The sequence below is a fragment of the Capricornis sumatraensis genome, chromosome 9 (genome assembly GCF_032405125.1).
Source record: "Capricornis sumatraensis isolate serow.1 chromosome 9, serow.2, whole genome shotgun sequence".
In the NCBI taxonomy this organism is placed as follows: domain Eukaryota; kingdom Metazoa; phylum Chordata; class Mammalia; order Artiodactyla; family Bovidae; genus Capricornis; species Capricornis sumatraensis.
The window spans coordinates 68,403,885-68,548,063 of record NC_091077.1 but is presented as its reverse complement, the minus strand read 5'-3'; the positions used below and the strand labels follow the sequence as shown (position 1 = coordinate 68,548,063).

Below are 144,179 nucleotides of genomic sequence, written 5' to 3'. Positions count from 1 at the left end.
GGACCTGAGGCTGGTCTTTCCCATGCGGGTCTCAGGTTCCTCATTATGTGCTATGAAAATAAAAGATCTTTAGTAAATTTTTTTTTTTTTTGGTGGTAGTGGCAGTGGGGGGAGGCATCAAAACCGTTTTTCCAAAGTTGCATGAAAGGACAACAAATAAACCTCTTTAAAAAGGAGCTTCTCTTATTGATTCATGGCAAGAGCCTGGAAACTTGTCCCTTGGCCTCCACGCTGTCTCCCTGCTGGGGAGACTCTTGAAGGGATGCCCGTGGGTCATCTCAGGTGTCCAGGGACACTGGTCAGAGCCTGGGGACACAGGCACAACGCTGCAAGTGGGTAGTACCACCTGAGTTTCAGGGGAAATTCCTATGCACTCCCAAGTGGTGAGGAATGGGAGGTGTGAGGTGGGAGAGGGGTTTCAAGCTGGGGACTAGGTCAGCCTCCTTCAAGGATCCTGGGGAGGAAGAGCAGGTTAGGGGTGGTATTAAGCATCTGGTCTAATTAGGGGAACCACTGGCCAAAACCATTCACCCTGGCCAGGCAAGATAGTAATCACTTTCATGGCTTATCTTACAACAGGAGGTCTTGATAAGGAATGCAGAATTAACAAGCTACCACCTACTGGAAGAATTGAAGAAAGGTCAGAAGGAGAGAGGAGACGCCAGTTTGTATGTCCTGCCAACCTCCCTTTAGAATCCTCCTCTATGAATCCCCTCTTAGCTTGGTGATGCTCACACCACCAGGAAGGACCCTGAGTCAGACTGATTGGACAGAGACAACCCAGAAACTGACCCCATCACCCAAGACTGCAAGCCAGATGGCAGAGCAGTCCTCCTGGGCTCTCTTACCCTGCTGCTCTCCACCTGGGTGCCCCCACCCAACAAAGTCTCTCGCTCTGTCAGCACCTGTGTCTCCTTGGACAATTCATTTCTGAATGTTAGACAAGAGCCCACTCCCAGGCCCTGGAAGGAGCCCCCCGCTCTGCCCCTGCAATGACCTGGCCGCACAGGAGAGCTGTGTGGCCTTAAGCAAGTTATTGCCTTTCCTAGGCCTCAGGTGTCTTCTCTGTAAAATAGAGACAATGATAATGATAACAATAAAGTTACCCCTTACTGAATGCTTGCTGTATCCAAGGGCTTCTTAGGTATTATATCAGCAAACCCTTATAATACCCCTTTGAAGTAAGCGTCATATTTTGACACTCCATGTCTCCATTTTGCAGATATGGAAACTGAGACACAGAGAAGCGAGGTAGCTTGCACAAGTCCGCAAAGCTCCAGCTATTAAATGGCAAAGCTAAGTAAGAGGCAAACCAAACTCATTTTTGTCTGACTCCAAAGCTAGTATTTTCACCTACAATATACCACCTTTTAAAATTAAACCTTCCTCAACAGGATGTGTTGAGAATCATGAAAGACAACCCAGGTTATAAGCACAGTGCAGTAAATGGGTTCCCTTTCCTGTCTCCACACTAAATGCCCCAAAGGTCCCCTGCAGACCTGAAGGGGTCCATGCATGTCTATAAGTCCCTCTCTTTGCAGAAAGTGAAAAGGAGGAAAGAGAATTCTGTCTGATCTAAGAAAAATTACCTTTTTCTTATAAGAAAGTATCTCTTATGACTGACAAGGAGTGAATCATGGGAATATCTGGGGAAAGAGCCTTCTAGACCAGGAATGTCCAGTGCAAAGGCCTTGAGGTATAAGCAAGCTTGATTTGTTTTTGATAGTGACAGAAGGAAGGCCCTTTTGCCAAGGGATGGGAGAATGGTACAAGATAATGTTATCACTTCTAGTACATAACCAAGAGGAGAGAAAACAATTGTGCACATAAAACTTGTATACAAACATTCATAGCATTAAAAATCAACTTTATTTACAACAGCCCCAAAGCAGAAAGACTCTAAATGTTCATCAACTGATAAATGGGTAAACAAAACATGGTACATCCATTCAATGGAATATTATTTGGCCATAAAGAGGAATGAGGGCCTGATACCTCCTGGTAAAACATGCATGAATCTTGAGAACATTATGCTAAGTGAAAGAGGTCACATATTAAAGGCCAGATATTATATGATTCCATTTCTATGAAAGGTTTGGAATGAGGTAATGAAATAGAGACCAAAAGATGAATGGCTTCCAGGGCTGCAGGGATGGGGACATTCCCTGTCAAATAGGGCGTGACTGCTAATGACTACAATATAGGTCTCTTTTTAGGGTGATGTAAATGCTTTGAAATTAGAAGTGATTGTTGCACAATTTTTTGAATATACAGAAAATCACTGAATTGTACACTGGAAAGAATAAACCTTGGTAAATGGATTGTATCTCAATTAAAAAAAAAAAGAAAAATCAGAGGACTAGGTAGGAGGCTGCTTCAAAGCAACGCTTAGGAATTTAGGGCAGGTACTCCTGTTAGACCCATATCACAGAGGAGAGTCCAAGCACCCAATGAGAGCAAGCAACTGGCCCTGGGGCCACACAGCTATAAAGCCACGGAGCTGGGATTCACACCAAGGCTGTCTGGATTGAGTCCATTCTGTCATGTAAAGCTTTTATTTAGCACAGAGCTGGCATTCACTGACTAAGCACTCAATATATGCAAGTGACGAATATTTTGGGGTTGGGGTTTCAGATTCTGGATTCCCACCCGAAAGGGCTCTTCCTCCCATACTGGCTTCCAGTTTCTGAGCTGCATTCCTCCCATTTGCTTCTCACCCAGGAGAGAGAAAGAGGACCAATGCCTTGCCCTACGCCCTTGGATAAAGCCACTGTGGCGAGAACACTCAGTCCTCATAGACTGCTAATTAACTTACTGCCAACACAGCCACACTGGAAATTCTGGTTTGCAAGTTGGGCCTAGATGAGAGTTTCCTAAAGAAACCAGAGTGTGGGTTAAGGTTTCCTTATGGCTTGTCAGGTGGGGCAGGGCTTAAGTCACCTGTCTACCTTGGAGGACCTCTGCCCTGATGGGGATGGGAAGGTTGGGTGGGGTGGGGGGACAGAGCTGCTTGACTCTGGACTGCCTGCAGGCCAAGTCAATGGGCTAATGGAAAGCCATGCCTTTTAAAAACTGAACTAAAAATTGACTAGAGTTAATTATCTACATTTTGCTGCCCAAAGAAAAACGTTGTTGTTTGTTTTGTGACAGGTCTGATAAATATATTTATGCCTCTTCAACTCCATCCTGCATTTCCAGAATGCCTGGTCTGCACAGATTGGTCTGACTTTGAGTAAACCCCAGCAGAAACAGGAGCAAGTGATCCTCACTTAGAGAAGAGCCTCATTGGTAATTTTTCACCTTTTAAGGCCTCACATCCCTTTAGGAATCTAACAAAAAAACTGTGGCCATTTTAGCCCCAAAAGACGCACACACCAACCTACACACACCACTTTGCACTGAATTTCAGGGGCAGTCAGGTTAATAACGCTTGGCTTTTGGCCATAGGAAAAAAATCCTTAATTTTTGCAGCAACACCTCATAAGTGAAAGTCGCTCAGTCGTGTCCAACTCTTTGCGACCCCGTGGACTTCACAGTCCACGGAATTCTCCAGGCCAGAATACTGGAGTGGGTATCCTATCCCTTCTCAGGGGAATCTTCCCAATCCAAGAATTGAACCGGGGTCCCCTGTATTACAGGCAGATTCTTTATCATCTGAATCACCAGGGAAGCCCAAGAATACTGGAGTGGGTAGCCTATCCCTTCTTCAGTGGACCTTTCCGACCCAGGAATTGAACTGGGGTATCCTCTACTGCAGGTGGATTCTTTACCAGCTGAGCTATCAGGGAAGCCCTGAAACCTCATAAATAGTGCACAAATATTAAAGTAATGTGTGAAGATCAATGTATTTTTACATATGAACATACCCTTATAACTGCCATCCTCATAAGAATAAAGAACATTTCCAGCCCTTGCAAAGCCCCAAGGAAATACTGACACCTTGATTTTAGCCTAGTGATTAAGTTTGTGTTGCTGTAAGCCACTAAATTCATAATAATTTTTTAAAGCAGTAATCACACAGAGCTACAGCCTCTGTTGTTTACACCAAGAGAATAGGCAGGTGTTTGATTCCCCAAATCTTTCCAAATATTGTGCTAAGATAATGCACACATACTATCATTTGGTTACTGCAGTAACAGCAGAAATAGGTATTATAACTGTTACTATTCTTATCCATAAGGAACTTGACATTCAGAGAGTAAGTCAGAAAGAGATAAACAAATATTGTATATTAACCCATATAGTGGAATCTAGAAAAATGGTATAGGTGATTTTATCTGCAAAGCAGAAAAAGAGACACAGAGAACAAGTCTATGGATACCAAGGGTGAAAGGGGGTGTGTGGAAGGAATTGGGAGACACAGATACACTACTGATGCTGTGTATAAAATAGATAACTAATGAGGGCATACTGTCTAGCACAGGGAACTCTACTCAATGCCTTGTGGAGACCTGTGTGGGAAGGACATCAAAAAGTGAGTGGATATACATAAGTATAGCTGATTCATTTTACACAGTAGAAACTAACACACTGTAAAGCAACTATACGCCAATAACAATTAATTGAAAAAAAAAGAATCCTCTAGTTCTTAGCAGAGCTGGGTTTTCAAGAACCCAACTTTTGAACTACTTACTTCTTTCTGCCTGCTTTATTGACTAAGGAGGATCCTAAGAAAGAGAAAATTACCACCACCATGAACTGCTCTCAGCAGACCCTGTCCCCATGCCTGACCCCAGACTCCATGCCCATCCCTTACTCTGTTGCTTTCTAGAGTCTGCCCCCCACCCCCGCCTCTATCCTAACTCTAGTCCTCCCTATCGCTCTATATAGTACGACTATCATGCCCATAGTACGAACATCAGTTCAGTTCTGTGCAGTTCAGTCACTCAGTCGTGTCCGACTCTTTGTGACCCCATGAACTGCAGCATGCCAGGCCTCCCTGTCCATCACCAAACTCCCGGAGTTCACTCAGACTCACATCCATCGAGTCAGTGATGCCATCCAGCCATCTCATCCTCGGTCGTCCCCTTCTTCTCCTGCCCCCAATCCCTCCCAGCATCAGAGTCTTTTCCAATGAGTCAAGTCTTCACATGAGATGGCCAAAGTATTGGAGCTTCAGCTTTAGCATCATTTCCTCCAAAGAAATCCCAGGGTTGATCTCCTTCAGAATGGACTGGTTGGATCTCCTTGCAGTCCAAGGGACTCTCAAGAGTCTTCTCCAACACCACAGTTCAAAAGCATCAATTCTTCGGCGCTCAGCCTTCTTCACAGTCTAACTCTCACATCCATACATGACCACTGGAAAAACCATAGCCTTGACTAGACGGACCTTAGTCAGCAAAGTAATGTCTCTGCTTTTGAATATGCTATCTAGGTTGGTCATAAACAAATATCAGGCCCACAATCAATTCCAGATAATTAGTCCTTTATTCTCTTTCACGACAGCTGCTGTTTTAAGGCAGGCTAACTTGTTGACTGGAGAAGGAAATGGCAACCCACTCCAGTATTCTTGCCTGGAGAATCCCATGAGCAGAGGAGCCTGGCAGGCTGCAGTCCATGGGGTCGCAAGAGTCAGACATGACTTGCCGACTAAACCAACTAACCAGCTTATTGACACCAATTACATGGCAAACTTTTTTGAGGGGACGGGCAATTGATGCAATCAGCAGATGGGTGAAACACTTTAAATCTATTACCTGCTGTTTAAGGCACAGGTTCTACGGTGTTGAGCAAGACAGATAAAATCTCTATATCATGAATTGTATTCATGAGATGGTCACACAACACAGAAATATAATTTTGATAAATAACAAGGTCAAGTACAGAATGCTCAGAGAGTATTTAACAGAGCACATGGGACCTAAGTTTCCAAGAGGAAGGGTATTTCAAGTGAGGCTTGAAGGATGATGGAAGGTCTGAGACTGTGAAGAGGAGGAGGTGGGAGTGAGGAGGGGTGCATTCTTGACAGACAAAGGCAGGTGTAAGCATCTCAAAAGGGACAAGGGGGAGCCTGGGACTCCAGGATGAACTGAAAAGAGCCCTTGGTGTGGTTGGTTGTTTAACTTCTACGCTTTCTGAGCCTGGATTTTTGAGTATTGGATGGGGATGTTGATGACAGGGGGAGGAAATGAAAGAATACATGGCAGCTGTGGATGGGCTGAATCCAGGCGATCAGCCCCTGCCCCACTGCAGCCCCAGTGAGTCCCGCAATCTTCCTCCAGCTCAGGGCTGGGCTCCTTGCCAGAAGTGTTTCAGAAATGCCCCAACCAGGGGCTCTTTGATATCCCCCTTTCATGTTGGTCTAAAACTCCAGAAGGCAGAAATCTCTGGGCTTTATTCTAACTAATGAGGGTGGAGCTTAGGGGCCATATATTTTTAGCTCTGATAGCATCTCACAACATACTTTCCCAGGGAAACCCTCTGCTTTCCCCATTCTGCCGGAAGCTCTGGGCGAGCCAGACAGCACATCTGGGAATATGGAGAAAAGGCTGAGAGGGGAGTGCAGACTGAGAAAATCAGAGTAAATCAAACCAGATGGGGAGGTGGAGACTGGCTCTCCTCCTCACCCAGAGGGAAGTGTGTCTTTGTCCCTTTCCCACCTCTGGCTTATTCACTGTAGGGGAACTGAAGGCAGAATCTGACCTGGAGGGTCAGGGGCAAAAATACCACATACCAGATGTCTTTAAATAAGCAAGAATTCTTAAACTGTTGTAAAATATGCTCTGTCATCCTGAAGATAAAACAAACTTTTATAACACAAAATAAGGTATATATAAAGTCATGGGTTTTATATGACTGCAGGTTGGTAAAAACACCAAAGATGACTGAATTTAATTATCACTGCATATTTCTGGGCATTCTGTTGTTGGACAGTGATGTTTGCTTGGTGAAAATAAAGACATGAAATTCTTAAATTAATATGCATTTATTCTATAAAATTTATTTTTCTTGCCTTCATTTTAACATTGTTGTATTTTTATAGTCAAGATTACCACACTCATGCACCTATAATCAATTAATCTAAACAAAGGAGGTAAGAATACACAGTATCACTTCAATAAGGGGTGCTGGAAAAACTGGACATGAGATTGGAACATTTCCTCACATCACATACAAAAATAAACTCAAAATGGGTTAAAGAGCTAAATATAAGACCTGAAACCATAAAACTCCTCAAAGAGAACATAGGCAGAATACTCTTTGACAAAAATCGAAGCAATATTTTTTTTGATCCATCTCCAAAAGCAAAGGAAATGAAGGCAAAATAAACAAATGGGGCCTAATTGAACTTAAATGCTTTTGTACAGCAAAGGAAACCACTGACATAATGAAAAGACAACCTATGGAATGGGAGAAAATATTTGCAAACAGTATGACCAGTAGGGGTTAATATCCAAAAATACATAAATAGCTCAAACTACTCAATATAAACAACTCAATCAAAAAATGAACAGAAGACTTGAATAGACATTTCTCCAAAGAATACACATAGATGACTTAACAGGTACATGAAAAGATGCTCAACATCAATAATTATTAAAGAAATGAAAACCCAAACCACAGAGATATCACCTTACACCTGTCAGAATGGCTATCGTTAAAAAGTCTACAAAATAACAAGTGTTGGTGGGAATGTGGAGAAAAGAGAGCCCTGTACACTGTAGGTGGAAATGTAAATTGGTGCAGCCACCAGAGAAAACAGTATGCAGATTCCTCAAAAAAACTGAAAATAGAACTACCAGCAGTTCCACGTCTGAGTATATATCCAGAAGAAAATGAAAACGCTAATTTTAAAAGATACATGCACCCCAATGTTCACAGCAGCACTATTTAAAAAGCCAAGATGCAAGCAACCCAAGTGTCCATCAACAGATGGATAAAACAGATGTGGTGTGTACACACACACACACACACAATGGACTATTACTCAGCCATAAAAGGACAAAACCCTGCCATTTGCAGCAACATGGATGTACCCAAAGAACATTATGCTTAGGGAAGTCAGTCAGACAGAAAAGACAAATACTGTATGATATCACTCATATGTAGAATCTAAAACTGAAAACAAAGAACTGTATGTGTGTGTGTTCAGTTGTGACTGACTCTTTGTGACCCCATGGACTGCAGCCCGCCAGGCTTCTCTGTCCATGGGCTTCTCCAGGCAAGAATACTGGAATGGGTTGCCATTTCCTCCTCCACGGAATCTTCCCCACCCAGGGACTGAACCCACTTCTCCTTCATCTCCTGCATTGGCACGTGGATTCTTTACCACTTGAGCCACCTGGGAAGTTCAAACAACTGTATATAGCCAAAGAAAAATAGACTCACAGGTACAGAAAAAAGAAAAAAAAAAACCACCAAAAAACACTCGTGGTTCCCAATGGAAGAGGGAAGCAAAGAAGAGGAAAAGAGGGTATAGAATTAAGAGAGGTAAACTACTAGGTATACAATACATATGTAATAAGGATACGTGGTTTAGCACAGTGAACTTTAGCTATTAACCTATAAAAAGTTTTAATGGAATATAATGTAAAGATACTGAATCACTATGGTATTCACTTGAAACTAATACTGTAAATCAACTATGTTTGTTGATGTTTAGTCACTGAGTTCTGTCCGACTCTTCTTGAGACCCCAATGGCACCCTACTCCGGTACTCTTGCCTGGAAAATCCCATGGACGGAGGAGCCTGATGGGCTGCAGTCCACGGGGTCGCTAAGAGTCAGACACAACTGAGCGTCTTCACTTTCACTTTTCACTTTCATGCATTGGAGAAGGACCTGGCAACCCACTCCAGTGTTCTTGCCTGAAGAATCCCAGGGATGGGGGAGCCTTGTGGGCTGCCATCTATGGGGTCACACAGAGTCGGACACGACTGAAGTGACTTAGCAGCCCCAGCAGCAGACTACAGACTACCAGGCTCCTCTGTCCGTGTGATTTTCCAGGCAAGAACACTGGAGTGAGTTGCCGTTTCCTTCTCCAGGGGATCTTGATCCAACCCAGGGATCAAACCCATGTCCCCCTGTCTCCTGCATTGCAAGTAGATTCTTTAACACTGAGCCACCAGGGAAACTCCCAAATCAACTATATTCAATTAAAAAAGAATCCCCCTGGAGAAGGAAATGGCAACCCACTTCAGTATTCTCACCTAGAGAATCCCATGGACAGAGGAGTCTGGCAGGCTATGCCCATGGGGTGGCAAAGAGTTGGACACAACTTAGCAACTAAACCACCACCATCTTCAAGGTATTAGTCATTTTTACATTCACCTGTTCATTTTAAAATCCTCTAGTAGATAACAAAGTTCACCTTCCTAATGACTTATAGGGTTTCTACAGTGATGAACAAGATTTGGATTAAACAAATCAGTGGCGGGGGGAAAAATTGAATAAAACAGAATTACTTATTTTGCCTTCTGAAGGACTGAGTGTCTGTTATACATGAAAATATCATATGTCAGTGATAATGACATTTAAGTAAGACTTTTTCAGAGATGTCATTTTAAGGGGTCTAATGTTTAGAATGCCACCACTGAACCTGAAGCTCATAGAGAATGTAAAATGAAAGCAAATAGGTCTAAGAATATACCCGCATAAATTATTTTTCTTTACTGAGGAATGTAAACCTTCAGTGTATCTCTCAGACACCCTAGCACTGCTCACAGAAGGTGCTGGCACACATTTGATGGGCCGTCCCTCTTGTTCTGAATGTCTGTTGTTAAAACCGGGAAATAAGATGCAAAAATGTGTCTGGGTGGAACTGTCACTCTGTTGATTTGTGAGCTATAAATGTCCACCTTTTAAAAATAATATAAATGCATAAACAAGTGATTAGTATTTAAGTTGATATAGCAGCAAAAACAAAACAAAGCATGTGAGCCATCCTGTACTTTGGTTGTTGCTTTAGTAAAGGATTTGCACAGGTGGAAAAAAAACAAATCAAAACAGATTCCCCTGCCCCTACCTTTATCAAGATAAAACTGAAAATAAAAATGGTACATATTCAAGGTGTACTAAACGATGCTTTGATATACAAATACATTGTGAAATGACCATTACAATCAAGTTATTTAAATATCCATTACCTCACACAGTTACCTCTTTAACTATCTTGGTGTGATGAGAATATAAAACCTACTCTTTATAATCAAGATTTTTATCTAATTTGTATTCTCTTGTCAATAATGTCAAATGAGACAACTTTTCTTGAGTCAGTGTAAATCAGAGAGCTTTAAAATTAATTTCAATATTAAGAAATACATAAAGTTATCAATAAGATTTTTAAAGCAATACTTAGATTCAGAAAAGAATCATGCATTTTATATATGACATTCAACTATTCTTGTGGTCGCATATATTGTCATTACAGAAAATATCATATATTCAAATTTTTTATATAAATTTATTACATAAATCAGAGAAGGCAATGGTACCCCACTCTAGTACTCTTGCCTGGAAAATCCCATGGACAGAGGAGCCTGGTAGGCTGCAGTCCATGGGGTCGCTAAGAGTTGGACACGACTGAGTGACTTCACTTTCACGCATTGGAGAAGGAAATGGCAACCCACTCCAGTGTTCTTGCCTGGAGAATCCCAGGGACAGAGGACCCTGGTAGGAGGCAGTCTATAGGGTCGCACACACGACTGAAGTGACAGCAGCAGCAGCAGCAGCATTACATAAATATCCCTAACATTACAGTTCTCATTGTCTTATAAAGCAGTATCTAGAGCCTACAGTAATTTTGAATTGTTCTTTTAAATCTTTCAATCCTGGAATATTATGAGGAAACCTCCCTAAACACAATATGTGACTCAATCTGTTGTGATTTCCCTCAATTAAGACTATACTGTGTGGAGGAGGAAATGGCAACCCACTCCAGTTTTCTTGCCTGGGAAATCTCATAGACAGAGGAGCCTGGTAGGCTACAGTCCATGAGGTCACAAAAGAATCAGACACAATTTAGCAACTAAATAACATCAAAAAGGACACGTTGCATACCAGGAACAAACATAATGTTGCAGTTCAATTATACTTCAAAAACAAACATTCATGGAAGAAGAGATCACATTGGCAGTGAGAGGGAATAGAACCAAGCAGGACAAAAGGTCTAACTTTGTTACAAGATAAGTAAGTACTGCTGCTTCAGTTCAGTTCAGTTCAGTCGCTCTTCGACTCTATGCGACCCCATGAATCGCAGCACACCAGGCCTCCCTGTCCATCACCAACTCCCCCAGTTCACTGAGACTCGCGTCCATAGAGTCAGTGATGCCATCCAGCCATCTCATCCTCGGTTGTCCCCTTCTTCTTCTACCCACAATCCTTCCCAGCATCAAAGTCTTTTCCAATGAGTCAACTCTTGGCATGAGGTGGCCAAAGTACTGGAGTTTTAGCTTTAGCATCATTCCTTCCAAAGAAATCCCAGGGTTGATCTCCTTCAGAATGGACTGGTTGGATCTCCTTGCAGTCCAAGGGACACTCAAGAGTCTTCTCCAACACCACAGTTCAAAAGCATCAATTCTTTGGTGCTCAGCCTTCTTCACAGTCCAACTCTCACATCCATACATGACCACAGGAAAAACCATAGCCTTGACTAGGCGAACCTTAGTTGGCAAAGTAATGTCTCTGCTTTTGAATATACTATCTAGGTTGCTCATAACTTTTCTTCCAAGGAGTAAGTGTCTTTTAATTTCATGGCTGCAGTCACCATCTGCAGTGATTTGGGAGCCCCAAAATTAAAGTCTGACACTGTTTCTACTGTTTCCCCATCTATTTCCCATGAAGTGATGGCACCGGATGCCATCATCTTTGTTTTCTGAATGTTGAGCTTTAAGCCAACTTTTTCACTCTCCTCTTTCACTTTCATCAAGAGGCTTTTTAGTTCTTCTTCACTTTCTGCCATAAGGGTAGTGTCATCTGCATATCTGAGGTTATTGAGATTTCTCCTGCCAACTTGATTCCAGCTTGTGATTCTTCCAGTCCAGCGTTTCTCATGATGTACTCTGCATAGAAGTTCAATAAGCAGGGTGACAATATACAGCCTTGATGTACTCCTTTTCCTATTTGGAACCAGTCTGTTGTTCCATATTCAGTTCTAACTGTTGCCTCCTGGCCTGCATACAGATTTCTCAAGAGGCAGGTCAGGTGGTCTTGTATTCCCATCTCTTTCAGAATTTTCCACAGTTGATTGTGATCCACACAGTCAAAGGCTTTGGCATAGTCAATAAAGCAGAAATAGATAGTTTTCTGGAACTCTCTTGCTTTTTCCATGATCCAGCAGATATTGGCAATTTGATCTCTGGTTCCTCTGCCTTTTATAAAACCTGCTTGAACATCAGGAAGTTCACGGTTCACATACTGCTGAAGCCTGGCTTGGAGAATTTTGAGCATTACTTTACTAGCATGTGAGATGAGTGCAATTGTGCGGTAGTTTGAGCATTCTTTTGCATTGCCTTTCTTTGGGATTGGAATGAAAACTGACCTTTTTCAGTTCTGTGGCCACTGCTGAGTTTTCTAAATTTGCTGGCATACTGAGTGCAGCACTTTCACAGCATCATCTTTCAGGATTTGAAATAACTCAACTGGAATTCCATCACCTCCATTAGGTTTGTTTGTAGTGACGCTTCCTAAGGCCCACTTGACTTCACATTCCAAAATGTCTGGCTCTAGATTAGTGATCACACTATCGTGATTATCTGGGTCGTGAAGATCTTTTTTGTACAGTTCTTCCGTGTATTCTTACCACCTCTTCTTAATATCATTTCTGTCCTTTATCGAGACCATCTTTGCATGAAATGTTCCCTTGGAATCTCTAATTTTCTTGAAGAGATCTCTAGTCTTTCCCATTCTGTTGTTTTCCTCTATTTCTTTGCATTGATCGCTGAAGAAGGCTTTCTTATCTCTTCTTGCTATTCTTTGGAACTCTGCATTCAGATGCTTATATCTTTCCTTTTCTCCTTAGCTTTTCACTTCTCTTCTTTTCACAGCTATTTGTAAGGCCTCCCCAGACAGCCATTTTGCTTTTTTGCATTTCTTTTCCATGGGGATGGTCTTGATCCCTGTCTCCTGTACAATGTCATGAACCTCAGTCCATAGTTCATCAGGCACTCTATCTATCAGATCTAGGCCCTTAAATCTATTTCTCACTTCCACTGTATAATCATAAGGGATTTGATTTAGGTCATACCTGAATGGTCTAGCAATATTCCCTACTTTCTTCAATTTGAGTCTGAATTTGGTAATAAGGAGTTCATGATCTGAGCCACAGTCAGCTCCTGCTCTTGTGTCCAGCTCTGTGCAACCCCATAGACAGCAGCCCACCAGGCTCCCCCATCCCTGGGATTCTCCAGGCAAGAACGCTGGAGTGGGTTGCCATTTCCTTCTCCAATGCATGAAAGTGAAAAGTGAAAGTGAAGTTGCTCAGTCGTGTCTCTTAGCGACCCCATGGACTGCAGTCCACCAGGCTCCTCCATCTATGGGATTTTCCAGGCAAGAGTACTGGAGTGGGTTGCTATTGCCTTCTCCTAAGTAAGTATTAGGCATGGAATATACAACATAAAGTTTAACTAAAACTGTTGTAAGTTACATACAAAAGTTACTGGGAGTAAATCCGAAGAACTCTCACCACCAAGAAAGTTTTTTCTATTCATCTTATTTTATATATATACATACATACATAAACAAGGTGATTGATGTTCACTAAACGTGTGAATATTTCATGATGTTAACATTTCACAAATGATGTTCACATTTCATGATCTATGTAAATCAAATCATTATGCTGTTTAGCTTAAATTTATTCAGTGCTGTATGTCAATTATATCTCAATAAAATGGAAGAATGTTTTAAAATAGTAAATGATACTGAAAGAGACAATAGGTACAGAAAATAATGAAGATATGCTTCACATCAAGTTTATTTTTTTGTGATTCTAACTCATAAAAATAAATATAAATGCTAATTCATAACTATTTTTTTTAAAGCTAAAGAAAGAGACTATACTTTGACCTATAATAGCCGAAAAAGAGTTTGTAAACAAGTCAGCTTGGGATTATTCACATGTGAGTCTTCTCAGTCACGCAAAATACTTAGTTCATTGTTTGAATGCCTTTGTATTTCACTGGAAGGCCATTTCTTTAAAATTTATAAAGATATGCTTTGATCCTCTTAGACAAATTTAGATACCTTTGACTTATTATAATAAGAATAGCAAGTGATAGTTCATAGTGAGTGTAAGTGACTACAAATTCAAAGTTAATTTTACTTCCCTCCAAGATAGCTCATTCTATTAGGATATTCTGTGATTTGACTAAACTCTTCCAGTGTTTCTTTAACCTTATCTAAACGAAGTCTAATTACTTTAACAGAATTTTGCCAGCAATTTCATTGAGTGTGTGAAATAAGTTATAATAAGAAATCTGATATGTTTCACCAAATGTTCTATTTTTTAACAGCTCCATAAAATATTGTACATAATCTTTATACATTAAAGACACACTTGTAACCATGTTTCCTAGTAATAAATTCAACCTATGTGTTGTCCATGGCCCAAAAATTACTCAGGGGTTTTCAGCTAAAAATGCCATTATCATAGGCTAGCCCTCTTTTCTCTTACATACATACCTCTGTTTGAAGGTTTGAAAATAGTGTTTAAGAATTATTTCTCAAAGCAGTGCATGCCAGCCTCAAACAGTCCAGGGCCCCAGAATCAGCATCTTTCCCAGATTTATACTTCTCTTCTTCAGTGTTATGGGCTGAGTTCCTCAACTGATACGAATTTCATTCAATCCCTGTGTTGAAGCCCTAGCCCCCAGTACTTCAGAATGGGATTCTAGAGGAGACAGAGCTTCTATTGAGGTAACTAAGGTAAAACGAGGTCATAACCAATGGGCCCTAATCCAACGTGACTGGTGTCCTCAGGAGACTATGACAGAGAGACATATGACTATGTCCATTGAGCGTATGTCCATAGTCCATGTGAAGAAAGACCATGTGAAGGCACGGGGAGAATATAGGCATCTGTAAATCAAGCGGAGAGATATTAGGAGAAACCGCCCTGCTGACACCTTGATCTTGGACTTCCAGCCTCCAGAATTTCAAGGAAACACATTCTTCTGTTGTTTCAGCCATCTGGGCTGTGGTATTTGTCATGGCAATCCCGCGTAACTCTGTATTCACACAGCAAGTGAATACACTCAGCTATGCTACATTCTGTCCTTTACTGCGCCTATCTTTGCCTAAAATGTTCCCTCGGTATCTCTAATCTTCTTGAAGAGGTCTCTAGTCTCGTCCATTCTTTTGTTTTCCTCTATTTCTTGGCATTGTTCACTTAGGAAGGCTTTCTTATCATTCCTTGCTATTCTTTGGAACTCTGCATTCAGATGGGTGTATCTCTCCTCTTCTCCCTTGCCTTTCGGAAGAAGGCTGAGCACTGAAGAATTGATGCTTTTGAACCGTGGCGTTGGAGAAGACTCTGAGTCCCTTGGACTGCAAGGTGATCCAACCAGTCAACCCTAAAGGAAATCGCTCCTGAATATTCATTGGAAGGATTGGTGCTGAAGCTGAAGCTCCAATACTTTGGCCATCCAATGCAAAGAGCTGACTTGTTAGAAAAGACCCTGATGCTGGGAAAGAATGAAGGCAGGAGGCGAAGGAGATGACAGAGGATGAGATGGTTGGATGGCATCGCTGGCTCAATGGTCATGAGTTTGAGCAAGCTCCAGGAGACAGTGAAGGACAGGGAAGCCTGGTGTGCTGCAGTCCATGAGGTTGCAAAGAGTTGGACACGGCTGAGTGACTGAACAACAACAACCCTATGTTCTTCCAACATGAAAATGCTTCCCTTTTCCACCTGAATTCCTTCAATATTTTGTCAAGTCCCTGCTTCCCTTCCCACTTGGATCCCATGCCCAAGTGTCATGATTGCCCATGTATAAGTGGTCCTTCTCTAACGGCTGCGAGCCGGCGCACTGAGCGCAGGCGGCTGAGAGGAGCTACCCCAGGTCCAAGGTCAGGGGCAGCAGCCTAGAGTGCCAGGCTGCGATGGCGCAGGATCAGCCGAGAGGAGCTACCCTGCATCTGAGCTCAGGGGCGGCGGCCTGGAGGAGACACCCCACATCCAAGGCCAGGGGCGGTGACCCTGAGGAGCCACCCTGAGCCCGAGGCCAGGGCTGGTGGCCGGGAGGAGCAACCCGAGGAGTGGTGGCTACACAGGCACAGGAGGGCCTAGAGGAGCTATCCCACGTTGAAGGTCAGGAATGGCGGCGGTAAGGAGATACCCCTCGTCCAAGGTAAGGAGCAGCGGCTGTGCTTTGCTGGAGCAGCCGTGAAGAGATACCCCACGCCCAAGGTAAGAGAAACCCAAGTAAGATGGTAGGTGTTGCAAGAGGGCATCAGAGGGCAGATACACTGAAATCATACTCACTGAAAACTAGTCAATCTAATCACACTAGGACTACAGCCTTGTCTAACTCAATGAAACCAAGCCATGCCTGCAGGGCAACCCAAGACGGGCAGGTCATGGTGGAGAGGTCTGACAGAATGTGGTCCACTGGAGAAGGGAATGGCAAGCCACTTCAGTATTCTTGCCTTGAGAACCCCATGAACACTATGAAAAGGCAAAATGATAGGATACTGAAAGAGGAACTCCCCAGGTCATTAGGTGCCCAATATGCTACTGGAGATCAGTGGAGAAATAACTCCAGAAAGAATGAAGGCATGGACCCAAAGCAAAAATAATACCCAGTTGTGGATGTGACTGGTGATAGAAGCAAGATCCGATGCTGTAAAGAGCAATATTGCATAGGAACCTGGAATGTCAGGTCCATGAATCAAGGCAAATTGGAAGTGGTCAAACAAGAGATGGAAATGGTGAACGTCGACATTCTAGGAATCAGCGAACTAAAATGGACTGGAATGGGTGAATTTAACTCAGATGACCATTATATCTACTACTGCGGGCAGGAATCCCTCAGAAGAAATGGAGTAGCCATCATGGTCAACAAAAGAGTCCGAAATGCAGTACTTGGATGCAATCTCAAAATCGACAGAATGATCTCTGTTCATCTCCAAGGCAAACCATTCAATATCACAGTTATCCAAGTCTATGCCCCAACCAGTAATGCTGAAGAAGCTGAAGTTGAACAGTTTTATGAAGACCTACAAGACCTTTAACACCCAAAAAAGATGTCCTTTTCATTATAGGGGACTGGAATGCAAAAGTAGGAAGTCAAGAAACACCTGGAGTAACAGGCAAATTTGGCCTTCGAATGAGGAATGAAGCAGGGCAAAGACTTATAGAGTTTTGCCAAGAAAATGCACTGGTCATAGCAAACACCCTCTTCCAACAACACAAGAGAAGACTCTACACATGGACATCACCAGATGGTCAGCACCAAAATCAGACTGATTATATTCTTTGCAGCCAAAGATGGAGAAGCTCTATACAGTCAACAAAAACAAGACCAGGAGCTGACTGTGGCTCAGATCATGAACTCCTTATTACCAAATTCAGACTCAAATTGAAGAAAGTAGGGAAAACTGCTAGATCATTCAAGTATGACCTAAATCAAATCCCTTATGATTATACAGTGGAAGTGAGAAATAGATTTAAGGGCTTAGATCTGATAGAGTGCCTGATGAACTATGGACTGAGGTTCATGACATTGTACAGGAGACAGGGATCAAGACCATCCCCATGGAAAAGAAATGCAAAAAAGCAAAATGGCTGTCTGGGGAGGCCTTACAAATAGCTGTGAAAAGAAGAGAAGTGAAAAGCTAAGGAGAAAAGGAAAGATATAAGCATCTGAATGCAGAGTTCCAAAGAATAGCAAGAAGAGATAAGAAAGCCTTCTTCAGCGATCAATGCAAAGAAATAGAGGAAAACAACAGAATGGGAAAGACTAGAGATCTCTTCAAGAAAATTAGAGATTCCAAGGGAACATTTCATGCAAAGATGGGCTTGATAAAGGACAGAAATGGTATGGACCTAACAGAAGCAGAAGATATTAAGAAGAGGTGGCAAGAATACACGGAAGAACTGTACAAAAAAGATCTTCACGACCCAGATAATCATGATGATGTGATAACTAATCTAGAGCCAGACATTTTGGAATGTGAAGTCAAGTGGGCCTTAGAAAGCATCACTATGAACAAAGCTAGTGGAGGTGATGGAATTCCAGTTGAGTTATTTCAAATCCTGAAAGATGATGCTGTGAAAGTGCTGCACTCAGTATGCCAGCAAATTTAGAAAACTCAGCAGTGGCCACAGGACTGAAAAAGGTCAGTTTTCATTCCAATCCCAAAGAAAGGCAATGCAAAAGAATGCTCAAACTACCGCACAATTGCACTCATCTCACATGCTAGGAAAGTAATGCTCAAAATTCTCCAAGCCAGGCTTCAGCAATATGTGAACTGTGAACTCTCTGATGTTCAAGCTAGTTTCAGAAAAGGCAGAGGAACCAGAGATCAAATTGCCAATATCTGCTGGATCATGGAAAAAGCAAGAGAGTTCCAGAAAAACATCTATTTCTGCTTTATTGACTATGCCAAAGCCTTTGACTGTGTGGATCACAATCAACTGTGGAAAATTCTGAAAGAGATGGGAATACGAGACCACCTGACCTGCCTCTTGAGAAATCTGTATGCAGGCCAGGAGGCAACAGTTAGAACTGAATATGGAACAACAGACTGGTTCCAAATAGGAAAAGGAGTACGTCAAGGCTGTATATTGTCACCCTGCTTATTGAACTTCTATGCAGAGTACATCATGAGAAACGCTGGACTGGAAGAATCACAAGCTGGAATCAAGTTGGCAGGAGAAATCTCAATAACCTCAGATATGCAGATGACACCACCCTTATGGCAGAAAGTGAAGAGGAGCTAAAAAGCCTCTTGATGAAAGTGAAAGAGGAGAGTGAAAAAGTTGGCTTAAAGCTCAACATTCAGAAAACAAAGATGATGGCATCCGGTCCCATCACTTCATGGGAAATAGATGGGGAAACAGTAGAAACAGTGTCAGACTTTATTTTTTTGGCCTCCAAAATCACTGTAGATGGTGACTGCAGCCATGAAATTAAAAGACGCTTACTCCTTGGAAGAAAAGTTATGACCAACCTAGATAGCATATTCAAAAGCAGAGACATTACTTTGCTGACTAAGGTTCGCCTAGTCAAGGCTATGGTTTTTCCTGTGGTCATGTATGGATGTGAGAGTTGGACTGTGAAGAAGGCTGAGCACCAAAGAATTGATGCTTTTGAACTGTGGTGTTGGAGAAGACTCTTGAGAGTCCCTTGGACTGCAAGGAGATCCAACCAATCCATTCTGAAGGAGATCAGCCCTGGGATTTCTTTGGGAGAAATGATGCTAAAGCTGAAGCTCCAGTACTTTGGCCACCTCATGCCAAGAGTTGACTCATTGGAAAAGACTCCGATGCTGGGAGGGATTGGGGGCAGGAGGAGAAGGGGACAACTGAGGATGAGATGGCTGGATGGCATCATGGACTCGATGGACGTGAGTCTGAGTGAACTCCGGGAGTTGGTGATGGACAGGGAGGCATGGTGTGCTGCAATTCATAGGGTCACAAAGAGTCGAACACGACTGAGCAACTGAACTGAACTGATCTTAACATGGGTTTCCACATCCTGAGCCCAATGGTTTTAAAAGAATCTTCCATGAGCGAATCATTAGTGTTGCAGAGAAAGGAGTGTCTAAGGTTACAGCCATCTGGGAGACTTGGTATTAATCCAGGCTAAGTATGTTCTACCGGACTCCTCCGATTACTGCCTATCTTCAAGAGGGGAGAGCATGACACATTCCCCCAATTTATTTGACCATGCAATCTTCTTTTCACTGCACATTTCTCCAGACTAATAGTGCTCCAAGGACGCTAGATCAAATATACCGGCCCTAATGATGTGAACCCTTGGAGGTGATATCACATGGCCGAGAAAGATTTTGAGTCTGTGAAGTTGTCAGACTCCTCAAAGTACACCAGTAGGAAATGACCTAGTATGGGGATAGCAGAGCTGGAAGGAACCTCGGGTTATTTTGTCAACCTTGAAGATAAGGTAACTGAGGACCTGAGAAATTCAAGGGTAGCCGAGACTGCAGCAACAAGGGGGAGGGTCACTAATGAATTCTCTAGGACTCATCTCAGTGGTTGGTCTTTAGGAAATTGGGTGCTGTGTAACACTGTGTAAATCTGGGAGCTGTAATGCTCCCAGCACCAGTATTGGTCTTAAAGACATCTTTCTAGTGACCTTCTAGTAACCAAACTTTCTGATGAGTGCAAGAAATCCCCAGGTGCTTTCAGCCTGAGAACTTTCCTGCCACTATGCTGGGCCCCTCCTTATAGCTAGTTTTGCTCCATTTTACATGGCATCTGGTCCCATCACTTCATGGGAAATAGATAGGGAAACAGTGGAAACAGTGTCAGACTTTTTCTGGGCTCCAAAATCACTGCAGATGGTGATTGCAGCCAGGAAATTAAACGACGCTTACTCCTTGGAAGGAAAGTTATGACCAACCTAGATAGCATATTGAAAAGCAGACACATTACTTTGCAAACAAAGGTCCATCTAGTCAAGGCTATGGTTTTTCCTGTGGTCATGTATGGATGTGAGAGTTGGATGGTGAAGAAAGCTCTGAGCGCCGAAGAATTGATGCTTTTGAACTGTGGTGTTGGAGAAGACTCTTGAGAGTCCCTTGGACTGCAAGGAGATCCAACCAGTTCATCCTAAAAGAGATCAATCCTGGGTGTTCGTTGGAGGGACTGATGCTGAAGCTGAAACTCCAATACTTTGGCCACCTCATGCGAAGAGTTGACTCATTGGAAAAGATCCTGATGCTGGGAGGGATTGGGGGCAGGAAGAGAAAGGGATGGCAGAGGATGAGATGGCTGGATGGCATCACTGACTTGATGGACATGAGTTTGGGTAAACTCCAGGAGTTGGTGATGGATAGGGAGGCCTGGCATGCTGTGATTCATGGGGTCGCAGAGTTGGATACAACTGAGCTACTGAACTGAACTGAACTTATCCAAAGCCCCCCAAAGTCCAGTAATCAAACTGCTAAGTCCAGTTTTGAGGTCCAGCCTGAATGATTGATTTAGTATAGTGTAAAAGCAAAAGCAGAGCCTTTAGAGCAGGGTTCAAATTCTAGCTGTCACTTTATAACCATGTGGAAATAAACACACTGCATAGTCTCTCTGTCAAAGGTGGAATTTAGCACAGTGACTGTGGTTGATTCAAAGGAATGGACGAATGGAGTTTAGCATGATGCCCTCACACATCAGGCCTTATCACATATTAGTTTCATTCTTCCTCTTAGAACTAAGGATATATTGATAAATGATATATATGAGATAGGATAGAAAGCCCAGACATAAACCCATGTACTCATGGTAAATTCTTTTATAATAAAGGAGGCAAGAATATATAATGGAGAAAAAGACAATCTCTTCAATAAGTAGTGCTGGAAAAACTGGACAGCTACAGGTAAAACAGTAAACTTAGAACATTCTCTAACAACATATACAAACAAACTCAAAATGGACTAAAGCCCTAAATGTAAGGTTGATAAAACTGCTAGAGGAAAACATAGGCAGAACACTCTGACATAAATCAGAGCTATATATATACATATGTGTGTGTATATATATATATATATATATATATATATATGGATTCCTTTCCTAAAGCAAAAGTAAACAAATGAGACCTAGCTAAATTTAAAAGTTTTTGCACAGCAAAGAAAACTGTTGACAAAATGACAAGACAGCCTACTGCATGGGAGAAGATATTTGCAAATGATATAACTAACAAGGGGTTAACATTCAATGTATATAAACAGTTCTTATGATTCTACACCAACAAAATAAATTACCTGATTGAAAAAAATGGGCAGAAGAACTATATAGACATTTTCTCAAAGAGGACATGCAGATGGCCAAGAGGCACATAAAAGGATGCTCAATATTGACAATAATCAGGGAAATGCAAATCAAACCTACAATGGGATTATCACCTCACACTTGCCAGGATGGTTATCAACAAAAAGAACACAAACACCATGTCAGCAAGGATGTGAAACGAAAGGAATCCTCTTACACTTTTGGTAGGAACATAAATTGGTGCAGCCACTATGAAAAACAATATGCAGGTTACTTAAACTAAAAATATGCTTACCATATGATCCACCAATCCACTCCTGGGCATATATCCAGAAAAGACAAAAATTCTAATTCGAAAAGACATAGGCACCCCAAGGTTCATAACAGCATTACTTATAATAGCAAGACATGAAAGCAATGTAAATGTCCATTAACAGATGAAAGGGGGGTGTGTGTGTGTATGTATATATACATAATATTCCACAATGGAATATTACTCAACCATTAAAAGAACAAAACAATGCAATATGCAGCAACAAGGATGGACCAAGTTATTATCATACTAAGTGAAGTCAGACAAAGACAAATTATCATATGATATAACTTATAAGTGAAATCTAAAAAATGATGCAAATGAACTTATTTACAAAAGAGAAATAGACTTACAGACACAGAAAGCAAACTTATGGTTATCAAAGAGGAAAGGTAGGGAGGGATAAATTAGGAGTTTGGGATTAACAGATACACACTACTGCTAATATATATATAAAACTTAAAAATAAAAAAGACCTACTGTATAGCACAGGGAACAATATTCAATATCTTAAAATAATCTATAATGGAAAAGCTTCTGAAAAAGAGTAGATATATATATATAACTGAACCACTTTGCTATATACCTGAAACTAACACAACATTGTAAATCAACCACACTCCAATTAAAAAAATAAAACCCACCCAAAACCCCAAACAAACAAAAACAACAAACAAACAAAAACCAGCACTAGGAGTCTAGGCTGTAGAATTATTACCATCAGACTATGAAAGCCCGAGGCTCAGGAAACATCTCTAATATCAAGCCAAGAGTAAGTCAATTTATAAAGATATAATTCCCCCAGAAAGAAAGCAAACAAGTCATTAGTTTAGGGTGCAGCGTCTTTATATTCTTTATGTTCCTCCCTTCTCTTTCAGGTTGTTTCCTTAGTTACCAGCTTTCCCGTGGTCTTCCACAGATTAACTGGGACTAGAACATGAACCAGAATCAAGACAAGACACTCACTTCACGAGTTTGGAAGCAGTTTTAATGGAGATGGAAATGTTTATCAACTCAACACAGGTACCCCAAAATACAAAGCAAAATATCATCTTCAGCTGCATAGCAAATATGATTTAAGAATTTAACATCATTATTTGATCACAAGCGTAAATATAAGTCACCATAAATAAATGTAAATTCATTGTACAAAAATCCCCGACAACTCTTAATACAAATATGGTACATTTGACAGTTTCTGAAACAGAATTTTTTTAAACCTTTTAAAACCTAAGATTTTATTTTTCTTGGTTCTTAGATACACAAAAAATCAAAAGAGGGGCAGTAACACCAGGAAGGAAAGAATATTAAACCCGTTCTGTATTTGTGAATCAATGCTGCTGGTGAGCCAGGGAAATGAAACATCTCTCCTAAAGGTGAAGACCTCAATTTACTGAGATGAAATCTCTTGAGGGCAATGGGATTCTACCCAGAGGGTCAAAGTCAGGGCTATGATAGGATGGGAGGGGCAGGTTATTAATCTCTACAAAGCAATAGTCAAGGACTTAGAATGATCTCCAGGACTTAATAGACAGTCAAGTAGCTGAGAAAGTGAGCCACCTACTGTACCCAGACAGGCCTGAAGACTTAAGTCTCTGGAGCTTAGAAATTTTATGTGGGTTTTGAAGGTGAGTTTTACCATATAGTTCTCCCATGTGGTGTAACCCCTCACTTTTGCCTTTGGGACACATGTATGATCTTCAAGAAGGAAAAAATAAAACAGAGAGAGAGAGAAATACTATTCCTATGAGAATAGGAAGTGGCAGCTCCAAACAGGAGGATCTGACAGCTTGTACCCTGACTCGCTTTCCTTCCCTACAATTATTTTCTTTCATGGCTCAGAGGGAGCTCAAAGCCCAAGGTTAGCAGGGCAGGGGGCCTCTACAGCAGTGGTCCTCAGACTCTGATGTGTAGCAGAACAATCCAGCTTGTGGCAAGTGCAGATTTCTCAATTCTGCTCCCAGAGACACAGGATTGGTGGGTTTGAGGTAGGCCCAGGAATCTGCATCAAACGTGTTAATCTCAGAAGTCCTGATGGAGGTGGCCTTTGGATCACACTTGGCGAGCCCCACCTCTGTCCTCCTTGGTGAACATGAGCGGATAACACAAACCTCCTGCTATGGACACTTCTTTGCTCTTGCCTGGGGATGAAATGGGCCATCTGGTTAATGGAAACAATTTCTATTCATCTGCCCTGAGTGAGGCGATCATTATCGGTTTATTTTCTCTCTTTTCCTTCCTGGGCCAGGGAAGAAATACCAAATTGTCTCATTTTATATGTTCTTACAAGCTCAGGCTCACAGATTCCCTTTGATGATAAGGTGCTCTGTAAGGAGACATTCGTTTCCCAAAGGCTTCTGTCCTTCTAAACAGCTTCCCCATGCGCAGTAAGAGATTCTGCAAGGAATTTTGATTCTGGGAAATGGAAGTAGGCATGGTTGGATGGCATCGCTGACTCAATGGACATGAGTTTGAGCAAACTCTGGGAGATGATGAAGAACAGGGAAGCCCAGCATGCTGCAGTCCATGGGGTTGCAAATAGTTGGACATGACTGAGCAACTGAACAATAACAATGTCCCTGTGAGATATGACCTACATCTCAAAATCTAAGTTAAGGAACATCAAAGAATAGAAGCCAAAGGTCAAATGTCTCCACAATTTTTCAGCTTCTAGGACAATAAAAGTCCTGATTCATTAGAACAGCGTTCCTCTTTGGGTGTATTTTAGTATTAAAAGGGGCTTCCCAGGTGGTGCTAGTGGTAAAGAATCTGCCTGCCAATGCAGGACATGCAAGAGAGGTGGGTTTGATCCCTGGGTTGGTTGGTATTAAAAGCTCATTGACAAGTATTATTTACACTCCTTTCCTCCTTGACCCCAAGGTGTTTTTTGGATTCTGTTAAAATAACCCTTTAATATTTTCTTTCTTGTGAGGGCTTTTCTGGATGAGAGATTCTGTGCCAAGAAGTGGCTCCTAATTTGGTTGCTGGCTAATGCTGTGGGCAGTGCATGTCTGGCCAGTAGTCCAGTGTTCACTCTCTGTGCGACTTGGTGCTAACTATTTGTTCAATAAATAAAAGACCCTCTCACCATCAAGCTGATGAAGGGTTCTAACAGCGTTCTGTTTTGGACTATGGAATTCCTGGCTGTGTTCATAAATACTGCTTCTACACAGCAGGCCTGACCATCTTCCTACCCAAATTCCGCTCACCCATTTCAGCTGTGAATGCATTTCTGAGTTCTCCCTAGGAGTGCCCTGAGAGGGGAGTCAGGATGTGGTTTTAAGAGTCCATGGAAGGCCAAAGGCAACATCTCAACACCATCTACCATGGTACTGATACCAGGAAGCTCGTCGCCCATTCACCATGGCTCTCAGTGCTTGGTCCAGGAGTACACTTGGCGGTTGAATCCCTGGCATCTGGAGCAGGACAAGATGAGACCGTGGGAAGTCGGGGGAGGGAGCAGAGGAGGTGAAGATGCTAGGAAGTGGACGCATGCCTGTCAAGCCAGGCTGACATCTTGGGGCATGGCCACACTCTTTTCTCCATCTCTAAGACTTCAGTCCTGGGGTTGCATGTGGGCACTGGGCAGGAGGTCACAATCAGGGGAGGAGGTTTTGTGTAGCAACCATGGATGTGCGGACCATGAGATGGAGAAAGGGTGAAACTAGGGCTCTTAACATAGCTGAGGGGAAAAAGAGAAAAAAGCAAGTACTGCCCTGTTTCTGTTTTTTTCTTTTTTTTCATTTACACTATGGAAAAACCACCATGGAGATGTCATGGGAGAGCATGCAGAGGCCCAGCCCTCGGAAGGTGCAGATGTGTTTGGGGAGGTTCTTGTTTGCTTCCAGGTTCATCTCACACATTGTCCAGTCGGACCCTGTTGCAGGCTGGCTGTGGCTTTCTCTCTCCTGCTTCTCCTCCTCCAGCTCGAGGGTTTGCAGGACCTTCCGCCTAGCAGGTGGTAGCCAGGGACTGGTGGATGGGCGGCTGGAAGCAGCGCACATGCTCCACGGTGGAGCTGTCCGTCTCCACGGACTTCATGTACTTGTTCAGGATGGCAAAAACCTCATTGTTCAAGATCTGGTATTTCCTGATCCTGTCTGCCATCTTCTTCAGGGGCTGGAGAAGGACAGGGGCATGTCGGTTAGGAGTGGGAGGAGGGGATAGAGAGATCAACAGCAAGGGAAGGATACAGTTGAGGGTGGGTTCCAGAGTCCTGATGCTTCCACGGTAATGCCACCCTCTTGCTTACAGGCCTCCTATGGGAGCCCAGAGCTTGACAATGAAATGTGAACTTGACCATAAAACCCTTTACATGAGTTTCAAAACTTACCACAAAGCTGCAGTAATCAAAATAGTGTGAAGACAGACATATGGACCAATGGATTAGACAGCCCAGAAATAAAGACTTTCATATATAGTCAAATGATTTTGACAAGGGTGCCTGCAACATTCAATGGAGAAAGAATGGTCTTTTCAACAAACGGTGCTGGGAAGACTGGCATACAGAAGAAAGAAGTTGGATTCTTATTTTACACCATACACAAAACATAAGCTGAAAATGGATTAAAGACCTAAACATAAGAGCAAAAACTATAAAACCTTTAGAAGAAAACATAGACAAAAAGCTTTGTAACACTGAGCCTGGCAATGACTTCTTGGAATATGGCACCAAAGCACAGGTAATAAATAATAAATTGGAATTCATCAAAACTAAAAAAGTATTTGCATCAAAGGACACTATCAGCAGAGTGAAAAGGTGACTCAAAGAATAAAAGAAAACATTTTCAAATCTTGTACCTGATTAGGGATTAATACCCAGAATACAGAAAGGACTTTGTGCAATTAAATAACAGCAAAAAACCAACGAAACAACAACAACAAAAAAAAACAACCAGCCCAATTAAAAAGTGAGCAAAACACTTGGGTAGACATTTCTTCAAAGGAGGATAAACAAATAGCCAATAAGCACACAAAAAGATGGTAATATTAATCATTAAGGAAACGTGAATCAAAACCACAATGAGATACCACTTCATACACATTAAGGTGGCTAGTTCCAAAAATATACAGAAAATGACAAGTTCTGGGAGGATATAAAGAAACTGGAACTCTTATATATTGCTGGTGAGAAAGTAAAATGATGTTGTCCCTGTGGAAAACATTATGGTGGTCCTCAAAAATTGACAATAGAATTACCACACGATCCAGCAATTCCAATTTTAGGTATATACCACAAAGCAATGAAAGCAGGGTCTGGACCAGTTATCTATACACTCACGACACAGCAGCATTACTCACAACAGCCAAAATGTGAGAGCAACTCAAGTGTCCATCAACTGACCAATGGATAAACAAAATGTCATGTACACATATAATGGAATACTCTTTAGCCTTTAAAGGAAGATGATTCTGACTCATGCTATTAATACAACACTGTACACCCTGAACACATTATGCTGAGTCCAAGAATTCAACTTATATGAAGTACCTAGAGCAGTCAAATTCATACAGAGAGAAAGTGAAGGGTTACCAGAGGCTGGAGGGAGGGAGAATGGTGAGTTAGTGTTAACCAAGCACAGAGTTTCATTTGGGGAAAACAAAAAGTTCTGGAGATGGAGTGTAATAAATAATAAATTGGAATCCATCAAAATTAAAAATGCATTTGCATCAAAGGACACTATCAACAGAGTGAAAAGGTGACTCAAAGAATGAAAGAAAACAATTTGAATCATGTATCTGATCAGGGAATAATATCCAGAACACAGAAAGAACTCCTGCAATTAAATAACAGCAAGAAAAAAAAAAAAGGGATGGTTGCACCCAAACACGGGTGAGTGAATTTAATGCAGTAAACAGTTCAAAATGATTAAACTCTACTGAACTGAACACTTAAAAATAGAAAAATTTATGTTACTTATATTCTACTTCATGAAAATTGTCACCTTTATGAAGTGGCACCTGCCTTTTTTCCCTCTCGGCTGGTCCTGGAGACCCACCGGGACCATCTTCCAGCCATCCATCTTCACGCCTCTGTGCCTTTACTTTAGCCAGTCCCTTTGTCTAGAACATCTCCCCCATTCTGCACCCCATTTTCTGCCTGTCTATTTGCAGTCGATCATTCAGGACTTTGCCCAAGCATCGCCTCTATGGGGAGCCTTCTGAGGCCCCTCCCCAGCCCCTCAGCCTGGTTTAGCTGGCCCTTCCTCATGCTCCCACGGCAGCCCTGCTCATCCCACCACAGCGCTCATCCCATCCCCATGCCTGCACAACAGTGTCTGTGCAGATGATGAAGCGGGATGAGCAGACTCTGACTGGCCTAGGAAAGGTGTGTTTCAGCTCTGGAGGCTGGCCCTGCCCTGTGGGGTGACCTGATTCATCCCGGTGGCTTACAAGTCAGTGACTCATGGCTTCCTACGAGAAGGTCGCCAGCTGCTGAGTGTCTCCGCACCTACCTGCGGGGTGGGGAGTTGGCCTCCACAAGGAGCTCACCCTCCTTGGCAGATGAAAGCCTGCTTGTCAGGCCTGGCCCCCTCTCCCAGGCCCCAGCCACGAGCTGCTTACCACATTCTTAATGATTTCATCTTTCCCGTCTTGCCTCTGTACTTTGAGCAGGTGGTAACAGAAGTCGAACAGGTCAAAGCGACGCTGCTGGCCCAGCAGGACGATGATGGAGCAGCCAGCCCAGTTCAAGCCGTCTCCGAAACACTGCCTGGGAGCAGGAGAGGAAGCAGCTGGGGTGAGAGGTGGGGAGGAGCCCTCATCTTGGACCATCTCTGGACCAATTCTCTTAATCTGTACAGTGGGTACAAGGGAAGTTGTGAGTATGGATTCATTTGTTCCCAGGACTGAGGTTTCAATAGAAGCCCTTCTAACCACAAAGAGGTGTCAGTCTGTCACCCCACTGCTGTAAGAAAAACCCGCTTTGAAGAAGACAAGTTTGCAAGAAAAAAAAATCCAACCAGCCTTTGAGATTTATTCAACCAATCAGAATTCTGATGAGATGCTGTCTTGGTTCTGGACAAAAATCAGAGGAAACCTGTGAGGTGAAGGGCCATTTTGAACCAGACCAACTGGCCAGTGTAGGCTGAGAGGGCAGGGATCGGGGGGGCATGGTAGGGCCATGAGCAGATGCTCCAGTGTAGGCTGAGAGGGCAGGGATCAGGGGGCATGGTAGGGCCATGAGCAGATGCTGCTGGTGTGGGGGGCTGCCAGTCCTCTCGGGTCTGGTAAAACTAAGCCTGCACAACCTCAAGTCTCAACAGCAATGCAGGCGATTTGGGAGGCCATGGGGCATCTCTCGGCTGAATCTCTTGTCTTTCATCAGCAGCGGAATCTCACTGGCAAGGTTCCCAGCTTCCCCACTGCTGCCGCTGAAAGAGCAGCCACTCTGGAAAGCAGCCTTCCCATCCCACTCCCCAGAGGGATCTCTGTGGGCCCCACGCGCCTTTCAGAGGCAGGCCTGGTCTGCTCCCCTCACACTCTGCTCTGCTGTGTAGCTGGGCAAGCAATGGGAGGATGGGGCTCTGCTTCTGTCTTTTCTGAGGACAGGACTGGGCCCCTCTCAAAGGCTCCCCTCCCCATTTTTCAGGAGCAGAGGCCTCATGAGCAAGGTGGGGCCCAGCTGCTGCCGGTGGATCCTTCCTCTGTTCTCTGAGCCCTGGGGATCTGTGTGGGAGATGGCCATGTGCAGTGAGGTCTTGATGCTGAGCCTCGTCTGGGCTCCCTCCTGCCCCTTCTGTCGGCCCACCTTCCAGTCTCGGGAAGACAGAACTTTAGAGGTCTGAGGCCTTGAAGTGCACACAGTCCATCTCTGCCTCCAACCACCTGGAGCTTTTCCTGGGAGGTCTCCTCTAAGAGCTGCATCCTAAGCAATGTTCCAGCTCAGTTGTAGTCTGTGAATTAAATTCCAATAATCCTCTTGTCCAATACTTTGTCCACCTGATGCAAAGAATTGACTCATTGGAAAAGACCCTGATGCTGGGAAAGACTGAAGGCAGGAGGAGAAGGGGACGACAGAGGATGAGATGGTTGGATGACATCACCGACTCGATGGACATGAGTTTGAGCAGCCTCCCGGAGCTGGTAAAGGGCAGGGAGGCCTGGGTGCTGCGGTCCGTGGGGTCACAGAGTCGGACTGAACTGAATCCTCTTGTCTCTCTCCTTGTGGGAATCTGTTGTCCTTCCTGTCCTTGCTGCCAGGTGGCCTCGTTCAATCCACCTTATGTTTATCCTCTCATCTCCTCTAGGCTCTGTGAATCCCACACACCAGGAACCATCTCTACTTTTGCTGGGCACGGGATTACGTCCAGCACCTGGCACTCTGACCAACATAAAGCACGTGCTCAGTAGACTGCTGTTGGGCCATCCTACCCCTGCCCTCCTTTCTGACTGAGCTCTGGCTGTACGATGGCTCTTAGGAGGACGAACAGGTTTGGGGGTGACCACACCTTTCTGGGGCTACTTACTCAGCTGTGAACTCGTTGGTCCCCACGGGGATGCAATAGACGAATTGCATGGCACTCCAGAGCCGGTGGAATTCCACGCACTCGTCCACGTGCATGACGCCGTTGGTGGGTGGCGGGCCCCGCCAGACAGGGTCCTGCAGGTAGCTCCGGATGCGGGTCAGGATGACCTCGAACATGGACAGTCCACAGCACAGTCGCTCCTTGGTCAGCAGGTCGCCCTCCCGAGCAATGGCGATTTGCTGGGAAGAGGAGAGTACACGAACCTTCCCGTCACATCTCAGACCCCATTTTCCACCCCTAACCCAAGATTTCCAAACTCTGAAGCTGGCTGCATCTGTAATTTGTTCACCAGAACCGATGTCTTGCCCAGAGCAGGCAAGATAGTTTATAAATTTAGTTCAACTGCAGGGAAGTCTTTGGATAAGTAAAATCTAGGAGCCATCGATAGAGGAATAGTTTAAAAAAATTTAAATCTACCTATGTGATACAGGTGGATCTACAAAGAGTCAGGTAAGGTGGTCTGTGGTGTTGGAGAAGACGCTTGCGAGTCCCTCGTACTGCAAGGAGATCAAAGGTCAATCCTAAAGGAAATCAATCTTGAATATTCATTGGAAGGACTGATGCTGAAGCTGAACTCCAATACTTTGGCTGCCTGATGAGAAAAACTGACTCCTTAGGAAAGACCCTGATGCTGGGAAAGATCGAAGGCAGGAGGAGAAGGGGACGACAGAGGATGAGATGGTTGGATGGCATCACCGACTTGATGGACATGAGCTTGAGCAAGCTTTGGGAGTTGGAGATGGTCAGGGAAGCCTGGCATGCTGCAGTCCATGGGTCATAAAGAGTTGGACACGACTGAGCGACTGAACTGAACTGAACAAAGAGTCAGACATGACTGAGTGACTGAACAACAGCAACCTACCTAAATGCTAGGGAGCCTTTGAAAAGACTTGGATGATACAACTACTAGTATTATTGTTACTACTGAACTATTACTACCACTAGTGAACACTCACCGTGTGTGTAATACACCAAGCCCTGTTCTATGCATTTTCTAAGTACTGACTTTGTTTACTCTTCACATAAACCCCATGCAGTAGATGTCATTATTATCCCCATTTTATTGAAGAAGAATCTGAGGTTCAGAGAGGCAGTCAGTGAGTGGAAAAGCTGGGATTTGAATCCCAGTAGTCTCTATATGTGGATTAAGTTGTTAAGTGAATAGAGCAAGTTGCAGAAAAGGGCATACACTAGAATCCTATTAAAACACATCAATAACACAATCCCACAGACAGACACACAGAACTCTGTGTGTGGGGGTTGTGTGAAAGTGTAAAACATTCTAGAAGGATTACCGTCAGTTGTGAGAACAGATGGGCTTGGAGAAGTAGGTGGGGTATTCACTTTTTACCACAAAGACTCTGTACAGTTGAATGTGCTACAATGAGCATATGCTACTCTTAAAAATTTACCACTGATTTTACAGAATTATTTCCTCCAGTTAGAAGTTCTCTCACCACTGTCAACAATCTCTATTAAGAATTTAAACTGGCTGATCATCTGGCTTCTAGTTATTGCATCTCTAATAATCATCAGGCTAGACTAGCATATCAAAATACATTACCATCTGTAGGAGGAAAAAACATCTGGGAGTAGAGATCACAAAACCAAATGCAAAGATGATATATTTTAACATCTAAGGTCAAAGTAAGATCTCCAGATCTAGAGACAAAGCTAAAGAGGGCTGGCTTCTGAGACTGAGAGGTCCCCAGGGCACTGGCTTCTGAGACTGACACGTCCCCAGGGCACTCCTGGGATCAGCTCCCCAGCGAGTTCAGGGTGGCTGGTGGGGGGAGCCTGCCCGATTACCACCAGTACAGCTCCCACCCTCTAGCCCAGAGAAAGAGGGCAGCCTCAATTAAACTAATCCATGAAGGGAAATAAGTCAGGAAACACCAATGCTGGAGCCTGTTAGGAATGTGGGTCAGGAGTGTAGTTGTCATGACAACTACAAACGGAAAAGTCTCAGACAAAACTGTGAACTGGGGAAGAATTTGACAACCTATGTTTCAAACAGGAGGGAGAGGGAACCCTGATTCACAAATGTGCATCTTGGTTCCAGGGGCAGAGAAAGGACACTCCAGAGCAGAGAGCTGCCACAGCTCACCAGAAGTACCTCTTTTAAAACCCTGACCCCCGTGCTTGACTCTGTTCTCACCAGGAAATGCTCTCTGGTGGTGCCTAGACTCTGGCAGGCTCCCTGCTTCAGAAAGAGAGCGCCTGGTACAGCGAAGATGCTCTGCAAGCAAAGAACCCACACTCGTTCTTGAGTCATGGATATTCTCCTTCAGAAACCAACATAGAGAGCTCTGGTTTACCAGGTAATCTCCTGTGCATTTAGTTAATCTGAATCAGTCCTCAGGGCCTGACAATTGTGGGAGGATCTAAAGAATTAGCAACAGGGCTTCTATTGGGTTGGCCAAAAAGTTCTTTTGGTTAATGACTATGTCATTCAATACAGTTCTTGGTGAAAATGAAAAATGTGTTTTATTTTTACTTACAATTGAATGCTTTTTTGGCCAATCCAATAAATCTGCAGACAGGCTTTGAACTCTTGTGACCCCGAACTACAGCCAATTAAAGGGCCTTGACTGAAATGGTCAGGGGCTTTGTCCCTTTCCTGTAAAAGAGTTTACCTTTACGAGTCCTCCTATGATCTATAAAAGTAAAGTCTGGAAAAAAAACCTGTAAAAATGTTATTAAAAATTTTTTTTAAAAACTCCCATAAATCCCATCACCCAGAGACAAGCTTTCTTAAGATACTTATGTATGATTTGTGTGTATGTATATGATTATGTATAGGTATCTATTTTAACAAAATTTGTATCATACTATCTATATTGTCTTTTTCTCAAGATGTTAGTACTATAAAAAACCATTTCCTTCAATATTTTCAGTAACATGGTTTTTTAATGGCTAAATAAAATAGCCATTGATATACCCCATTTATTTAGTCCTACTCTTTAAAATTTTTTTAAATTTAAATTTATTTATTTTTCATTGGAGGATAATTGCTTTGCAATACTGCTTTGGTTTCTGCCACACATCAACATGAATCAGCCATAGGCATACATACGTCTCCTCCCTCTTGAGCTTCCTTCTAGTCCTACTCTTGTTGGTTATTTTAAATTGTTCACAAGTTTTCAACAACATAGACAGATCATAAGTAATTATTCTTATGTGCGTGCGTGCTCAGTTGCTCAGTTGTGTCCAGCTCTTTGTGACCCCATGGACTGTAGCTCGCCAAGCTTCTCTGTCCATGGAATTCTCCAGGCAAGGATACTGGAGGGGTTGCCATTTCCTTCCCCAGGGGATCTTCCTGACCCAGGGATCAAATCTGTGTCTTTTGCATCTCCTGCATTAGCAGGGAGATTCTTTACCACTGTGCCACCTGGGAAGCCCCGTTTTCCTTATACACACACACACACACACACACACACACACACACACACACTCTTATATGCACTTTTTGAGCTTATCTCTGGTTATTTTCTTAGGCTAAAATCCTAGAACTATTCAAAGAATACAAGTAGTTTTAAAAGGCTTTTGCTACCTGGTGACAAACTAGTCCCAAGAAAAGCTGAACCGCTGTGCGTCTATCTGTGCCAAGTCTGATGCTTCATTATCATGAAGAAAAGGCTTAACAGACTTGGGAGAAGAGCAGCTGCACCCCGCTCCTTTGCGCTCATTGGTCGCTGGTAAGGCAGAATGCTTCTCCTTAGGCTTCCTTCTTATGTTTGCTGCTTCCTTTCTGTTTTTGTTTTGAGTTTTCTTTCATGCCCTTGTTTCTTTTGATATGAGTTTTCTTTCTGCTCTGAAAAAGTGCATTATAGATTATTATCACATATACCCCTAATTTGTGACTGTGTTTTTAATGTATACTGTGTGTGTATGTGTGTGTTTAACATAAATTTAAGCCATTTCTTTTCAGTCCCACTCAGTGGGGAATTTTTTTTTTCTCTCCCTCTGCCATTCTTTTCTGTTAATAAGGTATAGAGAAAGCATTTGTGAAATCATGTGGAAATAGATTTCTGTATGGCATCACGGACTCGATGGACGTGAGTCTGAGTGAACTCCGGGAGATGGTGGTGGACGGGGGGGCCTGGCGTGCTGCGATTCATGGGGTTGCAAAGAGTCGGACACAACTGAGTGACTGAGCTGAACCCTGAACTGATGGAGTACTTTGATTACATTTAGGATACTTTGGAGAAGATTACTATCCCATGCCCACTCTTTCCTTTCTGTTTTTTGGAAGCTTTTTACTTATTTGTTTGTCGTAATGATTGTGAAAGGCAGCTCAGCTATTTGCCCATTTTACAGATGGAAAAACAAAGATCAAAGATATTAAATTCTAGCACTAGATTATACAACAGTTCAGGGATAAAGCTGGGAAGAAGAGTCCTAACTCCCTGACAGAACATTCTTTTCCTGATAGCACTAGGCAACAAACCAGGTCACCTCAGTTTTTCCCAGAAACAAATACAAGCAATGTAGCACGGTCGAACCCTTCCAACATTAAATACGTGGCAGAATTTCCCTATCACTGACCTAGAAGTTTTGTGAGTTCCCTGAACCCTAGCAAGCATGGAAGTTAATATTTTAAAATTTTTTCTTTTGTCTACAGGAGGACTAAGTTTTAGACTATTCCTTAAGGGCTGGGAGACTTATACAACTGGCATTTCCTCTCCGGCAGAATGTCTAGGCTTTTGTTTGTTAAATATCAGCATTTGACAAATTGAGATTTCCACTAGTCCCAGGGAAATAGCGTTCACCAGAACAGGGAAGGAATTCACATACTTCTAAGTGGAAACACATGCCAAAGCCCGGGTGCGAGAGGCCAGATTCTTGTAGGATGACACCATCCCTGGAGCAGACACATTTATATGTCGCTGGCTTGGGGGATTTCTCCCTAAAAGGCAATCTTTAGAGGATCTTCTGTGTTCAGCTCCAGAAAGCCAAAAAAGAAAATGTTCATATTTCACAGTATCTAAATTCTCTCGGTAGTGACTAAAGAACACAAATGCCACTAAATGTTTAGTCACTGGTTTTGTAGGAGGAGGGTGGCCCACAGGGGGTCTGCCTCTGTCAAGCTCATCAGCTTGACACCTGGGCAGATGGGGCTCCACCCTGGGCTCTAACACTTGCCATGGTTTTTGAGAGAAGAGACTGCCTTTTGCTCTCTGAGGAGGACGAAAGCTTTCTGACTCATGAGCTTTTGTGACGGGAGAGAGGACCTTAGGGATGTTAAGTCCAAGAGTAGATCTGAATCCTAAACCTTTGAAATAGCCGGGTTTGTTGAATAAAACAAGCCATCATAGCATGCCTCACTATACTGCCCTATTTTCTCTTCTTCCTGAATACCCCTGCCCCCTGCCCCCCACCCCTAAATGCCTGATTCAACTTGAGTCAACTTGAAAGGAGACAATATATGCTTCCTGTTACCTCCCTTTCTCCCGGTGTCTTTTTCCCAACTAACCACACGATCTGTGAGCTCTCTGAAGGCAGGGGTCCTCTTTCACTCATCTCCATATACAGATACAGGCTTATAAAAATGAGTTTTAACTACAGAATTAACACCTGAGCTCACTCACCTTTGAAAATATGAGAACATTACAGATAAAGCTGTGTTTGATCTCCCTATCCATCTCTGTCTCTTTCATCTCTCTTCACAAGTTGCCACCATTATGAACTGGGCACTTTCATGTCCTAGGAAAAGTTTCACTTTATATGGTTTTTTGGTATGTGTTTAAAAAAATCCACATAGCCTCAAAGTCCATGACCTGCATGCAACTTCCTTTATTCACCTAACCGTGTGTTTATGATCTGTCCACACTGATGTATCTAGATCTGATTTTCCCTTTTCATTATGATTTGGCAGGTATTCATCATTTAAATGATTTTACCCCATTTTATTTACTCAACATGCTACTGAGTGACATTTAGGTTGCTTCCAGTTTTTGCTTTAACAAACAATGCTGTGGTAAACATCTTGTGTTCCTGTATTTTTTTTTTTTTCTTTTTTAGCCAAGATAGGGCTTCCCTGGTGGATCAGATGGTAAAGAATCTGCCTGCAATGTGGGAGACCTGGGTTCGATCTCTGGGTTGGGAAGATCCCTGGAGGAGGGCATGGCAACCCATTCCAGTATTCTTGCCTAGAGAATCCCCATGGAAAGAGGAGCCTGGTGGGCTACAGTCCGAGGGGTTGCAAAGAGTCAGATGTAACTGAGAGACTAAGCACAGCACAGCACCCAACGGTGAACTGCTGGCTTGCAGGATGGGTGGTTTAATTCTGAGAGATAACAGAATTCTTAATACTTAACGGGGAGTAACAGATACTTGTCTGACTTCCTTCTTTCTTGGCAGGACAGATGATAGAGGCTGTAGGCCTGAGAGTCAACAAGTCTCATTCCAGACCTGCCCCTGCCACTACCAGGCTGTGGGCTGTGACCTTCTGTTTCTCTCTCTGGGCCTCAGTTTCCCCATCTGTAAGGAGGAGGTTGGACCAAATGCTCTCTCTCTCCCTCTAAAGTTCCTTTCAGTTCTATGAGTCCATGACAGGAGGATCGTACCTGAGGGGTCCCCAGCCGCTCTATCAGAGGGACCAGGTGAAGTGGGGCATACTTGGCTTCCAGGCGTTTCATCCGGACCTCCAGACGCTCGCCCTCTGCAAAAGGAATGGTAGGCAGAACATGAGATTCAGGGCACATCGGGGGAAATGGGAGAGGAAGAGCTCTCAGAGGACTTGGTGATGTACTTGCATTCCAGCACTTAGAAGGAGTGTGTAGAGCTGTGTTCCTTAGTTCTGGCAAGTGTGATCAGGACTCACTGCAAGGAAACATGTTCTATTATCTTTGTCCAGTGGAATCATCTACCTCACGGGGTGGTGAGTTACTCATCACTTGAGTAACTAGTCAAGACAAGTAGCTAGTCTTGTCTAGACTAACCTAGACAGCAGCATACTAGGGATGTTCTAGAAGGACCAAGAAACAGGCTGGGAACATCATTTACAATTCCAGCATTAACAGCTGCCCAAGGCTTTAACCTTGTTCTTTTCTGACTGCAGATCTGAGTTTACTGAGATTAAAAGAGCATAAGATTCAAATTCAAATGGCTAGTTTTTAAAATTAATTTATTCTTTAATTGAAGGATAATTGCGTTAGGGAATTTTGTTGTTTTCTGCCAGACACCAACATGAACTAGCCACAGGCATACATATGTCCCCTCCCTCTTGAACCTCTCCCCCATCTCCTTCCCAAACCCACTCTTCTAGGTTGTTACAGAGGCCCTGTTTGAGTTTCCTGAGTCACACAGCAAATTCCCATTGGCAATCTATTTTACATATGGTAATATAAGTATTTAGCTGCTTTCAGAGGTTTCTTACCTTTGATGTAGACTCTAGGCAAGATGTTTTGGAAGGGTGCAGCATGAAGCAAATCACAGACTTCCTCCTGAGACTGCAAACAGAGAGAGAACTTTTATTTTAAACCAGGAAGAATTTTCATCACTAAAGATTTGAACACTGGAGTCAGTTAGACCTGAGTTCAAACCTTGACTCCTATACTTAACTAGCTGTGGGATCTTAAGCACATTGCTTAACCTCTCTGAGCCTATTTATTTATCTGAAAAATGAGGATGAGAACAGTAGCTATTTTAATGAGTAACATTGAGAGAACGTATAGCCTCATAGCACAGACCCTGGACATACTGAGTGTGTAGTACGTTTTCATTACAGCCTTACAAAGAATTGGGTGAAGAATTCAAAGCAGTGGGATCAGATAGGGATGATGGACCCAGATTACGTTCAACTGGTTGGTGGTGAGCTCAGGCTTATGGGCTCAAGGCAGGTAGCCAATCCCACTGGGCAGGATGCCTCAGTGTGAAGGCCTGGGTCTGGTGGGTTTTCTCCATTTTGACTCCAGTGGGTGAGAGAAGAGGGACTAGGGCCCAGACAGACAGGTTCTCATGGGAGTTCTTTATGCACAAAAGTAAGCTTAAGAGCAAACATATACTATGACGATTAGGGGCAGGCAGGCCTGGAAAGTGAAGTGAAGTTGCTCAGTCGTGTCTGACTCTTTGCGACCCCATGGAGTGTAAGCCTGCCAGGCTCCTCTGTCCATGGGATTTTCCAGGCAAGGATACAGGAGTGGGTTGCCATTTCCTTCTCCAGGGGCCTGGAAGATATGGTCTACTTACTGTCTGTCCCAGGACCAGTTCATGATTACTGGATTTAAAATCACAGGGTATGGAGGGGACCTAGACAAGCCATCCTCCATGGGCCTTGGTTTCTCTTCTTTAAACTGTGGGGATTTGAATTAGGTAAAATCCAGCCTTCATTCAACTCTGATCCTCTTGGATTCTAAGCACCTGAGAAAATCAGAATCGTGAGTACCCTTGACTCTTCACTAGGCCTGGGTGGAACACGGCCATCCTGGAAATCTAGCAGGCCAACTAGCTGCTCAAGAAAGAAACTCCTAAACTCCCTTCAGCTTTTGAAGTGAGGGTAACAGATGGAGGACAGTTGAACTGAGAGGGATCTGCCTGATCTAGGTGTAAATCTCAGCTTCTTAGCCAGAGAAGGAAGTTTCCTTCCTTTCTTAACTAGTCTGTTCCTCCTCAAACCAGTAAATTAAGCAACTTGGTCTTCCTTGCTATGTCTAAGCTTAGATCCTTTGATTCATTATATAATCTGAAAACCTGGCTATTGATTATTCAGGCTGATTCAATGGGAAAAGAAAAAAAAAAGAACAATAAAATTGCTAAACTTCTGGCCAGACCAGACCAGAAAAAAAAAAAAAAGAGAGACAGAGGACACAAATTACCAGTATCAGAAATGAAACAGGGACAGCTTTTAGTTTCACGTATATTTCCCTATAGTCCTGCATTCAATGTTACTGATGTCTGTTCATATCTTTATTATGCCCATCCTTCTGCTTGTTTTGGGTTTATTTTTCTTTCTCCAGTTTCTTACAGTAGAAGCCTAGATTACTGATTGAACACCTTACTCTTTCTTAACATTCAGGGTCTTCTCTGATAGCTCCGATAATCAAGATCTGAGTCCTTCTGGAGGTAGCCCAATCCATTTTAAAACTCTAATGGTTAGAATTTTAAACCAAACCAACTTCCCAGTCGTTTCCTTTCAATATCCTTGTTATGCTCTTTAGAGTGTTACTGAATGTTTTTCTAGCCTGTATCTTCAGTCACCCTTTCATTTCTTTCCTCCTTTCAGAGCCAAGCAGCTTACAGGAGCCTTTTACCTCTCTCTCCATTTCCTAGTCTTCCCTTCCCTTCACAGCAAACAGAACTATCATGGCCTGCTGTACCATGTCATGGCAACGGCTCGGGCAGAGATTACTGCTCTGTCACCGAGTGCAGTGGACAACTTTTAGTCCTCCGGATGTGTTAGGCACTATGACAATGAGTTCTGCTGGGGTCCATTATTTCATTTTCTCTTTTGTAGATTCTCTTGCAGGTTTGACTTCTAACCATTCTTTAAATGTTGGTTTTCTCTAAGGTCCCTCTTTTCTTCTTGCTTTATTCTACCCAGTTTGTCTCACCTATTCCCAAGTCTATAAGCACTGCCTTTGATCCGTCAACTCTATTTCCTGCCAGATGCCTCTTTCAAGCTCCAGATTTGGATATTTACCTCCTTGTTAGATATTTCCAAAGCTTCACATTTCTAAAGCTGACCTCCTCCCTTTCTTATCTCAGGTTTCTTTGCTCCTGGAATGGCACAATAACCTCATCTGCCATGTCTAAGACCTGGGGATCATTTTCTCGCTCTTCCTCACCTGCTATGACCAGTAAGTCCTTATGTCTTGAATTCTCTTCACATTGACCACAATACTATGAGCTCCTTAAAGGGAGGAATGTTGAGTGCCTCTATTTCTACTTTTTATCTCCAGTGCCCAGTACATGACAGTCTTGCAATAATTATTAAATGAATGCATACTTGTTATATTATGTTTCTTAGATGGATAAATGAATTTAGTTACCCACGTGACTATCTTCCAAATATGAGAAACCTATTACATTCATTTATCCAACAAATATTTATTGAGTACCAGACATTGTTCTAGGCTTTGCAGATACGATGCTGAACAAGTTAGAGCAGATCTGTGCACTCGTGTAAATCCCACTGTAGTTGAGAGAGATAAAAACAAGTAAACAAACCAAAAAGTTTCAGATAGTGGTAAGACACAATAGGGTACTAGGCTAAAGTGACTGGGAGTGGGAAAGGGACTACTTCAGAGAGGAGGCTAGGGAAAATCTTTTTGAGGGGGAGTTATCTAAGTAAAGAATGAAAAAAGAGGGAGCCAGCCATGTAGATATGAGGTGCAAAGGCCCTGGGGCAGAAAGTAAACTAGAGCATAGAGACACAAGTAATCAGTACAGTCTGAGTTCCTAATGGTAGGGAACGATCAGATCATGTGAGGTCTCATAGCATGGGATGAAGCCTGGATTTTATTTCAGGTGCAATGAGAGATTACTCAAGTATTTCAAGCAGAGGGCTGGTAAACATACCCGTCCTGCTAAGCTTTTTTTTCTCTTTTTTTTCTCTTTTTCTCTGCTATGTTTTATCTTTCTTGCTTTATTTTCTTCCTAAAAATGTCTGTGCTCCTTGAAATGCCTTCTTACTAGAAAAGTTACTCCTTGCATGAACTGTCAATTTTCTGTTTTGTTAATGTCAATAGAATTGACCTTAGGAGCCACCTTAGGGGTTAGAGAAAGGGGAAGAAAGCTCTGGGACCTCTACAACAAGACAAATGCTGTTGCTTTAATTTCACATAATGAGCTTCCATTTCAGTTTCCTTAGGGGAGACAGGAGTGTTCCAGATACCCTTCTCTGCACCCTGCCTCTCCCTCAGGTTTGCAACCTGCAGGACCAGAGGTTGTTTGGGAGTGCTTCCTGTTAGCATGCTCCTTGTGTGTTCTCAATCAAGGTGAGGAAAGAGAAGGGTGTGGTTTCCTCACAGAGGTAGGAAAGCATTGTCTGGAAGGTTCCCAGGGATGAACTATGTGGTTATTTGCATGATGAGGTGGCTACATACTCTGAAAGGTGGAAGGTATTTGTTTGGCATTCATGAGCTGAGGTCGTCACTGTTAATAAAAATGTCCAGTTCAGAGCACGCTGGGCCTGTGTCAGGGATCAGGCTTCACAGCAGGCACCTATGCTAATACTGACCAATTCTCGTCCAATCTCTATTCTGAAGGATCACACTCGGCTTTCCACTCTACTAGGAAACCATCTGGCCCCTGGCCTATGAAGGCCACCCAGAATGGGTTTCTTCTCAACTCCTCTCCCCACCAGCTCTTTCTGCACCAGTGACAGCAGCTTTCTGTTATTTGAATCCACCGTCTGCATACTCATCACTGAATTTCTACCTTCTCTCTGGAATGCCCACTAACCTATCTCCCTGCCCTTTGCTTAGTAAATCCCTACTCTTCTTTCAGATCTTAATTTAAGCATCGTCCCTTCCAGGGAGACTTCCTGGATCCCTCCAATACCTCTCTGCCCATGGGGTTCCTTTGTTATATGTCCTCAAAGAACCAAGCTCTTTTCCTTTCTAGCATTTGAACTCAGTCTGTATTGTACGTATCTATATGTGACTATTTGATTAATATCTACCTCCTTCTACTGGAATGTAACATTCATGAAGGTAGGGAAAATGATTATTTTTGACTATATTTTATTACCAGGAATAAGCACAGTGACTAGCAGATAGCAAATGCTTAATAAATAAGTGGAACAAAAGTTGAAAGTCTGTGGCACATAAGGGAATTTAGACTTTGGACAGAATCTCTCCTAATCTGGGTTTTCTTAACTGGTCTAGATGTTTTCCCTTATCACCATGGGAAGAATTTTTCCTTCAATGTTACTGATTACTCTGTGTGAACACTTCTAAGAAATGCTCCACAGGGCAGGATTTTCAGGTGTTTATTTTCTATTCCTCTCTCTTTTCCTCCCTGTATTTTCCTGCTTGTATCACTACAGATGGTGACTGCAGCCATGAAATTAAAAGACGCTTACTCCTTGGAAGAAAAGTTATGACCAACCTAGATAGCATATTGAAATGCAGAGACATTACTTTGTCAACAAAGGTCCATCTAGTCAAGGCTATGGTTTTTCCAGTGGTCATGTATGGATGTGAGAGTTGGACTGTGAAGAAAGCTGAGCACCAAAGAACTGATGCTTTAGAACTGTGGTGTTGGAGAAGACTCCAGAGAGTCCCTTGGACTGCAAGGAGATCCAACCAGTCCATTCTGATGGAGATCAGCCTTGGGATTTCTTTGGAGGGAATGATGCTGAAGCTGAAACTCCAGTACTTTGGCCACCTCATGCGAAGAATTGACTCATTGGAAAAGACTCTGATGCTGGGAGGGATTGGGGGCAAGAGGAGAAGGGGACGACAGAGGATGAGATGGCTGGATGGCATCACGGACTCGATGGACGCAAGTCTGAGTGAACTCTGGGAGTTGGTGATGGACAGGGAGGCCTGGCGTGCTGAGATTCATGGGGTCGCAAAGAGTCGGACATGACTGAGCGACTGAACTGAACTGAACTGATGTACTTACTAAATTATTACTATGCATATATTACTTCAAAAAATAAAACTGGAAGAAACTCTAAAAGTACTTTTGAATTTTACAACAAGGAGCTTTTGGGATCTAGATGCTAGAATCAGACAGAAGGAAATAAAATCTTAGCGTGGCACTTGGTCCAGCATAGAACAATACTTGCATCAGATTAATAATGTAAAAAGTATTTGCTTTTGGCTTTTTCTCCTTTTGTTAAACTATGGTTAAAGAAAAAATCACAGATGAAGGGCAAACTACAAATGTTACAGAAAATACAGCTGTGACAACATAAAAGTAAAAGGGCAGCCAACAGGAAGTAGGAGATAGAAGTCTAGAAGTGGAAGTGAGGTCTGTTGATTTCCTCATCTTTCATGGAAAGAGTCGAGATACTAAATAATGTTACTGAAAGACGTGTAAGTATGCTATTACGATGTAAATTAAAAAATGTGACATAATCAAATACTGAGAGGAAGAGAGGGAACAGATGTAAGTGACCTAAAATTTCATCTTTTACAATTAGGGGATCAATTAACATTGTTTAAAGTTGCTCATGAAGAAACAGAGGTTAACCTCATATTACCACGCATTATGGAGATAACAACTAGAAGAACTAGAAACAGGAATGATTAAAGCAGGTTGCCTCGGGGATGGAGATGCAGGTGGGGGGAGGTGCAGTGGAGCCAATGAAGCTTTGCATTATAATCTCATTTATACTATTTGTCATGTGCAATTAAAAACAGTTTAAAGGAAACAAAATGAAGAGGTTGAAGTAAACGGTCTGTAAGGGTCCTTTCCTAGGCTTGGCACCAGGTGCTTTGCATCCATTTTCTGCTTTACTCCTCCAAATATCCTGTGATGCAGGCCTAATAATCCCTATCCCATGCACAAGGATGCTGAGACAGTGATAAGGAAGCAGCAGGGCTGATACTGGGACCCAGGGCCACCTTACTTCCATATCCATTGCTTTTCCATAGCCACTCATGCAGCCAAAGCCTTGGGAAGCTTGAAATACTGCCCCCAGTATTATACATACACTTTATGAAAACCACATTCAATTATTCCAAATAGACAGAAGGAAATCACTATAAAATCTCACTCTTGAGAAGCTTTTTAGCCTCACTCATATCTGATGGTAAAGAACCCACCAACAGTGCAAGGGACCTAGGTTTGATCCCCTGGAGAAGGGAATGGCAACCCACTCCAGTATTCTTGCCTGGAGAATCCCATGGGCAGAGGAGCCTGGTGAACTACAGTCCATGGGGTTGCAGAGCTGGACACAACTGAGCAACTAACATGTTCATATCTGATAAGATCACATCATTCTTTGCTTTATTTACTGGGATTTTGGTCCTACCAATTAACATTGTTTCAACTAAAAAAAAAAAAAAAAGAAAACCTTTGACATAGATCTGCAGCTTGAAGAGGAATGGAGAGTCTCATGCCATCCTCTAGCTGAAAAAACAGGCGATAACTGACAGTTCTGCTTCCTAAAATCCAGAGGTGACTTCTATCCTGAATTTGTGTAAATGATTTCTTTGCAGGCAACTAATTTTTGAAGTTCTGCTGGTGTGATTCCAAGGTAAATAACCGGACTGCTCATGTGCTCAACCTATCCCTATAAATTCCTTTTGCCTGCCCCTCTCCCAAACCACACTCTACTTATTCTTGCCCATCCTGCAAAGTCCCATTCAAAGATTCAGCATCTAGGAGTCTTCCAAGCCCCTTCAGTCTCCAGTAGTTTTCTCTTTAAAACTGATTAGCATGCTTATTCATCCAGGTCCCGACCAAGCTGTTTGTAGGCTGGGCTCTGTAATTCAGCCGCAGCCCAAGGTACTTCTGAGAGAGAATCCAAGCAGCATCTCATATCCCATGCAAACAGCTTGGGATATCAAGAGTCTTCCTAGAGGGCCCAACCACATGTAGGACCTGCATTTCACTTGCTCTGAAAGGCCATCACAGGACTATAGAGAACATGGGTATAATATCATCTAGAGACCAAACAAGGAGGTGCCAAACTCTCAACACTTTCATTCTGACTAGGATGCAGCCTGAGCAGAAAATAAGTCATTCACTCAGCAAATAGTAGGCATCTGCTATACCAAGTCGCTCTGTGAGGTGAAGCTACAGTAGGAAGTGAGGCAGACCTAATGCACGGTCCTTACCAAGATGAGGAGGGACGTGAGTAACATGGGCAGTTCTAGTAAGTGCTGTACTGGGGTATGTGGGAGCTGTGGGAATACGTAACAGGGGCCACCGATCCAGACTTCTGGGGAGGATGATGGGGAAGACTTTCTGGAGAAGGAAATGCTGAGACGTGAACCAAGGCTAAGTGTTGGACAGGTAAGAGTGAACAGCACCTGCCAAAGGCCCCAAAGCAAGAGGGACTGCAGTGGAACAGAGGCTGACAGTCGAATAAGATTGAAGCTTTCAGCGCTGGGGGAAGGTTGCATGAGATAAGGAAAGAGGGCTGAGCAGGATCTTGTAAACTTTGCTTAGATGTTTGGATGCTATCCTGATGGTTTTAATCAGGGAAGTGGCATGATCCCATGTGCATTTACACTTTTTGGCTGCAAGAGAGAAAGGCAGCAATGGTGGGAGGTTGTGGGGTTGGGGAGCAAAAGGGGTGCTGGAATAAGTCAAGCAAGAGATAGCAAGACCTGGAGTAGTGGCCAAGGAGACAGTGGGAAGCAGATGCCAGAGAGCCAAGTGCAGACTGGACGTGTCAGCAGAGAGAGAGAAAGGACATGTGTACCTGGCCACTCACAGGGTCAGAAGACACAGCAAGACTGCAGGCAGAAGGAAGCTGGGAACATATCTGGGCAAGGCAATTCTGTGGCCATCCAAGAGAAGATGTCTAAAAGGCAAGCAGACACAAGGCCTAGGGCCCCGCGGAGTCCACACAGTGGACGCAAACTTGGGAATCATCAACATGAGGATGGGATGGACTCCAGGGGAAAGGAATACACAAGTGCAAGGTCTGAGTGGGCACTTCTCCAGGGAACTGGATTTTTCCAGGTATTTCAATTTCTCTGACTCTATGAGACCAGAGAAAGAGAAAGTGCACAGTGGCACTTGTGATGAAGGGGAGACTGATAAATTTTGGGCACGTCCACATCTACCAGCACACAACCTGAACAAGGACGGCAGGCCACCTTTCCAGCCAGGTGTGGGGCAGAACGCACTGAGTGTTACCTCTTTCCTTCCTCCCTTCAGTTCATAAAACATTCAGAGTGCTTACTGTTTTCTGACCAGAGTGGGGCCTGGATGCTGCAGGAGACATGATGACAGCTAAGACTGGAAAAATCTAGATTTTAATAAAATTGTAATTTAATGGAGGAAGAGGGTTAAGGACACTTGTGACTGGGAAATAAACAGAATCACTAGGTACAAAGAAAATTGGCAACCAAGGGCTCTGGAGACTCAAAGGGGGGAGAAATAACACCAAGTGTCTTGCAGAGAACAGGCGTTTGATAAACACAAGACCTGGGGGGAATGAGGTAATGATGGGCCTGGCAGGATGGGCTGGGAAAGACGCAATCACAGACAGAGGGAAGATGAGGTCAGAGATGAGGTGGCTGGTGCGTACAGAGCAGGAGATCATTCGCTTGGTGGCTGAGTGAGGGGGGGGGGTGGGTTGGTGAGCTGCAGGCAGTCAGACCCCTCTGTATTAGGGAACTTCCAGGGAAGGAAAGTCAAAGCTCCTTGCTGGGCTGTGGGAAGAGGAGGGAAGGGGTTCTAGTAACCTCATTTCATACAAAGGCTCTGGAGAAATATGGACCTAGCCCCAGCACCTTGGGGGATTTAACCTATTTCCCCTTCATCCCCTTCATGGATGGTGAAGGGGCTTGTGTAATTCAATGAAGCCATGAGCCATGCCATGCATGGCCACCCAAGATAGACAAAGCTGGCTTAAAACTTGGCATTCAAAGAACTAAGATCATGGCACCCAGTTTTATCACTTCATGGCAAATAGAAGGAGAAAAACTGGAAGCAGTGACAGACTTTATTTTCTTGTGCTCCAAATCACTGCAGATGGTGACCAGAGCCATGAAACTAAAAGACATTTGCTCCTTGGAAGGAAAGCTATGATAAACAGAGACATCACTTTTGTCTGTATAGTCAAAGCTACAGCTTTTCCAGGAGTCATGTATGGATGCAAGAGTTGGACCAAAAGAAAGCTGACTACTAAAGAATTGATGCTTTCAAATTGTGGAGCTGGAGAACACTCTTTGAGAGGGAGAGAGACTTGCAAGGAGATCAAACCAGTCAATCTTAAAGGAAATCAAGCCTGAATATTCATTGGAAGGACTAACACTGAAGCTCTAATACTCTGGACATCTTATGCAAAGAGGTGACTCATTGGAAAAAACCCTGATGCTGGTAAAGATTGAAGGCAAAAGGAGAAGAGAGGGACAGAGGATGAGACAGTTAGATAGCATCAGTGATTCAATGGACATGAATCTGAGCAAACTCCGGGAGATAGTGAAGGATAGTGAAGCCTGGCGTGCTACAGTCCAGGGGCTTACAAAGACTTGGATATGACTTAGTGACTGAACTACAACAGCAAAAAGCAACCAGTGGCTCACAGCTGTCAAACAGAGGTGAGACCTGAATCCCAGATTTCTAAGTCCAAAGATACACCTTGTCCAGGAGAGTACCAGGGAAATCAACCTGAAATTGGGCTGAGAGAGCCTTATATAACATGCCCTGGTTATCTCCTCTGCCTCTTAATGCTTTTTGGTCTTGTTCTGTGTAACGGTTTCCAGACTCAGTGAAACAATTTCTTAATTAAAAGGTATTGCATATTCTTTTGGGTATAGGCAAAGTATAAATAAATATGGTAATACTTCTTATTTAAGTAAGAATATGGTAATACTTCTTATTTAATATGGTCACTGGGCCTACAGGACAATCATCTTCTCTAAAACCAACCTCACCCTGCTCTTTCATTGCACTCCACTCAATGAGTTTTACAGCCTTGGATGGAAAGAGTGGAAAAAGGTCTTTCCTGAGAGGCATCAAGGCATGAGGATTCCCATGTGACTGTAGCATGTCTCAAGTAGGAAACACTGATTTCAAAACTCTAAGTGACCAGTTAGAATCTGCTGGACGGAAAATGCCCTCACCTTCTGAGTTTCCCAAACTCATCATGAAGCCCAGTGGACTGTGCCACCTAGGACACATCTTCAGAACCACTGGGTTGCACACCCAAACTGCTAGGTGTTGGGAGGGAGAGGCTTGGGCTGCAATACAGTCTGCAATGCAACAGCAAAGGCCCCAGGGAACTGTGTTCATTGCAAATCACTTAAGTGTGAAATTAGCAAATTCAGGGACTGGGAAAAAATGGAATGAAGTCTGAGTTTTAATTGGAACAAAGACCCATAGTTTGCCTTCCATCATGTTGCCTAGAAATGGAAACAACTGACTGGTTAATAACATCTAGTTAGCATCCTATGCTTTGCCATACTGCCTTCTTCTATGGACTGTACAACTGACCAAGAGGAAGGGGGCAGTTCAGTTGCCTCCTAAATACCAAAGTAGGACAAACTCCAGTGCTAGCATGTCAGGACAACTGGGCCATTTCCAGGGGTCTCAGACCACTCTTTCTGGGGGAGAGTGAGAAGGATTTATTTTAGGGGAGGTGGTGGATCTCCAGTAGAGATGACAAAAAAAAGTATCACCCAGGGCTGCTGTGAATGGTTTATGAAGATAGTATACTACCCAAGAATATCCCATCCTAGGGGGTTTCAAATATATGGTAGACATCAGATATGGGCTGTTTATCATGATTTTCCAACAGATGTATTTTGGTCTCCAAAAAAATCAATATATTACTATTGCAAAAGAAGAAGGCCTAAGATCTCGAGAAAAGATACCTTTTCATGATTTGCCACTAACACATCACAAATGTGTTAGTGATGGCCCCGGGGTCATCTCAAGTACCGACCATGGCTGAGAGGCAGTGGGTGTTCCTGGAGAGGATTCTGACACCAGACTCAGCAGGATGGCCCATGAATAGCTGCCTTAGGTTAGAACAAGGGCACCGGCACTTAGGTTACAGATTTGTTATCCTTGAGTTCCAAGAGCCATCAACAGCAACGACATTTTAACCACTTTCCATGTGCTATTTGATTGGACATTTGTCATTTTCTTCTGGAAATGCACCCAATATTTAATTCAGCCTCGAGGAAAAGGTTATCCTTTGAAAAACTATTAATTTAGCATACACAGCTTTGTTCCCCAGATACACTGAGATATAATTGACATACTACACTGTGTAAGTTTAAGGTATATGACACATTGGTTGATACACATATATATTGCAAAATGATTGCCACAATAAGGTTAGCTGACGCTTTCTTCACCTCACACAATTACCACTTTTGTTCTTATTGTTGTGAACATTTAAGATGTACTCTCTCAGCAGCTTTCAAGTATACAATACAGCACTGTAGTCAGATACAGTCACTGTGCAGAACATTAGATACGTTTTTTAAAATTGTCACTCTACCCCTTCCTTTATTTTGGGCTATTTTTTAAAAAATAGAAATTGCAGATACACTTTTTTTTTTTTTACAAAAGGAACATTTATAACCTCATCATGCAGGGGGTCATCATTGATAACCTTCTAGGGTCTGTCCAGCCAGTTTTTACTGTGCATAAAACATTTAAGCATATATCTTAAAATAAGAATGGAATATGAAATAGCACTTCTCTGTAAACTCTTTTTATCACTTAGTGTATGCTCTCAACATCTCACCAAGCACAGTACAGAGTTTCTATGAGTTTCTACTTCAGTGTTTTTCTTTGGTTTGTTTTCGTTTATGCCTGGAGGAGGTCTTTTTGTTCCGCTATACCCTTTCTTGAGTGATCTTCCTACTCCTCAGAATTACCTGGCAAGTGAATACCCGTTGAAGAACTGACTTTCATAGCATTATCTATCTCCCAAACAGTCTCAGTGGACTTGGTATTTTAGCTGGCTTCTAAAGATCAAAGAACATTTCAAATCAGAAAGTAAGCCCCTAATAGGAGAATTTCAAACACTGTGACAGAAAGTAGAAGAGATGCTTTGTTTTGGGGGTGCTCTGGCTGCCCCTGAATTATAAATGCCAAGGGGGTAAATGTCACCAAGCATTAGGGTAGAAGCCAAGGACAGTAAGAGTCAGCCTTGGTCCTGATGCAGGTCTTTGGGGGAACCTCAGACTTCTCATCTCTAGCCTGATCTTCTGGAGAAGGCAATGGCAACCCACTCCAGTACTCTTGCCTGGAAAATCCCATGGATGGAGGAGCCTGGTAGGCCACCATCTATGAGGTCGCGAAGAGTCGGACTTAACTGAAGTGACTTAGCAGCAGCAGTAGCAAGCTGACCTTCAAGGGTCAGGTTGGTAGCCAGGGAGAGAGTGGCAATGAAAGATGGGGTTGAAGGAAAAGGTACGGCTGAATAATCTGGGCCATTATTGGGACTTCGAAGGCCAAAGTCAGGACTTTGAATTTTTAGTACCAATGACAGCAGAGATCAACAAAACATTATAAAACAACTATACTTGATAAACTGAAAATAAAGATTTTTTAGTAATGAGAAGCTACCTGTCAGTTTGAAGCTGGAGAGTAGCATGATCTGATTTACAATGGTATGAAAATCTTTTTGCTGCTCCATGGGCACATGAGCTCTGTCTTTTTATCTCCCTAATGCTTTACCTACTAGCAAACTGCCCACAGAGCAAGAATGGACAGGCAGAGAGACTATCAAAGAAGCCGCACGGAAACATGTCTCTTAAGTTGAGCATAGGGAAAAGGAACTACTGTTTTCTTTTCTCTCAAAGACCCAGAAGCAGAGAGAGGGTCTCACCCCCATGGATCCTGGGAGGAGGGCAGCCGACTGTGGTGTTCCGGGTGTGCTCCCAGGGGTGCTCACAGGCCTGAGAGGCCTCCTTCTAATTCACACTGGCCAGCTTTGGCTTTCTATGGTCCTGAACTGCTATTTCCTGCTCACGAATCAAACAGATGGGCAGCATGAGAGTCATGGCTGAGTTTGGCACTAACAGATGCCTCAATAAATTTCAGAAATGAGGTCAGAAGTAGCTCTGGGGCTTATGTTACCAAGAATAAATCTTACCAACTAGCAGAAGTAGCTAAAAAAACAACAACAACAGAAACCCCCTTATAAATTTTCTTCCTTCTTCTACCTCATGACCTTGTCTGCTCAATGACCCTTTTTCTTAACTTTCCAGATTCTATGATGCAGTTTCCTTCACACAGCCCTCAAGTCTGTACTATGAAAAATGTCAGACATATTAGACACAAAACATCTGAAAGAACTACGAACATCCCTATGCTCTTGATGTAGAGTCCTAGTGAACATTTTACCATATCTGCTTTAACTCTCTGATTTACTGAATTATCTGAAAGTGAGCTGAAGCCACTGCATCAATCATTCTTAAATACTTCAGCACGCAATTCCTAAAAAGGACATCCTCCCCTGTAACCTCAGTATTGTGATCACCTACATCAAAAATTCTTGATATCAAATAACATACTAACATTTCCTGACTGTTCTTAAGGAGTCTTTCTATAGCATTTTTTGGGGGATCCAGGATCCATTCATGATGAGTTTTCTAAAGTGTAAAGATGAAGCAGTTGCTCTACCAAGTGAAAAGTGAAAGTCGCTCAGTTGTGTCTGTCTCTCTGACCTCATGGACTGTAGCCTGCCAGGCTCCTCTGTCCATGGAATTCTCCAGGCAAGAATACTGGAGTGGGTATTCTCTTCTCCAGGGGATCTTCCCAACCCAGGGATTGAACTCAAGCCTCTTGCACTGCAGGCAGATTCTTTACCATCTGAGCCACCAGGGAAAGCCTTGCTCTATCAGAAAGTTCTCTAATGATTCTCTCATTTGGGAACTGATGTGTGCTCCCGCTTCTGCACAGGGTCCTCCCTGGGAGGGGCTAATGAGTGACAACTGCTACACTTGCCAAGTGCCACACCAATGCTTATTATTCCTATTGCTTAGGACAGCCACTAACGTATCACAGCTCTAGACGGCAGTAACAATCAAGGGCTACTGCAAAAGTGCTCTCTGTTAATAGAGCAAGTAAAATTAAGAGGTTTCTGGAGTCAGGATGCAAAAATACTTTAGTGAAAGAAACTCACATAAAAATTCAAGGGATAAGTATTTTACTTTGCTTTCAGTCTTAATATTTTCCTTTTCTATTTATTTAATTTAAAACTGATGAACTATGAGGGATTTCCATGAAATATCGCAAAACTTCATGTTCCCATCTCACTCACTCTAGGAGGCTAACTGGGAACTTGATATCTCTTGGTTAACGGACATCATAAAGATTCAGGATACATATTTTTTTAAAAACAGTGTGATCTTACATGTGTCAGATTTATGTAGAACAGCATTAGATTCTACCTTTAGGCTCTGCTTCTGGGTAGAAAACTATGTACCCATTTTAGCTGATTTCCTAAGGGGAAGCATCAAACCATTCTCAAAACAGTATTTTCTTAAATAACATTCTGAGTCTTGAGACAACAAAGACAATAACACGGATACATTTTTGTTTTGTCTTTGTCAAGTGAGTGTGGAGAAATGCATTGGAAAACTTGAGGTGGAGCACCCCACAGGAATCCCAGCTCTGGCTCTCCCACAGGCTGTGGGTGGCAGGACAGGCCCAGCCATCTAAACATTCCCTTATAAGGATGCATATAGATGTCAGTGTCAGTACTTCCTGCGAGCTGATGTTAAGCCCCAAGGATACAGGGCCTGTGGAACAGTCAAGAAATGAGGCTTCCCACATCCACCACGGCCCTCCTTTGTAAGCAAAGTATGAGCTGCAGCTTCCAGCCCCTCACTGGGGACTCCAGGTGCAGTGGAGAGCTCTGTTGAGGTTTGTTACATCTGCTCCCGCTCCATCATTTCCAGGAGCTCTCTGTAGCCCTGGCTGAATAAATCAGCAATTTAGGTTTAGGTTTATCTGATTATGCGTGTGTGCGGGGGTGGTCTTTCCCTACCAGACTATGCCTTACTTGAATAATGAAAATACTCTGTATTACTATGTCTCACCCTCCACCCCTTCCCCTAGCCCCTGAACCATCAAGGGGAAAATTAATGATCATTATTCTAGATGAGAATCATGTCCGTCAACTAGGAAAGATCTATGGCCAAGAAACTGACCCAGAAAGCAGCTTTTCCTTTCCCACAAATGCATGTCGGCGTCCCCCAAGGTTGGCATTTTCCAAAGGGTGGGAAATGAGGGGGTCCAGGGCAGTGGAATTTCCTAACAGTCACAGTGAGAATGTCTTTTTCCTTTTCAGTTTCCTGTTAATCTTTCTGACAACTTCAACGATGAGGTCTCCATCTGGAAGCAGTAGGTCTTCCCACTTCTGTAACGTTTGCTAATGTCTCTTTTTAACAGAGAAAATGTGCAGGCCTCACTCGGGGCCCAGGCAGGCAGCAACTGGAACTATGTCATCATCTTTTGTTTTGATTGGATTTATTATTTTGGTTGCTTTCTAATGGCAGCGAGAGAGAATGGTTTTTTTTAAATGGAAAATGATATGAAGTTTCCTTTTAAAAGAAGTTTAAGGTTAAAAGTTATTTTAGATACAATTATTACATTAATAACAGGAGCAGGGGTCTGTAGACAGGGCAAGAATCGTGACAACATGTCAATGACTACTGTGGCAACGCTAGTTGAGAAGACAACCTCCAGAACAGGGCTCTCCTCCCTGGCTGCACATTACAGTCACATGTGAAGCTTTCAGCTGAGGGCCTACTTGCAAAGATTTTGCTTTTCTTCCCACAAATCCTGGCTCATTTCCAATCAAGAAAGCCACTGGGTTCAGGGTCTGGGCTGGAAGAAACTCTCATACACTCAGGCCGAGGGGAGCCACATGATGGTGCCTGGATGTAGGGACAGAATCCATGTCCTGTGCAGTTGGGGGTGTCTTTTTTCAGGGTGAGGGGCAAAATAAGTGGATCAAGTAGAGGTGGGAATATGGAGTGAGAGTCTGAGTTGGGCGGTGGGGTGTTGCTTCTGATTTCCCATGCATCGGGACCATGCGTATTTTTTAAGCATGGGTGTATTTCCTTTAAAGGAAGAAAAACAATAAATCTTACTGCACTGAATTCAAACAATAAATGTACAGTATAGAGGACTCCTATCACCTGTTCCTGCCTGCATCACACCCCACAGAGGTAACCTCTCTTTTCAGCTTGGTGACTATTACTTTTATAACTAAACAAAGTAAAAAAAAGAAATATATATATATATATGGAAAAGTAATATGCTGGAACGTGAACACACTGAAATGTGAACAATGGTTATCTTGGTGTGGCACTATGGTTTCTGTTTTATTCTGTCCGAACCTCTCTGTTTTCTAGCAATGAATTGATTTCAGTTATACCATGAGAAAAGCAAAATTAAAGAAAATGGACTACATAGTGGAAGCAGGAAATAGAGGGGTCAGACATGGAGCTGGAACTAAAACAAAAATAAAAACAAAAGCCAACAGCAATTTGCAAAGCTCAGCAGAGCAGCTGTCTGGCCTTGAGTACTTGAACTGTGAGGGTCTTGAGTTCTTGTCTTAACTCCTGCAGTAGCTGAGTAGCTGCAGCTCAGAGAAGGTTATCTCCTTCTCAGGGCCTTCGTTTCCTATCTGCGAACTGTGGAACGAGGACTGCATCAGATCAGTAGTTCTCAGCAAGGGAGAGGGTTTGTCCTCCAAAGGAATATTAAGCAGTAGATGAAGACATTTTTGGTTGTCACAACTGGGAAAGTGCTCCTGGCATCTAGCAGGCACAGCCCAGAGATGCAGCTCAGCAACTTGCCACACACAGGAGGTACCCCCAACTATGGACTATCTGGCCCCTGATGTCAGCGGTGCTGAGGTCAAGACACCTGCCCTGGACGGCCCCTGACGACTCTTGCACCTCTGACCAGCCTTCAGATCTATGAGTTTGGGGCTGAACTGTCCTCAATTCCTGTAAAGGTAAGAACCACTCACGACCGACCAGTATGACTATGGCTCACTTAGTTATTAGGATGAGAAAATAAATAAACAACAGGGCCTAAGGCAGCAAACACTCTCAAGTCCTGGACGGGAGGTCCGGCAGCAAAAGGCAGGCAGAAGGGCTACCTCCTCTGAAGGGATGCCGACCTCGCTTGCTCCCGTGAACGAATAGGGCCCTCTCCTGGTGTGCGCTGGCATAGCAAATAGTGGGCTGATGGCCTGAAAACCACACTTTTGAACCAAGACTTCACATTGTGGAATACTTCCCTTATGATTTCTCACAGTAAAAGATAGTAGAGGCAATACTAGTCACTAGTAATAGAATTTCCTTTAAAAACACAATAGGTTTATAAACAGATACCTAACAAATATGGTTCATTACAGATTTGATTCAAGTATTCATTAAAAGCAGAGAAGGCAATGGCACCCTACTCCAGTACTCTTGCCTGGAAACTCCCATGGACGCAGCAGCCTGGTAGGCCACAGTCCACGGGGTTGCGAAGAGTCGGACACGACTGAGCGACTTCACTTTCACTTTTCACTTTCATGCATTGGAGAAGGAAATGGCAACCCACTCCAGTGTTCTTGCCTGGAGGATCCCAGGGACGGCGGAGCCTGGTGGGCTGCCGTCTATGGGGTCGCACAGAGTCGGACACGACTGAAGCGACTTAGCAGCAGCAGCAGCAGCATTCGTTAAAAGCCTCCCAGGACCAGCCCTTTGTGGACACTTGATAAATGACAGACACAGAACTGCGTCTGCAGACCAGGGAGAAAGAGGGCTTTTCAATTAGTGGTGCTGAGGCAACTTAGGAAAGAAATGAAGTTGGCTTTCTACTTCCCACTCAACACGAATATCCATTCCAGGTGAGTAATAGACTTAAAGGTCTATTGAGCCTGGAGAGGCTAAACTCTAACATTCTCAGAAGATAACTTATTTTCATGATTTAAGAATAGGCGAGATCTCTTTAAACAAGTCACAGGAGCATCAACCACACAGGAAAATGTAAACAAGAAGTACAATAAACCTTAAGAACTTCTGTTCATTGGAAGACATGCCATAGAAATATATTTGTAATACATGTAACTACAGTATATTGGAGAAGGAAATGGCAATCCACTCCAGTATTCTTGCTTGGAGAATCCCATGGACAAAGGAGCCTGGCAGGCTACAGTCCACGGGGTTGCAGAGAGTTGGACACAGTTGAGTAACTAACACACTCACAGACAGTATATAAATCATGGCTACAAATCAACAGGAAAAGATAACTCAGTAATAAAATAGGCAAAAATACTGAACAACATTTCACAAGAGAGACTGTCCAAATGGGAATACCATATGGAAAGAGTTCAGCATCCTTAGTCATCAGGGAAATCAAAACCATAGTGAGATATCACAACATATCCACCGGCTGTAACTGAAAAGACAGACAATCCAACTGTTCACGAGGATGTGAAGAAATGAAAACTCTCACGCATTGTTGAACAGAGTATACACTGGTACAACCACCTTGTATAGCTTTTTTGCAGTATCTGCTGAAGCTAAACATAATGTCTCCACATCGATCCAGCTATTCCATTACTAGGTATTTACCCAACAAAAAAGAGACCACACAGGGGACTTCCCTGGCAGTCCAGTGGTTAAGACTGCACTTTCAATGCAAGGGGCACAGGCTTGATCCCTGGTTGGGTAACCGAGATCCAGCATGCTGCACTGCATGGCCAAAAAAATAAAAAGAAAAAAAAGAGGTATATGCTAGAGTAATGATTTAATAAGACTAATAATTATTCATTTAAAATTAATAATTAAAAAATGAGAGCATTTCTGCCAAAAGAAATATATAATAACATTCATGGTATCTTTATTCATAGTGTTATTAAAGAGTAAGCAATCAAAACATCCATCCACAGTAAAATGGGTGATCCAACTAGTCTATGCAGTGAGAATACTGCATACTCCATACACAAATGACCTTTGAACACATGGGTTTGAAGAGCATTGGTCCACTTATTCAGATACTTTTCAATTGTAAATACCACAGTATTATAACTCATGGTTGGTTGAATCTACAGATTGGAACCATGGATATGGAACGGCAGATACAAAGGGCCGACTGCAAAGTTACACACGACTTTCTGGCTGCAGAGAGGGCAGGCGCCTCTAGCCCCAGTGCTGTTCTAGGGTCAGCTGAACTACTCTCTGCTTGTTGTGCCTTGTGAAGATCGCTCAGTCACGTCCGACTCCTTGTGACCCCATGGACTGTAGCCCGCCAGGCTCCTCTGTCCATGGAATTCTCCAGGCAAGAATACTGGAGTGGGGTGCCATGCCCTCTTCCAGAGGATCTTCCTAACCCGGCGATCGAACTCAGGTCTCCTGCATTGCAGGCAGATTATTTACTGTTTGATCCAGCATGCTTACTAGCCCTTCATTAAAAACATTGAGCAAACGAGAACCCACCCCGTGGGTGTATGCATTTCTGTTCTGCTACCGCATCCTTGATTTTTCATAAGCACCGAACTTACAGAACACATATTTTTGTCCAGGAGATCAATCTTTTCAATTTATAGTCCATCCATTTACAAATCAATGACATATTAATAATCTGTTTTAAAAAGGCAAGCCACAGAGCAAGAGAAGGTTTTTGTACATATATACAGATATAGACCCAAACCACAGGAAAAAACTCTGTAAAGCTATTAGAAGAATACAAGAGACCAGTGGGCAAAAGGCTTCTCATCTTGTATTTTCCTGTATCCTTCCAGTTTTCCTGAAACTATGATATACTACTTGTATCTTTTTAATTAACTTATAGTCAATGATAAAACATGAATATATATTCCTTATAAAAAATTCAACAATCCAGATACAGCAAACGTTTCTGTTGCCCTCTAATCCTAGCTCCTTCTCTAATACCTAAAAAAAAAATGACTGAACTATTTAGGATGATTTTCCCAGATTTTTTTTCCCCTAATGGAGGCTTATTTTGTGGGCTTTGTTTGTTTGTTTTGCTTGTATGGCATAATGTGTGTCTTATCATGGAACTCACTTTCTTTCTACTTATTGTTATGTCTTTCACCATTTTCTATGTTGTATGTGCAAGACACCTTCATGCTTCATTCCAGTTTAAACGCCTTTCCTCTATGGACATATATCATCTCCTTCCTCCCTTCCTCCTCCTTTCTTTCTTTCTTTTCTGTTATTAGTCCTCCTATTTAATAAGAAGAATCAATATGTCATTTAAATATTTATTCCTGCTTCATAAATTAAAAAGTTCCCCGAAGCTCCTGCCTCATTCTAGTCTCAGAAAGCGCTGTCTTATCTTGGGGATTTCTCCAGCTGTCTAAGTAGAAAGCAGAGCTCACAGCCTCCCATGTGGCTCATGGGATCTTAGTTCCCATGAGGGGTTGAATCTGTGTCCTCAAAGTGGAAGCGCGAAGGGTCCTAACCACTGGACCACCAGGGAAGTCCCAAGCCCTGATTATTGCTCTGTCTCCTCCCCACTCAGATTCCCCTAAGGACGACGATCAGTACCGGAAACCCACGCTTTTGTTCTTTCACTTCTGCTACTGATGTGCTGTGTGACTTCAGGTGAGTTACACCCTCTCTGATCCTCTTTTCCTAACATGCATAGAGGAGGTTGGGCCATATAAACTGTTGGGGTCTCTCTTAGCTCTGAAGGCCTTTGATGTGAGTGTTCTGTTGACCGCAGTGGTATGTGCAACTGACGATGCAGGCAGGGATGCCTGAGACAGGATTTCCTTTCCTCGTAGCCCCGTCCACAGTCTGCCTCTTGGGGGTCTGTACGTGGGAAGTTAACTGATGCTCCTTGTGCAGAACAACTCATGAGAGACACTGGGAACTGGGGCCTCGGGGACCTGCCCTCCCCCACCTGCACGTCTCCTCATCTTCCTGAGGCCTTGAGTGGTTTCTCCTGTGTGTCTTATCCTTGTGACGTCTGATGGCTATGTTGCCATAGCAACCAGGCCCGCTGAACCATGTTTAAAAACCTGTTACCATAAAGAGGAACACGTAGTCCATTTTGAGGGGAACAGAGAGGCTATTACTCCCCACAAAATAGACTGTGTTTCAGAGACTGTCAGGAGGGAAGGGTCCAAGAGAAGAGCTGGTGCAGATCCCCGGCTGCAGAGACGAGGCACCGATGTGGACGGGGCCGGCTCGCTGCAGCTCACACGGTCAGAGGACGAACCCTCTCGGGCTCTCGTTCTGAGTCTGGGCTCTCACTGCGTCCTTGCCGCCTCTACCTCCACTTCACCTCCTTCCAAGTTCCTCCTCCTTCTGCCCCTCTCCCTGTGCCTCCAAGACGACCCTGCCAAACTGGACAACTGCAAATAGCCTGGCCCTTCACTCACCTTTTGGCTGCTTCTTCTCCAAACAGCGAAAGGGCCTTTAAAACAATAAATCAGAATCCGGCCCCCTCCAACCGCTTACAGCATCCTAAGGCTTCCCGTGGCGCCCCCTTGGCCCAGGACTGAGGCCCCGGCCTCTCCCACCTCAGCCCCAACCTGATCCACTCTGCTTCTTCACACCAGCTCACTCCAGGGTTCTCAGCATTTCTCAGAGACCTCATCATCTCCAAAACCAGCACATGCTTCCCAGCACCTGCGACTCGCGAGCTATCCTGTTTCCCTGTTTATTCTTTCACAGCACCTACCCTCTGCACTCACGTCTCTGGTTGTTTACCGCTTCTGTCATCACCCTCTCCAGAATAAAAATGGTGATTATTTGTCTGTCTTATTCATGGCCACTGACCTGCCACTTAAGGATGCACCTGGCAATGAGCAGGTTCTCAATACCCTTCTGCTGAATGTGTGTGTGGACAGAGGATGGCAGGAATGGATGCTGAAAGATGTTCCTGCTGCGTCCTGAGGACCATGCCTTTCCTTCCACAGCACTGGCTCTGCCCATTTCCCTGTGCCTAGAGGGCCAGGACCACCTGTGGATGACTTACAGGACCAGAGCTGAGTGGAGGGCGCTGGGAAGGTGTGGAGAACGCAGCCTCCATGAGCAAGCCACGAACAAGCTCTGTGTGGTCCCAAGGTGCAGAAGCACAGGGACTCGAGTTTTTGCCCAAACCAGTTATTTAGCTCTTACATGTCTTGGGGCTTCCCTTGTGGCTCAGCTGGTAAAGAATCTGCCTGCAATGCAGGAGACTGATCCCTGGGTTGGGAAGATCCCCCGGAGAAGGGCAAGGGTACCCAGTCCAGTGTTCTGGCCTGGAGAATTCCGTGGACTGTATAGTCCATGGGGTCGCAAAGAGTCAGACACGACTGAGCAACTTTCACTTTCATGTCTTACCTCCTTTCAGCCTCTAAACTGCCTTGCAGGGTGAGAATCCCTGTCTTCCATGACAACAAACGAAGAAAGCACTATGTGTTCTCCCCTCAGCCCGGAACAGCTGTCCCTGATTCTCCATGAGGCCAGTTCCTGATCAGTTTTCAGGCACCCTCCTCAGGGAGGTCCTCCCCTGCCCTCAAGACCACACTACAGGTGTACCCTCCAGACGTGGCAATCATCCCTCACAGCGCTTGTTCTGCTAGTAAACACATCGTTTCCATGTAGACGCTTTTCAGGGCAGGTCTCCTCTCCACCACTCAGGACATTGCTCTGCACCCCCCCAGCGCAATGCCTGGCCTGTGGTCGCAAGGAGTTATCTTGTATCTGACAAGTGAATGGAAACCCAGACTGACAGACTGCCGGGGCCCTGCTGCTAGTGGAAGGGGGGCAGTGGTGGGGAAAGCCAGGCCCCTCTGACTCCAGGACCTGCTTCTCCCAGTATCTGGGTGTCAGAGAGGTCTGAATGGAAAGGAGAGGAGTGCGTGCCCGCCCTGGAAGAGCGCATAGCTGAGCGGCAGGGCTCCCAGGTGGGATGTGCTGGAGGGGCCTCGGGCATCTGTTGCAGTGGGGGGAACCCTTCTAGCCTGGAGACACGCCAATTCCTGGGGCTTAGGACTCACCAGAGCTTGCTCGATAAGCAAGCAGAACAGGATGGCATTGCCCACCTCCCTCAGGCTCTGGAACACGTCAGTCTTGAGCTCTGCGTATTCGATGATGTCCTTCAGCTGGTGGTGAAAGAACTCCAGGATCCCTGGGAGGTGCAGGGGGAGGGTTAGTGGGAGGGTCATGCTAAGCACTGTATCTGCAATAGCTCATGTAACACTCATAAAAACACCCTGGAGCAGGCACTATGACCCCTCTTTTCAGATGAGGCTCAGAGAGGGTAAGTGGCATCTCCACAGTCACACAGCCAGTAAGTGGGGCAGCTGGCAATGAAAGCTAGAGCTATCGGCCCCAGCCCTTTCCTGCTCTGACTCACACTGACCCAGCACCCGGCATCTTGATATTTAGGAAAGACACCTGGTACTAAACTCATAGTCTCCACCCTTCCCCATCCCCCAGGCTCCAAACTCATTCCAGGTGCCGTCACTATCAGGGAAGGGAAGACTGGCTGACTTCTGTGCCCAGAGATTGAGTGGTGAAAACTCCTATTTCCTGACTTACCTTAGAAATGCCATGTTATGCCAGGCCTGGGGCATCAGTCTCCTCCAAATAGACACATGAAGGAAGGAATGTGGATGTGCTGAGCTAAGGAAGACCTTTACAACTAAACCTCGCTGCTCACAACCTAACGGTTCTCACGTTTGTGGACCTCTTCCAGCCTCCGGGCAGTGCTGTGAAGCAGGCCCAGCGGGCACCACTTATGTTCACTGATGGAAGATGATACTCTTGTCAGACAAATCAGGGGGATTAAAAATGGTCCAGGGCAATTTAGTGGCAGAGAGAGGGTGCAAACCCAGTGTTGTGATAGCCTGCTGCCATGTCAGCGAAGCAAATACTTCAAGGCACATTGCCAGAGCCCCCTTCCACCGTGGGATGGGTCTGGATTATTTTCCTATCACCACCCCCGCTCCTGGTTCCCCATCACCCACCTGGGGAGCCGTACTCATGCCGGGGCAGACGGCATATCTTGGGCATGACCTCGATCAGTGTTTTCACGTACTGGAGGATAGTCCCTTGGAGCTGACAAAGGAAGAGTACAAGATGAGTGAGTAATCCACGGCTGCTGCATATGAGTGTCTCAGGGCTGAATGCTGGGCCAGTGCGGGTGTACAGGGGTTCAGCTGAGACCTGTGGATAAGTGCTATGGATTGAATATCTGTTCTCCCCCCGAATACATATCTTGAAACCCTGATCCCCAGTATGGTTGTATTTGGAGATGGGGCCTTGGGAAGGAATTAGGTCATGAGGGAGGAGCCCTCAGGAAGGGATTAATGCCTTTAAAAGAGAGAGGAGAGGGAGCAAGAGAAAGACACTCTCTGCCACGTGAGGACACAGGGAGAAGACAGCTGTCTGTGAAGGAGGACGCTGCTCACACGCCGGCTCTGTGCTCTGGACTTTCCATCTCCAGAACCATGAGCAATGAACATCTGTCACTGAAGCACCCCGTCTATGCTGTATGTGTCAATGTATGTGTCCCAGCAGGATCTCTCCTAAGGGAGTGGGCCGGCCCCATCGCTCTTTGCAAGGGAACGAGGGCCTTTATAAGACAGAATAGAGGACGCTCTCATTATCCCCTTGGGCTCACAGACTTCAAGGAGGGGCAGTTTCTAGGCATGGGGTCCTTCCTGGGGTTGGGGCACTTACATGAGAGCTAAACGAAGATCTAAGATGAAGTGGGACCAGGGAGCTATGAAGATTGACACATCATCTAATTTATGCGCAGAATATGCATGGTTCATTCATCCCTCCCGTGTCTGTCGTAGACGCCTTTAATCAATTACCACATTTTCTTCTTTAAATTTAGCTTCACAACCTAGAACAACCCCTCATTATATACAGTTGCTACCAGAGGACTAAAGTTAGCAGACGAATTCTGCTTGCTATTCCTGACATAGATATGCTTTACTTTTATTTCTCTTTCATCATCTCAAACGTTCAAGAAAATCTTATTTAAATGTTTAAGGCTTGCTGCAGTGGTGTCCTGGTTAAATGAATGCTCACATGACCATACTTGGTGTGGATATAGAATGATGGCAAAGGGATACACAACTCTAGGCCAGTATCAGTGTTCAGCAAGAAATCCCAAGGGGAAGATGCGTGGTGACTGATTAGTGATATCTGCCAAGGGTGTGGGTGGAAAAAGCGGCAGCACATGTGTCATGGATTTGTCATGCTCAAATTAGATACTGCAGCGCAGGAGGCGGGTATGAGTGGTCATTGCGTGCGTGCATGCTAAGTCACTTCAGTCCTCCTTGTGACCCCATGGACTGTAGCCCACCAGGCTGCTCTGTCCATGGAATTCTCTAGGCAAGAATACTGGAGTGGGTTGCCATGCCCTCCTCCAGGGGATCTTCCCCACCCAGGGATCGAACCTGCATCTTTTGTCTCCTGCATTGGCAGGCAGATTCTTTGCCACTAGCGCCAGTAGGCCTTAAAGTCAAAGTCAAGATTGCTGAATTCAGTTAGCAAGTTCTAGGAGGAGCTCGGCATCAGAAAAGAAGAGGCAAAAAACCGCAGTTCAGAAAATGCATGAAATGTTACAGGGTGATAGGTGAGAGGAATCAGGGAACAAGGGCAAAGCATTCCCTGGGTGATTCCTACAGACAGAGCTGAAGAGCCTGTTACTGGATTTTTCAGGCCGGGTTAAAAAGTAAAAGCAGGTCTCATTGCTCTCCACTGGGCCCCTCCCAGGGCCCCTTCCTCACCAAGCTTTTGACAATCTTCAGCAGTTCCTCCATGACCACAGCAATGCCCTGGTAACCGAGGAGTCTGCAGATGGTCTTGAAATGCGGGGGCCCCACAAAGTTCCTGTAGGAGCTGTAGATGTGGCTGTAGGCGATGTTGAGAGGCTGGAAAACAGAGGATGTGGCCAAGTCAGTGGCAGAGAACTGAATGCACACTACATGAGTCCTGGCAGGAGGTGTTTCAATCACAGAAGGATAGAAGCTTGACATCCTTGTTCTCTCACTGGGGAACCCCTATGAATACATTTTGCAAGATGCTACTAGAGAGTGGTGGTCAGTGACCACAGGATGGAGCATCTGATGGGGCAGCAATTCCCTAACAGAACAGGAGAAAGGGCCTCCAAGCAAATATCTTTTTATAAAATAGGACTCATGCTACACTTGACTGTCCACACACAAACCAGCACTTTCACTCTTGAGCCCCAGGGTAAGGGTGAAACAAATGCTTTTCTTTCTCTAGGGGCATTTTCAATGCTAGGAACTGGCTGGAAGAACCTTGGTGAAACCTCAATAGCTGATTCATCGTTGCCTTCTTTCTACTTCAAGGTGTCTTCATCTATCACAGGGTGAGGTCTTGAGAACTAAGAGGCCTGAGGGGAAGGAGACCTCTGCCAACCACGTGGGAAAACCATACAGGAATTTTGAGCCTCAGCTTCTTCATCTATGAAATGAGTGGGTTGGATTAGAACATTGGTTTTGAAGCTTTTCGAGTAGCAATAAAAAATTAAAAAAAAAAAAGATGTCCCAGAAATAAATACAGGAAACAGACCAAAGCTGAGATGTTCTGATTGGGTGCTGGTTGAGGGCCCAGAGCCCTGACCACTGAAGGGCCACCTCCACTGTCCTCTGGACCCCATGAGATGCTGTTGCTGAATTAGTGGAACCTCTTTAAGGTCTTTCTGTCTGAGAATACAGGATCAAAATAAAGGGCTCTGAGTTGGTCTCACTTAGCTAGGTGAGATGGAGAAGGCAATGGCACCCCACTCCAGTACTCTTGCCTGGAAAATCCCAGGGATGGTGGAGCCTTGTGGGCGACCGTCTATGGGGTCGCACAGAGTCGGACACGACTGAAGTGACTTAGCAGCAGCAGCAGCTAGGTGAGACACTGAAGTTATCAGTGACTTTGTTTTGAAATGTTCCCACTTATGGACCACCTCATGCCAGGCTTCATGAAGCCCTCCAAGTGCATTTTCAATTAATTCACACAACCCATGAATGTGATCTGTGATCTGTACAATTCTAGGCCCCATTTCACAGATGAGGGAACTGAGGCTCAGGATGGTAAGCAGCTTGCTCAAGGTCACACAGTTCATAGGTAACTGAGCCCTGTCTGAACCCAGGTGGTTATGATCCCAAAGCCCAAGTTTTTAACCTCTGCCTACAAAGGTGAACTTTGGAAGCAGAATTATTACATAAACCCTAAACATTTTTTTTTTTTTAAGAAAAAACTTCACTCTAACCTTTAGATTTGAGTACAGTTCTCCCTATCTGGAATTGTAAAAATCTTGTATACAGAGCATGCAAATATGTAAAGACCACATCTGTAATCTATTAGCTGGCTAATTAGAAATCCTACATGAATTAAAAAGAAACTGTGGTGGTGCTTCTGGAGTTCTGCAAGATTCTCAGCTCCGTCTGGAGCCATCAGGGAAGATTCCATTATGTTCAGCCTAGGTTTTGCATCAAGTATGTTTTACTATATTCTAAACTTCACAAACAAGCATCACAATCATGGTACCCTCTAATAAGAAGGATACACGAGGAACACAATTAGAGTGTCCACTAATAGCAAGAAATCGTGAGGAATCACAAGCCCACTCATCCAACAGGCTGAATAACAGTTCTCTTGCTAAGTTAATGCCTATATATGGAGAGGCTTGGAGTTTGAGAGTGGAGAAGGAAATGGCAACCCACTCCAGTATTCTTGCCTGGAAAACCCCATGGACAGAGGAGTCTGGTGGAGTCAGACATGACTTAGTGACTGAGCATGCACACACAGTGTGAAAAAACAGCACTCTGCACTCAACACTGGTGTGTTGTCACAGTAAAACTCTGCCTAAGCCTGGAGGAGGGACACCTTGTAGGTAGTTACTATAGATTTCTAAATGGGGTAGGGCAGGAGCAGTGTCTATGGGGAGGGAAAATATAACTGATTAAAAAGCATGATGTTCACAGAGGCTGATGATCAGCAAATCCTGGAGTAAATAAATTGTTGAGTTTGATATAGTCAACCACGGAGCCAGGCCATGTAACTTTCTGTGTGCGGAGCAAACCATTTTAGTGTCTCTGTAACCGGCCACCCTGCCAAACAGACAGGGACCAGAGAGAGGGGAGTGAGGCACCAGGGCACACGTGGCAGAAGGGGCTCCCCCTCCCAAGTGAGTGCATCTCAGCTCTGGCTCTGTAATCAAAGCCCACTCCATAGTCTCCTGCCCCCTCTCCAGGGATGAGAGGGGGGAAAAACAAACAGCAGACACACCATGGCTTCCCCCTGGTGGTGGCTAGATGATGGAAATGTCCCACATGTTGACTGGGTTCTTGACTACACACATGTATACATGTGTCAAAATTCATGAAACTATATGCACACATGATCTGTGCATGTTACTGACTAAACGGTTGTGCCCTCACCCCCTAATTCTTTTGTTGAAATCTTAAATCCCTATTGTGATGGTATTAGGAGGTGGGACTTTGGGGAGGTAATTAAGTCATGAGGGTGGTATCCTCATCAATGAGATTAGTGCCCTGGGAGGAAGGCACATGAAAATGCTCTCTCCCTCTCCCCCTCCCCTTCCTCTCTCTCTTTTTCCCTCCCCACCTGCACCTCCCCTCTCTTCTCCACATGTACTAGAAGAAGGCTATCTGCAAACCAGCAAGTGGGCTTTCATCAGACATGGAATCTGCTGGCACCTTGATCCCGGACACCCCACCCTCTAGAACTGTGAGAAATCTTTGCTGTCTAAGCCATCCAGTTACTGTATTTCTTGTTACAGCAGCCTAAACAAAGACAGTGCATTTTATTGCTTATGATTATACTTCAATAACAAAAGGAAATTAAAAAGCCCACTGGGGTATATCATAGTCCAATTCACTTCCCAACATTTGCTTTCAAAGATTAAAAAGCAAAAACCTGATTTGAGTTCCCTCCCAAAGAGACTGCAGCTTGAGCCCTCACGGGCACAGGAGAGGGATGGCTGGGTTGCACTCACAGTCCGAGGGGTACCACATGGACTCATCCCTAGGGGAGCTTCCTCCTCACCCTCCCCACCTGGAGCTGGGCCTCTCTTCTGAACCCAGTGAAGCTCTGAGCATATTCAGTGTCTTTTTCAAATATCCTGTGAAGGGAATTTTTGAACAGCACGGAACTTTCAAGTGGTTATTCCTAGAGGGGACAGAAAGCAATCAGCTACTTTCTTCCCCTTTTTGATTCTCTGACTTCTTTTCTTGCTTTGTCTGAGTCTAGAGTTATTTACTGGGGTGAGCACACCTGAGTTCAAATTCCAATTCCATAAATTTACTAGCTAGATGATCCTGAGCAAATTATTTAAACTCTCTTAGCCTTGGTAGCTCAGACAGTATAGAACCTGCCTGCAATGCAGAAGACCCAGGTTTGATCCCAGGGTCGGGAAGATCCCTGGAGGAGGATGTGGCAACCCACTCCAGTATTTGCCTGGAGAATCCCATGGACAGAGGAGCCTGCTGGGCTACAGTCCATGGGGTCGCAAAGAGTCGGACATGACTGAGCGACTAACATGTTCACTGTTTTTTCACTCCCTAAGTAAAGATAATACCAGCTCTGGGAGGATTGTACAAGATTTAAATGAGGTGACATATATACAGCTCTTAGCATGGTACCAGGCACGCTGGAAGCATTGGCTGAAATAAGAGCCCTTCATATTCCTTTCCTTTGGTAACTGGAAAGTAAAGACTAAGAAAATACAGCTTCCTGATCAAATTTCTCCCAGATGCTTTGGCTACAGTCACGATTCTCTGAATCTGGAGAGTACATCTATGGGGTAAAATTTCGTACAACACAGTGCATATCCTACACGGGGACAGATGTGACAGAGGGCAGAGTTGATATCAGCTGATGGAAGATACCCGCCCCCCCCAATGCAGATTTTGCTCAGTATTTGGAACATTATAAAAATAGGAGCTGTCCAACAACAGACTGCACTGAGTGGAGACTGAGACAGGGGGATGTTAGGAGGTTGCTCTGCCTGGGACAGAGGGTGGGAATAGATGTGTTATTACCTACCCACCCCCCCCCACCCCCGCCCCAAAGGTGCAAGCTCCACTGCGGTCTCCCCTGTGCTCATCCTTCTTAGCAGCCTCCTTAGCCACCACCCCCACCCAAGGAGCTTCTAACACAAGGTTCCCTTGGCACTTCCTGGCAAGCACAAATAAAAATGGAGTTGGGTAGATGGAAACTCTTCAGCAGCTCTTGTCAGAGTTCCAAGCAGAGAAGAATTTTGGAATTGTTTAATCACACACAGGGCTGAAAAAAGTCCCCCTTACAAACCCACACACAGGAGGCCTCTTGTTGACATTCCTCTATTACTCTTGGATTCTGGTCTGGACCATTCAGGCCTCAGTTGATGGCCCAAACTCAGGAAGGACCAGCATGAAATGAGCAGAATTCAAATCCTCTTTCTAAGTGAACAAGGTCCCCTCATTCTCCAACCGCCGCCCCCCACCCCACCCTCCCGACCCAACACACCACACCCATGCAGGTGGAAACACACACACACACGCATGCTGGGAAGTACATGCACACACACCCACAGGGCACCCATCTGACCTGCTGGTTCAGTAGGAGGCTGGGCCCTATTGAGAAAATGTGGGAATATGGGAGCCGGGGCATTTTCTGAGGTTTGGCAAGGAAAAACAGGAATGCAACATGACTTGAGACACTGGAAACTTGCTACAGGTCTCTATATAGAACCAATCCTGTTAACTGACTTGGGCTACAATCAGTGCCTGCATTTAGAACTAATTATGTACCTTGTTTAGGATGTCTTGCTTAAAATTAAGCTTTGTTAAAACCATCTTGCTCACAATAGAGATCTTTATGAGATCTCAAAAAATAATCCTGATTCAGGAATTGGAGCCATAATATCAATGTGTGACATAGATGAGTATTTGTTTAAAAGTGAAATAGCATTTTAAGGAGAGAAAAAAAAGCTGAGTTGATCTGGCAGATTCTGGGCACTGTAATATTCTCTATAAGTGGACTTTTTAAAAAATTGTGGTAAAATATTCATGACATGAAAGCTACCCTTTTAACCATTCAGAAGTGTTGTAGATGGACTTTTAGTCATCAAGTGTCTATCTTTCACCAGATGATAAACAAGACCAACCACTCCAAACAGGCAAGGCTGTTTATTTGGCAAATCAAATTTGCAAGCAATTTGCATCTCTGCTTTCTGGAATCACAATTGCTGTTTTCAGAAATCCCAAGAGGAATTAAAACTGTTTCTAATTTCCTGTTTTAGTTACAATTTCTCTAATGTCCCTTGAGCAATTTGCATGCCATCAGCCCACCAACACAAACATAGCTCTAATTCAGAGAGGGAGAGAGCTGGAGCTTCACTCTAAAACCTGCAGGTAAATGAGGATGCAGGTAAATGCATAAAACAGTAATGTCATTCTTGTTGGGAAGACCACAGAATGAGATGATTGAAAGAACTGATAAATCCTAAGTTACAGGTTCAAATCCATTGGAGGGAGTGGGTAAAAGTGCTGATGTTCTGTCTGTCCCTTTTTGACATCTGGTGAGCCATAGGGCTGGTTCTCCAACATCGGGGTGTCTTTTTGGTCTTCTCGGCTCAGAGTTTGAAAGATCTAAGTAGAGACCTTAAGAAATAACTCTTCTCCTGTTTTCTGTCCCATGAATAAAGTCTTTTGGAGAAGGCAAGAGGGAGAACAGGAACCAAACCCTCCTGTTCTGAGGTACCCTATCAACACAACAATATCTAGAGTTGCCAAAAGTTTTTTGGAGGAAACCAGTGATGCTGCTTTTAAAAAATTCTGTACTCATATGATGATACACAAGTGTATCATAGTTCCCTGTTCATGAATCTTTTTACACCATTCCCTTGTAATTGTCCAGTTGTATTTGTTTCTCCATGGCTGCTGTAACAAATTACCATAAATCTTATGGCTTAAAACAACAGAAGTTTATTCTCATAGATCTGGAAGTCATAACCCAAAATCAGTATCACTGGGCCAATGTCAAAGTCAGCATGGCCATACTCCCTTTAGAAGCTTGAGGCAAGAATCCGTTCCTTGCCTCTTCCAGCTCTGGTGGCTGCCAGCATTCCCTGGGTGGTGGCTGCATCACTAATGGTGATCTTCAGATCCTTCTGCTGAGATCTGGCCTTCTCTTCTGTGTGTGTAGCCTTCCTCTGCCTCTCTATTATGGGGACACTAGTGATGGCCTTTAGGACTCATCCTGATAAACCAGGATAATATTCCCATCTCAAGATCCTTTACTTGATCATATATGCAAAGCCATTTTCCCAAATAAAGCAACATTTCCAGGTCTAGGATTAGGATCTGGTATCTCTGGGGGCCATAAGCAGCCTTTGAGACCAGGTAACACAGGTATAATCATCCCCATTTAGCAGAGGATGAATTTAAAGCCCAAGTGAAGGACTTCGCCTGGTGGTCCAGTGGTTAAGGATCCGCCTGCCAGCACTATTTACAATAGCTAGGACACGGAAGCAACCTAGATGTCCATCAACAGATGAATGGATAAAGAAGTTGTGGTACATATACACAATGGAATATTACTCAGCCATAAAAGGAACACATTTGAGTCAGTTCTAATGAGGTAGATGAACCTAGAGCCTATTATACAGAGTGAAGTAAGTCAGAAAGAGAAAAACAAATATTGTATATTAATGCATATCTATGGAATATAGAGAGATGCTTCTGATCAACCTATTTGCAGGGCAGCAGTGGAGATGCAGACATAGAGAACAGACTTATGGACAAGGGCCGGGGAGAGGAAGGAGAGGGTGAGATGAATGGAGAGAGTAGCAAGGAAGCATATACACTAACATATGGAAATGGATAGCCAACGGGAATTTGCTGTATGACTCAGGGAAATCGACCGGGGCTCGGTAACAACCTAAAGGGGTGGGAATGGGTGGCAGGTGTGAGGGAGCTTCAAAAGAGAGGAGACATATGTACACCTATGGCTAATTCATATTAAGGTATGGCAGAAATCAAACCAATATTGCAAAGCAATCATCAATCAATTAAAAATAAATAAAAATTAAAAAGTAGACAATAGTAAAAAGAGATTTCATCTTCCTATGCTTAAGAAATATTAAAATATATAAAATCTTACACTTCATATTCACTTTTAAGAGTTTTTCCCCTAATTTCCTTTTCCTAGAGTATATATACATGATCACCTGTGTTTGCTTATTATCTATCAAATGATATTTATCTTGATTATCTATGTTATCATCACTTGATTTTCTCTGAGAAACACTGTCCAATAATGTTGCAATAAATAATATGTGTGTGTCATTTAAAAAAAAGAAAAAAAAGCATCCACCTGCCAGTGCAGGGGACACGAGTTCAATTCCTGGTCTGGGAAGATTCCTCATGCCTCAGGTCAGCTAAGCTCATGAGCCACAACTACTGCAGCGGGCACACTCTAGAGCCCACGCTCTGCAACAAGAGAAGCCACTGCAGTGAGAAGCCCATGCACAGCAAGGAAGAGCAGTGTCCGCCCGCCACAACTAGAGAAAGCCCACGTGCGGCAATGAAGAGCGGTGCCCACCTGCTGCAACTAGAGAAAGCCCACGCACACCAATGAAGAGCGGTGCCTGCCCGCCGCAACTAGAGAAAGCCCGTGCACGGCAATGAAGAGCGGTGCCCGCCCGCCGCAACTGGAGAAAGCCCACGCACAGCAATGAAGAGCAGTGCCCGCCCGCCGCAACCAGAGAAAGCCCGTGCACGGCAATGAAGACTCAGTGCAACCAAAAAAAACTTAGGAAACTTAAGGAAAGTCAGAAAGCCCAAGTGAAGTGAAGTGACTCTCCTGCAGTGAAATACAAGATGATATTCTGCCATATCTACCAACTGCCAAAATAACAAAATTCTTCTGGACTGGGGGATAAATAATATTGTATAGCCTGGGAGAGGTGCCACACAGATAAGATAGTAGTGGCAGGAAGTCGGGTGGCGCTGCTGATGGTGTTGTGGGGCCAGGGCAGATTCCCTTGCTCGGGCCCCATGTGAAGTGCTGGCACCCAGGTATGGAGCAGGCTGAGATGCACCCAGCTTGCTGCAGCAAAGCCCTGGTTTCTAGACCCCAAGGACTATGGCTTCATGGAGAGGCACGGCAAGCGTAGAATGAATTTCCCTGAGGTCAAATCAAGGCTCACAGTGGGGCACTGTTTAGCCACCAACAACCAAATCAAACAAAACATCACATCACCAATCTCCAAAGACCAAAACACAATTGAGAAGTTATTGGTATAATTTAAGAAATGATTTGTGCCACAATCTATATCACTTGGGAGGCTGTTTTATGATAGAACTCTACAATTCACTTACAGAATAACATTTTTTAAATGTTTTGACCCATATACTAATTTTGGTGACCAGTTGCTAAAGGTTTTTGACCTTTAATATTACCCTTAACCCTAAGTGTCATGAACCTCTATCCATAGTTCATCAGGCACTCTATCTATCAGATCTAGTCCCTTAAATCTATTTCTCACTTCCACTGTATAATCATAAGGGATTTGATTTAGGTCATACCTGAATGGCCTAGTGGTTTTCTCGACTTTCTTCAAGACCAACCTAGATAGCATATTCAAAAGCAGAGACATTACTTTGCCAACGAAGGGCCGTCTAGTCAAGGCTATGGTTTTTCCAGTGGTCATGTATGGATGTGAGAGTTGGACAGTGAAGAAAGCTGAGTGCCGAAGAATTGATGCTTTTGAACTGTGGTGTTGGAGAAGACTCTTGAGAGTCCTTGGACTGCAAGGAGATCCAACCAATCCCTCCTAAAAGAAATCAGTCCTGAATATTCATTGGAAGGACTGATGCTGAAGCTGAAACTTCAGTACTTTGGCCACCTCATGTGAAGGGTTGACTCATCGGAAAAGACTCTGATGCTGGGAGGGATTGGGGGCAGGAGGAGAAGGCGACGACAGAGGATGAGATGGCTGGATGGCATCACTGACTTGATGGACGTGAGTTTGAGTGAACTCTGGGAGTTGGTGATGGACAGGGAGGCCTGGCGTGCTGCAATTCATGGGGTTGCAAAGAGTCGAACATGACTGAGCGACTGAACTGAACTGAACCCTAAGTGACACAGCTCTTAGGCAGGGGAACCTAGACGCCAGACTCCATAAGAGGAAACACTTGTGGATTGTATTTCTCAAATGTAGCTGATTTTCTCCCGGCTTCTATCTGCTACTTTCAGGTGTCCCTCTGAGATCTTTCAGTTCCTTGCCTGTTCCCATCACCCTGGAATCCACCAAATTGCAAAGTCCTGTCTCCAGCTCTCAGAGGAGTCAACCACAAGGCAAACAGCTACTGTTGACCACTCCTGACTGAAGATCGGCCCAAAGGGGAGATCAGCACCAAAGAGGCCGGCTGGGAGCTTGGGGTCTGGACCAACAGACCTCAGTGCAGGGATCTGCGCTGCCACTGCCTAGCTTTGTGATACTTGTCAAGTCACTTAATCCCTCTGAGCCTCAGTTTCTCCCTTTATACAATGATGGTAAGAGGGCCTACCTCAAAGAGTTCCCCATGGGTAAAATGAGAAAAAACATGCAAAACACACCAAAATGTTCTCAGTGGTTATTTCTGAGTAGTTTGTGTTTGACTACTGTCTTTGAACTTTCTGATACTTTTTATGTACAATGAGGAGACACATTTAAAAAACATAGCTGTTTTAAGGAGAGAGAGAGGGAAGGAAGCATAATGCAGACGGCACACCTTGTCCATCACAGCCTCTGGATGAAGCTACAGCCAACTTAGGCAATGGCTCATGTCCACGGACCTTGCCTTCTAAATAATAAGAGCCATGGGGTCGCAAAGGGTCGGACACCACTGAGCGACTTCACTAACTCACTCACTCACTATTCCTAAGCCCAGCACTCCAGAGATGGGTTCATCTCACTGCTCCAACATCATCAAGCAGGTCATATTAATATTTGTCTTTTACAGAAGAATTAACCAAGGCCTAGGACAGTCAGAAAATTTGTCCAAGGCCATAGAGGCAGGATCTGAACCCAGACTGGGGTCTTCAGCCACTGGGTGGCAATCAGTTTTGGGGCCAGAGCATGCCCCCTCGCAACTATCCCTTCACTGCCACCTTCAGGGAGGGAGCAGGGATGCCGCTTTTGGCTGGTTTCCTCTGCAGTGACTTAATTGCTGGTGTAAACCAGCCAGAGGCCCCCAGGCCTGACAGCTGAAGAGGACACCATTTGGGTGACTGCAGAAGGGTGACTGCACCCTGAAGGTGGAGACAGTGAGGAGCTTGGCTGGGTGCGATCTTCTGAGTCAAGTGTGCCCATGTGGCGTGTCTCACCCATAAGGGCTCACTGGGTGCTCTGGGTGCTGCTGGTGAATGGTGACGACCCAAGGGAGCAGGATGAGCCCTGGCATTGGAGTCAGGGTTCCTTGGACCCGGATTCCCCTCTTGGCTCCGCCACTCATCAGTCCCCCGGCCTGGGGAAACCTTTCCTTCTCTTGGCATCTGTGAACCAAGAGGACATCTAACCTCACATTCTCCCAGTGCCTCAGCTTCTCAAATAAAAAGCTCAGTGTGAAAAACGCCATCCAGGAGCACTAAAAATAAATTCTCGTTTTTGGTGGCAAAGGCTTGAGCTTCATCTTGTCACTCCACAGGTCCCCTAACTCTGGTATTTTTATTCCCCTCAAAATAACCTTTTCAAAAGGCATCTGCAAACTAGTTCACTGGCCTATCTGAGAAGGACGCTGTGATGCTCTGCAGGGACTCACCGTTAGCACGCATCACAGCAGATTCCAGCCAGACACCTGGGAAGACTGAATGTCACAGGAAGCACAGAGCAAGTGTCTAATTGATGGACACCCGGCATCCCGACACCCCACGTCTCACAGAGACCGTTGGCCTGGGCAGGGTCTGTGACTCACTGGGCAGCTTTTATAACTCTTTGATTATCACTGATGTGAATCAAAAGGAGACCTTGGTGGGTTCACTTGGATACTTTGGCCAAAAACCAAGAAGAAAAAAGATGACTTTTTAAAAACACCTAGCTTGTGTTTTATTGTTATATGATTCAGGCCTAGATCCATCTGAGCAAGGGCTGCTGTAGCAAATTACCAGAAACATGATGGCTTCAAACATTAGGAATTTAATCACTCACAGTTCCAGAGGCCTGAAATCAAGGTGCCGACAGGGCCGTGCACCCTCTGAAAGCTCCAGGGGAGAAAGCTTCCTTGCATCTTCCAGTTCCTCCTGGCTTATGGCAGCATCGCTTCAGTGGGCTTCTGCCCTTTGCCTCTCTCTGTGCATAACTCCCCCTTTCCTTTCTCTTATAAAGACACCAATCACTGGAATCACCCTAAATCCAGGGTGATAACACATCTAGGTCCTTAACTAATTAAATCCACAAAGTCTCAACTTCCAACAAAGGTCACATTCTGAGGTTCTGGCCGGACCTGAATTTGGTGGGGTGAGGGTGGGGAACACTCAAACCAACTCAGGACAAGTGTCCTGATGGTTACGAAGCATGCCTCACATGGGCTCAGGACTCGGGCAGGGATGGTACTCATGTTTTCTATCTGACATCTGGATCCAGCCCAAGCCATTAGCCTTACAGATGATGAACTGAGGCCCAGAGAATAAAAGCATCTTGACCAATGTCATGTAACTAGGTAATGCCTCAGGAGACAAGAATAAAGAAATAAGAGGACACAGAGGTGGACTGGTGGTGGGTTGGGTTGGGAGGGGATGAGGAGGTAATTATATATCTTTACTTGTGGGAAAACAGAGAATGGCATCTTCGCCTTTGAAACCACTGTCCAAAGAAGGTCTGGATGAGGGATAAAAATGATAACTAGCTTATTAGAGAGATAATTTAGGGGCCTTTGAGGAATTAGTTTCATTCTGAGGATCAACATGGAGAGGACTGTTTGCCTTTTTTTCGGCTGAAGGAATCAGAGCTCCTCTCAATGAGCAGAAGCCTTTCCAGATTGAAACATCGTGCGTACAGATGCCTGCTGGTTGCCATGGTGAATGATGCTGATCTGAAGAAATGAATAATGTGAGCGTTGGGGGCGACAGTGCAATTACTCAGACAGTGGTGAGAGAGACATCGAGGAGAGCCCAGAGAGCCCAGAGCAGAGGAGGGGAGAGGCAGCATCCTTGGGCTCTGATCCACTCTGCCTCTGAGGGGTGCCTAACAACCGGATCACTGCAAGCCTCAGGTAAGGGACATACATGGCTCTTCTTGGGAATGGAAATGGCTTTTCTTTTCATAGTCTGCTTGGAGGAGAGCCAGGCAATGGTAATAAGAGTAGCTAAAAATGGGGGGGATTGAGAGAACGAAGAACAAATACAGGGAGACATCTAATCCTAAAAGCTGTAAGTGCCACATCTTGGCAGAAAGCTTTTTAAAATGTCTGCTGGAGAAAACTCAGTCTGCAAAGACAGCCAGTGCAGATGTGAGAGATTCATGACAAGAAACAGGATTCCCAGTCACTCCTGATGGAAGCGTTTACGAGGGCTATTGCCTCTGTAGCACAAGTAATGAATTAAGTTCTTTTCACTGTGGTCAGAAGTATATTTGTAGAGACGTGGCAGGTATTGGGACAGGGTGGATGGGTATGTTTGAGAAGGAGACCCACGGAGGGAGCCCAGGTACTCAGTCTCCTCTGCAAAAGACCCTCTTCCTGGAGGGATCTGAGCACCCCTGCCTCGTCCCTTTAATTCCCCATTTTTCTGGGAAAACATTTCCAGCCAAATGGCAAGGAACTCATTCCTCTTCCTGAGCTTTGTAGTTTACTGTCATCTTTAGATAAGAAAATCAGGCACTGAAGATCACTCACTGCTGGGCACCTTTCTGCAGCTTACTTCCTCTAGGAGCAAGGGCGTGAGAATAGGAGGTTGGAGGGAGGCAGGGAGGAGAGAAAGTAGCTCATAAGGAACCAGTCTGGCTTAGTATCCAATTCAGGTTAAAATCTGATCAACTGTTTTTCTTTTTCTTTTTTTTTTACTGTGCTGCTACAATCAGAAATGAAACCTCTGTCTTTCATAAGAGAGAGTAGGGGCAGAGGACTAGGCTGGGTGCTACCTATCCATGAACACACACAGGTTGACTATGGCTGTCTCTAGAATTTTAGCTCAAGGGCAATTCAGCGGAGAAGAACTGAATTATCCCAAATACACAGAATTAAAAAGAAACTAAAAAGCTTGAAGATGGCACACTCTTACCAAAGTGAGAGGGTGGCAGACAGAAAAGGGATCATTTGATGTGTCGGAAAAAGCAGCAACCCAATCTTAGTACCAGCACCTCATTTTGTGATAACATTCTACTACTAAACCTGGAAATCCAGAGGTTACGTGGCTTTGGGTCTTGTTAGATAATGGCTTCTCTTAGATTGCTTGTCTGTAAAATGGGAATCTAGTTCAGACGTTGTGATGAATAAAGCATATTCGTTACGGTATGTTGACCTTCTAGCATGACCTGTGGCATAGCAACTGCTCGCTAACTGTGGCTGGTGATTACCACCGTTAACAGTCACAGAACCAGCAGTATCAAATAGGAGCAGCTCTGCTGGTATTTGGAGCTGATTATCTTGACCTGTGAAACTAATTTCCTGGGTAATTCAGCTTTGAAAAAAGCAAACAAATGGACAAAACACGATCAGAGGCTTTGGGGAGAAATGAGCTGCCCCTGAGTGACTGACGCAAAGCACTTCTCGCCACGGGCAACAGAACTGCGAGGCTAAAAACACTGGCCAGAACATTCTAGGTGAATGAACTCACAGCACTTGGGGCAGAAACAGGAGGTCTAGAGGGAAATTTTAGGTGAAACAATCATCTGGCGTGGAGGTCACAGGCCCATGGTGACTAACATGGGACCCTGAGCCTGTGCTTGCTTCTCCTTCATTCCTTTTTCTTCTCCCTCTTCCTTTTTTTTTTTTTTTTTTAAAGGTTTGGGAACCATGTTGTATTTAAGGATTCTGAGACAGGGCAGCATGGGGCTGGGAGATCTGGGTGGATCTTTCCTAGGGCTGCAAGCCCCTGGCTTTGGCATGAGATGGCCCTGGTCTGAACTGCGGTTCTGCCATTCCTCGGCTAGGCCCAGCTGAGTGTTGTCACCTCTTGGCCTCCATCTCTCAGTCTGTAAAACGGGGGCAATATTAGTCTCCATGTTGAATACTCAATGCACGGTGGCTGTGATTATCACAAATCAACACTTAAATGAGGACATGTCACTATTCACTTTGATTCTGGTTTCAGAATCGAGATGAACATCAAGGTTGGGAACGTTTCTTATACGGGAGCCATCATTTCCTGGTCGTCCTCGGAGCCCTGCCTGGAGGACTATTACCATATTATGTATAGGCCCAATTGGAACAGCATCTTCTCTGGCTATCTTCGCTACAGCTTCCATCACGAGGAGAAGGTGCCTCGAACAATCAGCTCCGTGGTGCTGGAACACCTCACCCCTTCCACCCTCTACTTCCTGTGCATCAGCTGCAAGAAGATTCTCTTCCCCTACAGGCACTACTGCACCATGTTCCACACCCTGGATAAGACTCCACTGGCCGCTGGAAGCTCCCTGGTGGACCCCCAGATCTCGCTCTGGGTGTTGATGGCCATTCTGCTGGCTTGCTTCACGGCAGTCTTAGCCTTCATCTGCCTCCAGTTCTGGTGCATCCGGTGCCACGAACCTCGATGGTCTTACAGAGCCGGCCACATGGAGGAAGCCAATGGGCTGGTGAGATGGCCAGAGGAGGCCCCGGGGCTAGGTCAGGGGGACGAAGGCCTGCAGGGGCTCCCCCTGGTGGAGCTGCCACACAAAAACTCCGGAGAAGATGCGGAACCAGAAGCTGAAGCTGCCGCAGTGGAAGTTGGCCAGCATGCCCCTGATGCGGGTGCCTTGCAGAGGGAGGAGGTGGTCAGGCTGCATTGCCTTGTTTTGGGTAGTGAGAGGCGGGGAGGAGGCAGCCCACATCATGTAGCTTAAAGGCCTCCATGCAATAGGTCTCCTGTAAAAATGCATCTGTAGACTACCCACTCATCTTCCCTCAAATGACTGAGCTCTTGTGAACTACTTGGTTGGATGAGTGCCCTTTGACAAAGCCTTTCAAGCTGGAAAACACATACCCCCATGGTGGGCAAGGGGAGGAAGATGCTATCTCTTAGGAGGGTCCATCTAGAGCAGCAGGGCTCAGTTAGAAAATAAAGCATTATTTTAAAATTAAAACAACCATTAGTATATTATGGGTTAGAAATGGAAACTGACATGACTGAAATAAAACACACTTCAAGGAAACTGTTGAGTTAATTGAAGATAGACTCTTTAGTCACACTTTCAGTCAGCTGAGGCAAATGTCCAGGCTCCTTCGCTGTTACAGGGATGGGGGGATTATTTTGGAAAGATGTGAGAAACGTTGCTCTAGAGTATTTTGCACACCAAAATACTCTAATTCAGCAAATTGCACAGCACTTGTACCCCATCTTCACTTTTTTTTAACCCACAGACTATCTGTATTATTATTAACAATGCATTTTCTTTATACTGAGTCATTTAAAAAACTTATTTTAAAAGAAAGCCCATGTTATTCCCCAAATGAAAAACCAGCACCCTTCTGCTATAATAAATAGAAGAAAAGAGACATAATAAGCAGAATGAAAACAAAATCATATTAAATTTGACTTGGATACTATTACCGTCTAAGGACTCTAAGCTTAGGGCCTGCTCTCTTTGATAAAAAGGGAGATTAGCAATTGTTGGAGAGCTATTAAAGACATTTTGACACCAACTCAAGACTTGCTCCTTGATATCATCATCAAGGTTTAACAGAGAATAGAAAAGGGAGTCCCTTTGTGAGCCACTGTTGATTCATGCCATGCCTGTGAACTGTCCACAAGGCTGTCTGGAAGGGTGCCTTGAGAGAGCAGCCTTGACCGGACTGGCTGCTCTGGAGGAGACACCTGCTCTCCACCTTCAGGCCCGAGTGATGGGCAATCATCTTGGTTCCTTACCTTCCCAAACTAGGGCTCCCATACCTAGAGGAGTGCCTTGTCTAACCAGGTTACACTTATCCAGTCATTTCTTCTAAGTCCATCTGTGCTTATGTTGTGAAAAATGGGGTCAGAGGTGGTCATTTTTCATCTGTCACAAAAAAGAACCTAGGCTTCTTAGCTGTTTCTACACTCTTTACATGGCGTTCTCCCACACAAACCTGCAGGCTAAGAGAAAATCTCCTATATACGTCAAGGTGTTGGTGAATCTGTGTGAAGGGTGATCCCCTGTGCTCACCCCCCAGGGTGGAAACAGAACTGGAGGAAGGTGGAGATGCGTCTGCTTCAATCTCTGCTAAATCTCCAGTATGGAGACCCTGCCCAGCATGTTCTAGGGCTTAAGGAATGTCTGTTTAATGATTGGCAAAGGACTTAAGGTCCAGAACAGACACCGCCTGGGAGGCTTCATTAGTGTTGGGATCGGCATTGTGAACCAAGCAGCAAAGAGAAAGGACGAGACCTCTCAGAGGTAGTTTTGGCCATCTGGGATTTCCTTCAAAGTTCCACCTTCCCAACTGCTTCCTGGCTGCAAATCCCTCATAGTTATGGAGCACAAAATCCCAGAATTGCAGGACGATATGACAATGAATCAACCGAGAACAGGAGGAGATGTGATGCCAAGACAAGGAGACCCTCTCACCTGTTTCCCCATTCCCACCCAGAACCCAGCCTCGCCAGGTCTGCGTTCACCCCCAGTCTTGCTAGTTGTGAACAAATAAAGATGGATATATTCATAGTTGTTTCTGCCTGGACCTCACTGCTGCCTCTTTATCTCCACGCTTCTTGCCTTTCTGCTTCGGACAACACTGTTCTATTTGCTTTTGCTCACTAGTCCTCTCAGAAGTAGGACACAGGCAAGACCACTCACCTTAGACCCATAGAGGTAATAAGGCTGGACGTTGGCGGGTTTATCTCTCTGCGGTTCTTGGGTGAAAGGAATGGCAGTTCGGACAAAACTAGGAGGAGGAAAGAGATGGGGCAGGAGTTAACTGGGTCCTAACATTATTCTTCACAGGTTATGGAGCGGGAGCCCTTCCTGACCAGGGGTGACCACACTGTTTCTTAGGCAATTGCCTATACAGTTCTTGTGACAAACTCCCATTTAATCCCTGTCTCCTTTTCATAAGGGCATCCCTGATGGCTCAGATGGTAAAGAATCTGCCTGCAATGCAGGAGACCTGGGTTCAATCCCTGGGTTGGGAAGACCCCTGGAGGAGGGTATGGTTACCCACTCCAGCATTCTTGCCTAGAGAATCCGCAAGGACAGAGGAGCCTGGCGGGCTACAGTCCACGGGGTCACAGAGAACAAAAGGGAACATAGTAGTCCAGGTTCACAGGCTCAACTCTGGGGTTATGGCTGATGAGAACAGTGGTCAAGAAAGCTGAGAATGAGTTGAGCCTGAGCACAGCCTTTTCCAGGATCCTTCACCCAGTTTGGTTTCCTCAAGAGTAGGGTGCTGCAAACTCTTTCTATAAAGCCCCAGACAGCAAATGTGTTCAGCTTTGCAAGCCAGATGGTCTCTGTTGCAACTACTCAGTTCTGCTGTAGCATGAGAGCGCCCATAAACAACTGTAAATGAATGAGCACAGATGGCAGAATTCCAATAAACTTTGTGAATGTCAAATAATTTCCACTTGTCACCAAATTATAATTCTTCTTTGGATTTTTTCCCCCAGCCATTTAAAAATATCAATACCATTTTTAGCTCATGGGTTGAACAAAAACAGTTGACAACTAGAGGTGGCTTGTGGGCTGGAGTTGGCAGATCTCTGCTAAAGAGGATTGAAAGTCCCAGATCTTTAGAGAACCGGAAGTCCATCTTGCTAAGTGTGTGGACTCTTCCCAGGCCCTTTCCTGCATCTGGCACATACTTATTCAAAGCTAGTCATGAGCCAGGCCCTGACGATACTGAGAGAGCTTCCTCTGGAGAGAGTTGGCTGCTTCTGCCCCTGCCCCCAGGTGGCGCTAGTGGTAAAGAAGCTACCTGCCAATTAAGGAGATATAAGAGATGAGGGTTCGATCCCTGGGTGGGGAAGATCCCCTGGAGGAGGGCATGGCAACCCACTTCAGTATCCTTGCCTGAGAAACCCATGGACAGAGGAGCCCGGAGGGCTACAGTCCATAGGGTCGCAGAGACGGAAGTGACTCAGCGCACACGCACCCCCCACCCCCGGCCAAGTTGCACTGAGACTCCCTTACCGGTTGGTGGAGCCGTTATAGCAGTAGTTGGGGAGGAAGTCGAAGTTGAGCTCCCAGAAGACGTGCAGGGTGATTCGGCCGTAGGGGGCGGACACATTGTGGTTGGCCTCCCGAAACATGGCGTCGAAGCTGTCCAGCGTCATGTGTTTACACAGCAGCCGGTGCGTGAGCCGGTTGATCTCCAGCAGCCACTCCAGCTCCTGCCCGGAGAGAGAGCCCGAGGCTGCTGAGGACTTGCATATGCGCCTTGCACACCGGCACTGCCACCTGCCAGATGCCTTTCCTGCAGGCAAGAGCCCCTCAGACCACCTCGTAACTGCTGGTATGGGGACTAGGACCCCTGCAGTAGTATGTGGCAACATTCCTTTCTTTTGAGTGAAGGAAGTGCCAGACCATGCCAAGGGAGAATGCATGCTTGTACCCAGAAGGGGACCACAGGTCATGTGCAGATCCCTCATCTGCACTCCCTCGGGGAGAAAAGCACAACGACTTGCTTTCCAGTTTTTATGCTGGTAAGGAAAACGCCTGTCCCTCAGTGACGCAAGTAAAGTAAAAGAAAACTGTGACTGTCCATCTATGACTGAGGGTCTAGCTCCATCCTGCAGAAAGCAAGCAAAAGAGCTACCACCTGGTAAGTACTTAACACTGGGTTGGTCCATGTGAGACTACTAGTTTCTTATGTCAAACAGCATCCAATGTTAGTAATTTCTTATGGTTCAACCTAATACATGCCAAGGAGTATTCTAAGCACTTAATATGTATCAACTCACTTAATGCTCAAAACCCCCTTATAAAGTCAGCATGATGGCTGTTCTTATTTTATACATATATATAGAAAATAGGCTTTAAGGAGTGCAGTAACTCGGCTTCAAATCCAGGAAGTTGGGCTCTGACATCTGGGGGCACAATGTTTCCTCCTCTTGACTCTTCTTGTGTCCCCTAATCACACAGGGGTTGGTTAAACATGTTGGCAAAAGTTTGGCTGCAAGCCATGGACCAAGGACTTGCATGAGCTATACGCCCTAGTCATCTGGAATGCCACCTTCAGGCAGAGAATGGGACCAGAGTGGATAATATCCAGACATAGCAGGTCACTGCATTTGCCTGGAAGTAAAAAGAAGGTAAAATCCTTTGGGCTGGGTTTAGTTCTTCACTGAATTGCTATCAAAGAGAATCAAAGCACAAACCTGTGCAGAGAAAGGAAGTACTCCCTCTCTAATGCTCTGCTGCTGCTGCTGCTGCTGCTAAGTTGCTTCAGTCGTGTCCGACTCTGTGTGACCCCATAGACGGCAGCCCACCAGGCTCCCCTGTCTGTGGGATTCTCCAGGTAAGAACACTGGAGTGGGTTGCCATTTCCTTCTCCAATGCATGAAAGTGAAAAGTGAAAGTGAGGTCACTCAGTCGTGTCCGACTCTTCGAGACACCATGGACTGCAGCCTACCAGGCTCCTCCACCCATGGGATTTTCCAGGCAAGAGTACTGGAGTGAGTTGCCATTGCCTTCTCCCTATAATGCTCTGGAACACTCTTATATTGCAGTGGTTAAGCCATCTTTTGTGATCGGTATGACTCCCTGTTTCATGGAGGGGTAGGCTGAGGCTGAGAGGGAGAAATAACTCGCTCAATAAAGGTCATAGGGGAATATAGAACAGGGTTTAGGATGTGCTCCTAGGTCTTCTAATCAAACCATGTGTATTTGGCCCTTGGATGCAGCTTCCTGGAATAAATAAGCAATTACCGAGAAAGTCCTTTGAACAGTAAAGATGGCTTTACAACCTAAAAGCTAAAAGGACATAGGCAATGGCTGTTCCCCAGAGTGTAGCCAGGAGGTGGGGCGGTCAGAGGGCCAGCTGTAAGACCTGGGACATGGAGCCCAACTGTTCACAGTCACAGGAGGAAGCCTTGCATCAGGGATTCAGTTTTATTCTCACCAGACACAGGACCCCTCTGACTCTGGTTGATTTCCACAGTGTGGTGGAACCAGACCACACTTCTAATCTTGGAGCTTCATCTCTCCGAAATTCAGATTTGGTGGCTCTAAATTGGGGGCAAAATACCGGATCAAAGTTTGTAGACTTAACTGGCTGCAGTGAGACAAGCTGGGGCAGGAGGGAGCCTGGGCTGGGCTGTGCATGGCAAATTGGAGAGCCATTGCTGGATAAAGGTGGACTGGCTATGGGATGGCATCCCATTGTTTGTTACTGCATTGGAATGGGGTAAGTGATGGCAGAGCCTCTGATCTCTTGGAAAAGGCCAAAGTCTGGATTTCAGTTCTGGAACGGTAGTTGGAAGAATAAGTTTCCAGTGATTGTGCACTGTGAAATATACGGAGGGCAGAAATACAGAATCAGCTGTCTGCTTCCATCTTTTGGGGCCTGGCTAGCCAGATGGCATCTTTGTTCCTAGTCACTTAGGATGGGTAAGTAAGTAAGTAAATAAATAAATGCGATGAATGTGGATGAGTTTATTTCTAAGATGACTAAGTATCCGTAGCACATGGGGGTGCCCTGTTACCATGAAGACAGCTGCAGGTGAGAAACTGGGAAACAGTTTCCATCCTGTGATTTCAACGGCCTCACAAATGCGCATCAGAGACCGAAGAAGAGAGCTCTCAACTGCTGACGTGAGGATGCCCGAAACGCAGGTCTACTTCCCCCGCCATGCCACGGGAGTTTTTATTACGCAACACAAATGGTGTTTTGCATGAGCCGTTTCTTCCAGCCTTTCAGTCCGAAGTGGGCACTTGCCTGCCGGGAGTGCAGGGCTCAGTGCATCAAGGCACAGAGGTTTAGAAGGCCCCAAGGGCGGTCTATGTGCCTTCAGAGGGGAGGTGAGCTCTGCAGAGTAAAGCCGGTTTACTGGGGGGCAACACAGAGAAGCAGCACTGGGGAAACAGCACACCCAATAGGCTACTTATGAGAGGTAGAGGAAAGAGCTTTTCTGTGGGAACCAGAAATCCCGGGTGTCAGCACACTTGACCTTTAACCTTCTCTGTGGTCTGGGCCCAGAGAGAAGGGATCTCAAACTCAGGCACTAGGTCATCCCATGAACGAAGTGCAGCAGGCCTGTGGCAAAGCCCAAGAGAGCACAGCTCAGCTGATGGCGATGTCTAGGCAATTGTTGCCATCTGTGAAGGCAAGTCTGACGTTGCCGGGGTTTCTGCAGTTTTATTCGAATTCTCCCAAATGTTAAATGTTGGCTCAAATTTTCAAATATGCTCTGCAGCCTAAACAAAACACAGACTGCAGGCTGCCAGCTCTCAACTCTGGCATCAGATCCTTCAAGAATCTATTTGCTCAGCTGCATAGGAGGAGGGAGACTGATGAAATCTCTACAATCCTCCCAGCTGGGCATCAAGGTGGAGGGAAGGGCTGAGGGGAACACATTCCTTTCTTTGTTTCTCAGAAGAGGCAGAAGCTTCTCAGCCAAGGCAGTGGGGGCCTCCTGACGTCCCAGGAGACAGCATCCGTGGCTCTCCTCTTCACGGCTTCAGGGACTGGGGCTACTCTCTTGATAGCCGTGGCCCTCACCTGATAAACTCACTGCTTGTTTTGATTTTGTTCCCGGCTAAAAGAACATTCAGTGCCTTTCAAGGACTGGGAAGAGGCCATGGACACCCCCGCCACACACTAAAACCAGTTTTTCCATAGGGTATGCTCATTCATTATTGGAAAACTACAAGATAAACAACGAAGAGAAAATCAAAAATCCCACCTCTTGGACATAATCACTGCTAACATTTGGCAAAACCCCCCCCCCCCCAAAAAAAAAAAACCATGTCTTAAAGTAGATCTCCTAGAAGAAATTGTGCTGTATCACAGTCTCTCAAAGTCCGTGACCCAGGACAGAGCTGGGGCAGCTGGGTCAAATCCTCTTAGGAAATGCTGCTGAGAATCTACCCCGAGAGTGTCTCATTTGCAGCTCAAAATTTCTTTTCTTTTCTTTTTTTTTTTAATATTCATTTTATTTATTTGGCTGCACCAGGTCTTAGTTGTGGCAGCTCAAAATTTCTATATGCCTCTCTTTCTTCATAAGCTGTTTTCATCAAGTGGAAGGGACTATGCAAAGCCCTTTCCAGGCATTATCTCATTTCATCCTTAAACACGGCTATGAGGTGGATTCTAATATTTCCTCCATGTACTACAGGTTTTTATACAAGATAAGTGATTCACCCAAGATCACCCAGCTAGGAAGTGGCGAGGCCAGAACTGGGACCCCAAGGTCTTTCTAATGCTAGAATCATAGTTCTTGATCCCTTTTTTAAAAACTGCTTTGTCCATTAAAAAAACCTTTTATTTTGAAATAACTTTAGACTTACAGAAAAGCTGTTAACTGTAGACCTCCTGCACATTCCTGACCTAGTTTCTCCAATGTTAACCTCCTACATAATCATAGTATAATTGCCTCAAGTTGGAAACTATCATTGATATAATTCTATGAACTAAATGACAGACCTTATTCAAATTTCACTCGTTTTTCCATGAAGGTCTTATCCCACATTTCTCTGAGTGGTCACGTCTCCGTGTCTTTTCAAATCTCTAATAGTTTTCAGTTTTCTCTTTGTCTTTTATGTTCTGGGTGCTTTTGAAAAGCATTGTTCATTTTTGAATGCCATTCAATTTAGATATATAATCCAATTAGATTGAGATTATGCATTTTTCATTATGCATACATATTCAGGGGATATGTGCTGTGCTATGCTTAGTCACTCAGTTGTATCTGACTCTTTATGACCCCATGGACTGTAGCCTGCCAGGCTCCTCTGTCTGTGGGGATTCTCCTGGCAAGAATAGTGGAGTGGGTTGCCATGCCCTCCTCCAGGGGATGTTCCCAACCCAGGGATTGAACCCAGGTCTCCCGCATTGCAGGCAGATTCTTTATCATCTGAGCCACCAGGGAAGCCAATTCAGGGGATGCATGAATATATTTTCTTACTGGTGATACTAACCTTCATGCTTGGTTAAGAGGATGCCTCCCAGGTTTCCTCACTGTAAAGTTATTATTCTTCCCTTTGGAATTAGTAAGTATCTTGAAGGAGATAGTTTGAAACTAGGCAACTATCCTGTTTCTGTTCAAAGTTTTTTTTTTTTTTAATTTGTGACTAATTAAAAAATTCTGGTAAAATATACATAACATAAAATTTACCATTTTAACCACTTTTAAATGTATAGTTCTGTGGCACTAAGTACATTCATATAGTTTTGCAACCATCACCGACGTCCACCTCCAGAACTTTTTAGACCTCCTTAACTGAACCTCTGTACCCATTAAATACTTACTGCCTATTTCCTGGCAACTACCATTCCATTTTCTGTCTCTATAAATTTGAATACTCTGGACACTTCCAAATAAAGGGAATCATAAAATACTCTTCTCAAAGCTCTGCCCACTAATTTCAGCGTCTATTACGGGATCTTGCCTGCAACCATTATTACTCTGGTGTTCTAATGGTGATTTTCTATCTCTCTCATTCCTTCTCTGTATCTGCTCTTGAAGCTTTAAAATCTTCCTTTCATCACCTAAAGACTGATCAACCAAGTTTATTCTAATTCTTGAAGAGAATTAGCTGATTAATAAAAGAAGAGGGCATGCCTGTTCCATACTTGTGCATCAGGGACAACTATACAATTTCCAAGTCCCAGCACAAAATGAAAAGGTGGGGGCTTTCATTAGAAAAAATGATTGTAAATTCCAAGATGGTGACAATAGAGCATTAAACCAGTCAACAGCCTCTCTGGGCTCTAACCTACTGCACACCAATGAAGCCGACCCCACTGTGAAATCTTCCCTCCTTTCTCAGGACCATCGAGCTACTTGCTGTATCTGTAGAATCCTAAAGGACGAGAAGCTGTGTCCCGGGATAGACCATCTCTAGAGATTTCAAGACCTCCCTCCACTCCCTCTCTCCAGGCAATCAGGAAGGTAACATTTTTCTCATTCCTTTTAAGTCTTTCTTTTTTCCCTGCTCATTCAGATGAGAAAGAGACTCTCACGTCTCTTTAACCAGCTCAGTACCAGGCTACCAACAACTCCCCAACAAGGCTTCTAGTTTGAGGAGTCCCACGGCAGAATTCCCAAGGGCCTCCATCTCTTACCACAATTGAGGTCAGGTCCTCACTCTCAAAGCGGCTGATGGCCTGGTCCAAGGATTTATACATGGCAGCAGAGATGCGCTGGGTAATGAGTCTGTTCAAGTCAATGGATCTACCCAACAGCTGCATGGAAGAGAGAGAAAGTTACTTAAATTTTACACAGGCACATGACAACTAAATGCAATGCACTGATTTAGTAAATTGTCCTAAAAATATAAAGAACATAACCAAGACAAATAGGGACTCTATGCAGAAAACAGTATTGTTAAATTTCCTGAGTATGATAGTACTATTCGGATAAGAGGATATCCTTGTTCTTAGGAGATATGAGCTGAGGTATCAGGGATAAAGTGTTATGATGTCTGCAACTTCCTCTCAAATGGCTAAGAAAAAAGTATGTATATTAAAAAATATGTTAATATATTATTTACATATAAATATGTTTTTATACATTACATATTCTATAAATACATAAAGTATATTTACTGTATTTATGAGAAATAATATATACATGAGAAAAAGTGAAGCAAACATGACTAAACATGAATAATCATGAATCTGGCTATAAAGTATATATGTGTGTTCACTGTCTTATTGTTTCAACTATCCTGTAGGTTTAAAATATAAAAAGTTGAAGAAAAATAAATAAAAAGTTGAGGAAGAATATGGTGCATTCAGACTCTAGGAAGAGGCTTGCGGCAAGCTCTGGCAGCCATGCAATGCTGACATCCTTGAATCTCACCCTGAGGTTCTTCCTGCATCCATCCTATTGTGCAGTTCAGAGTCACCGTGTGCCCCTGCCTCCCCTACCCCAGCAAGGGCCTATTGCGTACCTTTATGAGGATAAATTTAAAAGCACGAGGAGAAGGGCTGATTACAGGATGGAAAATATAGCTCAGGCTAATTTCCACCGGGGTTCACGTGGGCATGACTACAGATGCTATGTAGACAGCAATAAGCATTTATTGAGTACCTGCTGCGTGCACTGCACTTTGCTATGTGCCTAAGGATTCTTCTCAACTATTTTATTTTTTCCTGCTTCCCTTTTGGGAGAGATTTTCTACTAATTGACTAAGGCTCCTTATAGCCATCTTCTGCACACATAAAGCCCTCAGGATTAACATCCTGTGGCTAATTCTAGCTGCACTGGTAATGGAATCTTCTGAGAGGCTGAAGGAGACGCTCTCATGGAGCCTTCGATGTTGACAGATGGCAAATGCTTTTTCCTCTTACGATTCCTCGAGCATGGATTTCTCAGAGCAGTGGGACTTTCCAGGTTTTTCAGGGAAATTCCTCTCCTCTCTATCCAGGGCATTTTCTCAGCCTCAGCCTTGCTCCCCTTTACCCAAGTCTTCTCCAGGAACATGTGAACCACAGGATAAGCACACAGAAATCACAGCGTGAAGGTCATTTCACTGCCTGTGACTGACAGGGCTTAGTAGTAGGATTTAAGATCTGCTAAAGCATCTCTTGTTTTGTCTGCCTGGCTCCCATGAACACTGTTAAGCAGGGATATGTTTCTGAGCTCCTGGCAGCACTTTGTCTATATCATGGGTCAAACTGTAACAGAGACTAACTCTATACCATAATGGGAAAGTCAGGGATAGAAGGAGGTGGGCTGAAGTTCAACAGGAGACTGTTGTTCAGTCGTTAAGTCGTGTTCGACTCTTCATGACCCCCATGGACTATATAGCATGTCAGGCTTCTCTGTCTTCCACAATCTCCTGGGGTTTGCTCAAATTCATGTCCATTGAGTTGGTGATGCCATCTAACCATCTCATCCTCTGCCAATCCCTTCTCCTTCTGCCTTAAATCTTTCCCAGCATCAGGGTCTTTTCCAATAAGTCAGCTCTTCACATCAGGTGGCCAAAGTATTGGAGCTTCAGCTTCAGCATCTGTCCTTCCAGGGAATATTCAGAGTTGATATGCAGCTCACGATGGGTGTTCAAAGGCTCTGGTGGCCCCTATTCAACTGAGGTGAGCAGCAGATGGGCTGAGAAGCCTAGAACTTGAACCAAAGGAAGCCCAATGCCTCTTGGTAAGATTCTGAGGCTGGATTATCCCTGTGCTCAGTAGACCACACAGGGCAATACTCAGGGCAGATGATACGCGGTCCTGATTTCTGATCTCTAGGCTAACATCACAGCCCCTCTCTCCCGCCCATTCCACCTGTCTCCATACCTGAACGTGTCTCTGTTTCAACAGGGTTTCATAGCGGTTGGATGGTGGGTATGGAATGATGACTCCATAATTCTTACATTCGGCCCTAAAACGTTTATCCAACAGGACGCTGGAAAGGATAAAAGTGAAATAAGGCCAGTAAACCAGTAAACATGACAGTGAATGGAGTTCAATCACTCAGCCATATGTATTTCGAACCATAGGTTCTACCCATAAAGCACTATGTTAGATATTTTAAATATTATTATTTTTTTCTGCTGTAGAGCAAAGTTCTTTAAATTTTTTCAGCTGGAAAAGCTCAATAGGTGAAATGAAATTTCTATGTTAAAGACAGGCAACACAGAAGTTGAGCTGCTTTTTCCCTTTTATTTTTTTTTTACCATAAAAGCAATTGAGTGCCTGCTTAGTATCACCCAGGAAACAGTCTAGGGACCAAGCTTTCAAAGTTCCCATCCTTGTGGAGCTTGGGTTCTAGTGAAAAGAGACTGATAATAAATAAATAAGCTGAGGAATACAATAATGTTAGATAATAGTAAATACCTGCATAGTATTTACTATTCACCAGGCATGCATATAGACATGCGCATAGTCGTTTTTAATCTCACAACAATCCTATGAATTAGATGTTCTATTATTATCTTTCACACTGAGTCATGGATTGCAGAGCAATAAGTGCTCTGAAAATAACAAGCCAGGATCATGTGGTGTTATCATGGAAAGTCTCTCTAAAGAGGTCCTGTTGGACAGCGACCCAAATGCTAAAAATGGAAAGATTTGGGGGAAGAATCTTTCAGGCATGATTAGCTTGGTACGTTGAGAAAAAGGGAAGGTGTAGATAAGGGGTGGGGTGTGTTGGAGAGCATAGTGCAAAAATGAATTTACAATGTTAGTCTAGGGGCCAGATCCTTGTGGGATGATACAAGCCACAGTAAAGAGGGTAAATGTTTTCTCAGTGTAATTGAAGCCACTGAAAGGTTTTAAACAGGAAAGTGACATCATCTAAATCTACACTGTCCAAAACAGCAGCCACCCACCGGGTGAGCCCCCAAGAATCTGAAACATGGTGCGTCCAAGCTGAGATGCGCTATTAGTATAAAATACACACGAGCTATTGAAGACTTAAGAACAAAACAACAAAACTATCTCTTTAATAATTTTCACTTATTACATGTTGAAACTGTAGTAGTTTAGATATCATAGATTACATAATGTAGTATTGTTAATTTTAAAAATATGACTATTAAAATTACACTTGTGCCTGCATTACATTTCTGATGGACAGCAGTGATCTAGATCATTCTGTCCCTCTGGCACTCTCTCTGACTCTTCCAACTTCTCACAATCTCTCCCAACTTCCTGTATTTTTGACAAACCACAGGTCTTATAAGAAGGGATATAGACCAAGACTCCTCTTTTAAATAAGGATATATAGAGGACTCAGGGTTTGACAAGTCTGAGTTTGTTTATGCAGACAAGGGATCAGCATATTTTGAAGATAACTGGAATTATCTTGGAGAAACTGGACGCCCAGCTCTCTGGACGGACCACATACAATTCAATCCAATCCAGATCTTTGTGAAGTCATTTCTTTGTGAAAGGCTGCATTCTCTACGCTTCTCTGAAACCCTAAGTATATGCTTTCTATAGTTTCCATCATTAAGCGTCATTTATTTCAGTAATGCACACTCTGTGTTAACAGACACTTGTGTACCTGTACACCAACTCTTGGGGAGCCCTGGTGGCTCAGCAGTAAAGAATCCGCCTGCCAGTGCAGGAAATGTGGGTTTGATTCCTGGATTGGGAAGATCCCCTGGAGAAGGAAATAGCAACCCACTGGGAAATCTTGGGATTTCTTGCCTGGGAAATCCCATGGACAGAGGAGCCTGGCGGGCTATAGTTGATGGGGTCATAAGAGTCAGACTTGACTTAGCAACTAAACCATCACCAAACCAACTCTTGACTGAAATACATCAGAGAAAAACTCAAGTTGTTGAAAGCAAAAGTCTTTGACTGTTGAAAAATGTAACAATCCTTGAAATGTCTGGTTTGTACATTTGGATTTCCAATAAAAAAGAGAACTACCCTATATATAGATACATATGTGTATGTAACTATATATATAGAGAGAGAGGTTTTTGCTGGCAGTACTATTATGGGTTCCTCGAACCCAGGAAATCTCAGGGGTCTAAATCAGCCCATACTGACAAAACCAATGAGCCTGTGAGAATTGACACACCTAGACTTCTTCCCTGGTCTCCTGTTTGACCTTCACGCTCCCATATTTGCTCACCTCCAATCCATTCCCTACATTTTAATGTTTTAAAACATCAAACTTCTAAAAATAAAAATCAAATCAGGTCACTGTCATGCTTTGGAAATCATCCCATGGTGCTCCACTTCTCCTAGGATAAATGCCTATAAGTCCACAGGGCCTGGGCCCTGCCTACCTGCCCAGCTTTACCACACAGCCCACCCCTCTGTGGTCTGTGAATGAGATATTTACATGCACTAATTTTAATTAAACCTTTCAACAACCCTACGAGGTATGCATGCTATTAATATTATGCTTTCGCCAAAGGGACTTTGCACAATGGTTTGCTTTGCCTGCAGTTTTCCAATCTACTCTTTACCTAGTTTAACTCAACCAACTCCTATTCACTTCAGATGTGAACTCAAATGTTACCTTCTCAGGATAGCCCTTCCAGTTACCCACCCTAAAGACTGGTTCAGGTTTAACTGTCATATATTCCCAATAAATTTTCTTTCACAGGAATCTCCCTTGTCACTGTGCATTCCATAGTTTTTATTAATGTCTATTTTTTCTCACTACACTGTAAGCTCTGTGAGGTCTAGCCTCATATCTGCCTATTTCTCTTTCTTCTACTTGCTAGCACCCAATCCAGGCTATCATTCAGATTTCCTCAGGTGCTAAAGAGGAAGGGAGGTTTTGCAACAGAGGATCTTGCCTTCCAGGTGGCAATCTTAGGAAGGTTTGGGGCCACAGTGCTGAGCTCTCATACCTGCCGGCCATGGCTTTGTAGTAGGCAAAGATCTGGTCCGCCAGCTTGTAGACAAACTGATCAAAACACAGGTTCACCTGGTGAAAAAGAAGCCGGAAATGTCACTGGTGTCTGTCCCACTTTATTAGAGAAACTTCAGCAACTGAAGAGGGCAGTGGTGTAGGACTGCCTGAAAGTGTGAGAAGGAACAAGATGCTTTGCAAGGAAAGAAAAAAGAAAAGAAGATTCGGTGGCCAAGTGCATTTGGGAAGTCTGGTCCCTTGCTCTCAAGGTCCTCAACCAGGCACAGAGAAGGCAAGATTCAAAAAGCTGCTGAGAAATTGCCCTCCCCACTGGCCACCTCGTGGCTGTTACAAGGTACCTGTCCACATCCTGTAATTACACATATCAGTCTCCCCATTTCCTAACAGACTTTCTTTTCTTTTCCTTTCATTTTAATTTTACCTTGCTTTGCAAAGAAAGAAGTTGATGGTCATTAAAAATTTTAAAACTTCCTTTTTAAAAAGTTTGCTTAAATATCTTTGGTGAGCAAGAGACCATCTTGCCTTTTCAGTGTTTTAGCACGTCAGTGGCAGAATGTGATGCTCAGGTGAGAAGAAAGTTCACACCAGACACAGAGGATTGAAACCAAATTCTCCAGTGATGGCAAGAGCAGGAAATGGGCAAAGGTGGGATGTTAAAGAGATGGGCTGTGGTAGTTGCAGGGTGATAATGGGATAACTTTGTAGCAACAGGATGTATTTAGGTGATTAATCTTCCTTCCTTTTAGCACCAAACTCCCAGCTCCATGAGGCTCTTTATCCGAAGAGCTTTCATATCTTTTATTTTACACCATAAATACTATTTTGAACATAAAAACAACATATGCGAGTAACCAAGCCCTCTGCCCTGGACTCTGAGTTTCAAGGGTGCCTGGGGGGACTCCTACAGGCAAAGAATCCATAGGGTCCAGGTGGGGGTGTCCAACTCCTGCTCCTCTTCTAGAACCAGCTTTGAATATTCTTGCCCAAATAGCCCAAGCCCCTTCTAGGGTCTGTGTGCTCTTTTCCCTGGGTCCATCCCTGGGGGTGGACTGCACTGCAGACGTATACACCCCTAGGGTCCAGGGTTGACCAAATGGCCATTGTTTGAGGGCAGGGGTGGGAGACAGAGCTTGGGTATCCATGCATAGGCCTTTCCAGGTTCAAAACAGAGTCTGAGGATGGGAAAAGAAAGGCGGACAATTTACACTTCTGCTTCGTGGCCACCTGTGTTATCCAGGGCTGGTCTGTATGCTTTCTTTCCATTTAGTTTTTAAACGTCACTTGTATATAGCATACTCTAGATTTTTTTTTTGTTTTCAACCTGTTAGAGAACATTACTAACTAAAATCTTATCAGAAAATGGACTTGTCAAAGCTGAGATGCAACCAATTAACTTGTCTACTGGGACCTTTCTTCCCAAGTTTGCGTACTGCTCAGAAGACAAAGAGGACAGATTTGCATTGGGCTCCAGCAAGGTTCTCAACTCCCACAGCAAATGAAAGATTCAGAAAGAAAGCAGCATCTCTACTAGCTTTTCTTTGAAATATGTAAACTTTCAAACTAATTTGGTAGTAATGCTTATCTTAAAATATTCACATCTGTTCTTTATAAATAAGAATATCTTCTATTTGTACCTTATTGTTGAAAATCTTATAATGACAATAGGTCGAATTCTATGTTTATATAAGGCCACATACTCAACTGGAGTGGAGACTCTCATTCCAACTTCCAGTTGACAAAACTGAGATATTTGGTAGTCCTTAGTGCTGCTGATCTCTTGTTTCCGCTCCTTCCTGGCCTGTGGTGGGACTGCACCTTCTCACTCCTCTTTGGAAGCAAGCATAACCAAGTGACTCGCTTTGACCAATGACATGTGTCACTTCCAGCTGGAAGCTTTAGGTATCAGAGTATAAATCCACCCTGACACATCTCCCTGCCATGGCAACTACTGAATATCCCAGATGGGTTCCAGATTAAAGACTCCGTGGAACAGAGCTCCTAATCAATGCATAAAAGAGAAATGAAACTTTGGTCTAAAACTACTAAGAATCTGTGTTTGTTTGTTACTGCAGTGTATCCTAGCCTTTGCTGACCATTACAAAAATAAAGCCATTAAACGACAATTCAACAGCTTCACACGTGAGAGGATGGCTCTTTCAGTCCCACTAGTACTAGAATGAAACTCTGTAAACTGTGATATTGGGGCAACGATACTCAAATACTCTAAACTAGATAGTAGGACATACTTCTTTAAATCATTGTAAAGATTATCTAAAACGTCCATAAAGTACTTTGTACCTGGCAAATGGTATGAATGTAACAACTGATAGGTAGAATTACTGTTTTTCTTTCTTTTTTTTGGCTGTGCAGCATGGCATGTAGGATATTAGTTTTGTGACCAGGAATCAAACCCACACCCCCTGCAGTGGAAGAACATAGTCTTAACAACTAGACCGCCAGGGAATTCTTGGTAGTATTACTGTTGTTGTTATAACCAATTAATCCAACTGTAAAAGACCTATTAGAAAATTAATTTTACCCAAGTAGTTCTATCTATCATTTGCTATTATTAAACATCTGATAAAGAAAGACCATCCTCTGCTTCCACTAGATCCTTTTTGATTATCACGATGTTCATAAAGATCAGTCTCCAAAGCAAGTCATTGATACTATGGTCTGAATGTTTGTGTCCCCCTAAATTCATGTGCTGAAATCTTAACCCCCAAATGTGATGGAATTAGGAGTGGTGAGGTCATGAGGATGGAACCTTCATGAATGGCATTAGTGCTCTTACAAAAGAGACCCCAGAGAGGTCCCTGGCCCTGGCCACCCCATGAGGATACAGCGAGAAGTCTGGGACCCAGAAGTGGGCTCTCCCTGACTCTGCTGCTACCCTGATCTAAGACTTCTAGCCTCCTGAACTGTGAGAAATACATTTCTGTAATTTTTAAGCCCCACAGTCGGTGGTATTTTGTTATCACAGCTCAAACAGACAGACACTCCACTTTGGGCCCGTGGTTAGAGATCTGAGAAGTCCAGACTCTCGGAGCATGACTGTGGGAACAAAAGGAAAAGCAGTCACTTGCCTCGGCTTCGATCTCATCGTACAGGAACTGCTTTTTAAACTTGGTCAGAGCATAGTAGGCGCTGTCGTTGTACAGATCCAAAGGGTAGAGGACATACCTGAGGAAGGAAAAACAATGGCCAGTAGCTTACTAATGATTTCTCTAAAGGCAGGCAGACTTAAACTTGCTCAGGAAACATGCACGGTTGGGTGAACAGATTCAGCGGTAGGAGAAAGAAGCGCTTTCAGCATGCTATGATGTTTCCAGGCTCTACTTAGGAAATGACTTATTTTACAGTCTGCCCACAGAGATCAAAGTTCATGATGTGAGGCCTGAAAAAATCAGACTGGGACTGAAAGCAATTGGGCATCCATTAAGGACATCAGCGTCCCGATTTTTAGAGATGATCATTTTACCAACGCGGTTGGGATGAGGCTGACAAAGCCAGGGAAAGGCAGTCAGGCTGGTAGACTTCTGGGCCTTTCTGCAAGGCTGAGTCACATGCGGTGGTGACTTGACACTGGGTGGGACACACGCCTCATCTGGAAAGTTCTGGAAAGAACAGGGCTCTACGGCTAGCAAACTGCCCTCCACCAGCACCTTGGGAACCTCCTTGCTGGCCCAACCCTGCCTCTTACTCCATCATGGAAGGTTCTTTGGTTTCCAAGATATGGTCTGTTAGAATCCAGGGCATGGACATCTCGATGGGGAACTGGATTCGCCGGCCCATGGTCAACTCCAGGAAGAATTCTCTGAACCAGAGCTGGGAGAGGTCACAACACTGCTGCAGGGCTTCTAGAGGCATGAGGGAAAGAGCTTGGGTTATACGTCGGAAGCACCAGAAGATCTTAGTTCTGACTTTTAAAAAAAATATCTTTTATTTTTCTTCCATTGTACTAGGTACAGAGCAGGTACTCAAGAATACGGCTCCATTAGTAGACCTTGCTCTCCTGGCCCTGAAGGCCAGCCTAACATCTATTGAGAAGAAAGTGTTTGGGGAATTCCTTGGCGGTCCAGTGGTGAGGATTTTGTACTTTCACTGTTGAGGGCATGGGTCCAATCCCTGGCTGGGGAACTAGAATCCCATAAACTGTGAGGTGTGGCCAAGGGGAAAAAAAAAAAAAAAGAAGACAGTGTTTGCTCACCCAGCAGTGTGGAGGCTGGGGGATGGGCAGTGATGGTTGAGATTTAGATGCCCCTACAATTTCCATCATGTTTTTACAAAGCCATCCTGAAAACATGACATCTAAGTGTCAGAGTGTCTTTGTTGTGTCAAGGCAGATCTACAGGTGTCTGCTTCTGGCTGGACTGCAGCCCCATGATCCCTGCTAGTGATAATTCTGGATTCCCTACTGCTCAGAGGCCTCAAAGTCCCTTCCTAGACTACTCTCTTGAGAGTCCCTTGGGCTGCAAGGAGATCAAACCAGTCAATCCAAAAGGAAATCAACCTTGAATATTCACTGGAAGGACTGATGCTGAAGCTGAAGCTCCAATACTTTGTCCACTTGATGCGAAAAAGTGACTCATTGGAAAAGATCCTGAGGCAGGGAAAGACTGAAGGCAGGAGGAGAAAGGGGTGACGGTGGACAAGATGATTGGATGGCACCACCGACTCAATGGACATGATTTGAACAAACTGCAGGAGATAGTGAAGGACAGGGAAGCCTGGTATGCTGCAATTCATGGGGTCGTAACGAGTTGGACATGACTGAGTGACTCAACAACAGCAAAGACTGCTCTCTACCTAGATCATCCTTTTCAATACCAACAGACACGTCACCCTTTCAGGACCCTCGGATGCTACTCTCCCTTCCCCTCATCCCACCTGCACATGCATCCCACCCACTGGAGCGCTGGAGGGGGGAACATGGGATGGGGTGCAGCTTGGGAGCCCCCTTTGCTAGGAGCAATGGGCACTAATCAGCTCAGAGATGCTGCTTAAAAGCAAAAAGCTGACCTGGTCCTTAGGTGCATCTGTGTGTCACCTGTTTGTGGTCCTGCTTTACTAAAGACTTCACAAAAAAATTGGCCACAAGTATCTCCTAAATTCAACTGACTCACAAGAGCTGGACTGAGCCTGGCCTTTCTCAGAGTCCGCTGGAAAGTATGCCTTTTATCTTTGGTGGCAAAACGTGCCCCTTTGGGTTGATGATCGCATGTCTGCAACTTCTGGCCCGACAGCCTGAGCTGCTCTGGTTCCTGGGAGCCCTCCCCTCCCCACCCCACAGGCCGCTCACCACTGAACTGCTCCGGTTCCTGGGAGCCCTCCCCCTCTCCAACCCACAGGCCGCTCACCGCTGATGTTGAGCAGGTGCGTGAAGAAGAAGGACTGCTTGTGGAAGTCTTCGATGGCTAGGACGATGGGTCCATCCAGGCTGCTCCGCAGGGTCTTCTTGGAACCGCTTTTGTCCGCGATGAGCGATTCAAGCATGGTCCGCACCATGTACAGCTTGAAAAAGAAAGGAAGATGGGAAGGTCAGGGGCTGGCCCTCCATCCAGCAGAAAAGGTTGCTCTGTGTTGTATTTCTAGTTTTTTTTTTTTTTTTTCTGTAGATATCTGCCCTGAATAAGCACTGTCTTAAGGAAGCACCAGTTTAGGGTTGGAGAAGTAAACTTAGCATGTATAACCTTCAAGAAGGAGACGGGCCAGCCCTGAAGGATGCTCTGCCTGGGGCTGGGGGCCTCCCGTGGTTTCCAGGTCTTTCAAGGCCCAGGTTCTTGCCTTCTCTGCTTGACCAGGGCGTGGGCATCAGAGGAGAACCTCATTCCACGTCACCCTGGAGTCACTCCCCGCTCTGCTGGACCGCCATGGTGGCACCAGGGGTACAGCACCGGACTCACAGTCAAAAGCCGGAGGTTCAGGGCCACGCAGTGCCACTGACTTGCTGTGTGACCTTGGGCACAAAGTCCCACTCTGGGCCTCAGTTTTCTTATCTGCAAACATGAGGAGGTTGTACCAGATGCTTTCTCCAACCAGTCCCTTTCAGTTCTAACATTCGGAGGAACTGTGAAACGAGGTAGGTCAGAGCGAGCCCCCCACCACCTCAAGTTTCCAGTCTTCATTACCGAGGGACAGCGGCGCTGTGCCCTCTGGGGGCGCCAGCAGCATGGCACAGCCGAAGTGCTGGGCGGAAAGCAGGTGAAGGTCAGTACTTACAGGAGGCCTACTAGACAATTAACTCCTGCTTACAGAGGGCCTTAAGTGCAAAGGGCGCAAGGGCTAATCTAGATCTTTCCACACCATGTGTCTTTGACTCTTAGGGCTGGAAGGGGCCGTGAGGAGCCAGGCTAGTCCATTCCTGCCGCCTCCTGGAGAAGTGCACCCAACCAACCCAGCCAGGCGGTGTTATACCAAGGATCGGCAGCCTCTTCGGCCCTGTGTGCCACCAGTGGGGTGAAACAAAGCCCGCGGGGACCACTGGCAGGCCTAAGACATAGATGGGAGAGAAGAGGAGGGAATGGGAGGGCAGGAGAGACAGGGAAGAGGGAGAGAGGAGAGAGAGAGAGAGAGAAAAGCAAGAGGTATTGTATACGGTGGGAAAGCCGCCACGACTGCTAGAGGCCACCTGCCGACCACCTCTGAGACACTCCAACCTCCCTCTGCCACCACGTCCATCCTCTGGTCTTCTCTAGCACCTCACCCACCGAGCACCTGGGCTGGGCTGGGCTGGGCAGCATGGCCACAGAGAGGAGTGGCACGCCACCCCTGGCACAGCACCCTCCTTTGTGGTAAAGGAACTACGGAGCTGCGGGTCATCAGATAGTCCACCCTCTGCAACCCTGTCGGTGGGCACGGCTGACCGTCCCTAAGACTCGAGAGGCCCTGTTCTAATGATGGCCTTTGGAGTCCTCCAAGAAAAGATTCTTCAATCCCATCTGTGCAGATGCTGACCGATTTGTACCGGATTCTAACTATCTGAAATCCAAGAGGGGGAAACGCTTTCCCCGCCTACTTTTATTAAGCAGACCATTTAATTCACCGGAACAGTCACCTCCCAGCTCTGCTAGATGCCACCTCTACTGTGTTCCCAGGGCCCTGACAGAGCCCCAGGGTGGGAGTCAGGAGACCTGGTTCTCGTCCCACCTCCACCTAGACTCACCTTGTGACTTGGACAAGTCACGTTCCCTCTCTGGACCTCAGTTTCCCCATCTGCAAAATGGGGAGAGGAACTAGTTTGGGACTAGTGTGTTTCTAAAGGCTAGTCCAAGCTGAGCATCCAGGAGTCCCTCAGGTGTGTTCTCGCCACCCTACCAGAACCTGGGAGCATTGGTAAGGGCCTGTTGGTGACACTCCGTCTCACATTACACAAGCATTCCTTTCTCCCTCCCTGGCCCCCATTGCTCTCTCATTCTCTGCCTCTTGGCCCCCTCTCTCCTCCTTTTCCATTCTCTCTTTTGCCTTGCCCAGAAGAAACACCCAGAAGCCCTGCTCAGCCCCTCCAGGCCATTCTGGACATTTACACAGAACTGTTTGTAGAAGCTTCCTTGAGAAGTTTCACATCTCTCAAGCAGGCAAGGTAAGTGCAAGGGACCTGCTGGCTGAGGGAAGCTGCAATGATGGTGCTGCGATCCCAGCTCACCCTGGTCCCACCTTCCTGCCCCATCCCCATACCCAGACACAGACACACACACAGCGAGGGTCAGAGTGGGCCTTAGATGGCTCATTTCAGGTGATTCAAGGACTCGGGACTTTAGGGATAAGACATAAGGGTTGTGTGAAGCAAGAGCTCCCAGCCTGGGGCTTGTGGGCCCTGTAAGACTTTTAAAAGCTGTAATGGGTCCATTAGCCTTTTTCAGTACCTCAAAAAGCCTACCAGAAATTATTTATCCTTAAGTAGGTGGCAAGGATTTAACTAAGGTGCCGAGGTCCTTTACTTTCTTTCCCCCCAGATTACAACTACTTTGGATAAGCCACAGACAACCTCTTGTTCAAAAAGCTCTGGTTAGCAACTCTGAGTATCTCTGATCATTAGACTTTCTCTAAGGGGTCAAAGACTTTTAATTTGTGATTTTGGGTGTGTTCAGAGAATAACAAAAAGGATGTTTAGTCAGTAACATGATCTTATCCAAAGTTTTTATTTAACAGAGAAGATAACCAGAGCTCAGAAAGGTCAAGGCACTTGCCCAAGAACACACAGCAAGTCAGAGGCAGAAACTTCGGAATTTCTAAGCTAGGACGTCACTACAGGGGAAGGAAGAGGGGAGGTCAGGGTTCATTAAAAAGGGACAAGAGAGATGCATACAGGTTCCAGGTGAAACACCTCTATACTCTGGAACCTGTACTTCACTGGGCTAGGAGAGCCAGTTTTGGTATTACCCCCTTTTGCCAGATTAGACAACTGAGGCACAAAGAGACAGGATAACGTGCCCGAGGTCACACAGGTTTGTAGGACTAGAATCCAGGTCTCCTGAATCTTATGCTAGTGGTCCTCCCTCTTACATCAAAACAACACAGAAAAAGACACGAACAGCTGCTTGGCCCTGCCCCTTCTGCCTGAGGACTCCCGAGCCCACTGCCCCACGGTCCAGCCAGGATGACCTACCGTAGCCTGGCTGGCCTTTGAGTCAGCAGACTGGCCTGTGCCTGGAGCCGCTTACCTGTGTGCTGGAGGGACCCACGGCTCGCCGCGGCACCTTGATGTCAAATCCACCCTTGGGGTCCTTCTCCCCTTTCAAGCACGGGTCATTGGGGGGCTCACGGCCCCCCTCCCAGTCACAGATGGTTTTCCGAATCGCCTGTAGAACACTAGGGAAGGAAGAACCAGGATTCAGACCATCAGAAGGAGGTGCTGCAAGCTTGGATCTAGAGTCCACAGCGTCCAGGATCACGTGCCTTAGAGCTCCTGACGTGGCTGTGAACCATGCTCATCCCAGGGCTCCTCCCCCAGGGATTCTGGCTTCACAGACTCGGAGGTGCAGTCTGGAAGTCTGTATTTCACAAGCGCCCCAGCAATCCTGATGCCCACCGGCTATCTGAGAACTCGGCTCAGAGCCCATACAGTGGGAGAGAAGCTGAGTGAAGCGGGATGGCTATCCTTCTTTTTGCTTATAGAACAGTTTCATTAGTCCCATTTCATTCTCTGCATATTTAAAACTTTAATAATCGCTTATATGTGTTGCATACTCGCTCCAAGCTGTGGTGTGCTTAGGTTTATACATGAATTCTCTCACTGCATTATCTCAAAAGCCTATCGAGTAGGCATCGTTCTTACCCATGTTTTACAAATGAAGGAAACGGAGGTTCAGAGAAGGTAAGTAACTAAATTCACACAGCTATCCAGTGTGGATATGGGCTTCAAACTTAGAGATGGGGACATAAATTATCCCAAATGTCCAATCTCCTAAAAGAGCCTCCTAGAACTTGCTGGAACTCATTGGAAGGGTCCGTGTGTTCAGACATGTCCCTGGAAGCTGACTGAGCCGGGAACATCCTCCGTGGCCTGCACCCAGCACCCCTGATTTTGGACATGGCCCTAAAAAAGGCCATCTGAAGACCCACCTGATGAGGACGTTCTTCTTCTTCCGTACCGCCTGCCTTAGGGGCTCGCGAAGGGTCACCTGGGCAAAGTCCTGCAGGGCCGCGTAGATGGTGTTCCTGATGGCCTGGTTGAAGACGCTCTCCATCCTGCCCATGAGCACCTGCAGGCCTTTGATCATGGCGATCACCTGGCCAGGCACAGATCAAGGTCAGCTCACTGGCCTTAGCACACCCGTCCACCCGGTACCCTCAGCATGTCTCAGGGAGGGTGCTGGCGGAGACTTCCAGAAGCACGAGGCCAGCCAGCAATGCTGAGAGTGCCAGCTCACGGCTGGGAGGAAACGTGTACCAGAACAGAAGTCAGCACTCTGCTCCCCTCTCAAGGAAGTCCTGCTACAGAGCAAAGATGTCAGCCACACGGCGTGTGCTTCACCATCAGCGAAGTTTAATCCTGGCACCGGCTCCCAGCCTCGCCACTGACTAGTGACAATCGGCAGCCAGCCTGTGGACCGTGTTTTGAGCAGCACCCTGACTTTTGGAGGCCTCTCCACATACCATGTATCCACAGACAATATCAAATAGAACTCTTTGTTTTTTTAACCATAACATTTCTCATGGAATTTCCACAACCTTTGCTTTTGAAATAATTTGGCCAATTGCTGCTTGAATCCATAAAGTAGAATTCCTGTAGAAATCTTGTGGGCAAAGTACTCTACCCTTCCAGATGCCTCCTCACTAGCCCCTTAACTCACTGATCTGTCTGCAGAGGTGGAGAGTCAGGTGACTGTAACACGTGTATCATCACTGTGACCTTGCTGCTCAGTTGAGATCTGCCTGCCTGTGGGGCATGTCCTCGCTTCTGGGTGCCTGTCCTGTCCTTGCAATAATCATCCCTGTCCCAGCCCAAGGACGGGATGTGGATATTTATGCAGCTGCTCTGCCTGTTTCTCAGCAGGAAGTTTCACAGGATGGGTGAGGAACAGGGAGCTTGGTGTGGCCTTGAGTAAAACCACGTTCTCTAGACCAGCTTTACCAAACTTGAGCCTTTGGCCCCCACCAGCCTCAAGTGTGAACTTCTCGATTGGCTCAGAATTCAGAAGGGGAAAGCCGTGCCAAATGAGCCTCCTGACAATTGCCACACTCGCCACACCCATCCTGACGTATTCAATTCCCTCCCTCTGCACCAGACTGTAAGCACTGCAGAGGTGAGGCTCCGCAGACTGTGTAAGCCCCATCCCAGGGCTTGGGTCCCTAGTGGCCCTCAAGAGAGTTCTGTTGAAAACGTAATGAATACATGAATGAATGAGCTTTGGTGCTAAGACTTTATCTTCCTTTAAAGTGTAAAGGAAGAAACAGAATATCTGCGGCAGGAGAAATGGTAAGAACAGAGCTCAGAAGGGAAGGAGTTACGCTAGAACCAACAACAATGGTTTTGCTGAAGGGAACCTTTATAGTGCAGAAATAATGAGAGAGAAGCTCTAAAGGACTGTGAGGTCATGAAAGAATCTAGGCTTCTGACTGGCAATGAAACTAGAGCATAGAGACAAAGGAAGGACAAGATAATGAAGATGTTTCAGAATAATTCCAAACACAGAAGAGTATGCAGATCTGTTAGACCCAAGGGAAAATCTCTGCAACTATGGGCTAGGCAGAGATTTCTTAGCTGGAACACCAAAAAATTACAAACCATGGAATGATAGGTAAGTTGGGCTTTGTCAAAATTAAAGACAGTTGCTCTTTAAAAGGCAATCCTAAGAAAATGCAAATGCAAAGTCACCAATTAGAAAAAATATTTGCATTTTATATAAATTATATGTCTGACAAGGGGCTTGTATCCAGAATATATAAAAATTCTTTTTTTTTGGATGCTTGAATATTGATACAATTTTAAATATATCATTTCTGGAAAACAAGATGCAACATACATTTTTTTCCTCTTTTTTATTTTGGCTCAGATATTTGGTTGCAATTTGGAAAACAGGCTCTGTTTTCCCGGAAATCATGGTGGATTAATAAGCTTTTCTGATACAGAAAATATAAACACTCCTATGTCTCAAAAATAAAAAGACAAATAACCCAAATGAAAATGGGAAAAAATCTGAACAAATAGTTCTCCAAGCTATATAGATGGCCAATAAGCACATGGAAAGATGCTCAATATCATTAGTTATTAGGGATATGCAAATCACAACCACAGTGAGACATGACTTCACACCAATTAGGATAGCTAAAATAAAAAAGACAGTAAGTGGGGCTCCCCTGGTAACTCAGTTGTAAAGTATCTGCCTACCAGAGTAGGAGACACAGGTTTGATCCCTGGTCTGGGAAGATCCCATATACCGAGAAGCAACTAAGCCTGTGCCCCCAAACTATTGAGCCTGTGCTTGAGAGCCTAAGAGCTGCAACCACTGAGCCTATGAGCCACAACTACTGAAGCCCTCCTGCCCCAGGGCCTGCGCTCCACAGCAGGAGAGGCCAGTGCCAGGAGAAGTCTGTGCACCGCAACTAGCGCAGCCCTCACTTGCTGCGACTGAGGAAATTGCATCACTGCTGCAACTGCAGTGATGAAGCCACCAGGGAAGCCCAGCAATTCTGGAGTACTTAGCCTGTCCCTTCTCCAAGGGTCTTCCTGACCCGGGAATCAAACTGGGGTCTTCTGCATTGCAGGTGATTCTTAACCACCTGAGCTACCAGGGAAGCCCTGATGAAGACTCAGCACAGCCAAAAATAAGTATATAAATAAAATCATAAAAAATTCTTTAAAAGTTCAGGTTCTTTGGTTCAAAGTACAAATTTATTTTTAAAAAAAGACAGTAAGTGATGACAAGGATATGACTTCCATATCCAGGAATCAAACCCAATATAAATTACAACGCCCACATACTGCTGGTGAAAATGTAAAATGATCTAGCTGCTTTGGAAAACAGTTTGGCATTTTCTCAAAATTTTAAACAGAGAGTTACTGCATGATCCAGTAATTCTGCTTCTAGGTATAGATCCAAGAAAATGAAACATATTTCAACACAAGTACTTGTACATGAATGTATGCATCAGCGTTATTCATAATAGTCAAAAAGTTGAAACAACAAAAACACTAGCTGTCACTCACAACCCAGTATGAATGTGTCCTTTCACTCCCATAGAATATCTTTCAGTAATCAAACAAAAACCAAATCATATAGTCTAAGGTAGGAAGTAAGAATCCTGTCTCCAGAAATTACTGTTGCTGGTTTGGTATATATAAATACACACACTTACGTCCTTCCATTTTGAGCAAATGTGCAAAAGTATATTAATTTGAGCAGAAATGGCATCATTTCACCTGCTGCTCTTTAACCGTTTTTTTTTTTTTAACAACAATATTCTGTGTATATCTTATCATATCAGTACATCCATTTTAGTGGCTGCGGCATATTTAGTAACACACCTGCACCTTCATTTACTTTATCTGCTCCATACTGTAGGACATTTCAGTTGTTTCACATATTATGGCATTATAAACAATACGGTGATCAATGTGTACATATGTATTGATTGGCACAGTTGGCTTATTTCTGAGATATATTCCCCAGAAGAACTTCTGGGCAAATGACACGCACGTTAAAAATCTGAATAGAGATGATCAGATTGTCCTCAGAGAAAGCCTGTAAAATGCACAGTGGCCCCTCAAAGTATCTGAGAAGATCTATATCCCACTTTAACCAGCAACGGACATCGCCAGTCTTCTAGATCTGTACCATCCTGACTGATCAGCACTCTGTATCTTAGTTTTAAGCTGCAGCTCTCTGGCCTCTCATCAGTCTGGGCATTTCTCCTACCCCATTTGGCCATATGTCTGTCTCTTCTTTTGTTTCCAATGGAGTGACACTTTCTTTGGGATTTTTTAAGACCAGAATGAGTTTCTCACCATTTCTGAATAACAACCGGGGACAGAGATGAATCCGGGTGGGAGGAGGGGGCGAGCAGGTGCATGCGCGTGGGGACCAGGGCTGCCACCCAGCCCGGCACCCCTCCAGGAAGCCCCAGGCTGACACTGAGCAGCAACCTAGCGAGTGGGGGACAAGGAGACACAGGGAGTCAGCACCCACCTCGACGAAGGCGAACTTCTCTTCACTGGTGTAGTTGTAGCGCGTGGCTCGCTCGTACTCCTCGGCCGTGCCCGGGCAGTCCTTGTTGCAGAACTTGTCCGTGGGGTGAACCAGCTTCCAGGAGTACTGGGGAGAGAGAGGAGAGACCCCATGTCCATCAGTGGGTGAATGGATCAACTAAACCGGGAGAGTCCACACAACAGAGCAGCACTCAGTCAAGAAAGGAAATGAAGTATTTATCTGTGCTACAATGGATGGACCTTGATAACATGCAGTTGACACAAATAACCATGTATGATACCATACTATTTATAGGAAACATACAAAAATAGGGAAATCTACAGAGACAGGAGACGGCTTAAGGCTGTAGAGACAGGGAACAGGGCATGATTGTACCACGTGTGGGTTAGGTTGTTCTAAATTTGACTGGAGCTGCATAACACTGGAATACACTAAAAATTAATGGATTTATCTTTTAAATTGGTGAATGGTGTGGTGTGTGAATTCTCTCTCAATAAACTTGTTTAAAAGTGTTGGAGAGAGACAGGGGCAGACAGATTTCCAAGAGACCAGAGGTCAGAGTGGAGGGGACTGGGGAGGGGCAGACCCTCTTCCCTGGGACACCTACCACCTCCATGACGTGGGCGCTCCACTTGGATAAGAGCTGCAGGCCCCGCAGGGCCAGGTCAAAGAGCTCACGGTACTCCTCATCTGACTTCTGGCTGTCCAGCCCGGAGCCCGTCACCACCTGAGGAACATCGACCATCACCTGCACTGCCAACGAACCTGGCACTTTTCCACTGTATTTCACTGATCCCCCCAAGAACACTGCGAGGGAGGTGCTCTTATTATACCTCTTGACTGATAAACTGACGCTCAGACAAGTCCCTTGTTGGTCACATGGCATGCAAATGACTGAGGGTTCAAACTCAGGTGGTATGATGCCAGAGCCCCACTCACAATGACCCCGGTCAATTGCGGAGCAGTGGCTTTTCAGACTTTTGGGTCTGTGATTTACAGCAGGAAGTGTATACTATATACTGACTGAGGTATTCAATACAGCCATGAAATAACATTTTCCACAAAGAAACTTTGTGCTGAATACTTGAGACCTCCTCTGATTGCCCAGTGTTTCATACCAAAATGCTAATTAGAGATCACTTAGTTGACTTCACAACCAATTGCAAATGACTCATTGACTGAAAAGCACTGGTGAAGACAAACATCTATTTGAACATGTAATACATCCCACAGTGAAATAGAATATGCACGCATGTGCGTATGCACAGACATATATACGTGTGTGTGTACACATACACATATTGAGCAGTCCTCATTATCTGTGGGTTCTGCATTTGTGAATTTCCCTGTTCACTAAAATTTATTTACGGCCTCAAGATCAGTGCTTGCAGTGCTTTCACGATCATCTGCAGATGTGTGCAGAGTCGCAAAAACATCTGAATCACGTCCCCAGCTGAGGCTGAGCAACACAACTCTCTGCCCTCTTCAGATGTGTGCAGAGTGGCAGAAGCATCTGAATCACATTCCCAGCTGAGGCTGAGCAACACAACTCTCTGCCCTCTTGTTTCAGCTCTCACTGTAAACAAGTGTCTCCTTCCTGATCTACTTAATGCCCCATTTTCCACTTTCTTATACTTTTTACTGGTGATTTCACTATTTAAAATGGCCCCTAAACACCGTGCTGACTCTCTGTCTGTGCCTCTATAAAAAAGGAGGCTGTGATGTGCTTTATGGAGAAAACATGTATTTTATTTTTTAAATATTTATTTATTTGTTTCGCTTCACTGGGTCTTGGTTGTGGCATGCACACTCTTAGTTGTGGTATGTGGGTTCTAGTTCCCTGATCAGGGATTGAACTCAGGCCCCATGCATTGAGAGTGTGGAGTCTTAGCCACTGTACCACCAGGGAAGTCCTGAAAATAGGTGTTTCAGATAAACTTTGTTCAGGCATGAATTATAGTGCTGTTGGGTATGATTTAATGTTAACAAATCAACAATATATATTACGTAAGGTGACTTTGAGAAGGAAATAGCAACCCACTCCAGTGTTCTTGCCTGGAGAATCCCGGGTACAATGGAGCCTGCTGGGCTGCCGTCTATGGGGTCACACAGAGTCGGACATGACTGAAGTGACTTAGTAGTAGCAGCAAGGTGACTTTAAAACAGAAACGCATGTAAAACAAGGCTATATACGAAAAATCAGCTGATAGAAACACTGTGCCCAGAGGCTCACAGAAACCTAACCCTGTATTTTCTGGAGGAGAGATTACTTGCTGATTCAGTGTTGATGGCCACTTTATAGAATATAACTGTTGTGAATACCAAGAACGATCTGTATATATACATGGATAATGTGTACAATTTTAAAAATACCTCTGAGCCAGACTCATTCTTAGGTTATACCAAAACTGGACAAGAATTGAATGGGGTCCCTGGCACCTACCTCCCTGTTGGCTCAGATGGTAAAGTGTCTGTAATGCGGGAGACCCAGGTTCAATCCCTGGGTTGGGAAGATCCCCTGGAGAAGGAAATGGCAATCCACTCCAGCACTATTGCCTGGAAAACCCCATGGACAGAGGAGCCTGGTAGGCTACAGTCCATGGGGTTGCAAAGAGTCGGCACGACTGAGAGACTTCACTTTCACTTTCCTGGCACTTAAATTATTCCCATAGCTTAGCTTATGCTCAATTCATTGGCATATATATTTAAGGAAGCCAAAGGTTTGGGCTTGACCCTGATCCATGTCCACCAGGGGCCCTGCTAAGAATGTGGGCCACTCATCTAATGACCATACTGCTTGAATTTGCTCTCACTTCAGATGTGATCAGACATTTCCCTACTTTGGGTTTTGGAAAGAGTAATTACAGCTATTAGCCACATGGTGGAGGCAGTGAGCATAAATGGAGCAATGCAAAGTCATCTTGAGCTTCAAAAGGTAAAACAGGGATTGAAATCAGGAGACCTGTGCTTATTAAACCAACATATATATTCATTACAAGGTCTGCATAGAAAGAGCTCTAGAAGGATATATGAAAGTGAAAGTGAAAGTTGCTCAGTCATGTCCACCTCTTTGCGACCCCATGGACTATACAGTCCATGGAATTCTCCAGGCCAGAATACTGGAGTGGGTAGCCTTTCCCTTCTCCAGGGGATCTGCCCAATCCAAGGATCGAAGCCAGGTCTCTCACATTGCAGGGGGGATTCTTTACCAGCTGAGCCACAAGGGAAGCCCAAGAATACTGGAGTGGGTAGCCTATCCCTTCTCCAGAGGATCTTCCTGACCTAGGAATCGAACAGCAGTCTTCTGCATTGCAGGAGGATTCTTTACCAACTGAGCTATCAGGGAAGCCACAAACGATAATATATATATACCTCCAAATATTAATAATAGTGGGCTCTGGATGGTAGAATTTTATATGACTGATTTTCCCTTCTTTTGTCTATCTGTATTTTTTCTGAGGTTTGTACACTAATTGTGTTTCCCTATTTAAAAAAAGAAGAAAAGGAAAATCCAGTGCCAGTAAAAATGTAATTAGAGCAACCACAGGAGATTTTTATGACCTTCTTCTGTTCCTAATTGTATTTTCTGGCTTATTAAAATGATTTTTATAATTGTTTTAAAATATTTAGATGGTGCTATGAGCATGATTGTACAGAACTTTGTTTCTCTTGCCACCCAGGGTGGAGATGTTTAGATCCTGTACAGACTAACAATTACTGGGCTGTTGCTACCTGCTAGGTGCAAGGCATTTTCCATACATCATAGTGTTTAATCCTCTCAATGAACCTTTTCTGGATACTATTAGCTCCATTTTGCAGATGAGGAAACTGAGGCTCAGGGATGCTGAATAACTTGTGAAGGTCAGAAGCAGAACCAGAATCAATCCAAGCTCTGTCTGGCTCTTGGCCATTCTGCCCTCCTGCATCCAAATGTATTCCCTCACTCATCCACTCCTCAGGATCCCTAGGATCTTTTCTTTTCTGGAGGTCCTCACCTCTTCTCACCCTAGTCCCACATGGGCCTTCATCCCACCAGCCAGAGCAAGCTCACCTCACTGTTGCTGTAGCGAGCGAGTTCCGAGATGAAGCGGATATGGTCATCGCGGATCTGAACCATCTGCTCGCAGATATTGTACTGGGGGCTGATGCTGCTCTGGGTGCACGTCCACCTGGGCAGAAAATCAGGGGGTCAAAGTGGGTCCTGGCCCTGGGAGGGGCAGGATCCTTCCATCCGCTAGTTAGTCTTGTTGCTCAGCTAACGTGACTGGCTCCACTGGGAACAACCAAGAGGTGTCCTACCCACCAGCAACAGTGCCTGCTAAATTCCACCGTAGGCACTGCAGGCTGCATGGAAAAGACTTTCCTTCTCCTCCTTGGGGCTGGCCTCTTCTAAGGCCCAATCCCACACTTTCCCAGGTAACGGGTGTCCACAGTACTTACCAGTCACAGGAGCAGGGAGGGACTTGTAGCCTCTCTAGGGGTACAAAGGGCTGGAATCCAAGCTAAGAAAAGGCAAGGTGGGTGACCTCCCAGATCTGTCAACTGACCCTGGCAGCACTTTGTCCTATGGCTGAAGCTGCCATTGACAAAGGCCTTTGGGCAGGACTGGAAAAACCTAACGGGGTTGTGTCTGTTTTGCAACAGTGAGCCGGAAACAGGGAAGCTCTTCACCGAGAGAAAGCCACAGCCATCCTGAGAGGCACTGCTCTCTCTTGCTCTCATCTTCTCCCTCTTTCTCTCTTCTTTCTCCTCAACACTTCCCTCAATTTTTGAAAAAGAGATCTTTGAGAAAACATCTTAAATTGGGGAAGAAATGAATGAAGGAGAGTCTGCATTCTCCTTTGCCAATAGAACAAAAGACAACCCCAGTCACTGTCTTCTGCCATCCGGCGCCGGGTGACCCAGTGGACAGACTAAGCATGCGCACCAAGCAAGGCAGATACACGTTTAGGGAGAATTCACTATTTCAGAAGGAGCTCTGAAGGGGCCCTCCAGAGAACGCTGAGAATGCTGACACTTCCTCATGCCTATACTTCGACACAACCTTTACCCTGAGTTCCCTGTGCGGGTTGGGGACACATCACTCAAGCCCCTGCCCCCCACCCTGAGCACATCACCACTCCAACCACCTTCAGGTGGCTAAGAATTCACAAGGAAATAAGTCCAGCATTCAGGACTCCATGCTTTTCCTGGAAGACCTCCTCACATACCAGCAGCCACTGGGTTACAAAGCTCTCCCTGGTGAGAGTCATCTGCAGTGGCTCAAAGCTGGTAGAGTTCAAGGACTCTGCATTTACATATTTTTAAGGCTTTAATACCCTCATCCCTGATGAAAACATGGTTTGTCCCCTTCTGTTGGAAATGTAGGCAGAAGAAACCTCCTTTACAAGACTAGAGATCAAAGGGGTAGCCAAGCCTGTAGCCCATTGTTCCCCAAACTTCCATGAGGTGCTGACACCCCGGATCTTAGCACAGATGACCTAGAGGGTGGTTTCTAAAACAACCTTGGAGGAGGCTATCGACCCACTTCACACCTGGAACCGTTGGTACCATACCCTGCACGGCATACTTACTGCACGGACACAGGACCTGAGGAGAGAACCAGTGGGATGAAGAACAAGGCCACCTCGCTCCATCTGACCACTGAGGGCCAGCACTCCTCCCCCTGCCTGGGGGCAGGAGGACTCCTGCTGTCCCCCTGCAGGTGGCATGGGCCACCACAGGGACAGAGAAGGGGCGGGGCTGTGCTCTGAGCACTTCTGAACCCTGGCAGCAAAGGGCGAGTGCAAAAGGGCTCAGATCACCATCCGCTGCTCCCCTCTGTCAGGAGCCAGTGATGGACAGACTCCACCTGCCCAGGGTCTGGGGAGAGGGGAGGGGCTGAAATGGCCCCTCGGCCCCCTGCCCGGGCTGGGCGTCCTTGCGGGAGCCGAGAGACATTACGGCAGGCACTCACTTGGACTTGTTCTCTTCATAGTGAGCACTGGTCTTAATGTATCTGGCCAGCTCTATCTGCATGTCGCCGAAAAGGGGCACCACCTGCAGCTGCTGCAAAGGAAGCAAACACAGCTTGTGAGACACGGAGGGAGGGACCGGCATTGCCTTCCACTGGGAGAGCCAGGCCTCCGTGTGTGCCTCCGGGCTGACCCCTAGTTCTGACTCCGATGTTGTTACCATGTGACTCGGGAACCACAAAGAGCCTTAGCCAGCCTAGTCCTCCTCTGCCTCCAACCATCTCTATGTTCCAGCACCTGAGCCCAGAGAGGCAAAGAGACTTGTCCAAGGTTACCCAGCAGGCAGAACAGATGAAGAACGAGAACCAGATGGCCTGCCTCCCAGGGCAGGGTCTTCTCTGCTCTAATTTCCCTTGGATTAAAGGCTCCTCGCTGTTTCAAACTTTGGACTAGATGTGAGTGCCTGGATTCCACTGGCTGGCAGTGACCTTCTTGAGAAGCTCCACAAGGTGAATTGAAACCTTGAACACCCAACACTAGAGGGCAGACGACTCCCATCCGAAGAGGAGGACTAAGGGTGGGGAGGCTGGTATTCACTGTCTGCTTCTGATTCATGAGGCACTGCAGCGCTAAGTCCTTCAAAAGTAGAGACTTTTAGGGCAGTGAAACTATTCTGTGTGATACCACAATGGTAGATACAGGGGCTTCCCTGGTGGCTCAGCAGTAAAGAAAGCGCCTGCCAATGCAGGAGACACAGGAGACCTGGGTTCCATCCCTGGGTTGGGAAGATCCCCTGGAGGAGGGCATGGCAACCCACTCCAGTACTCCTGCCTGGAGAATCCCAAGGATAGTGGAGCCGGGTGGGCTATAGTCCACTGGGTCACAAAGAGTCAGACGCAACTTAGCAACAAAGTACAACAACAATGGTAGATATAGTCATTACACATTTGTCAAAACTTACAGAATGCACAATGCCATGAGTTATCCCTACTGCACACTATGGGATCTGGGTGATAATGATGTGTTAACAGTGCAGATTTATGGACTAAAACAGATGTCCCTCTCTGCTGGTGAGTTGTGATAATGGGGGAGGTTGGGTATGAGTAGGAATAGGAGTTACATGGGAAATATCTGTTTGTTCTACTCACTTTTGCTATGAGCCTAAAACTGCTCTAAAAAATAGTCTATTAAGCAAAACAGAAAACAGTTATCTCACTCCATAGAATAGCTGAGTGAGATCAGTACTACTATTATTCCCATTTAACAAGATGGACAAATTGAAGCTTTGACAACTCAGCTAGAGTAATTTTTTTTTTTTTTCACAAAGTCAGACCACCTAGAAGCCAAGGGGCCAGGATTATAACCCAGGGGGCTGACACCTATGTCGCTCATTGAATCCTCAAGGGAACCCCATAAAGTAGACGCCTTTAGCATTCCTATTTTCCAGGTTAGAGAACTCAGTTTCAGAGAAGCTCTGTGACTTTCCCAACATCACCCAGTTATGTCGTGGAAGAGAGAGACTAAAACCCAGGTCTGTGTGAGGTGAGACTGTGGTCTTCAATTCCACCCCCAACTCATTTATGTGGATTTAAGGCAGGGGTGGACTTTGCCAGTTCCCCCCAGATAAGCCCAGTTTTCATTTGGGGCAGTCCTAGAGAAAAGTGAAAGTTTTAGCTTCAAAAAGAAGCCAAGCCAAGCCTTAGGATGCTTTCGGTGACTTGTGCATGTATGCTAAGTCACTTAGTCATGTCTGACTCTTTGTGACCCCATGGACTGTAGCTCACCAGGCTCCTCTGTCCATAGGATTCTCCAGGCAGCAATACTGGAGTGGGTTGCTATGCCCTCCTTCAGGGGATCTTCCCTGTCCAGGGATCAAACCAGCGTCTTTTATGTCTCCTGCATTGGCAGGCAAGTTCTTTACCACTAACACCATCTGAGAAGCCCCTTGGGTGACTTACTTCCCCACTAACCTCCAAGAGTCAGTGAGACCCAGGCCCAGCCACATCTTCAAAGGGATCCACTTTTAATTTAAGCTTGGTTTTCCCATGTCTGATCTCAGAGGCTCTACTCCACACTTGAAGTGCCTGATGCTAGGACACACTGACAATATGGAACTGACTTCCAAAGTAGAAAATCCCTTTGCAAAAACCTCAAAGGCAAACCTCAAGGTTTGTTGTTAAAAGATTTGGGGCCACAAGATGAAATCTCTGAGGCACTTGAATGGACTGAGAGCAGGCTGGACCCCATGAGGCATTCTGGAGGCAGGGAGCGGAGTAGGCCTCTGGTGGGCCAGGAGAGTCTGTGAGCTTGTGAACGTGAATCAATGTAACGTCCACTCTCTAATCCTCCTGCAACTGCGAGCTCTGATTTATACTGAAAATTAAAGCAGGCTCTGTCTTCTGGGACACACCTCTTTCTTTAGATGGCAAGGGGTTTCAGGAAAGGGTAAAAGCAGTGTGTGGAAAGCATTGCAGGCCTTCTGGCTGTGTCCTGAGACTGAGGCACACACCTTCAATAGCATGGATTCCTGTACCCAAGGCAGCTAGGGCCCCTGTCTCTATCCTCCTCCTCCTCTTGGGATCCTTAGAGTCACCGTTCAATCAATAAGCACCACTCTTTGCTGCCTATCATTCCTCTCCCCAGAGAGACCGCCCCCTGGCCCACTGCCCAGCCCCAGCCCCAGTTGCTGACCTTAAAGAACTTATCAATTTTGCTGAGGTTGATTCTCTTCTTGGCATCCAATTTGTAAATGTTACTGACATTCCCATCCATCAGATACAGACCAAAACCCATTACCTAGCATGAGAAGAGGCAGAGACATAAGCCAGTCACATCCATTGGAAACGTTTCAAAAAACCAAAAAAAAAAAAAAGCAGATGTAGTCATGTGGACACCCACGTCCCCTGTAGTGACATATTCTATTACAAAAACCCATGTGTCGCCACAAAGAAGGACACGCAGAACTAATCTCAATCCGAAATTCGATTTCTGTGAAGACATGCAGAGGACTCTTTCGTTTATTATTGTGGTGGCCACTTCTTGAGTCCTCCCCATGGGCCAGAGTCTGTGCTTAGGGATTTAGAAGACATTATCCTTAATTCTCACCATCTTATGAGTCAAGTTCCATACGATAACTTTATTCTACAGATGAGGAGCTGGAGACACAGAGAGGTTAGACACAGCTGCAGAGATAGGATCTGAAGCGGGGTCTAGCAACGTGTATGCACTTAGATCCTCGAGAAAGACTTGAGTGGTGCTGCTGTTGCATCCCCAGGCCCTGGCAAACACTGTGGCCGCTTGATGCATACTCACTAGATGGTAAACGAATGTGAAACTATTCACCCCTTTCCCCAAGGAAACTACAACAAAGATTCCCAAGGAATCTCATTGCTGACTTCATTAACAAAAAGAACACATTTTTGCTGACAGTGCCCTATAGGCAGGTTGACAGGCTGATTCTAAACATTCCAGTCCATATAATATTGGGTTGGCCAAAAAGTTCATTTGGGTTTTTCCATACAATGTAATGGAAAACTAGCATGAACATTTTGGCCAACCCAATAGTTTCCTGCATGCTGGCTTACTTTGCTCCTTTTGTCAAATGTACAGCAAGCCCGAGGGAGCCTGAACAACTGGGCTGAAAGCAGCTTCCTCAGCTCGCAGTTGCTATGTGACGGGGGATTAGTCATGCCTGACACCTAAGGGACTGGGCTAGAGGATGGGTACTCATGGTTCTGCAGGGGGTGTGCCAGACTTTTCCATTTAAGGTGAAAGGCGCCCCCTGCTGGCATCTGAGTTTACTAACACACTGTAGAGAGCTTGGAAACTGCAAAACTCCAAGAGGCCAGGTTGAGAATTGAGAGGGAGAAGCCTGGGAAGCAAAGAAGTGGGAGGATTAAAAGCAGGCAAGAGAAATGAAGAGCCTGAGAATCTGATAGCAGCATGGAAGGATGCTTGGTGAAGTGGGGTTTAGTAACCTAGTTTGTGGAAGCAACAATTCTGGGCAGAGCTGTGGTAATTGCCTGGACATAGCACTGGTGTGAGAGAGGCTGCTGAACTCTGGGTGACTTCTCTGAATTTCTGACTGTGCAGAGGAAACCAGAGTGAATGAGTCACAAAGCCACACTCTCTTGCAACCTTCCTCGAGATGCTATGGAAATGTAAAGAAGGGAACACCAACAGGGTTGGTATTCTTGAAATAAGAGGCGACATGGAGAGGAAGAAAAAGTCAAATCACCAGGGGAACTCTGAAAGGGAAGAAAGAAAGAAAAAAGGAGATGCAGTGTGTATAAAGAATATGGAGAACATTATTCATTCCAGTGCCTTCGTTTTCAGAGAGAAGTTAGGAGTAATCTAAGCAGCTAAGGATAGAATAATGGCTAAAGAAATGGAAACTCATCCATACAACATTATTTAAGGGCTGCATGTTATTCCAAATGCACTTAATGAAATGGGATAAATAATACACATACATAATTTATGTAAACTGCATATGTTGAAAATACATCAGCACAGAAAAAAAAAAAGAGAAAGATAGACATCAAAATGCTAAAAGTGTTATCTCTGGGTGGAAAGATTATAAGACATTCGATTTTTTATGCTTTTCTGTTCAGAATTTTTACAATGATAAACCTCACTTGATAATTTAAAAATGAAACATGTAAACTGAGGAAACAGACATGACTGTTTTGGCAAAATATAGTAAAAGCTATAAGATTTTGCCTTCCCCTTCGGTTGGCAATTTTCCTCTAGGATGTCTGACTTAACAAGAGTATGGACACAAAGTGCCACAGAGTTTCAATGCACTTTAGCAAACAAATACCAAATGATAGGGGATTTGTTAAATGACAATGGCCCCATATAATGAAATACTAGGTAACTATTAAAAGTCACATTGTAGACATAGTCTTAATGCTCTCTAGAAAGGTACACAACATATCACAGGGAAAAAATTGGTTACAAAACTTTCTGTATAGTAAGATCTGCCCTCATCCTTAAGAAAGAAGAAAGAAATAACTTTTAAAAATGATTTTAAATAAGAAGGAGGTGAGAGGGTATGACCGAGGGAGCTGTACCTTGAGGAGCATGTGCTTCTCACTGGGGGTCAGATACATCTTGTTCTCGTAGTAATCCACGCAGATGTTGACAATGTCAGCCAGCAGCTCCTCGTAGCCGGGGATCACTTCCAGTTGCTGGTGGAGACACTAAACAGCAGCGCCCCCCTCTGGTTAGCCGCTGTCCTGCATCCTCCTCACCTCCAGCACCCAGGGTGGCTCACTGCTGGGCCCTGGGGCAGTGCATGGCCTTGCGGACCACACCAGGTGGCGGGCAGCCTGCAACCTCTCCTCAGTGTCTACAGCGGTTGGTCAGAATTGCCGCACATCACCGAGGGCTTGCAGGGGCCTTCACTGTACTTCCTGGCAGTTCTCATGGTTAGAAATGCTTTCTCTGGCTGAACTAAAAGCAGTTCAGCTTTATAGCAATCGGCCTGTGATCATCTCAGCTTAGTTTTGAGGGTGTGTGTGGACTGAGCCCCAAATGTCTCCAAGGATGATAGTGGGAAGACCCAGGTCAGTGGAGGAGAAATGGGCCAGCAGGCATCTCCCAGTATAGGACTTGGCAGTACAAAGACATTTCCTGTACAAGAAGACCTGAGGTCTCCATCCCAGGCCCCTTCTCTCCAAAGGGACACACCGCTGAGTGGGAATAACCTGGGAAAGCCATGGCAGTAACTATAACCACATCTTCTTATGTGCTTGTCTGTTAAGCTCTACATGCTATAGTATCTCATTTATTTCTCACTGCAATCCTAAACAGCCCCATTTTACAGATGAGGAAACTGAGGCTGAGACCTTGCCCAAGGCCTCACAGTAGGGCAATGGAGGGTCCAAGATGAGAAAACAAGGCAGTCTAACTCCAGAACCCAAGCTCTCAACCTATACCAACCTATACCAGGGCAGAACAATGGCTAGAAGATTTTCTAAGGACAAACTGCAGAGGGTGAAGGGGCCGTCTGTGGCTGGGAAGGGACACTTAAATCTGCAGCTTAAAGCTTGAGTAGAGCAGAGGGGATGAATGATTTGTATGGAGCTCCTCTGCCTGTGGGTCCCCCAACCTCCAGGCCCCAGCTTGCGTCCCAGGACACCAGGTCAGGACTGACATAGGTTTGCCATCACCTGGGTGATCCTGTTGTGGTTGGCCAGGAACATGGACAGGTTCTGCGACTCCTGGATGGACTGGGGGTCAGCCATCTTCCTCAGGAACTGCGCTGCCCTGGACAGGGTGGTGTAGAGAGGGATGCTCATGAATAGCCGGCCTAAGCTGGGCCTCAGCTCCCACCTAACCCAGCCAGGGCCCACTCCCAGCTAACCCAGATACACTATCCCCGAAGTTGCAGGGCTCTGAATGGCACAAGTGACTCTAACATCGAAGGAGAGCCTGTTCTGGAGTCATTTCACTTGGAGCTGTTTGCATCCCTGTAATAAGGGTACCTGAAATTAAGAAGCAAGAATGCACTGAAGTTCAAAGACTAGGCAAGTTTAAGAGTAGCTAGCATCCCATCAACCAGACCAAGGTGGTAGGACCTACTGAAACGGGCATCCTGAGCCTCACAGTGACCTCCAGCAAAACTACACGGTAGGTCATGGGGAAGAATCACAGGCAGCAGAATGTTCTGTTTTTGAATGTTCTGATGTTGTTTATAGGAGAACCTCAATGTTTCTAAACATTGTAGGGAAAGCAAGAGTCTACTTAACCCGATGGGACTGAGGTGATGATGGGTGTGGGGAACACAGTGGGTCTTGAAGGGAGGAAACCACTGCCCTGGGACTTCTCTAGCCTGACCTGGAGGTGGAGTTGGTGCAGCCCGTGTCACCAGGGACCATGGAACACGGACAAGACACAGCAACGTCCCAGCCAGTCCCCAGAGCACATCAGCTGTGGCCGTGATGGCAGGAGTTGGCCAGATCTGGGGAGAGTTTGGGGGAAGACACTGTACCACGAGCTGCCTATGGAATCTCTGAAATTGCCATTTCTGAATGGGGCTCTGTCTTCTGGATACTGACAGGTTTCAGTTCACTCAAGAGGATAAAACAGTGAGGATCAGTCTGTTGTCTGCTTTCTCTGGTTACCTTGGAGCCCCAAGAGGAGGTGGTTCAAGGACAGGGGCCCTCTTCATCGTGACACAGCAAACTCTTCCCAAGAGACATGTATGGACACCTTGGAGCTTATTTGAGCCTCAAGCAACACAGGTGGATTTGCTACTTTCACCTGCACTCCCCCACTTTGGGGTGGCTGTATACACATTTCTGGAGAGGAATGACCTGTCCCCAACTCTCAGTCCTTCTTTCTTGTGAGCTGACATTGACCCTCAACTGACCCCAAGGGTGGGCACCCCTCCCATCAGCACCACCCCAACACATTCATACACAGTGTCTGATGGAGGGATCAGCACAGGAACAAGCTGGACCAAGGACAATCCTTCTTGGGGCTTTTGCAAAATATTTGCAAGGAGCTGCATTCTTTCCTTCCTTAGGAACTGGGGTTGCTACACTGACTGGAGGGACACTGCTAGAGGCCACACAGGGCACAAGCCTGAGAACGAAGTGGTCACTGGGGAAAGATGAGCTGAGAGGCAGAGGGAACCAGACCAACAGCATCACCTGAGTACCTGGATCAGGTAGACCAGGACTTTTCTGTTCTGGGAGCCAACCCAGTTTCTTCTTTCACATGAGCAGTTTGAACTGGCTTTCTGATTCTTGCAGAGAATGACTCCTGTGGCCATTTTAGGATTATATTAATCATAATCTCAGACTGCATGGGACACAGAAAATGCTGCTCCACTGGTGGGGTAAATGAGGATTTGATTCCACGTTGAGATTGAAAACCCTGCCAAGACCCAGTTCTCCAAAGCTCAGCTCTGTATCTTATTCCTTAAGCTGCAGAAACAGAGGCAGACCCAACCCTGCTGTGTCTGTGGAGTGGCTAGCTTGGTTCTGAGCCTGTTAGGAGGTCTCTTCTCTCTCCCACAAGCTGGCTGCCCAGGAAGGTGGGGCGGAGGAGGGAGAGGAGCCCTGACCTCTTGTAGGCAGAGTGGTCGTTCTTGACACTGCACTTCATATTCTTCAGCTCGTCCAAGACTGCAAACATGTTGATGAACTTGCCCAGGGTCAGGAGGTAGGCCTCGGAGACAAAGTCCTTCCTCCGCTCGGCATGGCACAGTCGCTTCACCTCACTGCAGAACCGCTCGATGGCTTTGCGCTGTGGGCAGAGGGGCGGCGGGTCAGGACTGGGCAGCCTGGTGGGGCGGCTCGCTGAGCTCCCTGGTTGGGAGCTGGTCAAGGCTCCCTGGGGGCTCTACTCAGAGCCTGGACTTTTAGAGAAAGGCAAAACTGCCTAGAGGTCTTCCTCAGAGGAGTCCTGAAATCCTAAGCTGATTTCTAGAGGGAAGCCCAGAACCTGTCCCCAAGTGAGCCAAACCAACGAATTTATTCACCCCCTCCTTGCCGAGAAAGCTGCTATCTTGTTCATGTGTGATTTCTAACACTTAGGACAGTGCAGGCACTGGACAATGAGGGGGTAGCAATGGACAGTGAGAGGGACACTCAGAGAAAGAGCTCCGTTCATCCAATAGATGCTGTTTATTGAGGATCTCCTATGTGCTAGGCATCATTCTTGGCCCTGGGGTAAAGTGGGGAACAAAACAGAAAAAAAAGTCTCTACCCAAAGGAACTTATATTCTAGTGATGGTTACAGAAAACAAAATATCAAATAAATTCTCTATATCAGAAGGTGGTATGAGCTGTGGACAAAAATAAAGCAAGGAAAAGAGGTAGGGAGACCTTCAAAAACCAGATCAAGCCACTTTCTCCTTCCAGAGTGTAAGTCCAACAAAACTTTCCAGGGTGATGGAAATGTTCTGTATCTGCACTGTCCAACACAACGGCCACTCATCACATGTGAGAACCGAGCACTGGAAATGCAAGTGCCAAGGAGGATATGCATTTTACATTTTATTTAATTTGAATTCAAGTAGACGGCCATACATGGCTACTGGTGAGTGTACTGGACAGAGGGGTTTTCAATTACTCCATAGCCTCCCTTCTCTAAATACATCTTATCAGGAGGCCCTCAGTTTAGTACTTACTTCATTTTGGGGTTGTTTTGCTCTCTTGGACCTGTCTTCCCAAAGAGCTTTTAGGCCCCCTGAAGGCAGGTCCATGATGCTAATAACAGCATCTGTGAGTTAGTAAACCTGCTCTGTAGCGAGGGCTCTACAAATAGGGCTCTTTACTAATGAACCTTATTTATCCTTAGAGAAAACCTGTGAAATGGGCATTCTTTCCAGAGGGTGGGAATATTGAAGGTGTCAGAGGTCTGAAATGACTTGAATGTCACAGCCAGAAGGTGGCAGAACCCTGGCCTGCTCTGCCTTCAAGGCTCTATCTGCATCTTCCCCACCACTTCCAGGAGGCCAGCACAGAGCTGGGCGCAGGGCTGAGCCTGGGCCAGTGCTTGCACGTCTACTTATGAGGCTCATAAATACATGTAGAACACATGGAGGGCACAGGGTGCACGGCAGGACTCCCACCCAGGCACAGGGTGGGCTTAAACTGCTCAGCCTGCACTCCTGAATGGCTTCCAACGAAACCATGATAACCAGCTTGCCCTCTTACCTGTCACTCACAGGAGTCTTTGGCCATCTTTTCTCTTTTCCTCCTTTAAACACTTGCTCTTCTTGGCCTCCCAGCCGGTCTCCCTGCTGTTGCTCTTCTCCCCTCACCTCCACTCCCTCGCCCTTGACACCTGCCCCTCACCTCCCATCCACTAGCCACACAGCAGCAAGAACGTTGTTTCAACACTCTGATCAGATCATGTCACTGGAAACCTCCAACAGCTTCCTGTAATGCTTGAAGAAAATCCATGTTCTTTTCACAGCTATAATGCTCTATCAGTGAACCCCCGCTCACCTCTCCAGCCTCACCTTTTCTCACTCCCTCGGCTCACTACGCAGCCTCCTTGGCTTCGTTCCATTTCTTAAACCCGTCATGCTTCTTGAGGTTGCAGGACCTTTGCCTCTCAGTTCCTTCTGCCTGGATCACCTGCCCCTGGATCGTCACCTGCCTGCCTCTTTCACATCATACAGTTCAAACGCCACCTCCCTGGAGGCTGGCCCTGAGGTTCATCCATGTCGCAAACACCCTCCACGCCAGAGGTTTGCTAATTGCACTTTATTCACAGCACATGTTCTGTTGTGTATGGTTTATGGTCAGTCTCTCCTCCCACCCAAAATACTCTCCTTTGCCCACTAGGATGTGAACTGTATGGAGGGAGGGTGCTTGTCTGTCTTGCTCACCCTGGGGTGGGTCAGGGGCACTAGACAGTGTTTTGTAGAATGAATGAAGAACACGGCACAGAAATCCAGACCCTTGTGTCTAGAAGGTGGAGGCCTTCTCAGTTGTCCTGGCCCAGACCCGCCCCGACCCCTCACCTGAAAGTACATGAACTTCATGAGCTTGGTGACCTCAGGCTCCAGCACTTCTACCGTCTTCTCATAGATTTCCACTCGGTTGGGCTGCTCATTGCATTTCACCTGCAGGGAGACAGGGGGTTTCGCACACCCTGGTTTGCCCAGGCAGTCCTGGTTCACACCTGCTGTCTTATTAATAGGGCACGTTTTCACTCTCGAATGCACTTCATTTAGGATGAGAAGTGATATGGTGGCTACGGAGCAAGAGGAGGCGGGGGCAGCCCTGATGAAGAGTCAGTGCTTCTAGGCAGGACTGCTCCCTAGACATCGGCTGCGGGAAGGAAACCAGCTGGTCCCTGGAACAGAGCCCTCTTCCCCCACAGTCTGTTCTAGGCCCCCACCATGTGCTGTACGCACGTTTACGTTCATCTACGAGGTCTCCCTCCTTCCATCTTTCCCTCAGTGCTACCCCAGGGGGCCTCTGTCAGAGTCTAAGCAGGGAAGAATGTTCTGTCTATGGCTCTGAGTGCACTCGGGGCAAAGCCGCTGTCCACACCGGAGCCCGGTGAGGAGCCCATTTTCTCTGCCTAAGGGTTTTCGGCACATCAGAATCACGTGGCAGGTGTGTTCACAGCATGTGCACACAAGGCTGCTAAGAGGTCATCGACCAGTGTTAGCAAAGGGTAATAAGCACAAGGACATGCTTCACACTGTTGTTTAGAAATTGTGGAAATGGCAGCACGAGCTAAACATCCACCGGCCAATGATTAAGTGGATAAAGTATTAATACGATGCACTATCATTAATGTAACTGTTAGGGCTGATGGGACAGATCTCTGACCTCACGTGGAAAGGTTGCTACCATAAATCTGCGCGGAAACAGCTGCAGGAAAGTAAGGGTAATTTAATCTTGTTTTTATTGAATAAAACACAAAACAGTGCGTGTGCTGGTGTGCCCATATATAATACAGGTACAGAGACTCTGAAAGGGTGTGAACAAAGCTGCTAGTAAGCAGTTCCCTCTGGGGGTTAGGACTGGGAGCAAGGGAGAGGAATGGTTTCTGTTTACACACTTGGGGTTTATTGCTTTGGTGATGGTGGGACCCATGAATATAATATGGTAATGATAAAAATACTATCTGTATGTGTTAACATGAAAAAAGTCAGCTATAAAGAACGAAGTATAAAAAAGCAAGTGGTGGAACCATATAAATAAGAAACAACACGCTTTTGTAAATGACAATAATTTACAAAATAGTAATCAGAAATATTCATGTTGTGGGAGGAAAGAGAGTCAGATGAACATGTCGCAAAGGGTTCACAGTGATTACGCTTTGGTGGGAGGTGGGGATTTGGGTGGTGGAGGGAGAGGGTGAGGCTGACTTGCTTTCTACTTTACACCTTTCTGCAGTGGTTTGGGTATTGTACAGTTAGCATATACAGCTTTCAAAATAAAAGGATAATGAGAAATTTTTTAAAGTTGGCGTCAGCTTCATGGGATGCTCTCTGCACGTGTTCAGTGAGCACCCTTGGATAAGAGACTCCGCTTCACTGCCTGTCGCCTGGAGAAGGTCAGTAACCTGGATGGGGATGGGAGGAGGGAGGAGCCGTCCCTCTTGGGGCAGGACTCACCTGGGGGATGGCCCGGGAACAGCTGCGCCAGGTGTATAGCATGACTGCATACTCGTGCCCTTCCTCCAGCATTTCATTCTGAAAAGCAAAACATGCTCAACAGGGAGAAACCACTCCAGGGCCACAAGACTTCTCAACAGCTCCCCTTGCCTCCACATCCTTGGACTCACAGTGTGGTCTCTGAACCAGCAGCATCAGCATCGCCTGGGGTGGGGGGTTGCTTATTAGAAATGCAGTCTCAGGCTCCTCCCTGGGCCTCTGGAATCTAAATCTGCATTTCAATAAAATCCCCAGGGAACTCACATTCTGAGGTGCACAATAAGTTGAGAAGCACTGGCCTAAATGATCCTCATCAGTCACCCCATGGCTCTATCAGCCGGACACACTTTTCAAAGACAGATAGCCACCTCAGAAAGGTGGAGCAGACCCACTAGTTCCAATGGCAAAAGTTGTCCCAGATGGCAAGAAAGCAAGCAAGCAGCCAAACAGAATGCATAGCAGGTAGCTTGAAAAAAAAGAGCAAAAATTATGAAAGTATAATATATTATTGTATGGACTTGCCTGGTGGCCCAGTGGTAAAGCATACGCCTGCCAATGTGAGTTCAATCCCTGGCTTGGGAAGATCCCCTGGAGAAAGAAATGGCAACCCACTCCAGTAGTCTTGACTGGGAAATCCCATGGACAGAGGAACCTGGTGGGCTACAGTCCACGACGTTGCAAAGAGTTGGACATGATTGATTTCAAGATTAAAGCAAGAGAGTTCCAGAAAAACATCTATTTCTGCCTTATTGACTATGCCAAAGCCTTTGACTGTGTGGATCACAATCAACTGTGGAAAATTCTGAAAGAGATGGGAATACCAGACTACTCGACCTGCCTCTTGAGAAACCTATATGCAGGTCAGGAAGCAACAGTTAGAGCTGGACATGGAACAACAGACTGGTTCCAAATAGGAAAAGAAGTACGTCAAGGCTGTATATTGTCACCCTGCTTATTGAACTTCTATGCAGAGTACATCATGAGAAACGCTGGACTGGAAGAAACACAAGCTGGCATCAAGATTGCCAGGAGAAATATCAATAACCTCAGATACGCAGATGACACCACCCTTATGGCAGAAAGTGAAGAGGAACTAAAAAGCCTCTTGATGAAAGTAAAGGAGGAGAGTGAAAAAGTTGGCTTAAAGCTCAACATTCAGAAGACAAAGATCATGGCATCTGGTCCCATCACTTCATGGGAAATAGATAGAGAAACAGTGGAAACAGTGTCAGGCTTTATTTTTGGGGGCTCCAAAATCACTGCAGATGGTGATTGCAGCCATGAAATTAAAAGATGCTTACTCCTTGGAAGGAAAGTTATGACCAACCTAGATAGCATATTGAAAAGCAGAGACATTACTTTGCCGACTAAGGTCCATCAAGTCAAGGCTATGGTTTTTCCTGTGGTCATGTATGGATGTGAGAGTTGGACTGTGAAGAAGGCTGAGCGCCGAAGAATTGATGCTTTTGACCTATGGTGTTGGAGAAGACTCTTGAGAGTCCCTTGGACTGCAAGGAGATCCAACCAGTCCATTCTGAAGGAGATCAACCCTGGGATTTCTTGGGAAGGAATGATGCTAAAGCTGAAACTCCAGTACTTTGGCCACCTCATGCCAAGAGTTCACTCATTGGAAAAGACTTTGATGCTGGGAGGGATTGGGGGCAGGAGGAGAAGGGGACGACCGAGGATGAGATGGCTGGATGGCATCACTGACTCGACGGACATGAGTCTGAGTGAACTCTGGGAGCTGGTGATGGACAGGGAGGCTTGGCGTGCTGCGATTCATGGGGTCGCAAAGAGTTGGACACGACTGAGCGACTGAACTGAACTGATTGGAAAATATCTTGGTGGAATACATACCAAGACTCTGAGGAGCAAGCTTTCTGTGGGGCTGGATAAATGGGAGCTTTCACTTTTCGTATCACATAGTGCTATAATGTTTGCATTTTAATAACAGCCCATGTTGCTATTTCATATGCAGGAAGATGGTTAAGATCAAGATTAAGATTTTTAAAAATAATACAGAGCAGATGGTAAAATTAACAACAGCATGAAAAATGAATCTGATTACTCACCTCACCTAGTAACTGCTTCACCTAGTAACTGCTTCAGTGGAAAGAGCCCTAAACTCAGGGTCCAAATATCAGGGCTGAAGTCCCAGCTTCATCACTTCTTAGCCCTTTGGCCTTTACGAAGTCACTTAACCTAAAATTCTCCATTTAGTTATCTGTATAATGATGATGAAAACAACCTTAGAGAATTTTGTGAGAACTGAATAGAATACAAACACACAGTTGCGGTCTAGTCGTGTCTGACTCTTTGTGACCCCATGGACTATAGCCCGCCAGGCCTCTCTGTCCATGGGATTTCCTAGGCAAGAATACTGGAGTGGGTTGCCAATTCCTTCCCCAAGCGATCTTCCTGATCCAGGGATCAAATCCACCTCTCCTGCATTGCAGGCAGATTCTTTGCCACTAAACCACCAGGGAAGCACACAAACATACATACACACTAGGCAATCTGTAAAGAGAGTTTGGAGTATTACTAGGGAAAAGACAGTCTGGCAGTTCCTCAAAAAGTTAACTCACAGAGTTACCATATGATCCAGCAATTTCACTCTGAGGTATACACCCAAGAGAAATGAAAGCATATGTCCACACTGAAACTCCACACTTGCTCACAGCAACATTATTCTAATAGTCAAATAACAGAAACAACCCAACTGTCCATTAGTGGATGAATGGATAAATAAAATGTGATACAGCCATGCAGAGGAACAGCTGCTGCTGCTGCTAAGTCGCTTCAGTCGTGTCCGACTCTGTGCGACCCCAGAGACGGCAGCCCACCAGGCTCCCCCGTCCCTGGGATTCTCCAGGCAAGAACACTGCAGTGGGTTGCCATTTCCTTCTCCAATGCATGAAAGTGAAAAGTGAAAGTGAAGTCACTCAGTCGAGTCCGACTCTTCGCGAACCCATGGACTGCAGCCTACCAGGCTCCTCCGTCCATGGGATTTTCCAGGCAAGAGTACTGGAGTAGGGTGCCATTGCCTTCTCCGAGAGGAACAGTATGCATCTGTAAAAAGGAATGAAGTATTGATCCATGCTACAACATGGACGAACTTCGAAAACATTATGCTAAGTGAAAGAAAGCAGACACAAAAGGCCGCTATTATGTGATCCATTTAGATGAACTGTTCAGAAAAATCAAATCCATAGAAACAGAAACCAGATTAGTGGTTGTGGGAGAGCGGAATTGGGAAGGACTGCTACAGGGTTTGGGGTTTCTCTTCATGATGACAGAAATTAGACAGGGGCAATGATTGTATAACATTGTGAATCTACCATAAAAATAGTGAAGTATACACTTTAAATGGTGAATCTTATGTTATATGAAGGACATCTCAAAAAATATACTGAAAAGTAGTATTACTAGGCCATCTCTTTTGTAAATGTTCACACTGATACAAAAATGAGCCTTTACTCATTTATTTTTTATCCCACACATCACATCTATTTCATAATATCTTGCTAGCACAAGATCAGATTTAATTTGAAGCTTATTCCTTTTTATAGTTTTGTTTTCAACGGCAAATGTCACTGACGAGTCACACTTTCAATTCTTAATTTAGAGAACTCTTTAAATCAATAACATGTTGTCCTTGAGACCAGAGAGAACCAAGACCAAGTCTGTGGGTCTTCTGCTGCCTTTGCTTCAGAACATGTGTCAGAAAAGGGAAGTGACAGTAACGTGTAGGGAACATGTGTCTAATTATTAGCATCAAGCTGCCCACTGACAGGTGTTAGTATCCCACTCATTCACCCACTGAACCTTTCACTGAGCACTCACACATTCCCCTTCAGTGCTCCATGCTAGGAACAGGCCAGTGAACAAGAATGCTATGGACTCTGCCCTGTGGACAGCTCAGCTGACCATCAGTTAGGTTAGTTGTATAATCATGCCTGGAATATAGAGGTCAGGATGGTGTGGTGGATAGAGCCTCAGGGAATTTGACTTCTGCTCTTGGCTCTGCTTGGACCCACCTTTTACCTGGAAAATGTCATGGTTTCATCATTTGGAGGCAGAGAATTGGCCTAAATCCACAGTCTCCAACCTTTTTGGCACCAGAAACTGGTTTCAGGGAAGAGAAATTTTGCATGGACCAAGGTAGCGGGTGAAGGCGGTTTCAGGAGGATTCAAGTGCATTACATTTATTGTGTACTTTATTTCTATTATTTCTTTCTTTATTTCTATTATTATTACATCAGTTCCACCTCAGATCTCCAGGCATTAGAACCCAGAAGTTGGAGCTCTCTGGCCTAAATCACTAGTTTTCAACCTGGCTACCCATTAGTCACCTGGGTAACTCTGAAAACTCCTGATGCCCAGGATGGATTCCAGTGGAATGAAATCTTTATCTCTGGGGGAGGGGTCCAGGCATGAGTGGTTTTTTTTTGTTTTGTTTTTTTTTTTAAATGCTTTCTAGGTGATTTCAATGTGGAGCCCAGGTTTACAGCTGCAAGACTAAGGATCTCTCAAGTTCTTTACATTTGTAAGATCCTGTAGGTCCATCCTGCTGCTGCTAAGTCGCTTCAGTCGTGTCCAACTCTGTGCGACCCCGTAGACGGCAGCCCACCAGGGTCCACCATCCCTGGGATTCTCCGGGCAAGAACGCTGGAGTGGGTTGCTATTTCCTTCTCCAATGCATGAAAGTGAAAAGTGAAAGTGAAGTTGCTCAGTCGTGTCCGACTCTGTGCGACCCCAAGGACTGCAGCCTACCAGGCTCCTCCACCCATGGGAGTTTCCAGGCAAGAGTACTGGAGCGGGGTGCCATTGCCTTCTCCATAATTTAACCCAATGTGAATTCAGTTCAAGTTTCAGATTCTGGCAGACTGCATCTCTCAGCACTTAACTTTGGACACTAGGCCCCCATCTCACTCCCAGCAAAGAACCCTTGACTGTTCCTTGTAGCTGGTCAATTACATGGTTTACGCACTTTTTCCTCTTCTTCCTCTCTTCTCTGGCTATCCTGCCTTTGAGAGATTCACCTTGCCCCGGTGCGGGCAGGAGTAATACAAGAGGAGGAACATCTAATGAAGCCTCTTGCTGCTGATAAGCTACTCTAGACAAAGTCTGAGCAGGGTTCAAGGATGAAACTGTTGAGGAAGTGAGGTTTGGGTATTATCCATGAACATCCGCAGTGCACCCTAGTTTGGACTTGGCCTAAAACCTTATCAACACGATCCCTGCATCAGTAGAATAGTGGCCCCCAGATAGATGTCTGCAACCTAAACCGTAGGACCTATGGAAACAATACCAAAAGGATGGCATGAAGCTAGCAACCTTGAGAGGGGGAGGTTATCCTGGGTTATTGGGTGGACCCAGTGTGGTGGCAAGGGTCCTAAGGGAGGTGAGAGGGTCAGAGCAGGAGGCGTGAGGATGGAAGCAGAGACTGAAGTGGTGTGACTGCTGGCTGGAAGGGTGCTGAGCCAAAGAGCAGGCTGCCTCTACAACCTGGAAAAACAAGGCCACAGATTCTCCTCCAGCACCTTCAGAAGTGAATGCAGCCCTGCCAACACCTGGATTTTAACCCTTTAAGATCCCATGTCAGACTTCGACCAAAAGAACTGTAAGCAAGTGAATCTGTGTTATTTTAGGTCACCAAATCTGTGATAATCAGTACAGCAGCAACAGAAAAGGAATACAATCCCTCTCCTAACTGGCCCCTCCTCTGATTGCGCTACTGGTGCCCCTGACCTGGTTTTTTCAGGAAACCTCAGTCAGCATCGTTCCAGCTCCCCTCGGCCCCGGCCGCCAGCAGACTGTGAAGCCAGGCAGAGTCGCCCTCCAGTGCCTCCTACATCCCTGACCCCTTAGCCACTCCTCAGGCCACTGCCCTCATCCAGCCCTTGACGCCTCCAGGGTAGATAACCTTATCTCAACTGATCTATTTGCCTCTCTCATGCCTCCTTACCATTCGTTCTGCACAAAACTAACAAGTGAAATTTATTTCTCAAGTGTAGTTCTGTTCACATTTTCCTCATTAATGAAAACTGTCTATTGCTACTGATTTTTTTTTAATTAAATGAATGAAAGCCCTGTTATGGGCTGACTGGTGTCATCCCCCCACCCCCAAATTCATATGTTGAAGTCTTAGACCCAGGACCTCAGAATGTGACTATATTTGGAGACAGGGTCTTTAGAGAGATGATTAAGTTAACATGAGGCCATTATCCAACCTGACTGAATTTGGACACACAGAGAGACACCTTACATGTGTCTACACAGACAAAAGGCCACGAGAGGACACAGCCAGAAGGCGAAGAGAGGCCTCAGAAGAAGCCAACCCTGCCGACACCTTGATACTGGATTTCTTGTCTCCAGAAACAGGAGAAGATAAATTTGCTATTTAAGTCTGTGGTATTTTGTTACGGCAGCTCTAGCAAACTAAGACACTCTCTATGCACCTAATTTGTTATGAATATCACCAAGAATTTCCCTACATGTACTTCACAGTTCCAACCCAGGCAATCTCTGAAAACTTTTGCCTCTGAGCCTCTCCTTAGGGTGTTTCTGCCAGCTGGTATGCCCTCCCCATTTTCTCTCTGACAGATAAAATTCTAATTGGGTGGGTCAGCGGAGGTCAGAGCTGGGAATCGTAAGTCCAGGATTCTAGGTTCAACCTTGTGATTTACTAGTTGTGTGATGATGAGCAACCTGCTTATTAACCTCTCTAGGTCTCAGTTTTCTCATCCCTAAAATGTGTATAATGATCTCTTTGCAAATCACAGGCTGTAATAAGGCTCCAATGATATTGCATATGAGAGAATTTTACACAGTTTAAAGTACAATATACATATATGTAAATATATATACACATATAGTTACAATGTGTGTATGTGTGCAAAGTATACAAAGCTATACTCAAAAGCTACTTCGTGCAACAAGCTTTTTCTGACCCTCTCAAGGCCACTTAAAAACTCTGAACTTTCACCATGTCTTTGTACATCTTTAACTTTGTACGTTTTTGTTTGCAAAGACTTGTCTACAGCATGTTTTATAGTCAAATAGATTTGGGTTTAGCTCTGTCATTTGTCAGCGGCAGGACCCTGAGTAAGTGACTTCACTTTTCTTCACTTCACTTTTCCCCATCCATAAAATGGGTATTGTAATAAAACATTCTTCCCAGGGTTGAGGTGATGATTAATCGACAATGCATTCGAAATACCTGCACAGAAAATGTTCAAAAAATGCTAAGTCTGTCTACTTCCCACTTGATTCATTGAGAACTAAGACCCCCATCTGTCCTTGCATACACGCCGTGCCTCCCCCCGCCCCCCAACCCTTCAGCATTTAGCAGGGTCTGATCAAGTACCAGGGACACAATATTTATTGAATGAATGGGTAGGGTGTGGTGAGACAAGGGTTTAGGCTATTGATGATATAGTGAGAAAGGTCCACTGAGCGGCAGGCAGAGCCTGTGAATGAGAAATTATGGAATTCTTTTGTTCTTTATTCTTTTTAAAGAAACTAAACTTTTTATTTTAAGTCTTAGGTCAGGATGTGCACAGCATGTGAGATCTCAGTTCCCCAACCAGCGACTGAACTTGTGCCCCCTGCACTGGGAGCACAGTCTTAACCACTGGACTGCCAGGGAAGTCCCTGAATTCTTTAAATGCCAGTGATGCACAAGGGTGAAATCATGAAAGCCAAAGGGAGAAAGGTACCCACTCAGGTGGGTCAGACACAGACCCATCAAACTGCTGGCCCCTGTCTGTGAATGATTTAGGCCACCAGCTTCCTCCAGTCAAGAATGTGTTACTCCAAAACTTTGAGAAACTTTGTTTTTTGGTCAAGAGCCAAAATTCCACACAGCCAGTAATCTATAAAGTACAAAACAAGGCAAGACCTAATAAACTGTTAACTCCAAAGCCAGAGAGAAGCTCAGGAAAGCCAACAGTGGGAAGAGAGCTGGGCCCCAAAGGTGAGCAGGATTTGCAAGGCTGGAGGATACAGACCAGTGTACCCCAAGGCATGGAGAGGGGATGGGTGGGGCGGGAAAAAGAGCTTGAGGAGATGGATCCTTCTGAGGCAGTGGGTTCTTGGAATAGCTGAGCCCCTGCCCCCACAAGGAGGGGCTATGTCTGCGCCTGCGGGCCACAGAGACTTACCATGCTGGAGTGCACTGTAGCCTGCTCGATGTACCTTGCGATGCCCGTGACAAAGGCATTCCTGTCCTCGAAGTTTGTGTCAAAGTTAGCCTGCAGGGATTAAAGGACAGGAACACTTAGTGGCTGGAAAACAGGTTCAAGATGGCTGGGTGTCCAGGAAATAAACTGCTGCCACCCAAGGCCCAAGTTCTCTGGGGAAATCTATCTCCACACTGCCCTTTCATCTTCCACCGAGAAATCCCACCCTGCATTCCACTGGGCAGAAGCGGGCCACACACAGGGGCTGCATCTGCTTCCCATGGGTAATCAGGTTCACCCAGAGAGCCTCACAAGTAAAAACTTAAACTATACAAGCCTAAATAGCTGTTAAAAGTGGAGATTTTTTTTTTTTTTTAAACAGAAGCAGACTCACAGACATAGAAGAAAAACTCGTGGTTTTTTTTCTAGAAGGGGAAGAGCAAAATGGTGGGGTGGGAAGCACACACTAGTGGGTGTAAGATAGGCTCAAGGTTGTATTGTATAACACTGGGAATATAGCCAATATTTTTCAATAGCTGTAAATGAAAAGTAACCTTTAAAAATTGCGTTAAAAATTTAAAGATGTTTTTAAAGGTGACGATTCTAAAGAAAAGGAAAGGTATACACTGTTTTCATCTCGTTGTTGCAAAAATATTTGCCAGAGGGTGCAGATACCTCTGTATAAGAATAATAACTGCAGTAAATTTTTGTAGTAAAAAAACTGGAAACCATCCAAATGTCCATTAACAGCAAAAAGCTAAATAAATAATAGCATATCCATACAATGGGCTTATAGGTACTATGTGCTGGTTAAAAATAGTATGGTAGCATTGTAGTATTATCAGGAAAAATACCCATGATAAATTTTAAGTTTAAAAAGTCAAATCGTAGAGGCTTTTACCATCCTGTTTTGGTATTAAAAAAAGCTATATATCTAAATGGTAAAAAGATGTGTGGATGTATATATGCATGTATATACAGGCATAATTTCAGGGAAATTTTTATTTGTTATACTTTGCTGCAGCAGCAGCTGTATTGCTTATAATAAAATGATATTTACATAATTAAAAACTTACTGTGGGTTAGACAATATGAATAAACCAACATGATGAGTTGAACCTTCAGGCATGTGCTTAATAAATCAAGCCATTGAATGAAATTAGAAATATACCACACATTTTTTCTTAGTTTCATTTAGCAGTCTCAGAACTTTCAAAAGGTCAAATACAGCAAGAATGCTAAAAATTTACAATTAACTTACTCTTCCTTAACACGGTATACTTGCCCAGCACACTCAGACAAGGGGCTGTTTGCAAGGCTGACTCCGGCTGCACCAATACCCTTCCCACCATGCCCGGTGGGATCACAGTTTTGAGCAACCTGATTACAGTTTGTCACGAGCTTGCCTCTTTTGGGCAAAGCAAACAACTGTGACCAGCTTTCCCGAGCCATTATCGGCTGTGGGGAGTTGAAGATCTCTTCTCACATACACGAAGAAAAAGTAATTACCCAGGCAGGCTCTAGGGGTTTTTTAATGGTGATATTTAATTCATGAGGTCAGAGCTGCCAAAACCTTGGTTGGTGCCACAGCAAGAACAGCCGGGAAGGTATTTGGGGTCAGAACAAATCAACAAGCCTTCCTCTGGGAAGAGAAATAGCACTGGTATTCGTTTACTAGCTAATCTATTTCTTACACTCAGCTCCACCACTGCAGCGGGGACTTTATCAGTTCACAACCTTTCACCTTCTAGATTCAGGCAGCCCCCTTCCCTCTGCCTGCAGGGCAAAGCCTCTTAGGGGGTCCCCAGAATTCCTGAGTCCCTCATCTTGGTCCTGGTGCTCTGGGAGGACTTACCTGGTACATTATGGAGGAAGGTGGGGGCTCGATACATGGCTGCTGGTCAGGGAGGGGCAGCTCTTCCAGTAGGTCCACGTTGGACAGGGCATCTTCCAGGGTGACGTGGGTGGTCATGGCTGCAGTTTCTGTTGTCCGTGCTGAGGGGATGCAAGAGAAGGAAACGGAGAGTTTCAGGGGCCTCCAAACATTTTTCCCAGGCCACCCCTGTCCAGGCTTCTTCCAGGGCATCCAGGGAGGTAAGTAACATGCACTGAGACCCCTTCCACTTGCTACTCAACCTGTGTGGGAAATCTAAGGGTATCCTTACAGTTTGGGTGTGTGTGTGTGTGTTAGTTGCTCAGTCATGTCTGACTCTTTGTGACCCCATGGACTGAAGCTCATCAAGCTCCACTTCCACGGAATTCTCCAGGCAAGAATACTGGAATGGGTGGCCATTCCTTTCTCCAGGGGATCTTCCTGACCCAGGGACCAAACCCGGGTCTCTCACATTGCAGGCAGATTCTTTACTGTCTGAGCCACCAGGGAAGCCCTCTTGACATTTACAAAGTACTTTTTTATGTCTGTTGCTTCGACTGAACCTCATACCACAATCCTCTCATGGCAGGCGGTATCACATCCACATAACTGATGGAAGACCAAGGCTCAGGGAAGTTACGTGATGCCCATGCAACCACAGAGACCAGAAGCAAAGGACCTCAAGTCATGCCTGACGTGGAGATGTGGGTCAAAGTCAACCTCCAGTTTTTGCTATTTGAGGAGATATTTATCAGTTCCACTCTTCAATTCTTGCATAACACAAATATCCATTATCAAGAGTGCCAAAGATTATCAACTTGAAACCAGAGTTTGAAGTTAAGCTGGGAATCAGAGAATTCAGACTCCAGAGAATTTAACCTGATTTGTAAAAACATTAGAGCCATTGTCTTCCTTGGCCTAGAAGTATGGTATTCTTTGTGAGCTACACCAAGCAAATAAGCCGGAGATGGATATTTCTGTGTCTCAAACCCTGGCAGAGTACAGCGGCTTTGCTGAGAACTTTGCCAGACATTGAAGTTGAAGAGGTTCTAAAAAGCACTTACCTATGTGGAGCTAACTGCTATTTTAAGAACTCAGCACTCAGCAAACAGAAAACTCATTTTTTAAAGCATATGCAAAACATTAATAAAACATGATCATGATTTAGGGCACAGAACAAGTTCTGACAAGTTCCCCCAAATATGACCTTCTAGAAGTCATATTCACTGACTATGTGCCATAAAATTACAAATCAATGACACAACTTATAGCAAAGAAAAAAACCCAAGCCTGTGAAAATTTGTAAAAATGTATCGCTTAGGTTATTCATAGCTAAAGAGGAATTCAAATAGAAATTATAAAATATTTAGAACTGAAAGACAGAGAGCATGAATGTCTCGATGCATTTCCACAGAAACTAAGAAAGCAGAACTGCATGAACTGAATTTTCTGCTCAAAAACCTAAAAATGGATAAAAATCAACTCAAAGAAATGAGAATGCAGGGATTACTAACTACAAAAACAGAACTATATGAAGCAAAAAACAAAGAAAACAAAAATAACAGTAGACTAGGTGAACAAAAATCGAAAAACTGAATTTTATAAAAAGATGATGAAGAAGAAGAAGCCGCTGCTGCTAATCCTCTGTGTGCTAAGTCACTTCCGTCCTGACTCTTTGTGACCCCCATGGACTGTAGCCCACCAAGCTCCTCTGTCCATGGGATTCTCCAGGCAAGAGTGCTGGAGTGGGTCGTCATTTCCAATCCCTTAGTACATATGAATAAAGAAACTCCGGGAAGGCAGACTGTGCTCCTGAGAGCGCCCCTCCCCTCCCCACCTCTAAGCCCAGAGAAGCCTGAGACCCGCATCAGGGCTAGAGTCTCAGTGTCAGAGGATCCGCCTTGCTCCTTAGGAAATGAGAGACGAGGGCGGAAACGAACCAGCGACAGCAGAGCTGAGCCAGGCTGGGACCGGCTGACACAGCTGCGCAGCGCACCCACGCAGGCTGCCCCAGCGTCTTCCTAAGGCCTGGTCGGGAGGGCAGGTGGGGTTGAGCTGCTGAGTACCGCTTCACGCCTCACTGAGCTCTCAACTCACCTCCCTGTCACGCGCTCCGGCAACAGTGAAGGCCCCATCCAATGAGGGCGCGGGGAGCTCAGAAGTGACTTCCCCCTCTGCTCTCTGCAGGAGCCTGGCCTCACGGGGGTGGGAGGTCTCAGGCCCTCTCCACACCTATGCTTCTTCCTCCACTCTCTCTCTCTGCCCTGAATTTTAACTGCGGTCTTCAGTTCTACAGCCAAACCATCCATCTGCCAGTCCACAGAAAAGACTGTCTTCTTTCTTACATTAATGTGAGGTTCATTTTGCACAATTTTTCTGGGCATAATGATCTATATGGTTTCTTATCTATATGATCTTCCCAGGTAGCATTAGTGGTAAAGAACCCGCCTGCCCAATGCAGGAGATTTATGGGATGTGAATTTGATCTCTGGGTTGAGAAGATCCCCTGGAGGAGGGCATAGCAACCCACTCCAGTATTCTTGCCTGGAGAATCCCTTGCAGGCTGCAGTCCACAGGGTCGCAAAGAGTCGGACACAACTGAAGTGGCTTAGCATGCAATGATCTATAAGCTCCAAAGCCCCAATAATTCTCTTCATTAATTCAAATAATAATAAAGTTAACATTTTAAGCCCTTACTCTGTGTCACTCTGCCAAGCACTTGACTATTTTAATCTTGCATCAACCCTATAAAGGTAAGTATTAATACTATGATTATTCCCATTTTACAGATGAGCAAACAGAAGCTCAGAATTAGATAATATTAAAAGGTCAAGTGCTGGCAATGGTGGAGCTGGGCTTGGAACCTAGGTTTGTCTTACATAAGAAAAGCCTTTCCTCTCTCTAGCAATTTGGTAGCAGAGAAGGCAATGGCAGCCCACTCCAGTACTCTTGCCTGGAAAATCCCACGGATGGAGGACCCTGGTGGGCTGCAGTCCATGGGGTCACGACTGAGCGATTTCACTTTCACTTTTCACTTTCATGCATTGGAGAAGGAAATGGCAACCCACTCCAGTGTTCCTGTCTGGAGAATCCCAGGGATGGCGGAGCCTGGTGGGCTGCCGTCTATGGGGTCGCACAGAGTTGGACACAACTGAAGTGACTTAGCAGCAGTAGCAGTAGCAGCAAGAAAAGCCTAGATGGGTGGGATGGGGGGTTGTGAGAGGGAGGTTGAAGAGGGAGACGATACATGTAAATATATGGCTGATTCACTTCATTGTACAGCAGAAACTAACACAACATTTGTAAAGCAACCATATCTCAATTAAAAAAAAAAAAAGAGGCCTCAGTTCAGTTCAGTTCAGCTGCTCAGTTGTGTCCAACTCTCTGTGACCCCAAAGAAAGGCCTGGAAGCAGCTATTTATCTATAACTGCCAAGGCTGTGTCAAAGGACCAACATGAGGCAGCTTCCAGTGGCCAAAGAGGGGGCAATCTGAGGTCCAATTTGCACAAGTCAATGGACTTGAAACAATACAAATAGATATGAATCTATAAGATTGTAAAGACACTTAATAAAACTTGATTTTGTGCCTCTGTTACTGTTGGACGATGCCTGTGAATCAACTTTCATATTGAAAATCAGTGAATAAAAGGAAAGAGTTTTCAAACATTGAATCATTCTTTCCTGTACCAACTGCATCACCGGATCACTAAATTGTAGAAGAGATGGCTGCTTCTCTTTATAAAGGTATTTCTTTTTTCCCCAGAAAGATTCACAGAATTAAAATATCCCTAGTTTTCAACACCTAATGAACAGATGGACAGGGAAGCCTGGGGTGCTGCTGTTCATGGGGTCGCCAAGAGTCGGACACGACTGAGTTACTGAACTGAACTGAATGAACAAATCGACATAGGCTCTGACATCAACCACTGCTAACATCACTACATGAGGGACAGCCAGGCGCTCTGTGCCTTCTGATGAAGAAACACACTATCGCCTCATGAAGAGTGCTGAATCCAAAATACTTGAATCGAATCCAGCTTTGGATATCATCAGACAGGAAATACGGAGGACAGAACACGTTGAAACACCACAGTGATGCAATTAGTAAAATACAATCTATGAGAAAGTCTGCTGGACAAATAACTCAGTACCTTTAACAAATAAAAGTGCAAGGGGAAAAAAAGATGGAGGTGGAAGTTACAGATGATGAAAGACTTAGACTATCACATGTGTTTACCTTATTTGGTTCTTATTTCAAACAAACCTTCATAAAGATGAAACTGTAACATAAATTCAAAAATGGGAAAATTTCTCTGATAGTCACTGACTTGATTATTTGACAATATTAAGGAAATAGTGCTATTAATTTTTTGATATGACAATAATATTGAAGCTATGTTTTAAAAGAGTCCTTGTCTTTGACAAGTACCTACTAAAATATGGATAAAAGGATACAGGGGTTTGCTTCCAAATAATACTAGATGGGGAAAGAGTGTAATAGATAAACACAGCTATGAGTTAACTGTCAATGCTGTGTGATGCTAACATAAAGGGATTTATGATAATTTTTCTATTCAATTTTAAATACACTAGAAAATTTCCATAAAAACTCCCAGCTCAGTGAATACACTCCCAGTTCTGATCTATCTTCCCTTACTGCATCTTCCCTGACTCCTACTTGCCATGAACTCTGCCTTCTCCTTCTTCCTATAAACTGGGTTTCTTCTAGGCTTTGAGATTCCAGAATACTCATTTACCAGAATTACCCTTAAGATTTCCCCCTTTAACACAGTAAAACGCCCATCCTTCCCTTGAAAGAGAATCAATAAGTGAACGGCCTTACTGAGCCAGTAAATTAGGAATCTTTATTTCTGTCATAAATTCAGCTTCTCTAATGGATTTCTCTGTTTGTTTGTAGATCATTCACTGCCTAAGGGAGAAGGAAATCAGATATTTCTAACCCAAGTGCTGGAGGTCACTGCCAACTCTACATCAATCAGAAAGAAAAAACATTGTGGAAATTTTAACTGAGGTATACATATAAGTACTTATTTTCCAGCCCAAGTGTCCTGCCTTTTATGCAATCTTCCAAAGGAGAAGAATTCTTAATATTCAGTCCATGACCACGTGGCCATTTTGTCACTTTGGAAAAGAAATTAATAAAATTTTGAAAAATTAACACTGTTCTGGGAGCAACTGCAATGTGGTGCATTCATGGCAGATTGAAATTCAGTGTCTTCATAATAAACTTAAACTCAGCAGCCTGGTTTCACTGAGAAGTAATAACACTGGACTCCCAGGCAACCTGGTTCTGAGAAGGGTTTACAGCCCTCCACCCCCGTGTTGCCAAGATGACTGATAGATTCTGAGCAAAAAGGGGCGCACCCCACAGATGCAGGATGGGCACCAAGAGAGCCTGGCTTTGGGACTACAGGTTGATACATTCTAAACAAAAGATCTGTACTGTCATTTTCTGTCTGACTTTCTAGAAGGAAAAGCAAAAAAGTAATAATTTTTAATGACCCGGAAAACTAGGCTAAGTATGGTGGGTGAGCTTGAGCTCTGGATTCAAAATCTATCATCTGTCACTTCCTAGCTGCATAACCATTAAGTATGTTACATAACCTCTCCAAACTTCCCTTTCCGTATCTGAAAAAAGGTGATGATTAATAATAGTCCTGGTCCTCAGTGACTTATTGTGAGCATTATATAACATCAGAGCATGTGGAATGCTCAGCCCAACAGCAGGCACACAGCAAGCACTGGAGAAATGTTAGTTGAATGGCCTCTTTTTAAGAGAGCGAATGGATGAATTAATCATTGCAAAAATACTCCTACAAAAAGAGAAGGCATTATAATTATCGCTAATTCTCAACTCTTTAGATCTTCCATGTTGATTTCCTCAGGCACAACTCCTCTGCACATTCCAGGGGACAGGTGTTATTTCTGCTGTTTTTCTAGGGAGGACACAATGTTGCTGAGAAGTAAAAACATTCATTCGTGGTCACATGGTCACTAGTGGCTGAGTCAGGGAAGAAAGAGGATATCTTGAGCCCATGCCCTTTCTTCTAGACCACTCCTACTTTTGAATTTTTTTTGAAATATACTAAGCACTTTATCGAAAAAGCAAGAAAGTTCCAGAAAAACATCTATTTCTGCCTTATTGACTATGCCAAAGCCTTTGACTGTGTGGATCACAATAAACTGTGGAAAATTCTGAAAGAGATGGGAATACCAGACCACCTGACCTGCCTCTTGAGAAACCTATATGCAGGTCAGGAAGCAACAGTTAGAACTGGACATGGAACAACAGACTGGTTCCAAATAGGAAAAGGAATACAGCAAGGCTGTATATTGTCACCCTTCTTCTTTAACTTATATGCAGAGTACATCATGAGAAATGCTGGGCTGGAAGAAGCACAAGCTGGAATCAAAATTGCCGGGAGAAATATCAGTTACCTCAGATATGCAGATGACACCACCCTTAAGGCAGAAAGTGAAGAGGAACTAAAGAGCCTCTTGATGAAAGTGAAAGTGGAGAGTGAAAAAGTTGGCTTAAAGCTCAACATTCGGAAAACGAAGATCATGGCATCCGGTCCCATCACTTCATGGGAAATAGATGAGGAAACAATGGAAGCAGTGTCAGACTTTATTTTTTTGGGCTCCAAAATCACTGCTGATGGTGACTGCAGCTATGAAATTAAAAGACGCTTGCTCCTTGGAAGGAACGTTATGACCAACCTAGATAGCATATTGAAAAGCAGAGACATTACTTTGCCAACAAAGGTCCGTCTAGTCAAGGCTATGGTTTTTCCTGTGGTCATGTATGGATGTGAGAGTTGGACTGTGAAGAAAGCTGAGCACCCAAGAATTGATGCTTTTGAAGTGTGGTATTGGAGAAGACTCTTGAGAGTCCCTTGTACTACAAGGAGATCCAACCAGTCCATTCTGAAGGAGATCAGTTCTGGGTGTTCACTGGAAGGAATGATGCTAAAGCTGAAACTCCAGTACTTTGGCCACCTCATGTGAAGAGTTGACTCATTGGAAAAGACTCTGATGCTGGGAGGGATTGGGGGCAGGAGGAGAAGGGGACGACAGAGGATGAGATGGCTGGATGGCATCACTGACTCGATGGATGTGAGTCTGAGTGAACTCCGGGAGTTGGTGATGGACAGGGAGGCCTGGTGCGCTGGTTCATGGGGTTGCAAAGAGTCAGACATGATTGAGCGACTGAACTGAACTGAACTGAAGCACTTTATTATTATTTTTTTAATCTGACTGCCTTCTCCTTCTTCAAGAACAAGGCTCTGCCAAACTAGAAAGATTAGGTAACTGTCACTTTTGGGTTTCATGACAGGCCAAGAAATATTTTCTCTATGTGTAAATCTCCCCAGCTAGAAAGCAACTAAAATAAACAAACTTTGTAAAAAAAAGTTAAAAAATAAATCCACATGTATTATTTTTTCTGCAAATAAAAAATACATAAATAAACATATAAAAATAACTAAAAGGCAGGCTGAGACTGAGTAGCAATTGATTGATCAAGGGAAAAAAATCAAAAGAAGTTAATTCCGAAGGTGACCTGCTTTTCCATCATGTGTATGCAGTAGTATGTCTGGAGATTGAGAGGGACACATGTTTGCTGTGACAGGACATGGCTCCACAGGTCACAGGGTTCTCCCAGCAGCTGACACCCTCTCACACATTAAAGGCAGCTTCTTTTCAGGTGTGGGTACCACGCAGGGACACATAACTTGGGCACATCTTACAGGACTTCCATAGGGTGTGCCCAGATGGACCAGGGGGCTGATTCTGAGTGGACTGGAAATGAAGAGTTTTACAGGAACAGTCCACTTATTGGTCAGATCTTGTGGCTCCAAACCCCATGATGTGACTCGGTGCTACCTTCAGAGCATGACTTGGACCAATCCACAACACGCAGCCACAGGTAAGGAGCCAGCCACACAGTGGAGGGGAGAGAGGGCAGACAGAGCTATACAGGGGGGACCGAGGAACCACACAGGCACAGTGGTCCTGGCCATGGAGTGTAAGGGGAAAAACTCCACACATTTCAGCAGCCTGCAAAAGTACCACCAATATCATGGCACCCAAGAGTACTCAGCAAATACCTTACACACTGCCAGAATGAGCGTGGAGCTGGAAGAGACCTAAGGAAATGGTTACCTCCTTAAGAAGAATTTCTGACTCCCCGGCCACCCTACCTGAATCTACTCTCTCTCGTGGTCCTTACAGAACCCAGTGCGTTCCTTCTATATTTTTTAAAATTAAAAAAGATATTATTAAAAATCTATTTATTTGCCTGCACTGGGTCTTAGTTGCGCCATGTGGGATCGTCAATCTTTGCTGCGGTATGCAGGTTCTTTAGTCGTGGCATGTGGGATCTAGTTCCCTGACCAGGGATCGAACGTGGGCACTCTGTATTGGGAGCACACAGTCTTAGCCACTGGACCACCAGGGAAGTCCCAATGTGCTCCTTCTTTA

At 45.0% G+C, this 144,179-nt stretch overlaps 2 protein-coding genes across 4 annotated transcripts; one reads left to right on the top strand and one right to left on the bottom strand.

Moving 5' to 3' along the window:
* Window positions 1–26,149: 26,149 nt before the first annotated feature.
* On the bottom strand, window positions 26,150–135,775 carry CYFIP2 (cytoplasmic FMR1 interacting protein 2). Of its 3 annotated transcripts, XM_068981260.1 has the most exons (31): window positions 135,659–135,775; window positions 133,786–133,875; window positions 125,579–125,656; window positions 123,968–124,069; window positions 121,556–121,737; window positions 119,655–119,751; window positions 118,554–118,682; window positions 116,170–116,274; window positions 113,481–113,572; window positions 111,576–111,693; window positions 108,132–108,251; window positions 107,504–107,629; window positions 103,437–103,603; window positions 102,536–102,683; window positions 100,290–100,364; window positions 99,233–99,386; window positions 97,576–97,732; window positions 96,959–97,055; window positions 93,850–93,926; window positions 90,830–90,938; window positions 88,652–88,771; window positions 82,558–82,757; window positions 81,226–81,313; window positions 64,040–64,183; window positions 62,264–62,354; window positions 61,292–61,422; window positions 38,108–38,180; window positions 37,296–37,390; window positions 30,667–30,905; window positions 28,763–28,910; window positions 26,150–26,317 (listed from the first exon to the last, which is right to left on the bottom strand). In XM_068981260.1, the coding sequence occupies exons 1-31, from the start codon at window positions 135,773–135,775 to the stop codon at window positions 26,150–26,152; spliced, it is 3,837 nt and encodes a 1,278-aa protein (XP_068837361.1). The 3 variants fall into 3 exon arrangements, with proteins under 3 accessions (XP_068837361.1, XP_068837362.1, XP_068837363.1); XM_068981261.1 differs by lacking the exon at window positions 100,290–100,364; XM_068981262.1 differs by lacking the exons at window positions 100,290–100,364; window positions 125,579–125,656.
* On the top strand, window positions 78,574–79,296 carry FNDC9 (fibronectin type III domain containing 9). Its single transcript, XM_068979972.1, has one exon. The coding sequence runs from the start codon at window positions 78,574–78,576 to the stop codon at window positions 79,294–79,296; it is 723 nt and encodes a 240-aa protein (XP_068836073.1).
* Window positions 135,776–144,179: the final 8,404 nt, after the last annotated feature.

Coding starts and splice junctions, on each gene's coding strand:
- FNDC9 (XM_068979972.1), top strand. CDS start 78,574: ATGAACATCAAGGTTGGGAACGTTTCTTATACGGGAGCCATCATTTCC.
- CYFIP2 (XM_068981260.1), bottom strand. CDS start 135,775: ATGACCACCCACGTCACCCTGGAAGATGCCCTGTCCAACGTGGACCTA. Junction 97,733..99,232: donor GCACCTGCTCAACATCAGCG/GTGAGCGGCCTG, acceptor TCATGCCTCTAG/AAGCCCTGCAGCAGTGTTGT. Junction 62,355..64,039: donor TGAAGATTGTCAAAAGCTTG/GTGAGGAAGGGG, acceptor TTCCTTTGTCAG/CTCCAAGGGACTATCCTCCA.